General features: G+C 31.1%; 4 protein-coding genes and 2 long non-coding RNA genes across 6 annotated transcripts in view; 3 read left to right on the forward strand and 3 right to left on the reverse strand.

The window, feature by feature from the left end:
- LOC122857605 (multiple C2 and transmembrane domain-containing protein) overlaps positions 1 to 6,083 on the reverse strand; it is a 95,685-nt gene extending 89,602 nt beyond the window's left edge. Inside the window, 1 exon segment of the mRNA XM_044159864.1 lies at positions 5,299 to 6,083. Within this exon segment, the coding sequence (XP_044015799.1) occupies positions 5,299 to 5,350 (52 nt within the window). The 5' untranslated portion in view covers positions 5,351 to 6,083.
- A 36,774-nt stretch (positions 6,084 to 42,857) lies between these two features.
- Positions 42,858 to 55,116, reverse strand: LOC122857609. Its single transcript, XR_006374240.1, has 4 exons — positions 54,736 to 55,116; positions 47,300 to 47,423; positions 46,815 to 47,111; positions 42,858 to 42,965 (listed from the first exon to the last, which is right to left on the reverse strand). It is a non-coding gene; the product is annotated as an uncharacterized LOC122857609 (long non-coding RNA).
- Positions 53,304 to 54,509, forward strand: LOC122857599 (RWD domain-containing protein 4). The gene is made up of 4 exons (XM_044159855.1): positions 53,304 to 53,583; positions 53,669 to 53,778; positions 53,854 to 54,049; positions 54,148 to 54,509. Exons 1-4 carry the CDS (start codon positions 53,479 to 53,481, stop codon positions 54,313 to 54,315), a joined length of 579 nt encoding a protein of 192 aa, XP_044015790.1. The 5' UTR covers positions 53,304 to 53,478; the 3' UTR covers positions 54,316 to 54,509.
- A 9,399-nt stretch (positions 55,117 to 64,515) lies between the features above and the next one.
- Positions 64,516 to 67,067, forward strand: LOC122857590. Its single transcript, XM_044159839.1, has 3 exons — positions 64,516 to 65,758; positions 65,851 to 66,607; positions 66,976 to 67,067. The coding sequence occupies exons 1-2, from the start codon at positions 64,943 to 64,945 to the stop codon at positions 66,352 to 66,354; spliced, it is 1,320 nt and encodes a 439-aa protein (XP_044015774.1). The 5' UTR covers positions 64,516 to 64,942; the 3' UTR covers positions 66,355 to 66,607; positions 66,976 to 67,067.
- An 8,963-nt stretch (positions 67,068 to 76,030) lies between these two features.
- LOC122857583 (sphingomyelin phosphodiesterase 4-like) lies at positions 76,031 to 79,318 on the reverse strand. Its single transcript, XM_044159827.1, has 7 exons — positions 79,078 to 79,318; positions 78,413 to 78,712; positions 77,999 to 78,333; positions 77,449 to 77,919; positions 76,808 to 77,387; positions 76,474 to 76,743; positions 76,031 to 76,370 (listed from the first exon to the last, which is right to left on the reverse strand). The coding sequence occupies exons 1-7, from the start codon at positions 79,102 to 79,104 to the stop codon at positions 76,062 to 76,064; spliced, it is 2,292 nt and encodes a 763-aa protein (XP_044015762.1). The 5' UTR covers positions 79,105 to 79,318; the 3' UTR covers positions 76,031 to 76,061.
- A 7,279-nt stretch (positions 79,319 to 86,597) lies between these two features.
- Positions 86,598 to 117,516, forward strand: LOC122857606. Its single transcript, XR_006374236.1, has 7 exons — positions 86,598 to 86,855; positions 86,938 to 87,161; positions 97,395 to 97,621; positions 98,204 to 98,213; positions 105,122 to 105,199; positions 110,835 to 111,055; positions 117,498 to 117,516. It is a non-coding gene; the product is annotated as an uncharacterized LOC122857606 (long non-coding RNA).
- Positions 117,517 to 129,542: the final 12,026 nt, after the last annotated feature.

Here is a 129,542-nt window from a genome sequence, read left to right on the forward strand (position 1 = left end):
CATTTTTTATTTATTCTATAAATAAAATACATGTAAATTTATTTTTCGTCCAGTGAGTAGCTAAGGAATTAATGTGACTAAGGAATTATTTCCTTGAAACATAATTTTTTGGCAACATTAATCCCTTAGCCACATTAATTCCTTAGCTACTGCTTTTCCTTGGACATTTGTATCTTTAAAAAAAAAATTTACATGTATTTTAGTGCAACACCAGGTTCTTTCTCCTTTTTACGTTTACTTTTCTGATTAATTTTATGTGACTAACAAAAAAAAAAATATATTTATTAATAATTGAACATAAAATAATGATCAAGATGATGATGTTTAAATTACCTCTTCTAAAACTTGTTCATCAGATGCAATTATAACATCATATGTACCAGTATTAAATTGTGTTACAGCTCTGGATCTTGATGATGCTGGTACTTGAATTTAATACACATGTTGGAACTCCAAATTGTTTCAAAAATAATTTTAATTTATAGCAAAGATCAACAGTATTAACAAATATAATACTTCTACCTCTGAAAGTTAATTAAATTTTATAAAATAAGCATAAGTTATTCAATTTTAATTAACAATTTATTACCTCATCAAATGTAATTGTAATAATGCATATAAAATAGCAACTCTATCATTTTCTTCAACTGATAATGTGTAATATGCTAATTGTGATGGTGGAGCAAGTGGTTCTTCATCAAGTTTTAATATTGCTGGATCATGTAGTATCAATTTTGGTAATGTCAAAACATCTTCAGATTATGTTGCTGATGCCAATGCAGCTTGATAAACTTATGGTAAATAATCAATAACTGTTTTAACTTCTTCTTCATATCCAAATAAAAACATCTGTAAATTTTAACAATAAAAATTAAGCTTTTATTATAAACACAATTTAATTGTAAGCAATAAAAATATATAATTACCAAGTCTGCTTCATAAACAACAAGTGTTTCAAGTGTCATTTTTATTTTTAAATTATTTGCTTTTAAATGTTGAAGTATACGATCTGGTTTACCAACAATAATATCTGGTTTTTTAGCTAACAATGGTTTTTTTGTTGGCTCAATTCTTCTTGTGGTTTAACATCAACAATTTTTACTTCACGACAACATTTAATTGTCAGTTTAATAAATACTTCAAATATTTATTCAATAAAAAAAATAAAATGATTGCTCGTTTAACAATTGCATAGAGCAGTGGAAGTATTCAACAATTTCCAATTGTTGAACATATTTAAATATTTTCAAAGGTTTTTGTTTATTTTTATATTAAAAAAAGTAATAAATATTTCTACCACATTAATTTGGTAATGTAGTAAATGGTTGTTTATTTAATATTCAATAATTATCTTAATTTTATTTGTTATTTTTTTTTTTTTATTAAGCAACAACAACAACAACAACTGTACATAACCCAAAAGCGCGTGTGTTTTATTTATTTTTTTTATTTTATTTTTTTTTTATTTGCCGATGATAGCCGAACCGAAAAAATACACAGACACGTGAAACTTCACATTTGTGTGCGTGCCTTCAAAACCATTACATGGAAATACGGCCTAAAAAAATGAAAACTGTCGCGGTCTCCTGCTGGATTCACTTTACATTATTTTTTCATATAACATGACATAAACTTTTTGATTATTTATCAAAATATGATGTGCGATGCAAATATTCCAGTCGATATTCCTCGTTTGTCGATGTCTACATGTATATCTAATGTTGTATTACTCTGAAAATTCTTCAAACGGTATCAAGGTTTTAAAATAATAAAAAAACTACTTACTGTTTCATAATCAGATGAATTTTTTTAACAACAATTATTATTTATATTTTCCATGATTAATATAAATGTTTTACACTTTACTATTCTAAGGTAGAAGGAACCACTAAGTAAGGTTAAGGAACCACTAAGTTCATTTAACGTACAGGTTAAACATCAAAATTGCAGATGCGCGCGCGTATTTTAATTATAGGGTCGCAGCAACCTTGCAGCGAGTTACGTCTACGAGTGTCGCATAGCATAGATCGCGCCCAGCTTGCTGCGACATTGAATGTCGCAACTCGAAGTCGAATTTCTACCAGGGAAACGCAGAATAATCTGTACTAGTTTGTACCACCAAGCCCGGAATTTGGACCTTGCCAGGTATTAAATCTTACCAAAAAATAAATTTTCAAGCTGAAATGTGTAATTTCTTCGGACACATTGAATTTCTCCTTCATGCATATACGTGGATAATAAAAGACGTGAAATATGAAAAAAAATGTCAAAATTTTGAAGTATAAAGTGGGAAAATTTGCTAAATAAAAAAAAAAAAAAAAATTAGGTTTTTCTCCTAGCGATAACGATTTCGATACATGTTAATAATATTATAATAAAAACCGCCTAATTTTTTTTTTTTTTTTATGCAGCAAATTATCCAACTTTATACGTCAAAATTTTGACATTTTTTTTTCATATTTTACGTCTTTTGATTATTAAAATAATGATAAATAAACACTTCCCAGGTAAGAATCGCCCAGCTGTAACGATTGTATGACATTTTTGTAGACAACAACTTTAACTATATAACACTTTTTCAAGTTCCTGGAAACCAGTAGTATCATGACCATATTCTCTATTCTCAGATGAAAATTTTTATATTTAATGTATTTGTAAATTTAGACAAAATAATAAAAAAACATAAATAATATTACTATTATTATTATTGCTATCATAATAAAATTGATCCCCTCTCCCTGCTGTCTAACTTAACTGAACCTGATAATCGTAGGAATAGCTATGTCGCATGCTACACCGCTGCGACTCAAAAAGTGATTTCATTAGGTGTATTCTTTCATGGCGGATTTTCTGGCGGATTTCCACCTCCATTGCATGTCCCTTCTTTTTTTTATCCCTTCTTTGAACGTTTGAGCATAAATAGTTAAGAAGGGAAGTCGCACATGAATGTCGCAGCTAGATCACTGCTAGATGAAATTTCTACCAGGGTTGTAGCAATTTTTCCCCCCTAAGTCATCTAGAAAAAAAGTCGATTTTTAACGCTTTAATTTTAAGGTACAAATTAAAACAATTGTGGTACAAAATAGTACAAAGTAAAACGCTTCTATGAGTATTCTAGAAAATTGTTCTAGGACTTATGCAGGATTGGTTCTCGCACCTAAAAAACAGAAGAAAAAACAGAATATTAAGTTTATTTTATTCCTATTATAAAAAGGACACTTGACCGCTTTTTATTCGTGATGTGATTGGTCGAAATTTTGTAGCATTTGTTTATAACTAATATTTTATTATTTTTTCTCTCATACTAACACGTTGCTACGTGTTGTTGTATGGTTGCTATGCTTGTTTATTTTCGGCAATTAATTTATCCGAGTTGTGTCGTTCCTAGATCAAAAGTCATATCACAGCTTTTTATTAAGTTCTATATATTTGAATTTAATAAAAAAAGTATTGTTATATTTATTTATATTTATGAATACAACTAATGTATATTACTGAATTAATATTTAAATAAAAAAAAGTTATTGTGGGTACTACGTTATGGTTACTACGTTTATCAAAAACCTCATCATACTACAGTAAATACTTAATTAAAATAATAGATTTAAATATTGTATAAAGTATAAATATTTATATAAATAAGTAAACAAATAGAAAAGTTAGTGGTTACTACGTATGATTGCTAATTATATTTTTATAATACAATTGACTTTATAAAAAGCTGTAATATGACTTTAATACTTTGATTAAGCAACGACACAACTAAAACATTTAATAATTGTTTATAATTAGATCAAATGATATTTTTGTTCATTACGATAATTATAATATTGATAATTATAACTTGAAATAAATATAGTAATTCATGGAAATGACAAATAAGAAAAGTACTTCACGTGATTAATAAAAATTATAATTATGATGAAGAAAATAGTATTAATAAACATATACACAATAATATATACAACTACGCGCCGGAGGCGCGAGGTCGCTCTTGTAATTAAAAAAAAGAGAGAGAATGTTTTCTAGGCTCAAAACATGAGTAGTCAGAAAATCTATCGCCTCTCTGAGAAAATGTCTATAAATCACACTTTATAAAAAAAAAAACATAGTGACCAAGTAGATTATTATTATAAATTTTATTATTAATATCGTCGCATCAATAGAAAAAGGGCGTAAGTGCAAATTTATAAATTTTCGGGTTTTTCATCTAATTTGAAGGCTTAAAAGAAAAAAAGGAAGAAAGGCGTAACAACCTTTGATGAAGAATAAAGGGCGTATGTTCAGGGCCTTTTTTCCATTATCAAAATCATTTTTAATAAATGATGAAGATTTGTAATTATTTTTATATTTTTCTTATTAATAATAAATTATTTATAATTATCAGTAAACAATCAACAATTTAAAAAATCCTGCCTCATATAAATTTCAAATAAGATTGGAAATACGCCCTTCATCTTTTATCAAAAATTATTTTGATAACGGAAAGAAGACGTAAATCCTTGGACATACGCCCTTTATCCTTTATTAAAGGTTGTTACGCCCTTCTTCCCTTTTTTTTTAACTTTAAAATTAAATGAAAAATTTATGCGACCATATAATTGATACCATTGATATTATTACTAATATCATGTTATTATTATTGTTAATCATATAATGGTTTTATTTATAATAATAATATTCATATATAACCATAGTATAAATAAAATAACGATAATTTCAAAAATATCATCAATAATAATAATTTCGACTTGGGATATTGTGCTAAAATGACTGAAAGTTTTAAAGATAATTATAATTGTCGAAAACTTTTCTTCAGGACTGAATCAAGAGGAGTTTTAATCCCAAAATATTCAAAAAGCTTAATTAAACAAGAACACGATTTATTTTATTTTTTTTTTCATTTCTAAAAATATATATTTAAAAAATTGAAACCAATCTCAGCTCATTATGATTTTAGATACGTATGAAGTTTGAGTCCCTTATTCCACAAAAAAAAAATGTCAAGAATTCAAAATTAGTCAGAATTCATTTTTATTATTAAAATTCAAATAGGAAAAAACCTCACTTCTATATAGGTCAAAACCGTCAAAATTAGAGGAAAAAGTGGCTACAAATCAAACAAACAAAAAAAACGATGAAAAAAATTGTAAGCAGATGATCACGTGTTTCACTCAGAATGTCTCATATATATACCTAAATTCTATTGGACTGAAGTAACTCGTTAAGCATGAATTATTATTATTCCATTGCAAGCAGAATGCGATTTATTAGAAATGAGATTTTGAAACATCTTACCATGTGCTTCAGAGTCATTAGTGCCAGAAAGTAATTCTACACTTTTGCTCATTTTCTTTATTTACCAAATTATGTTTCTATTGTTTCCTTTTTTTAAACGTTTCTTAAAGTGTGCATAATAATTTTTTGTTTGTTGCATGATTTGGAAAAATTGTAATCAGTAATCACGTTCAGCATAGATTGTGATTTATTGATATCCTGACTAATACGATCGGGAACGAGATTGTCCCTCAGTCTAACCAAACAAAAACTGCAAGGATAATTACTCTTTATTTTGGTTTCATAGTAAAATTTAACGGAAAAAAATATAAAAACGATTTCACTTTTTCGAGATAGAAGAGCTGCAACGCCTAGTAACGATATTAGGTTCAGTTATTTGAAAACTATAAATCAATTTGTTTATCAGTGGGTTTTAAACAAAAAGTGTAACTAATATAATTTCCGGAATATTTAAATCATATCTATGCAATGAATCGTTAAATAAATCCCTTCGTATTCAGATCAATCCATGTTTGATTTTTACATGACTGAATACAATAAAATTATTGCATTCGGAACAACTTATCACACACACAATTCTGATTCGTTGAACTTCCAACTCATTATTAATCAAATTTATCAGAATATCTTTGAAAAAACAATCTGTTTATCCTCGAAAACAAATAATTTACTTGATGGGATATAAATTTTAAACAATTTGTATTATTAGATAACATGTTTTGTATTTTTCGTCCTTCATAGACGATACTAAACAAGTAGCTGCTTTCAGTGTTCAGGGGGTCACTGACAGACGCACGCGCAGTGTAGACAGATGTGAAATTCACTCTTGCTCTTTGTACTCACTCACTTCTGCGGGGTAACTTTGACCCAGCTTGTATGGAAGAAGTTTGGCGAGAAGAAAAGAGAGAAATAGCAGTAAATCGAAACAAAAAGTAGAGTTATTCCAGAGGGAGCGGAATAGGTTCTATCCAGGTCTATCGACCCACAATATATGTCAATACCACACTTAAACGTTGAAAATTTCCCTTGCAGTAATTCTTCAGATTCATTTTTTATTCTTACGTGATCAAAAAATATAGCGTATGAATAACGACAGAGTTTTATTCGTCAACAATCATTTAACAACTTTTTCGAATCTAATATTTTTGACAGTGTTATTGAGATAACGTTATATATGAAAGTATATTATGAATCCAAGACAAGTTTTAAAATATTACATATTAGATATGTGTTGAGTGTTAAAAACTGCATAAGTCTTGTATATTAATGTATTGAATTTACACAGAGAAAACTCACATGGTTACAGATTGAATAAAACATTGAATTTATTTGTGTATAAGAAGCTGTTGAAGATTTTTTTAAATTAGTATTTCATTTTGTTCTCTTTCTTGCTGTATAAGAAGCTACCAATTCCCCGAGGGGCTATTCACTTAAGGTATTTTATATCCTCTATGACAAGAATCATATGAAATCTTCCTTGCAATCCAGACAATCTAGTGACATTTTCTGATTGGAAAAAATTAAGAAATCTTAAATTCAATAATGGGAAATTTCATGAAATTATGAGGTCCTATGAAATTCTTTAACTTCCAGATTTAGTCAGCTATAGCTAAGGCTAAGTGAATCAGGTTTATCTGATCTGAAACGGATCCAACTTTGAAATATTTAAAAAAAAAAAAAAAATTACTTTTGAACGTCATCTGATGATTTCATGTACGCTGCCGTGGTCAACAGAATAGTGTCAACTTTGAACGGAAAGTTCCCGAGTTCGATCTCCGCAAATTCCGGAATTTTAGTTTAGTTTAGGTCAAATTATCTGAATTAGAAATATCGTTTATAATAATTGTTGACAAAAAATGATTGAAAAAAAAATTTTTTTGATGTGTAAACATCTTTAGGCGCGAGTGACAGTTGGAGTGAAATGAAAAAAACAAAAAAAGAGCGTCATATCCGTTGACAGATGTTAGCCTGACTCCATTACTATAATAAGCGCAATGATAGATTATGTATAGGTTATCCAGCGGTCGGTAACTGTTACCATGAGGCAATTTTGAATATTAATGAATTAGGAGATGTCATTTATAAGTGAAAAAAATATATATCCAATGAAAATACAAAATCAATTTATTTTATATTTGGAAAAAATCTCAAGTAAATTTAAAATATATACCTACTTGGACAGACATAATCAAAATTGTTTTAAAATTTACTTTTGGTTTTTTTTTTGTAAATTTTTTTAAATAATGAATTAAACATAACCTTTTTGTTTTTTGTTTCAATTAAACTATAAAACACACACTTTTTACCTTAAAAAAACTAAAAATGACATTGTATACAAATTCTAACAGGTATAACCGAAATTTATTTACAATTTACTTTTTTTTTGTAAATAGACAATGAAAAGTTTTTTTTTTTTATAAACATTAGTCAGTTAAACGTTTCAGCTGCATATAATATTTTTTTAATTATATTATGTTTTAAGAATATTTATCTTTTCTGAATAATTTCTAGTTATCATAATCATATCAAGTCATGACATTTTTTTTATGAAACATGGATTTTGACATTTATTTTTATAATTCATCTAAAAATATATCTTTTTAGCTGCACATATACATGTATAATTAAGTATTTGTCAATATATTTCAATCGAATATTATATATTTTATTTTTGGAATTCCAACTATGAAGTTTAACAATTAGAGATATAGATATAATCAAGATACAAATTAAATTTATGTAATATTTAATTTATATTTGAATTATATTTTTCAAAATTATAAAAAAAAAATTGAAAATTTACGTCATTTAAATTCGTAAAAAGATATAACTAAAATTTATTATTTATTTTTTTTTTTGTAAATTTTTGTAAGTAGTATAAGTAATACTTATTGAGTATAGTCAATAAAAAAATTTTTTTCAACTAAACATTAGTCAGTAAAACGTTTCAGATGCACATATATAACAAATAATTTTTATTATTAGTAATTATAATCATTATAGTAAATAATTTATTACAAATAGAAATATTGGCCATTATATTCGAATTAAAAAATGATATATATTTATTTTTTGCAATTTTAACTATAAAATTTGAAGATTTAAGATTTGAATGTAATCAACTTGAGGAAGATTTTTTGGAAAAATGTATTTAAATACAAAATAAATTTAATTTATATCTTTCTAGTCAAATTTATAATTTACTTTATATTTTTGAAAAATATAATTCAAATATAAATTATATTCACTTTATATATAAAAAAAAATTATGTTGCTTACAATTTAATTTTTTTGACGGCGTTAATTCCTTAGCTACTCCTTTTTTCTGGTATTTTAATTTATCAAAATAAATAATCTTATTATTATTCGTTAAATAAATAAATTAAAATACCAAGGAAAAGCAGCAGCTAAGAAAAAATGGAGTTAACGAATTGATGCAGCTTACTTTTAAATTTCTTTGGCTGCATTAATTCCTTAGCTCTATTTTTTCCGTGGCCACTGCTTGTCTTTGGTTATCATTAATTTTTTAAACAAATTACATGTATTTTATTTGTTAAATAAATTAATAAAAATCAAAGAAAAGCAGTAGCTAACGAAAAGACGAAGCTAAAGAATTGATGTTGCTTACCATTTAATTTTTTGGCTGCATCAATTTCTTAGCTTTATCTTTTTCTGAGCTACGTCTTTTCCTCGGTTTTTATTCATTCATTTAACAAATAAAATACATATAATTTATTTTGAAAAATTAAACAAGTATAAATTTATTGATTCATCATTAATAATTGTATTCTATACAAAATATATATCAGAAGGAAAAGCAGTAGCTAAGGAAAAAATGAAGCTAAAGTATTGATATTGCTTACCATTTATTTTCTTTGGCTGCATTAATTCCGTAGCTTCATTTTTTTCTTAGCTACTGCGTTTCTTTGGTATTTTAACAAATAAAATTGATGCAATTTATTTGAATAATTCAAAATACCAAGTTGAAAAAGAAATTAAATAACAACCGTTATCAATTCCAATTATTATTATTATTCTTTTCAATGACAGCAACACGCCGAAGATGTTTACACATATTCCGCGAGTCTAGATGGCTCACAATTTTTTTTTTTTTTAAATTTGGGTCCATGCTGCACGGAAATTTTGACATCCAGATTGACTAACTTATCCTTACTGGATCCAGTCTGCCAGATCCGATCCGGATTCTTACCGGCGTTGCATTCAGGTCTGAATCGGATCTGGTAAATCGAGTCAGAATTGGACCTAAATTTCCACTCGGGTAACGGATTCTTTGAAATAAAAATTACAAAAAAATAAAAAAAAATCTATTTTTCATTATTTTATGAAAACTATGATTTATGAAAAGAAAAGTTTACCGGTCCCATTATCGAACTAATATTTATGCGTTGAAGGGCTCCTATATCAATAACGCTATTTTTTATTCCCGTCTCCAAAAATTTTTTGTGGCGCTACTGATGAAAAAACCAAGTTCTTTATTAGTATGTGTGTGCGTGGCCTGAGTAGAAAATGGGATCCGGGCAGCCTGATCCGAATTGGATCTGGTATGGCTAAGGTAGTCCGGATCCGGATATCTCTATAAAGCATATTCATATGGAAATAAAATTAAAATTATAACGTTTTTTAATAATTAATGGGGCAAACCTTAATTAGATTTAATAGCATATATATCAATTTTCCAGTCAATTCTTTTTCCATTGCAATGAAAGAATAATAATTGAACTTGATAAATAATTATTAAACTATAGACCCTTAAAGATTTTTAATTACAAATTTCTTGTCTATTTTATTTTAATTCTGATTTCTAATAAAAAATTTCATCACCAAATTCGACTGGAAATTATTGTAAATAATATTTTTTTGTTTATTTGTAAAAACATTTGACTTAATAATATTTCTATGAAAAAAATATCGTAAAGCTTTTTACAAGAAATTTCTATGATGAGATTGACCTTGTAAACTTTCTTTCAAATAACCATTTCATATACAGAGTGTCCCATTTTAATTTATCAATGCATTTATTTTGAAAAATATAGTTTAAATTGAAGAATGTTTCAAGTAAAAGTTGTAGGGTTTGGAGGAGGACATAGAAAAAAAAAAAAAAAAAATTTGAAAAATAATCACTTGTGACGAAAATTAAAATTTTCAATACTCCGGTGGGTCATGTGCAATTATTAATTGGTTCGTTTTTTTTTTTTTTTTAAATAAATGTCATATTGCCCATAGCTATGTCGTTTTGTTTACTACGGAATATTATTATAAACATATGTTCATCTGTGTGAGTGCGTTTTACTGAGCAGGGCTGCCAACTTCGTGCGACTAATCTGCCTCAATATAATTTTGACAGATTCCAATGTTAATCCGTTCCGTGACTCCGAAAATAAAATTTTGTAATTAATCATCAATATCTTTGTCAATTTTTAAGATATCGCGTTCATATTTGCGGCAAATTGTAGATAAAAATAAAATGAAACTTTAAATTAGTCGGTGGAAGTTAATCGGATGGATAGTTTAAGAGTTATTAATTTTTTTTAAAAAAAGACAAAATGACAAATTTGATATTTTTAGCATTTACGGCTTTAATAATTACTTTTTAAAAAAACGAAAATATACGAATTGTAGGTATTAAAAATACGCTTCTTTTGATCATAATATGAAGTCTCTAGGTCTATTAGCTAAGGAGCTACGACACTTTTTTTTTTTCTTAGACAAATTCAATACGTAGGTGACGCGAAGCGTCCCACCTACGTAAAATCCAAAATGGCGGAGCTTCCGGTATAAACATAGTTTTTTTAAAAGGATACTACAATTTTTTTTTGCACCGTTACGTTTTTTACATCAAAACTAACACTTTTTATTTGAAAAATTTTTCGATAAAATCACTTTGTTTTCGGCCCAATTTTATCTGTTTATGGATTTTCTTGAAAAAATATGGCTCTAATCAAAAAATAATTATTAGAAAAAATGTAGCGCTCAAAAATACAAACACGAAAAAAAAAAAAAAATTTCAAAAAAGTTCAAAATGGCGGAGTTTAAAGTATGAACATCTTTTTTTTTAAGGTTAGGTGTAACTTTTTTTTACCAAAATATTGTTCGCATCAAGTCTAACACTTTCTAAATAAATTTTTTTGGCTAAGTCCATTTTTTGTATTCATGCTTCTCACTCCGCCATTTTTAATTTTTTACCGAATTTTTTTTCTTTTTCGTGTTTGTCTTTCTAAACGCTACAACTTTTCTAAATATTATTTTCAAATCAAAGCCATTTTTTTTTGAAGAAAATCCATCAACAGATAAAATTGGGCCGAAAAAAAAGTGATTTTATCGAAAAATTTTTCAAATAAAAAGTATTAATTTTGATGTCATCAAATTGATGTAAGAAACATTTCGGTGCGAAAAAAAAATAAAGTATCCATTTAAAAAAACTATGTTTATACCGGAAACTCCGCCATTTTGGATTTTTCGAATTTTTTTTTTTTTTTTATATGTCCCCCTCCAAACCCTACAACTTTAACTCAAAACATTTTTCAATTTGAGCTATATTTTTCAAAATAAATCCATTGATAAATTAAAATGGGACGCTCTGTATAATAATTTAATTTTATTTAATTTGAAATAGCATTATAATAACCACTTAATATTTAGCAGTATTTAAATTGTTATTTATATTTTTTTTTCAAATAAATTTTTTAAAATATTTTAAATATTTAATTGTTAAATTATTATTCAATGTGTAAAGTTTTAATTTAATCTTGATATATAGCTCTATTTTTTTTTTATTTTATTAATAAATATAATATTTCATCTGACATTTAAATTATGCTGATTGTTTATTATACACTTTTTATCAAATCTATGCAAACTGATATAGAGATAATGATGATAATGATATGACAGATGTATTGGTACGCACGAACATTGGCACTGATTAAATAATTTTAGCGTGTTTTTTAATGTTTTTTTTATTCATTATTATACTGTCTAGCATTTCCTGTGTTGAATGAAGCATACCAACAACTCGATAGGATTGAATATTATGTGAGCCGTTATTGAATTTAACAAGTCGTTCAAGTAACTAAAAAAAAGGTTTATATATAATTATATACAATTATACAGATATGAAAAAGATTTATAAAGCATTTTATAAAAAAAATTTATACTTCATTTTTATAAATGATTTTATAGGTATTTCGCGCTTGCTTTATAAAAACATATAGTGTTTGCAATGTATAAAATTTTTTTATATAGATTGTTTTATAAGTTTATCAATTCAATCACTCTCTTTTTTTCACCACACCATTTTTTTGTTAGATTTAAATTTTCATAGTATAAAGTATCATTATTAAAAATGAAACGATCAGACGCGACTTTCAATTAACCAGTAATATTCACCATTTGATCTCCACATTCTGAATATTGTTTAAATTTTTCTATAGTTTTTTTACCAAGATCAATTGAATATATTTGACAAGTATTTTTTTAATCAAACTGAATAGATATTTTTTAAAACTTGCAATTGAAATATAAAAAAAGTATATTGAAATTAAAAAAAAATTAAATTGGAGATTAATAATTTTTTCATGTAATTAAAGTTCATAAATATTAGAATAAATTAAAATTAATATATAGTTTTTAATAAATTATAAATTTCATTGATATTTACTGATAAATGAAAATTTTAAAAATAAAATTATCTCTCTGAGAAAAACAATACAATTATTTTATTCATAAAAACCAACAACTGAAGTAGCATTATCAGAAATATTAAATTTTCAATTTAATATATTATTCAGTTGATTCAAAATTAAATTTTGTGACTTGTATTACATACAAAAAAAGTTGCTGAATTTACTATAAATTGTATTTTCACTCAATTTGTAAATAAATTTTTTTAGCCCATTATAGTCAATGACAGAAAACTGTTATAAAAAATGTGTACCGGATTTTTAGATGCAATGTCACTTTTAAAAGCATTAGAATTATTATATGCATTTTGACGAAGTAGAGGAGTTTCCATTAGACCATTTTCTAACATGTTTTCTTGATCGAAATTTTCTTGTTGTTTATATTTTTTGTTAATTTTTTCAAATTTTTTTTTATACTCACTGCCAATAAACAAGATGAAATAGATGAAATAGATGAAATAACATTTGGTTTTTTATTAACAACTGGAATCTCTTGGTTTTCATCTGAACAATGTTGACGCTTATTATTAATCTTCTTCAATTTCTCAAGTTCTTTAATTAATTTTTCGTTTTCATTTTTTAAATTTTCTATTATATTTTTTTTTTCTTCATCCTTTTATTATTAATTGTTAATATTTCTTCCATTAATTGTTGATCATTATTTTTTATATTGCAAGTTTTAGTTGATTTTTTATTTGAGTGGTTTTCATTCTCAATTATTTGATTTTAATTCATCATCACTATCACTATCAAATGATTTTTTAAAAAATTTTCTGCGTTCTGTTTTTGTTGTATCTAATACGTCGCATTTTTCTAAATTTTTACTTTTAGAAACCATATCAATCCAATTGCCAAATGACAATATTTTTGCTGTTAATGTATCTCATGTAACCCCATTTGGATTTTTGATTAAGCTTTGTATTGACCGTTTGCCATAATCACGAGGCCATTTTGCAATGACAAATTGTTTTTCATCAATGAGCTTTTGAATTTCAACATCTGATGGATTATTTTCGATCCATTGACTGATTGTAACACAAACTTCTGTCTCATCAGGATTTTTTTCGTTTATAAATTCAAGTAAAGCACTCCTTTTTGTTTATATTTTTTGACGTGAAACTTCTTTTGAATGGGCAGTAAAAAAAAAAAAAACAAAAGATGGATGCAACGAAAGTAACGGTATGAAGGTAAGTAATTTTAAATTATTTTTTATCTTGTTTTATTTATTTATTCCCTTGACAACGATACGAAAAAATTTGTGTAAAATTTGTTTCAAAATTTTAGTTTCATGAAAGATTCAAAAGACAAAGGTGAAAAAAAAAATCAGATTTTTTAGTTGTATACTTTTTTTTAAAACTTTAAAATCAATTTCAGAAATTGCGTTTTTCTTGATATTTCCTTAAAAACTCAGGGCACTCTGACAAACATTGAAAACCAAAATTAAATCAAAGCATTATGATTTAGTCATTTTAACCAAAAAAAATAAATATATATATGACTAAATAATAATAATAAATATGATAAAATGTCATACAGTTATCAACAATAAGTTTATTTATTAATTTTTATGATTTTTTTTTTGTTCTTGTTTCGCTTTTGTTTTGCTATTGGAACGTTCTGGTTTTGTTCATGTTTTGCTCTTGTTTTGCTATGGATTGGATACTGCGCAGACTAGGTGTACTTTTTTTTTTTTTTTATATATATATATTAGGGTGTTTTTTTTTTTGCTATTGATTTGCTTTTGATTTTAGTCATTTAATCATTTTTGTAATTTATGTCAACATGATACACCAATGGGGCGACGTTCAGCATCATCGAAGTTGGGAGAATTTGCAAAAGTTGTTGAAATTGAATATTTAAAATCTGATTTAATTCCAATGTTTGTTATACTTGCCCAAGATGAACAAGATTCTGTTTGTTTATTAGCTGTTGATGCATGTGTAGTATTGCAACATTATTACAACAAGAAGATGTTGAACTTTTTGTTATGCCAAAATTACGTCAATGTGATACTGATTTATCATGGCATGTACGTTATATGGTTGATGATAAATTTACAGATTTTCAAAAAGCAGTTGGTCCTGAAATAACTAAAACTGATCTTGTACCAGAATTTTTCAAGTTTTATTAAAAGATGATAAAGCTAAAGTTAGAGCAGCAGCAACTTATGAAGACAATAAGTTTTCAACAAGATAGCGAAGTGGTTCTACGACCATGCCACGAATACAATTAAAGCCTAGAACAGCAAACAAAATTGAAGGTCTAATTACTCCTAAAATACACTTTCCAATATCGTGAGCATTTTCACTATTTTTCTATTAAATACTTTGTTTATGTTTTCATTTTCTGCTATGTATGTGTAGGCTCTTATGCCATAACTCAAAGATATGTTTCTATGTAAGAAAGAATAAAAGAAATACGTTATTTTACGTAATTTAGTGAGTTTGTTTTCAGTTCAATTATGACTTTTGATTGCTCTGTTAAGTAACCGGAAATAAACCCATTTTGGTGAGTTCAATTATGGTTTTGGTTCATTTCTCTTAAATCGAAACTCTACTTGAACTGTAATTGAATGGTTCTTTTATGGTTGCAAAATTTTTTGCCGATAACCGAAAATGAACCTTTTTTAGTGGGTTCAATAACGGTTCATTCATGGTTTTGGTTCATTTATCTTAAATTCAAACTCTATTTGAACGGTTATTAAACGGTTCTTTTATGGTTGCAAAATTTCTTGCTGATAACCGAAAACGAACCTTTTTTAGTGGGTTCAATAACGGTTCATTTATGGTTTTTGGTTTCATTTGCGCAACTTGCAACTCTCAACGAACCGTTATTTAACGGTTATTACATGGTTGCACTGTTCCGTTAGGGTCAGATCAAAGCAATATGGTTTCCAAGTCCAGAGCAATTTGACAACATTATAAAAATAAAATTGTGCAAGGTAATAGTAGATGGTGTGGGAAACCTTCATATTTACTTCAGTATCCAATATCGCATCGATGGCGCAAATTAAATCATGATACTTTAAGCTATGTTCCCAAGTCACATGTTATTGTTTATTTTTCTTTCCATCAAGTTTAATGAGTTTTTTTTTTTACATCATATGTAAACAAAAATACAAAATATTTTTATTTACGAAAGGATTTATTTTCGAATATCTAAATCAGCTGCCAGAAGCATCGGTCTATAGAACTGCAAAATCTGTGGTGTCTCTCCGTGACTGCAGAACAAGCTTGACACCACCAAGCTTGTTCTAAAATCACGGATTCGCGATAAATTTAGTAAATTTAGTTACTTTTTGGTAAGTTTTCTCGCTCACTGACGAATCGAGTCTCCGCTCGGTCTCTACGACTTCACAGCTCTATGGTGTTATTCATTTTTCATTAGCAATGTACAGTTGTAGCTACGAACAAAAGTATTTAGAAAAATGTGAATCGTGTTCATATGTAAATGTTTCCTTGTCAAACGAATTTATGATGAATCTTTTAATACCAAATGAAAATAACACATTCACTTTACAAGAACTAATCGATCAATCACTATCATTGTGGCACGAAGGGGTTGGTACATGTGTCGATTGTTTCAGATCAACCAAAATTCTAAGAAAGATTGAAGTCCTCAAAATTAATGATATCATTGTTTTAACTCTACTCTACATCAATAAATTTAAATGGTCAAGTGAAAATTATAATTGAATGTGAATAGATATATATATATATATATATTAGGGTGGTTCTTATTTGGGTGATGGCAAAATTTTCATCGTGTCGCCCCCTAATCTCGTTGAAAAAAAATTAAAAAAATTTTTGGGCTATATAAGAAATTTTTATTTTCATCCTAGCCACCCCCTGTAAGAACGTGAAGTTTCCCATTTGAAATACATGGTGTTTTCTTACTTAGGGTCATTCCGTAATTTTTTTATTACGCTAAAATTTTTTTTTTTTTTGTTCGATTTCACTAGTTTTCAACGTTTTCAATATAATATGAATAGAAGTGGAGTTTCAGCTGTGCTGTAATATATAACATGGGAATATGTTTAAAAAAAAAAGACGATCTGAACCTCGTACATGGAAAAAATGGCCTTATTTTTTTTGGCCTCTTAAAAATGGCCCTTTAAAATGGCCTTATATTTTTGGCCTCTTAAAAATGGCCTCAAAAAACGGCCTTATTTTTTTTTTGGCTTCTTAAAAATGGCTTTAAAAAATGGCCTTATGTTTTTGGCCTCTTTTGGCAATTTTTGAAGCCATTTTTAAGAGGCCAAAAAAAATAAGGCCATTTTTTGAGGCCATTTTTTCCATGTACGAGGTTCAGATCGTCTTTTTTTTAAACTATATTTCACCATGTTGCCATGGTATTTACGGCAAGCTGAAATAACATACGAACTTCCCGGCTCTGGTTATGACATTATACTTTATATATTTGATAGAAAAAAATTTAAAATAAAAAAATCTATGGGTCATTCCACGAAATTTTGTTCAACTCTAAACTATTTCTAATATTATTAAATATTAAATATTTGTCTTGAAATGAAAAAAACAAAAAACATTTATTTATACATTTCGAATTATTTTTTTTTTTTTAATTTCTACATGACCGTTGTTTTTTTTTGCATCAGGAAACGGTATTCTGACACAATCTGTATGACAAATCGCTTTTGATCTTTATTTTGTGTTATTATTGAATTGTATTCATCAAACAGGCAAACAGCTCGTTAAGCAGCAGCATTGGCGGCTCTCAACTCCGTCACTGTTTTCAAACCTCTTTTGTAATTGATATCACTATGACTATAGAGATCGATCAACTTCTAAAAATCTTTCATCAATATGAAAACGAATAAAGAATAAATTGATTTATAATCTAAATTAACTCCATAGCCGTTTGATACAATAATTTTAACTTAATATAGGAAAAATTGCTGCAAAGTTAATCTAGGCTTTGGATTAATTTATTTGGTTACACCCTTTCCTTAGCTATTTTTGCCATGATTAATTGATGAAAAAGCTATCAGCAAATGTTCCGAAGGAGAGGATGTAACCAAATAAATTACATCGTAGTCTAGATTAATTTCACAGCAATTTTTTCTATATTAAATTGAAATTATCGTGTCAAATGGCCGAGAAATTAATTCAGACTACGCATTAATTTATTCGATCTTTTCTTAGCAACATTTTCCATTGATAATTTATAAAAAAAACTATTGGCAAATGTATCTAAGGAATGGATGTGACTAAATAAAATAATTCGTAGTCTAAATTAATTCCTCAGCCATTAGCCTCAAATATTTCAATCGATTACCGAATATTTTGCTGTGGAATTAATTTAGACTAGAATGTATTGATAGTAGAATGAATTAATGTATTTGAAAGGAACTTTTGGATAATATTTAATTGACTTATTTATCTATTTAATTCTTGAAAAAGGTGTAATTGAAAGCACGTTAAGAGGTTCTGCCGATTTTTTAAATCGAAGAGTAAGACAACAGTTTTCTTCTGTTTTTTGTCTTTTTCGCACTCATAGCAATACTGTGTTTCTAAGTCATCCACAAAAGGTCTCTAGTGATTTCTCAATAATTCCTGATCAAAACCTAATTTTTTTTACTTGAATTATTAATTGTAAAAAAACTAAGCTCCAAACCTCTTTTATTTTATGTTCATACGTTTTGTCTTGTCTCATTTTATAACCCGATAGTTTTTTTTTTACATTGTCATATTGTCGATTAGAGATATTGCTATTTTAATGGACTTTTTTTTGACAAAAGTCGCATTCTCCATAATAGCCTATGCAAAAGTTGCCAACTTTGATAATTAATAAAAAAATAACAAGCATCCAAACAATTACAAAAAAATTACATAGAATGTATTAGTAATTCAATAATCTACTGTATAAATTTCGAAGCATTCTCATATTCGGAGAAAAATCGACAAAATCCCTTAAAATTAAAATTTTTGTTTCAACTTAAAAAAATTATAAAAAGATTTGCAAGAAATGACATCCCTTGAACAATTTGAGTTATAAGATGACCTTTAATTTTATTGAAAAATAAGAAAAAATAAGATGTTATTGGATATTTCGATCAATTAATCCATATTAATAATTAAACTGCACCTGAATAGCCCAAGGAGGTATTCAAACATAGATGTATAGGCTAGAGTGAATAGGAATATTTCGTTCTGTCTTTTTTTTTGGTGCAGGGCTGATTTCAGCGCTGCAGTTGATAGTTTTCGAACTGACTTACTCCGAAATTTTAGGCTTCAGCGACAGCCTATGCTTCAACACAGTAAAAAGGCAAAGCTTACACTTCTTATTTAACTCCATGGTTTATACGCATCATGCAATCGAATTTGAAAATTCAATATTTGTAGTCTTTTATAACTTATAATTTGTAATACATGAAACGTGTGTAAAAAAATGACCCATTTCATAAATTTACGTGTAATGACCCATAGATTTTTTTATTTAGAATTTTTTTTCTTCAAATATATAAAATATAATGTTATAACACTTGTAACGTGACATTACCTTCTCACTTAGTTTTAAAATTTAGCTCGGGTCGCGGATCAACTAACTTTACAGACGGAAAGGGGGACGGGAAATTTTATTCTACGACGCTAAAACTTACCCAAAAAAAAACGTCACTAAAACTAACCAAATAACCAAACATCCAAATAGCCCAAATAACCAAATACCAAATACCAAATACCAAATAGCCAAATAATCACAGAAATCACAGAAATCACGAAAATCCAATAATCCAACGATGCTGATCCGTTCCTGAAAATATAATCCTAAAACTAAGTTGAGGGGTTTGCCTGGGTCGTTCAGTATGCTGGTTCGTGGAGAGAGGGTTGAGTGAAGAATGTTAAAATTAGGTCCCTGAAAAGGTAGAATCAAGGGTAGCACAATAAATTAATTAACAAACAATAATTATGGCACACAAACAACGAGATTATTTATTATAAAAACAATTTAAGTATCAAAAATTATTACTAGTCGTAAATTACGTTTTATCAAAAATTATAAATTAATATTAAGTTGAACACAAATATACGATTATGAGACCTGACTTCAAGTCATGGTCTTAACGAGAAAAATGACATATAAAAAGAATAATTAACTGACTAATAATTAATGGAAAAAAAACGAAGCAAGGCTGACCAACTATACATGAGATAAAGGGGGACTTTTAGGAGAGGATGACTCCTGCTCCTAGGTTTTAGGTATGGATGGCTCCGATACCTGGGTGGGGATAAGACTATTCGAGGATCTGGGATGGCTCCTCAAGAACCTCGAACTTATTAGTCGGGAGACAAAAACCGAAGTGACTATTCAGCTGGGTCGCCAGCTTAAATAGCAGAGAAATTTTCCCTTTCCCCAACAATATTCCCCTTCTTATTTGGCCAGCCCCACCCGATAACATAATAATAATAAAATTAAATAAAGTATAATATATAAATTTAAGGTGGGCGAGTACAACTCGTCACAACATCCACCTTAATTTCTCCCTTTTTCCCTCCCTCGTGACGTCTATCAGTCTTACATTTTTTTTTTTTTTGTTTTATATTATTATTATCAAATTTTTGTACTTTTATTCATACGTGGTCCAACCACGTATCACCTTATCACAATACTGTCTAAACAAAATAATAAAAAAAAAAAATATATGAATAATGATACCCTCAGTGACGACGCAATTCACATTTGGGATCACGACATGGAGCGAGGTCATTGGGTCCAGGACCTGGGTACCTTGGATCTCTCCAAAGACAATCGAAATCCCTGCATTTGGGTTCGTATGCCCTTGGATTTTCAGATCGTTCGGCTGGGCGCCGTGATCCTGAACGGTAACCCCGCTTTGACCCTCTGTGTGCGTTTGAAGGCAGCAACGACTTGGCTACAAAAGGGTTGAGTAAAATTGGTGGTAGCTTTAGGCTCATTAGAGCTGGGATGGCAGGGGGAGTGGGGCTTGGTGATGTTTTATCGGAAAAGACCGAATGAGCGTCCACACCTGAGTCAACTGAACGAGGTGAGCTTACTTCATCAATAAGCTCAAGTGGACGGTCGGGGCAATTGTTGCGAAGGTGGCTACGGCCGTGACACAGGCTGCAACGGATACGAGTCCCCTTGGTTTTGATGGGGGAAGGCGGTTTTACTTTGGGAATCGCACCAGAAGGGTGACTAGCAGCACTACAGGCTCCTGGAGAACCATCACCAGCGGATGAGCTCGCAGCTGGTGACTGTTCCACAATGAGAGCAGGAGCACTGTTATGAGGTTCTGGGGGTTTTTCTGGGGAACTTACTGGGGATGACTCCACACAGTAAGGGGTTTGGATTCTACGGTCGTCCTTGAGATTCCGGTCCAAATAAAATCCGGGATCACTGAGTTGTCGGGCGGCTGCAGAATCAAGGGGCTTATCAAAATTACCAAAAGTGAAATGATAGTTATCAGGTCACCTGGTCGTGGGTCCAGTGAATCAAATTTCAAGGTAGATGTTTGGACAGCGGATGGCTCCGAACTTACCATCTCCTTGAAATCTTTTCCGAATAAGAGGCCGAGGTCGAGGCAATCAGCGTCTGGTGAGCTGTGGGGGGTTGGCTGAAGGCCTGCAGGGGATGACTCCACAACTGCTTCGGGAAGGGGTGGATTAGTGGGCCACATCAATTCGTCATTGCTGTGCTCAAACGCAATATTTCCTACCTCTTCGTCACTAAAGCTAAACTCAGATTCACTAACGTCACTGAGGATACCAGCTCCGCTATCAGCAAGCTTTGCTAGATCTTTGCCAGCAACTGGCTGACGTGGTGAGATGGTGGGTGTTGTGACGGTATTCACAACAGCTGATGTGAATGTCTCGTGCGGCATTGAACCCTCTGCAGATGACATCATTGGTGGTGTGGTCTCAACCGTGGCGAGTAATAATGGTTCCATATCTCCCACTTCAGCTTGTTCCATCTAAATTTCATCAACAGTAGAGATTAGTAATTTGTATAATTAAATTTTATGGGTCACCCGGGATGTCTCCTACTGGGTTTCCCGAAACAGGGTATAGCATGGTTAATTACTAGGTGTGGGTGGGCCTTTAACTACTTTCTGATCCACTGCCTTAACTCAAGGCTTCAAGTCTGATATGGATATTTCACCTCGGATGACTCCGGAAAAATCGGAAACCTCATAACGGGTGGCCGAGAATTTTCGGGTGATTATAAAGGGGCCTTCAAATGGCTTTTCTAAGCCGGCTGAATAAAATTTGGGGCCGTTAGACAAAGGGTGGGTTCGTTTGAGCACCAATTCTCCAACGTCAAACTCGACTTCGCGGCGGTGGGTATTATATTGGGTGGACTGTTTCAGTTCAGCCTCACCTCGGGCATAGATTAGGGCTTGGCGTAAGACATTGAGTCTTTTCATTCTCTTATTCCATTCGGTCATGGGGATGGGGGTGACAAGCAGGCCTTCATCGATTTCGTTACGAAGGGTATGGGGCTGACGAGGTTCGCGCCCAGTGTTGGAAAATGAAGGGGTGGATAAAAGAGAGTCGTGGTAAGCTGTGTTATAAGCAAACCTAAACTCGGGCAAATAATGATCCCAGTCATGGTGGTTGCCATCAAGAAATGCGCGAAGCATAGTCTTGAGGCTGCGGTTTACCCGTTCCACTGGATCTGCTTGGGGGTGATATGGGGGGGTATTTTGTAATTTGATACCGGCCCAGATAGCCAAGGATTTAATCTTCTTATTTGCAAATTCTGTGCCGTTATCAGTGATTAAAGTCCGGGGAGTACCATGGCGAAATAGAATGAGGTCCTCGAGTTTTTCGCGGATAACCTTTCCCGTGGCTTGACGGAGGGGGGCCAGTTCTATGAATTTGGTCATCTGGTCCTGCATGACCAGAAGATACGCATAGCCAGCTCGAGAACGGGGAAGTGGACCAACAATATCGGCAGCTACGATTGCCCATGGCTCTTGTACAACGCGAGTGCCCATCAAACCGCGTGGTTTGCCTTGGTCAAACTTAGTCTTTTGACAAATCTCGCAACGGGCTACTATTGACGCTACTTCACGGAACATATTAGGCCAATAGTACAAAGTAGAGACTTTGGGTAAGTTTTATCAATGCCCATGTGGCCCATATGGGGGGGTTCATGACATTCCAACACTACTCGTTCGCGAAAGTGACGGGGCATTACCAATTTCCAGGCAGTCAGGTCGGGGATCTCGACTGAAATGTAGGATAAGGGCCTATGGAAATATAGTTGGCCACCAATGATCTGCCAGTCAGGGTAACTGTCTGGGGATGACTCCACCTTGCGATACCTTTGGCAGTACCATTTATCCTCAACATCAGTCAAGTTTTGGGCTTCAATTCGTTGATCGGGAATCCGTGAAAGGGCATCAGGGACATGATGGAGAGCTCCCTTATGATGGATTATCTCGAAATCGTATTGCATTAATTCTAATGCCCAGCGGGACAATCGACCGGTGGGGTTACGCAAGTTGTTAAGCCAACGAAGACTACTGTGGTCTGTGATAACGGTGAATTTATAACCCTCTAAATAACACCGAAATTTCCGTATGGCCCAAATCATCGCTAGACATTCCTGCTCGGTAACAGAGTAACGCGTTTCGGTCTCGGACATCATGCGGCTAGCATACGCGATTACCTTTTCGACCTTATTGAATTCTTGGGTTAGCACTGCTCCGAGTCCAACACTACTTGCGTCTGTTTGAAGGGTAAAGGGGAGGGTAAAATCTGGGCATGCGAGGGTTGGGGCTGTGGTCAATTTAATTTTCAGGGCGCGGAAACTATTGATTTGGGACTCTTTCCATTCCTATTCAACATCTTTCTTGGTTAATCGAGTAAGGGGCTCGGCCAGGGTTGCGAATTCCGGGATAAACCTTCGGTACCAAGAAGCCATTCCTAGGAAACGACGAAGTTCGCGGATGTTTTTCGGGGCTGGGTAGTTTACCACGGGGGAGGTTTTGTCCGGGTCAACCATGAGTCCATCGCGATTTACAACAAAGCCCAGGTACTTCACCTGTGCGCAGCAAAAATGGCTTTTCTCGCGGTTAATGGCAAGATTAGCACTGCGCAAATCAGCTAGCACCTTTTTTAAATATGACAGATGTTCCGCGAATGTTTGTGTCACTATGATTATATCATCCAAGTAAACAAAAACCTTGGGATAATATTTGTGACCTATCAATTTATCGACGAGTCGCTGCATCGTCGCAGGACTATTGGACAATCCGAAAGGCATGCGCAGGAAATGGTAAAGGCCGTAGCCAGGGACGACAAAAGCGGTTATCTCTCGCGATTCGGGTGTTAGGGCAATTTGAAAGAAAGCTTGTGATAAATCGATGGTGGTGATAAAATGGGCTTGATGCAGCTCGTCCAGGATGGAAGACATATCGGGGATCGGATATGCATCTTTCTTCGTCACCGCGTTTACCTTACGAAAATCAATACAAAACCGATAGTTACCTTTCCCTTTTGGAACTAGAACAACCGGGCTCGCCCATTCACTCTGTGAAGCTGCAATTATTCCAGTTCTCAACATTTGGTCTACCTTTTCTTTCATAACACCACACATTGCTGGGTTAGCACGATAGAGCTTTTGTCTAATGGGGGGGTTTTCACCTACGTCAATGTGGTGTTGTGTGAGGTGGGTTATAGGGAATTTATCGTCTTCAATTAGAACGGGGGGTAGCTCTTTGGCTAAGAACTGTTCCAATTGAAGCTCTTCGTCGGGGGTAAGGGTACTGAGACCGTTCATTTGTACGACCTGAGCTACCTTATCAACGGGCACAAACAAGAACTTTCGCTCCGGATTGTCATGGTAATACCATGATCGGTCGCTGAAGTCAATGACCATTCCGGCGGCTTGTAGAAAGTCTAACCCTAGGATAAAATCCTCGGATCAGGTGGGTAAAATCAACGCGTCCATAGGGGTGGATTTACCTTCAACTTCAACTTGGATTGTAACCGTAGTATTAATTGTTTCGAGATGACCCGATGCGGTCATAACATGTCGCGGTAGTACGTCACGTTGTTTGAAACCAGACTGAATGAGGAGTTGGGACGTTTCGAGCCCAGCAAAGGTTCGGTTAGCTCCTGAGTCAACCAAGGCTCGAATTATTACCGGTCCAACTATTATATTAAGATGAAAGGCGCGAAGTTTGGGGATTGGGGTTGGTGGAGCCGCCAACGTCTCGGCTGGAGTTTCTACCAAGCCAGACGATTTAAGCACTAATTTCACCAACTCCTTGGGTGATAAATCGGCTTTAACCATGTCAAATACCCGTGGGGCCTGGGTAGCCTCGGCTGATTTCAATGGTGGGTTTTTAATCGGCGAAATTGAAACGGGAGCTGCATGTGCCGAAGTTATGCTCTCCCGCTGTCGTTTCCCGGATTGCAAAATAGGCACGTAACCAACGTGACATCCGGTCGACGGAGGCGATAACAAAATCTTCTTCGGGGTTCCTGACAATCCCTAAAGATATGACCGGGTTGCTTACAATTCCAACATTCCACTAAATTAGAAGGCTGAAAGTTGGATACAGCTGGAGGACTGGGACCTGATTCAGGGAAATCCGCGATTGGGGTGGCAAACGTGACGTTGCGGACCTTGGGCCAGGTGACCTCTCTCTTTTTTTTTGGAGTAAGTCACCCAGGGTGGACAGTAATTCGTCCTCCATCAAAAAACCATGTTCCTCGCTTCCTTGTAGGGATGGCTTCTCTTCTACCAAGGAGCGAAGAACACCTTGACGTGGAACGGGGTTTGGGTGTGACCGGAATGATAGGCAAGCAAAACTGGGACACAACGACTGCTCAGGTCAAGGTGGTAATCGGCGTTGTTGGGCAGATTGCGTAATCTTCTCTTGGCGTAACGCTTCCAATTCTACTTCCCACATTGTTGGGAAGTCTCGGGGTGAAATTTGGCGTTGGAAAATGGGCAACATATTGCGGACGGTGTAGTGTACGCGCTCTGATTCAGACCAGGGTGGATCTGTTCTTTGAAATAGACCACGCATACACGATATAAAGCTTCGAACTAACTCGTTTGGGCCTTGAACGCGTTTATCGATCTCTTCGCGTAATGCTCGTTGGTAATCAGGGTCGGAAAAACTGGCGCGAAACCAAGAATCAAACTCAGCTTCATGCGTCATGTACCAAGTTAGGGCGGGACCTTTCATACAGAAGGACAAAGTCTGCAACAGTTCACGGTCACTTGCGCCTGTGCATAACCTTGCTTGTTCCACTCGATATAAAAATTCTTCTACATCTTCGCCTGGATGGCCGGAATAAGTCAACCTCCAGCTTCCTAAAATACGTAATAAATTGGGCATGCTGTGGTTGTGGGCACTGCTTTCGGAAATCCGAAGATCTTCAACCGAGGGTGTAATTACGCGTCTAGGTGCCGGATAACGGGGTTCATTACGCGCGGGTGGATTGAGATTTAATCCTCCTTGAGGTGGATTAGCACGGGCGGGTGAGGCAGGCTCATTGTTTGGGTCGTCATCGTCTAGACCGGCGTAACGAGTACGTAATATATTATTAAAACGTTCAGTCACGCATAAGCGGCAGTCACTTCGGTAACCACTGCCGGCGTGAAGCTCGTGATTGCTTGCAGGGTTAGGGGTTAGAGCAAATGGGTCAATGTTCTTGTGGGTGGCCAAATACCTAGACCCAATTGTACTGCGAAAAACAGCAGGGTCTTTGGTAACTGTCTTTGGGGGTGGTTTAGCAGCAGTCTTTTTAGGGGGTTCATTAATAATGACTAATGGGGGCGAAACTGGGTCAGTTCCTTGGGCTGCGTTCTGAACAGGTGGGGTAGGAACACGGCCCTCACCAGGTGGTCTGGATGTAGCTCCGAGATCCTCTGGCGAAGCGCCTGTGACGAAAATGTTGACGGGGGGGTCCGCGGTTATTTTCTTGCGATTGCGTGTGTTTCTCTTAGGAGGAAAGTCTCCTTCACTAGTTGAATCCGCTGGGGTCTCGTCAACTTCAAGTAGATATGGTTGGGCTTTGGGTTTCCACCGTCGACGCTTGGGTATGGTACCCGATGGTCCAGGAGGTGAGGATGTCTCCTCATCACCCATAATATCACCGTAGGGATCGTATGTGGCAACGTAAAATTAAGGCAATTTTAATTGACGCTGGTACTATTATAAATAATGGAGGGGTCAACTACAAGTTAACACAATTAAAATAAACAACAACTCAGAAATTAAATTGTAACTAAATAAATCTTCCAAAGTAATAAACTGCACATATAATATTTTGAACTTATAATCTTGACCTTACAGGTTCGCGCGCGATTAACTACTGACTAGTCGGACGCCCTGCGTCAGCTTATATAGTGGTTAGCGAGCAGCTCTAAGGGTGGGGGAAATTTTGGCCAAAAGTGGGGATAGCCTCCCACTCCTCATCGGGAGAAGAGGGGAATCGTTAGGAGGGGATGACTCCCACTCTTTCCAACAAGGTCCTCCTTAACTTTCTATACTCAATTAATTCTAAATAAAGAATAAGTAAAAATTAATATCGTAAGATGGGAATTGAATTTACCTTAAAGCTAACTAACTATTGCGATGATATTCGTTGTTATAAACACACAGCTTAAATTTGTTTACTTTCTTTTCAGACCTGTCGCACAACTTACAAACACATATCCATACAACTTAAGTCCTTTCTTTTTGTCTTTTTTTTTTTTTACTATCCACTGTCACACTCACGTCTTACGCCTGTTATTTCTTCTCTCTCAATTCAACACAACTTACATTCTTCTTTTCTCTATTCTTACAGTCTTATTTTACTTACTACTACAGTCTTATATTCTTACAACTTATACTTTTTTTTTTATTTTACAGTCTGACACACAGTTTATTATTATTATTTTATCTTTTTTTTTTCTTTTAATTATTTAGTCTTAGTTTTTTTTTTTTTTTTTATGTTTTTCGGACGACTCTCGACGCGATGTTCCCTGTGCGATGTATCAACTGGTTGTGCCGGCTGGGACACGAAAATCGCACAGTGAAGCGTCGTCGGTTGTCGCACGTTTTTTTTTTTTTTTTACACACAGCATACACACCGACCACACAACTTATATCCTTCCTTACTTTCGTTCACCCACAAAACTAACTGTTGTTTTTTTTTTTTTTTTTTCTCTCAATTCACGCCTACACACACAACTCAAAATCTTTTTTTTTTCTTCTTTCTTCTTTTCTACCAACACTATGTCTTCTTTTCTTCTTTTTTTTTTTCTAGACACTAATCACCGCTATACACAATTATTTTTTTTTCACTTAATCCTTTTCTTTTTTTTTTTAATTTAGTATTAATTATTATTATTTATTTTTTTTTTTTTTTTTTTTTTTTGACTATTGTCTGCGGGCAACTCGCGACGCGATATTCCTCGTGCGATGTATCAACTGGTTGTGCCGGTTGGGACACGAAAATCGCACAGTGAAGCGTGGTCGGTTGTCGCACGTTTTTTTTTTTTTTTACACACAGCATACACACCGACCACACAACTTATATCCTTTCTTACTTTCCTTCACCCACAAAACTAACTGTTGTTTTTTTTTTTTTTTCTCTCAATTCACGCCTACACACACAACTCAAAATCTTTTTTTCTTCTTTCTTCTTTTCTACCAACACTATGTCTTCTTTCCTTCTTTTTTTTTTTTTAGACACTAATCACCGCTACACACAATTATTTTTTTTTCACTTAATCCTTTTTTTTTTTTTTTTATTTTAGTATTAATTATTATTATTTATATTTTTTATAAACAAAAGAGGTGAAATAAAAAAAAAATATGAATAAAAAAAATTAGGCAAGTTTTTCAAAATTACAAAATCAAATTTATAAACTATCGTAAGAAAACCGCCTTATTTTTTTTATTCATATTTTTTTTTTATTTCACCTCTTTTGTTTATTAAAAAAGGGAAAAATGAGTCACTTTTGTATATAAAAATTAAGAATTTTTATTTTGATGGTATTTCACTTCTTTTGTTTAATTAGACGATATTCTGGAAAAAATCCTAAGTTTTCAATTTTCCAACAATTAAAAAAAATTTTTTTGAAAATGAAAATTATTAAAATAAAGTTTAGAATATGTAGAACACAAGTGTATATTTATTAAAATTTCGTTTCACAATTTCAAACAATTGTTTTTTAAAAACAAAAAAAAAAAGAATCTAACGCGCGCCAAGCCATCCCTGTATACAGTGAACCAATCCGATGCGCGTATCCGTATGTGAGTATGCGTATATATTGATGTGAAGTGAAATGGACATAGCACCGATGCATGTATAAAAGAGGACGGAGAGATAAACGAAGAGATCAGACCGGCAATATTAAAGAGGGAAAGAGAACGCGACGAAATGAAGCATTTTTAAGTTTGAAGAATATTTTTTAATCAAAACTGTGACCCGGCATTTACGGGGTACTGTATCAATTTTATTATTCATCGGAAAAATTCGAGGATAGGCTTATTGGATAGGAAAACATCAATATTGATAAGGAAACTATTATTACTTCAAATTTAAAATTGATATTTAAGGAGTTATTAAATAAATAAAGAATTGTTACGTCATACACACGCAACCTATTTATATAATTACCCGGTAACATCTCTCGCGCTGGGAAAAAATGAGTCGAGACTCTACCGAGTCTCCTGATATATCTATTCACATTCAATTATAATTTTCACTTGACCATTTAAATTTATTGATGTAGAGTAGAGTTAAAACAATGATATCATTAATTTTGAGGACTTCAATCTTTCTTAGAATTTTGGTTGATCTGAAACAATCGACACATGTACCAACCCCTTCGTGCCACAATGATAGTGATTGATCGATAAGTTCTTGTAAAGTGAATGTGTTATTTTCATTTGGTATTAAAAGATTCATCATAAATTCGTTTGACAAGGAAACATTTGCATATGAACACGATTCACATTTTTCTAAATACTTTTGTTCGTAGCTACAATTGTAGATTGCTAATGAAAAATGAATAACACCATAGAGCTGTGAAGTTGTAGAGACCGAGCGGAGACTCGATTCGTCAGTGAGCGAGAAAACTTACCGATGAGGGCACTCATTCATGAAGCATAAATCATTGCAGCAAAAACTTGTGTGTGAACACACAGCTCTAAAATTGAATACACTTGACGACAATAGAAAAATATATAAAATATCGATAATTGATAAAACAATAATAAAAAAATATTAATAAGCCAAAAATAACAAAATATAAAATACACTTTATTTAACATGGAAATATTTCAAAAACAGTTTTTTTTCGAAAATTAAGGGTTTTCTACAATCAAATAACCAATACTTGACATCAATTTTAGGGTGCGAATAGCTAAAACCGCTTGTAAACATGGCGGCTATAAAAATCACCAAAAAGTAACTAAATTTACTAAATTTATCGCTAATCCGTGATTTTAGAACAAGCTTGGTGGTGTCAAGCTTGTTCTGCAGTCACGGAGAGACACCACGGATTTGCAGTCAATTCAGTAAATAGTAGTTAATTCAGTGATAATTTAGTGAATTTAATTACTTTTTGGTTATTTTTATAGCCGCCATGTTTATAAGCGGAAATTTTAGCTTGTCGTGAGTTCGCACCCTTACTTTGATTATTATTGTCAGGATCTTTAACACCTGTAACATCCATCATAGATGGACATACAGTGGTTTTAAATTTTTTAAAGTTGCAGTTGCAGATGTATTGTCTTTTGGTGTTGGAATTACCAAAACTCTGCTTTTCGTATCTTTTATTATAAAGGTGCAGCCTTTTTAGTTTTAACTCTACCCTTCCAATCCATGAAATCTGTATAAATAATATATTTTACAATGAATAAATATAATTTATATTAGAAAATATCACACTAATTATTATTAATGAAATGAATAAATGAACAAATAACATTGTAATCACTATCATCATTAAGAGCAGCGAATTCTTCCATCTTCACTGGATAATGATGCTTGTTTCAAATGTGTTTTCTCAGTTTTAAATAAGTGTTTCGGGAGCAATGGCCGCCGACGGCCATTTCGGTAGCGACTAGTTCAGTAAGAAAATGGTAGAGGGGCGCGGTCCACCATATTAGTTCCAAAACGTCACTCTGGCACCATTACTAAAATGTATATTGTTTTTAGTATTGGCCGGGAGCGTAATAACCTCACCCCGCGGCGGCGGTTATTACCGTGAACATTAACCTTGGTTTAACTCACTCGCACAACCTAAGTCAATACGAGAACGAGGATATTTTCTTGAACGTCAAGCTCGAAAAAACGGGGATGGGCCGGTGGACCAAGAGGGAGGAACACAAAAATGGCCAATACCACAATCAGATCAAATAATACAGTCAAATTAATTTTAAAATCAGAAATAAATAAAATATTAAATTCTATTACTGAAATTGAAAATAAAAATAATAAATTTGAAAATATAAATGATATAGATAATCCAATACCATCAACGTCGAAAGATACCGTTGATAATTATTATGAACCTATCGTGCAACCTGAAAAATTAAACTTCAATTCTGAACTTGATAAAAAAGAAAATAAAAATGATAATGTTAATAAAATAAAAAGAGTAAATTTTTTAGATGAAATATCTGTATCGGAAAACTCATTGAATAATAATAATAAAATTGAAATAAATGAAAATAAAGATTTAAATATTGCTACGCGAAATATAAATATTATTAATGCAAAAGAAGTTAACGAAGAGATTAAATTTATTGAAGAAGCTAATAATGAACGTAATCAAACAAAGATTTTCCGCGATAATGACGAAATATTTTTGTTTAATAAAAAAATGCTAGAAGAATCGGGAAAAATACTCGAGGAAACTAGAAAAAATATTGACAATGAAATGTATAATTTAAGTGATAATAAAAATGATGATGATTTAAATGATGAATATAATAATGAGTCTGATAATGACAAAGATTTTATTGATGATAATTTTAATGAAGATATTGAGTTGAAGAATAAAGAAACTAGATGTTTAAGAAACCAATAATATAGTATTTTAAGTAACAATGAAATAAATGACGAAGTAACTGTCAAAAATAATAAAAACATATTCGTACACGCGAATAAAATCGAGAAAAATGTTAATAATGATTACGTTGATAAAAAAAGTTTGAATAATGATAAAAATAATTTTGAAGTTAATAATAAAGAAATAAATTGCAAAGATGTTAATAATAATATTGAACGTGTAATAAATATAATTAAAGTTCATAAACCGATGGAAAAACCGATGATGTGTTAAACGAAATTGATTTAAATAAAATTAATGAAAATAATAAAAAGAATAAAATGAAAAACAATATGACTCGGAAGAAATTAGATATTAAAGCGAATGAGACCCGAGATGACCTAATGAAAACATATGATAAAAAATTAAAGCCGGATATAATGAAGTTTCAAAATAAAGTAATTGACAAAGGTAAATCGAAAATTAATATTGTAGAAAAATTCAAGGAGGAACGTAGACCGGATAGGGCGAGATTAAATTCGAACCTAGAATATTATAAACCTGGTAAAAATTTGTTGAAGGAAAAATTGCTAATAATTAATACACGAAAGAAATATAAAAAAAATGAAAAAAATAATTAACAAAAAAATTTATAAACAAAAAAATTACTAATTGTAGGGATAAATATTCCTAATAAAATTGAAAATTAAATTTTATACATATATATATGGAATGATATTTTTTTTTACACAAAACAAATACACAAATAATACATGAAAATAAATACATTGAACATAAACAAAATATTTTGGGAAATACTAAAATGAAAAACAAAAAGATAAATTAATTTTTTTTTGAATAATAAATTTATATATATCGATAAATTAATAATTTTTTAATTATCAATGATATTACTTAAATATTCTAATAAAAAAATAAACAAAAATATAAAAAAAAAAAAAAATAATAATAAAAATTGATATAAAGTTTAATAAAAAAACTTATAAAAAAAAAATACAAAAAAAAAAAAACAAAAAAAATATTATAATAAAGATTTTTAGCTTAGAAATCTGTAAGAGATTTTTAACGCGCGCGTCGGAGGTTAATTGATTCCGAGTGAGCAGCGGATTTACCAATCATTAATTCAATTTTAAAAAAATCAAAATAAAATAATTAAAAAAGATTAATAATTAATATAATTTTAAATCAAAACAATATAGAAAAAAATAATAACAATAAATTTTCATTCTACATCGTTGAAAAACCTTAGATAAAAAAAATATTAACAATCAATAAATCTCAATAATTAAAAACAAAACAATAAACAAAAAAAAAACAATAAATTTAATATTAACGAAGTTTCAAGGTAAGATAAAAGAATGAAAAGCTCAACACTATCACACTGAACTACAACTTGAATAAGATAAAAAGTAGGTCACGCTCGACTCACACAGAGTTACCATATCCGTCGACTGTCGGTAAGAAGTCTCGAATAGGAAGTAGAGAATAATTTTTTTTTTTTTTAATAAAATTTTATAGGGAATAACAATTTTTTTTTAACAATATGTAACAACAATTGATAAATTTTTTTTTGATTCGCTGCTGTCGTGTTTCAGACAAACAACGACCTTTTTTAGGGAGGAATTGTTACGTATTGGTATTTTTAGTACTTAAAATAAATAATTAATGATTAATATTTGTTAAGTTCAATGCTGATATACAATATCGAGTAGCACATAAATTTTTTCTTTTTATTTTTAATAATTATATTTCAGTTTTAGTGTCATTGACATTTTATTTAAATATTATTTACTTTTTCAATATTATTTTTCATTTTAACTTTTATTTTTCTTAGCCATAGTTGCACTTTTATCAAGCAACTCGATATTTAACATCCGTTGAATTTATCAATTATTATGAATAATATCTCAGCAATAATTGAACGCTGACTATCATGAGAACCATCAATTTTGATTGGTCAAAGATGTTACCACCCAGGATCATCCCTTCTTAAAATATAATTTTTTATGGGGAATTATTATTTTTAAATTTTTAAGGAGCTTCACTCTTGCGACAACTTTCGTTCTATTCAAATCATTAAAACTAAATTAAAATTTTAAAATTAAAATTAAAATTAAATCAACTACATCTGATAAAAATTAAATAAAATCAATTGAACTTTTACGTTTTGGATAAATAACATTTTTCTAGTGAATTTAAATTAATTAATACTTGTGATAAATTATTATTTCCTGTGTTATTTAACCTTCCCTAATCCTATATAAAAATTATTGACTGTGACATTTTTCCGGGGTGTTGTTTTCTGTACTTTGAGTTTATTTTACTGTTTGGATCATTCGAGACTATCAACATCAAAAGGCGACCATCCAGATTGACACGCTCTCAACAACAATTGTTTCGGATTATTCTTACAACAAAGATCTACATTTATACACATTCCCTCCTAACCCGTTACCCTGTAGGGAATAACAAAATAAGAGGATTTTTTAATATTAACGTGAAATACCAAGTTGATTTATTTTAATTATTCTATGATTATTTGCCTATTGAATTTTGGTTTTACATATTCTTTCTTTTTTTTGTTATTTCATAGTTTCATTTCAATTTTTCAACTTGGTACGTAACAGTATATATTTTTTATCATACATACATAATTACCTGCAAAAATTTGTTTATAAATGTCTCTTGAATTCCTAATTTACATTAATTAAATATCATAATTATCTATTTTTATGAAAAAAACTTATAAATTTATCGATATTAGAAATGTATATAAATACCGCATTTAATAATTTAATTCTTATTATCTCGCGCTATGAATCTTAATCTAATATGAGCAATAAATAATTAAATATTGTTCTTTATTTGAATCATAAAATGGAAGTACTTCTAGCCAAGATGTTATTGCTGAATGTATAATATGAAATGCATTTAATTTTAAACAATACAATGCATTACAGCACATTATTCTAAGACATTGGGATTATTTACTTGAAATAATGGTATGGCTTCTTGCTGATTTTGCACAAAACTTGATTAAAATGAACAAATAAAATATCAACACAAATTAAAACACAATTTATTGATTTAGTTGAATATATATTCGTTTGGAAATTATATTTAGACTGAACTGGTAGTAAAGTTTTATTTATATATATATTTTTTCGGTTTCAGAGACAAAGATGTATTCATGGTGAAGATCTACCATATCTTTTTGGAGCTCGTTTTTTTAAAAAACTTATAGTTTAAAATGAAAATAATTTGTACGTTGTATAAAGTTTATTATTTCTTTTGCTGTTGACAAAAAATATCATAGCTTGGTAAAAAATAAACTTCTATCATATTTTAAATTTAATTATTCATTTATTGGAATGAATCAATTGATAATAAAATTTTTTCTTTTTTGATATTTATTAATATGTCAAAAAAAGTGTAAACATCAACCCATAACCAAAAAACTATCACGAGTTTTATTTATTATATAACCAATGATCTTTATTATTCATGATTTTTATTGCGCGTCATAATTTGTTATTTATCATTTTCATTGTTTTTATTATTCGTTATTTTAATATTAATTTATATTTAATATTTATTCTATATTTTATATTTTTTTTGTTATTTATTTATTTTATTTTCTTTTAATATATAGTTTATAGGGTTGGGATTATTACTAGGTAAATAATCAACTCTAGACTATATATTATTTTAGGAATAATTATGAGGTAGTTCCTTTATTATCAGAATATCAAAAGTTATAGAATAAAAAGAGATTCGAATTACATAAAACGTGAGGCTACAAGTGTAGTCTAGTTTACAACTAAAATATATCTCTTGCGACAAGAGTCTCTTTGCGCGGACGCATTGATGTTCCTAGATGAGAATTCCCTAGATCAGTCGTCGCCATCTTTGGAACTGGTGAAATTGCAGTTTGGGCAGTTGGCACCGCCACAAGTATCACAATATCCTGACATCTAGTGTTTTAATTCAAAATTTATTCCAACGATCGATAAAAAAAAAACTAGTATAGTTAAAAAAATAACTACTGTACTGGTTAACTGTAACTGTGGTAGAAAAAACCGGCATTAACTAACTTCAACTAACTATGGATTCACTACTTATTAATTGATATTTTCAATACGAAGGCCATAGAAAAACGCAGTCAGTAACCAAATCCAATTAGTTACTTAACTAGAGTTTAAACCTTAGTTAACTGTAATGTTGGGCGAAAAAACCGGCCCTTATATCGATATATATATATATATGACATGTTTCGATGATTATTGGTACGATGACTCTATTATGGGCCGTTTTTGTAGTCCATAGTTACAGTTTTCTGGTATAGTCTAACGTTTCTCTTCCCTATACTATACTATACCATGTTAACCTAACAATGGACTACATAACCAGCCCTAAGAATGTAAAAGAATAAACCTGTTAAAATTTCAATCGTCGTTATCGTTGCACACAAGATTAGGAATACAAGAAGTCAAAATGTATCGATATCACCAATTCAATAAAAGAAGAAGAAGAAGATAAAAATAAAAGATTAATATAAAGCGGAACATGAATATTTGCAATATATCTGATTCTTTCAATTATATGATTGACCATTATTTTTTTTTCTTACTTTCCCAGATCGACTGGTAGCTACTGGTATATATCTTTATATACCTTTATAAATTCACATATAACTTTATAAAATTTCATAAAATTTTATATAATTTTATATAATTATATAAAAATTTAAAGAATTTTTAAACTCTCTATATATAATTATATACAACTTTATAAGGTTACATACAGCTATATATAATTTTATAAAGTTATATATAAATGTGTACAAAATTGTGAACGATTTGTGTATAAGTATATATAATTATATAAAGCTATATATTTCTATATGTAGCTATATAAAGTTTTATATAGTTTTATAAAAGTATATAAACTTGTATATGAATATACGAAGATATTTTTACCCAAGGAACGATCGTTAAAAAGGTATATAAAGTTATATATAGTTATATACAATTGTATATAGCTTCATACAATTGTATATAACTATATATAACTTTATATACCTTTATAAGGTTATATATAGCTATATATAGCAGTATAAATAAGTTTTATACATGTACAGTTTTATATAATTATATTAACTTTCATAGAACATAATATTTATAAATTAATGAACCAAAGTTACAAATAATAATATAGAGCGAGTTCTACGGGTTAATTCATTTATAACAAAGATTCTTTATTATTTATTAAAATGTAAGTCACATTACACAATAAATATTATTTTAATAAAAAATGTATCACATATTCTTTCTAATGAAACGTGGTATTTTACAGACATAGTCACCGACCCATATGACAAGTATTATGTTCTGTATCATACTGAATTTGATCAACATATATTCGCTGGCTTCTTTAATTGAAATAATGTGTTCTATTCGGATTCCAACAGCATCATGAACGGAAAATGATAGGCTACTATCGAAAAAAAGGACAATAAGTATAATAAGTATGTAAGCAAGGAAGGTATAATAAGGCACGGAGAAAAATTTTCAGCAAATTTTGCTATGGCGCCATATCATTGAGGGTCTATCTTCTGACTATTCAAATATTTACTATTATGCTAACAAAAAAAAACAATTTTTGTCTTGAAAAATTAAAATGTACCATAGCAATTTATATAATGTTTTTTTTTTGCTATGTTCAGATTAAAAATTACAATGCATAAAGAAATTTTTACGAAGGCCAAATTTAAAAGTTAAAATAATCCAGCCTAAAAATTACATTGTACCATAGCAAAATATATATATATTTTTTTTTGCTTTGTTATTCATAAAATTTTACGTTGTTGCTGTGGACAAAATTAAAATGATCCTCTGAAAATTTACAATGTGCCATAGTAAAAATTTAATTCTCTTAGAAATCCTATAGGTGTCACTGATAAATACAAAGCAACATGGTTAAAATTACAATGGGCCATAGCAAAAGCAATGACAGACTCAGAAATGTCAACCACCCCCACTTTTAGCCGACCGCGCAGGCGTGTCTTTTTTGTTTAATGAAAAACAAACAAATGTTAGCTTTTGTAAATGTTGTTGTGGCGCAGCGGATAACGCGTAGGAATTCTGTTCGGAAGGTTTGGGGTTCAAATCCTGGTTTAGGTTAATAAATTAAAAAAATAAAATAAAATAAAAAGAAATAAAAAAAAAACAAATAAATAAATTTTATAGATATTGACAATAAAAAAAAAAATTTTTATAATATTTTCAATAAATGGAATAAATTTTGGGCCATAACAAAAATTACTATGGTACACAAAAAAAAAATAGCCACGCCCACACGATATTTTGCTATGGCCCATATGAAAATATCATGAAACCGAAAGATGGCGCAGCTCAGCTATGGGCCATTGTAAAATTTGCTATGTTTTTTTCGTAAAAAAAAATAAAAAATTCTCTCCGTGGGTAAATAGAGTTTACACGGAAAAATAATTTCATCAAATTTTTTTATGCTGCCACATTACCAAAGAACTATCTTTTGACTATTGAAAAATTTACTATCATTTTAACGAAAAAAAACAATTGTAGTCTTAAATTAAAATGTACCATAGCAATTTTCTTACGTTTTTTTTTTGCTGTTTCCCGATAAAAAAATTACAACGCATAAAGAAATTTTTACAGAAACCAAATTTAAAATTTAAAATAATCCAGCCAAAAAATTACATTGCAGCATAGCAAAAAATATTTTTTTTTTTTTGCTTTGTATATTTATAAAATCGGTAACGCTATTGGCACTCAATACGGGGGAATTTACGGGGACATTTATACAGGTTACGAGAGAATTTACGGTAAACACAGCCACCGTTGTATGTGTAGGACTGATTACATTGTGTGTAAAACCCGTAAATGTCCCCGTATTTCCCGTAAATTTCCCCGTATGAGTGCCAATAACGATTTCGTTATAAAATTTACTCTGCTGTTGTGGACAAAATTAAAATGATCCTCTGAAAATTTACAATGTAGCATAGTAATTTTAATAACTTTCTTGGCATTTCTGTAGGTGTCACTAACAAATACAAAGCAACATATTTAAAATTACAATGGGGCATAGTAAAATTGATGACGGACTCAGAAATGTCAACTGCCCCCACTTTTTAGTCGACTGCGCCGCCGTGACTTTTGCTTGTTGATGTAAAACAAATAAATTTTTATTTTCACATGCGTTATCGTGGCGCATCGGATACTGCGTAGGGTTGGTAACCGAAAGGTATGGGGTTCAAGTCCTGAGCCTGGACAGTTTTTTATGTCTACGTATTTAATGTAGAAAAAAAAAAAAAAAAGAAAAACATTTCTTTATAATATTTTTTTTGAGCGTTTATCAACAAAGCAAATTTTGCATTTGACCATTTTAAAATACAGTTATATATATACATTTATACAATTTTATATACCTTTATACACTTGTATAAAATTTTATAAAAGTAATAGTTATTGATCTTTATACAATTGTATGAAGTTTTATATAGTTATATAAAGTTTTATACATGTTATATATAACTTTATAAATAAAGTGGCAATATAAAACCATATATAACTTTATACAACTTTACAAAATTTTATACAATTATATAAAGTTATATATAAATTTCGTTCCTCGGGAGTCTACTGGAGTGCTATTCTTGGTCCCGTATTGCGGGAGTTATTGCGAGTCCCGCAATAACGATTCGCCGACAAGAAATGTTTGTCGCGATAGAAAAATATGAAAGCGCTTGTTGTTGCTTTCATGTAAAGCTGCCATAGTCGTATGCAAATGCAAAAATAAAGTAAAATTTACATGAAAGCAACAGCAAGCGCCTTCATGTTTTTCTATAGCGACTAATATTTCTTGCCGGCGAATCGTTATTGCGGGACCCGCAATAACTCCCGCAATACGGGACCAAGAATAGCACTCCTGGTAGATAACTGGTAAGATCTACCAGTAAGTCCTACCCGTAAAGTACCAGTAAATTACTGGTAAGAAATACCGGAAAGACTTACCAATAATCTACTGGTAGTTTACCAGTAGTTTTTGGCAGTCGATTGATTCACAGTTTAAAAAATAATAAGTTGCTATTAAATGTGTCAATAATTGTTGAATTACTCTCATATTACCAGAACTAAATCCTTTTTGAAAATAAAAAGGTCCAAGGAAAAGCAGTAGCTAAGAAAAAGATAAAGCTAAGAAATTAATGTTGCCAAAAAATTATATATATATAATTTTATATAATTATATATAATTTTTTGGCAATGTTAATTTCTTAGCTCCATCTTTTTCTTAGCTACTGCTTGTCCCTGGAATTTTTCATTTATTAAATGAATAAAGTACACTGAGAGAAATTTTAACTAAAAATTAAAACCCATGTTGAATAGAAATTACTATACTGCTTTGTAATTTTTGTTTTATTTCTGGGATTGGCCGCGAGAGATGATATTCTACAATAAAATTATGTAAAATGTCACACAATGTCAAAAAATTGTTATGTTACTTCAAGTCTCTGTACACCGTTATCTATTGCAGATAGACATGGGGTTGAGTGGAGTTAATTATTGAGAATTCAATTCTAAACAATTTATAAAGAATTACTTTTTTTGATTAATGTCTTAGATAATGAGTTATGAGTTAATTAAAATAAAGCACATACATGTTTTGTGGAAACGATAAAAAATATTATAAGTTCGAATAAAAAATACTGAACAATTTAATAAATATTCTAATATATATAATAAAATTTATCATGTACACATATAAAAGTTAGCATAGACTTAAATATTTTTTACTATATCGCTTTGTAAAAATTCTGGTTGTGGGGCGAAATAATACAAAGATGGCCGACTGATTGAACAAATGATTGAATTGTCATGTAATTTCAAGCATTTCTACAGCCTTATCTGTTGAAGCTAGGTATGGGGTTAAGCGAGGTTTATTGTTGGTAATTTATTTCTAAACAATTTATCAAGAATGAATTTTTTCTATTTATCGATTAGTTTTCGAGTTTTGAGCGTGTAAAAAGAAAAGAAAAAATGTAGCCGAGAATTGATTGCCGTTCTCCGTGAATCTAGCACAAACTGCCGAACTTAGCACAAAAAATGTCTAACTTTTAAATAAAATTTATAATAAAATATAGTAAATTCTAAAACCGGTAGTGCGTAAATTCTCAGTCTGCTAGAATTTACGTGTGAGTATCGTGAATTTAGTCATTTTTTTTAAAGAGAAATTACAATAAAATTATGTAATTTTTATGGCTTAGTGTTGTATATAGTCAATGGCCAAATTTTTTACATAACTTTATTGTAAAAATTATTTATCAATATACGAATAATTCTTACAAATAATCGGAGGAACGCAGTTTTTACTATTCGCTTTGTAATTTTTTCTTATACGTTTGTAATTTTTACTTAAAATTTCTCTCAGTGTACATATAATTTCATTATTATAAATTGAAAATGTCCAAGGAAAAGCAGTAGCTGAGGCAAAGAAGTAGCTAAGAAATTAATGTTGCCAAAAAATTATGTTTTGAGCTACATTAATTCCTCGAAACATAATTTCTTTGGCAACATTAATTTCTTAGCTACATTTCTTTTTTAGCTACTGCTTGTCCTTGGTATTTTTATTTATTTTATGAATAAAATACATGTCATTTTATTTTTTTTTAGAAAAAAATGTACAAGGAAAAGCAGTAGCCAAGGAAAAGATGTAGCTAAGGAATTAATGTTGCTAAAAAATTATGTTTTAAGGAACATTAATTCCTTAAAACTATAATTTTTTGGCAACATTTATTTCTTAGCTACTTTTATCCCTTAGCTACTGCTTTTCCTTGGCCTCTTTTTTTTTTTTTTTTTCGTAGAAAAAGTTAATAAATAGGGTTTTAAGAAAAACAAATACATCAATGATTTTATAAGCATGCAAGTATGATTTTTGAAACATTAATTAATAATTAACTGTTAAAATAAGCAAAAACAATCGAATTATGGCAAGAATTCTTTTTTATCAAAGGGTTGGTCTAACAATGTTGAACTACTTACTTTTGGTATCAAAGAAAGCCCTTCATACTCTCTTGTTTTGGTGTTGTGGGTAGAGCACTGTTTGATACAACAAACTCGTCACTCATGATACATACTTATGTATAAATTCGATATATAAAACATATATATAAATAACATGACAGAAAAAAAAAGAAAAAACGCTATTCCAAACGAATCTGCGCTATAACAGTATTTATTGAAAATAGTTAGCGCATAAGTACGGCTGAGAACCATCAACGCCAAAATGGCAAATTTGAGAAGCTCGAGGTGCAGGACATATTTTGTCCCATTTGGCCTATCCCCCTCTACAGGGAGTTGACTCTCCTGATTTCTAGTCTTCTTGCCAGAAACCTAGTCTTCTTGGGGCCGCAGTCCAATTCACAGGGCAAATTCCTTACAATTTAGGGCCTTTTTTTGCCGCTGATGGCGCTTGTGAAAGTTTTTTTATATAGATTCCACATACAAAAGCTTCACAAGCGCTGCCAGTGGAAGAAAAAAGCCCTAAATTGTAATGCCCTGTGTATTGGACTGCAGGTTTTGTACAGGCGAGCTACTGAGTGTTTGGAACTGAGTTTTTTCCCTTAAAACCTATTTTTCCCCTTCCATGCGTCCCATAAGTCACCGTACACAATTATATATTAAAAAAAAGCCGAGCAAAGCCGAGTTCAGTTTGAGATAGCCGAGATAAAAAACCAACATGTCTGCCTTAGATAAAATAAAAAAATAAGAGGCATCCCGAAAAAACAATTATTTAATTTAAAAAAATAAATTGTGGCGGGATATTGGCGGGATACATGACCCGCCAATAGGTCAATTACGGGATATGCCGGGATATTTGGCGGGATATTTTTTCCACCAGGGCTTGCTAGTTCTATAAAAAAAAATAAAAAATAAATTATTAATGACTTGCTTGAATGGCAAAAGCCAAAATTTTGTGCAATTAAAATCAATGAATCGAACTGTCAAAAACGTCTAGGTGACATGATAAATTATCAATACCCGGGGAATAATCTTGAAGATACCCGCAGATACCAGATTTGATAATATCTGTGAACACCTACACAGATCGCTACAAATCTTTGAAGATACCCAGCGTCCCAGCGATCATAACATTGAATGTTATATTTGCCACTGAATAACTCTGAAGATACCCAGGGGAAAATTTAGAAGATACCTGCAGGTACCTTGCTTGATTATGTTTGTGTAGACATCTACAGGGGTACGTTCCAAAACCTCGTTCGGTTTGGTATATCAAAATGACAGCGATTCAAAAGGTGTGTTCGTTCACTTTTCACACCGAGCGTATGCACGGAGCGTATGCAAAGGCAGAAACTTTAGTAACTAAAATTTACTATTTATTTATTGCTATTCGTTTTTTCCAGTTCTTTCGCTCTCTTTCATTATTATTAATTGGTAATTTGTTCTTGCGTCTGAGAAAAAATTATTAAATTAACAAAATAAACACAATGACTAAAAAAAACGAATGTTTTAGTAAATTTTAGTTACTAAAGTTTCTTCAAATGACCGCAAAACGCTGGCGCTTCCTTGCATACGCTCCGTGCATACGCTCGGTGTGAAAAGTGAACGAACACACCTAAATCAAACATATGAAAATTTTAACCACCCCTTTAAACTTTTCTATATTAGCGTCAGTTGATGGATTTTCAGTAGAGGAAGGAGAATAATATTAGTTAGTTATTTTTTATTCTCACCAATAATACGTATAAGTGATTAACTTATTATTGCGATAAAAAAAATGGCAAAAAAAAACACTGAAATCCACCGTCTTAATATACCGAACCGAACGAAGGTTTTAGAACGTACCCCCGATTTTTCCAGATCTTCGAAGATATTTGAAGATACCTAGCAATCGCAACCGTGACTTTTATGTATACCGCTGGGTGTCTTCGAAGGTATACCGAGGCATTGGAGGATCTGCGCATGTCTTTGAAGATATAATTGAATGGGATATCTGGGGTGCGTTCCGTAGAGGACCGCGGTCCTTTTTGGCGATCATCAGAGTGGATCCATAAAAATTAAAAATCTCCCTAGGAATCCCTAAAAAATAACTAGTCTCATGTATACTTTTTTTTACACTTTTTTATGTATGTATTGTTATTGTAGTGGATTGTGATGTTTACTAAATTTTGTACTGAATAAAATTATTAAAACACTAAATTTGTTAATAACAGTTAAGAAAATGGAAAGAAACATTTCACTTCAAACACATTATCTATTGACTGATGTAGATGGTAATGTTCTTGTTGAAAATGAACAGCAACATCAGCCAGTTTAAGATCCTGAAAGATAACAGAGTGCTGTCCTAACCTTACATTTGAGTTATGATATGTTTTGAAGCATTAACTTTGGAAAAAAACACAATTTACAGGCTAAATAACTGAGATAACAACAATATACACCTACCATTTTAATTGATAATTTTTTTTTTATACCAAATTATTTTTTTCTTTGGAATATGTTAATTATATTTTCCGGTGCAGGGGTATAGCACTACGTGTATTTCGGTAGAGGCTTATTTGGCAGTCTAGTTCCTCCCGATTCACCAGACAAGGTCTAGTTATTTTAATATCAAATGATAATCCCATTTATTATCTACAATATCGGTCTCAATTCTACATTACCAGCTCAAAAGCAGATTTCGTCAAATAAATTGAAATAATATTAAAAAAAGCATAATTTATATTATTATTTCAATCCGATTTCAATCACAAACTTGTCATAAAATTTTAGAATTTAAAATTTTAAAATTGAATAAATAAAAAAATATTGACAAATTGCTAAAAAAAAAATGTTGCTAATATTTTTCCCATAGCTTTTTATTTATTAAAATTATCGAAAAGCTATAGGAAGAATGGTAACTAAGGAAAGAAAGTTGTCAAATGTTAATTTATACGAAATTAATTTTGCCAAAGAAATTAACATGCAGGCAACATCCTTTGATTAGCTAATATTTTTCCCATAGCTTTTTATTTATTTCAATTAATAAATAGTCATAGGAAAAGTGGTAGCTAATGAAAGGAAGTTGTCACATGTTAATTTATACCAAATTAATTTTGCCAAAGAAATTAACATGCAGGCAACATCCATTCCTTAGCTAATATTTTTCCCATAGCTTTTTATTTATTTCAATTAATAAATTGTCATAGGAAAAGTGGTAGCTAAGGAAAGGAAGTTGTCGCATGTTAATTTATACGAAATTAATTATTAGAATAAATTATTAGAAGCATAGAAAATTCAATTAATTTTCATAAGTTCAAAAAATGACGATAAATGAAATGTAGGTAAATTAGTTATTGAAAAGTCGGTCTTGTAGAAAGTATATATCGTCTCGTTTTATCTGTCTGTCTGTCTCATTCTCTGTCTCTTTCTACGACGAAAATTGGTCTTCTGCGTTGATGTACGGTCCACTGGTTACAAAAAGTAAGCCCCTACCGAAATACACGCAGTGCTATTGGGAAACGCACTGTGGGCGTGGCCAATCGCTGTAAGCAGTTGGCAAAAAAAGAAACTAATGACTTCCAGTCAAGTATATCCCATTAGCATAGAATTTTATTGTTTATTAAAAAAATGTTATTAACTATTGAGCATATACTTTCATGGGCACGAAAAACGAATTCCTCACGAAATTTCTTTGAAGAAAATCGTATTATATATGCGGAACATATTACGAGTATTGGTGTAAAAATTGATTCAAGTGATGAGTATCATGTGTTTGCCACTTGATATATTATCAAAATGTGATTTTACTTTGACAGGTTGTTGTTTGTCTAACCTCGAAAATGCATAGAAACTCAGATCTCTATTTCTCCTGTAATAACTGTTGCACCCAGAAACGTAAAGTCTTGTTTTTTTTTTTTTTTTAATCAGTTTTCGTGAAAATTTTGTACCAGACATTTCAAACTATTTGTAAAAATATTATTTGTTTAATAATTTAGCATATATACTGTGTATACCACATACGAATGACTGGAAGAGGTAGTTTCCAGAAATTTACCACCAGACGTCATGGTGAATTGTGCGTTTCCCAATACCCCGTTCCGGTGTTTACGTTTGTTTACGTTTTGTAAGGTGTGTTCGTTCACTTTTCACACCGAGCGTATGCACGGAGCGTATGCAAGGAAGCGCTAGCGTTTTGCGGTTATTTGAAGAAACCGTAGTAACTAAAATTTCGTTTTTCCAGTTCTTTCGCTCTCTTTCATTATTATTAATTGGTAATTTGTTCTTGCGTCTGAGAAAAAATTATTAAATTAACAAAATAAACACAATGACTGAAAATAACGAATGTTTTAGTAAATTTTAGTTACTAAAGTTTCTTCAAATGACCGCAAAACTCTAGCGCTTCCTTGCATACGCTCCGTGTGAATAGTGAACGAACACACCTGTAATACATAGCAGTGCTGACACTACAATGGAATTAAATTCACCATGATAAACCACGCCTATTTTTGGTGGACCGCGGTCCTCTACGGAACGCACCCCTGCGTGTATCTTTTCCATGTATCTCTCGGTATCTTCAAGATTTTTTCCCGGGTAAGTAAAAAAAAATTCAAAATATTTCAATTTTTAATATTACAGTAATAATTCATTTTGATGTACTCGTTTCGTCATCAGTATTTATTGTCAATGACGATAATATTAGTTTAAAAAAATAAATTATGCTTTACAGAAATAATATCCAAAGAATAAATAAACAACTCACTATATTTACAGCAGTTGGTAGTGTAGTAGAGGCAGAAAAATGTTTCATATATCTTGTGCTGCATTTGATTGTACATAACTAGTGCTAGATGCTTAACAATGCTTAATATATTTGAGCTTGTTGAATTGTTGCTTCACTTGGTGCACCACGATATGTGTTTGTCCTTTAGGCATGAAGTGTTTTCAGTTGATGCATACGTTACTGGTTGTGCTGCTTGTTGTTAATATGTCTAGTTGCATCATATGTTGATGCTGGCGCTGGACGTTGATGTTGGTGTTTCTGTTCGAAGGTTTGCAGCTATGGAAAAAACAAAACAGAAATAACAAAAGAAGTTCTACAAGCACAGCAAACGCTGTGTACTGCATGTTTATACTTAAATATAACATAATATTTATTTATTTTAATAAACCCAACAATAAAATGTAAAATATATATATTATTATATGTTTATAAAAGAATAATATTAACATGCATATTGTTCTTACCAAACCAAGTGGTTGATGTGGCAACACTCATCAGAAGTCGCAGCAGCTTCGATATACAGTTGCTGAAGTGGCAGCTGGTTTTTGTGTTTCAGTTGCAGCTGGAGTAACTGCATATTCTTGTTGTCTACCCGGGAAAAACGGTTTGTATACAACCATATACAACCATATACAACCATATACAACCATATACAATCATATACAAACATATACAATCGTATATAGATGTATATAGAAAGTTGATTATTTTAGTGACTTTGTATACAACCATATACAGTTGTATATAAGTTTATACAATCATATAAATTTGTATATAAGTTTATAAAACTATATAAACTTGTTCATGAGGTATAAACTGTTTGTATACAACCATATACAACCATACACAACTATATACAACCATATACAACTATATACAACCATATACAACTATATACAACCATATACAACCATATACAGCTATATACAACCATATACAACTATATACAACCATATACAACCATATACAACTATATACAACCATATACAACTATATACAGCTATATACAACCATATACAGCTATATACAACCATATACAACTATATACAACTATATACAACCATATACAATCATATACAACTATGTACAACTATATACAATCATATACAACCATACAACTTGGTAGCTTAGTTTATTAATCTTGTATACAATCATATATGGTTATATACAAACATATATATGGACATATACAACTGTATATATATACATACATATGTATACAAATATATTTAAATGTACGAATAATTATATTACACTGAGAAAAAAAAATTCTAAAATTTTTTTTAATTTTTCAATTTTAAATTTCCACCGAAACAACGTCGCATTTCCATGTCTTCGAGCGCTCAACGTGTCATTGCATCCAGACCCTCAATTGACAATTCATTCGTAATTCAGTATTTAAAACAAGTGTATATAAAATTTGAAAAAAAAAAAATATTGTGTATTATATGCATTAATATTATTCATACAATAAAAGATTAAAATAAATGTCTCCTAAATTTTCTTTGATATAAATATTTTAATAAATGAATAAACTAATTTTTTTATTTTTATTATATCTATTTGTAATAATTTAAACACATTCGTGTTTATTAATAATTCAGTACATAAATTTTATTAGATCAAGTCATTAATTTTTAAATAAAAAAATTTGGTATCATAAGGAAAATAAAATCGTAGTCGTATATATAATCGCGTCGTGGTTAAGTCGGTAAAGCGTCGGAATTAGAATAGGTAGATTTAGGTAGCGTTGTTAGGGTCAGGAGTTCAAGTCACTTCTCAGGCAAAATTTTCTGATACAAAAAAAAAAAAAAAATTCGACCAACAAACAATTAAAAAAATGATTGTTAACATAATTTTTTTTTTCTCTTATATTTATTTATGTAAAAGAATTTTTTTTCTTGATTTGTTCAATATTTTTCTTGGATTATAACAAATACTTCATAAACCAAGAAGCTTACTTCTAAAATCGCGTACATTTTGTTATAATCCAAGACCTACTTGGTTATAATCCAAGAACCATACTTCTAAAAATTAGTACATTTTGCCTTGACTCAAGAAATTTTTGTTATTATTTGAGAATTTTTTTTTATAATTCAAGAAGTATTTGTCATAATCCAAGACCTATTTGGTTATAATCCAAGAACCTTACTTCTAAAAATTAGAACATTTTGCCATGATTCAAGAAATTTTTGTTATTATTTGAGAATTTTTTTTTATAATTCAAGAAGTATTTGTCATAATCCAAGTCCTATTTGGCCATAAACCAAGAACCTTACTTCTAAAAATTAGAACATTTTGCCATGATTCAAGAAAGTTTTGTTATTATTTAAGAATTTTTTTTCATAATTCAAGACGTATTTGTTATAATTCAAGACAATATTTCCATAATTCAAGAAATTTTTTGTTCTCGAATTATGAAGTTTTTTATTTAATATAAGAAAATTTTTCCATAATCCAAGAACTTTTTTTGCAAGAACAAAAGTTCTATAATTAAGAAGTTTTTGTATTAGTTTTAGAATTTTTTTTTCTCCGTGTATTTGAATAATAAATATTGAATAAAGTAAAATAATTTTTTTCATTCATTTTTTTTTTTTTTCATTTAGTTATTTCAATTATTTTAAAATATTTTATTTTATTTATTTAATATACGTGAGAAAGTAAAAATAGTATTGGTGAGTTGTCGAGTTAACCCGAACCCTCCCTACGCTCCCTATTCTTTCTCATTTTTTACTGCTCTGAAAAGAGAAGGACATATCGTCGACGCTCTTGCCTCCAGAAAAGCTCCACTTATTGGGAAGATAGGATGTTAGCAATATAGTAGTATTACATATATGATTAGCATAGGGAGCTGTTGAAGCTCACGGAATGGAGCAAGTCAGTACATTTTTTTGCCAGTGTTGACGCTAGTAGCGAGAAGATCCGAAGTCACATGGTGTTTTTGTTTACATTTTTTTTTTTGTGTGGCTCAGTTAGAGTATTCTTTTCTGTAAAAAAATAATTCAACTCAATAATACATTATTTATTTAACAAATAAAATTAAAGCAATACATTTTAATAAAAAAAAATACCAAGGGTAAGTAATGGCTAAGGAAAATTTAATGTTTAATAAATAATTTTTTATTAAAAAGATCATTCCAAATAAATTTCATTTCAATTACATGTGATGCAAATGTTGACTTAAAAAATAATAATAGTCCAATTGAAGTTTAAAAAAAAAATATAAAAAATAAACAACTTATTGAGGATGAATATCAAATGCGTGTTGTACAAAATCCACAAAATGTTTATGATGGCATTAATGCATAAAAACCAGAAAAACCAAGTTTTTTAAATAAATTAGTTGGAAAAGAAAAAAAGACAAAAAAACCACCAGAGGGTTTGTATTTGTATGGTGCTGATGGTGATATTGGAAAAACCATGTTGATGGATCTCTTTTATGATTGTTGTATAAGGTAATTTATTACAATTATTTTAATATTAATATAAATAAATAATTAATAAATATCATTGTTTACAGATTGAGGAAAAGGAACGTGTACATTTTTATTTATTTATGCTAGATGTACATGGAAAAATTCATCAACTTAAAAAAACAATAAAACGTGATTATAGTAGCACAGAACTTCAACCATTTGATCCAATACCACCAGTTGTTGATATGATTATTGAAAAATCATGGCTATTATGCTTTGATAAATTTCAGACAAGATAAAATTGAATTTATAAAAATCCATGATGAATTAAAAACATTGAATTTAATATTTGATAATCATATGTGACTAATGTTGCTGGTATTTTAATAAAAAAAAATACCAAAGGCAAGCAAGAGGATAAGGAAAAGATGAAGCTGAGAAATTAATGCAGCCAAAAGAATTATGTGGTAAGCAACATCAATTCCTCAGCTCCATTTTTTCTTTGGCTACTGCTTGTTCTTAGTATTTTAATTTATTATAATGTATTAATTCAATTTTATTTGTTAAATAAATGAAAAAAATTCCAAGGACAAGCAGTGACCAAAGAAATAATCGAGCAAAAGAATTAATGCAGCCAGAAAAATTATTAAATAAGCAGCATTAATTTCTTAGCTCCATTTTTTCTTTGTCCACTGCTTGTCTTTGGTATTTTTTTTATTTAGTAAACAAATAAAATTATAGCAGTATATTTTAATAAAAAGTTCTGTAAGTAATAAGAAGTTCTGTGCTACTATAATCACGTTTTATTGTTTTTTTAAGTTGATGAATTTTTCCATGTACATCTAGCATAAATAAATAAAAATGTACACGTTCCTTTTCCTCAATCTGTAAACAATGATATTTATTAATTATTTATTTATATTATTATTAAAATAATTGTAATAAATTACCTTATACAACAATCATAAAAGAGATCCATCAACATGGTTTTTCCAATATCACCATCAGCACCATACAAATACAAACCCTCTGGTGGTTTTTCAATAATTTATTTAAAAAACTTGGTTTTTCTGGTTTTTATGCATTAATGCCATCATAAACATTTTGTGGATTTTGTACAACACGCATTTGATATTCATCCTCAATAAGTTGATTATTTTTTATATTTTTTTTAAAAACTTTAATTAGACTATTATTATTTCTTATGTCAACTTTGGCATCACATGTAATCGAAATAAAATTTATCTGGAAGCCTCAATTTTAGATGAGCTGTTTATTTTTTTATCATAGCTTTAATAATCAAAAGAAGTGAAATATAAAAAAAAATAGCAAAATTTTAAAAAGTATGTTGAATATGCATGGAAAAAAATTTAAGCGCTTTCAGATAACGCCAGATACATGTTAATAATATTATAAAAATGTTTTATTAACAATTGCATGGCGCCTTTAAAAATCAATATTTTTGAATAATTTTTACTTTATTTTAAAGAGCAGAACGTGGGCTAATTTTGTACCCTCAATAATAATAACAAAGTATTGTAAATTGAAATTTTGGAGTAACATGTTTTTTTATTATTATTATTGAGGTACAAATTAGCTTAACGTCTGCTTTTTAAAACAAAAAAAAAATTATTTGAAAATATTGATTTTTAAAAGCACCATGCAATTGTTGATTAAAAATTTTCATTAACGATTGCATGGTGCCTCAAAAATGTTTTTAAATAATTTATTTTTCATTTTGAAGAGTAGAACGTGAGCTAGAATGGAATGTTTACCTCAATAATTAAAGCAGATATTCAATTGTTAATTAACGTTTCGGAGTAAATAATTTTTTTTTTGTTGTTATTTTTGAGATACAAATTCAGGGCTTTAGTACAAATTATTCTGCGTCTGTAGCAATTTTATTTCCCCCTGAGTCATCTAGAAAAAAAATCGGTTTTAACCCTTTCTCCACTCTTTAATTTTAAGGTACAAATCAAAACAATTGCGGTGCAAAATGGTACAAATTAAGACGCTTCTAATGAGTATATTCTAGATAATTTTTCCAGGACTTATATGCAGGCCAGGTTCACGCACCTGTATAATTCTTCTACATATTTTCATTTAACCGTGAATGATGAAATAATAACGATATTAATTATATATAAGAAATAACAAATCTTCTTGCATATAAATAAATCGAAAATTGAAACATGCATATATATATATACTTATATTTAGCTATGTAAGGGAGAATTAAAAAAAAAAAAGAACAAGCACACACACGGACAAGAAAAAAATCGATAACTATGCATACATGCACATATCCGTATGTACGACATGAAACGTCTCGAGAGTGGGGGCAACGAGGACATTTAGCTGAGAAATTTATTTTTTAATAAGTTTTTGTTTTTGGCTTTTACTGATATTGATATCTTTTTTATTAGTTATTGGAAAAAATCGAAAGTAGGCTTATTAGAAAGAGGGTCATCGATATATATGATAAAACTATTTTTATTTTTTTTTTTCGGCCAATAGTTAGACTGCAAATTGATAAATTAGAAATTATGACGTCCAGAGCACAAACTTAAAATACTTATACGCGGTAGAGAGTTCGCGTTCGTTCTATATATTTTTTTCGTTCTAAAATTGAGGCGAGACCCTACCGGGTCTCCTGATAAAAAATTATCTATTTAACATTAAATTTTCCTTAGCCATTGCTTACCCTTGGTATTGTTTTTTATTAAAATGTATTGCTTCAATTTCATTTGTTAAATAAATAATGTATATTATTGAGTTGGATTATTTTTTTACAACATAAAGGAATACTCTAACTGAGCCACACAAATAAAAAAAAATGTAAACAAAAACACCATGTGACTTCGGATCTTGATGAGACTAGCGCCGTCACTGACGATAATGTGTACTGACTTGCTCCATTCTGTGAGCTTCAGTAAAATTCGATTACCCTTATACACCTCCATGATCGGGTCAAAAAAATATCGGATAACAGTAGCCGATATATATCGATATATATCGGCTACCAATATATATCGCCAAGTATCGCACATCCCTACCATTGCGGAAATCTACTTATTGTATAGATAGGACGTTAGCAATATAGGAGTACATATATGCTTCATACAACGACTACTAAATTCCAACCCCAATTAATTTTGAGAGCTAGTGTTAAAAAAAAATTTAGCTTCCAACTTTCGAATTTCTTTTACTGAAAATACGTTTTGGAAATGACTGATGCAGAAGCACAAAGTGAAGAGCGAGAAGTTCTGTTATCAATTTATGAAGGAGACAGTGCTTTTAAAGAACTTAACCCAACAACTTATCAATACAAGGTATGCTTTATCTCAATAAATATACCAATTTTATTTATTTTGGCGTTTGAGTGAATTTAATGCTTGGTTTCTATTTCTTTTCAAGTTTGGTGAAGACAATAACCCCAAATCATTTCTTTTAGAAATCTTATGGGGTAGTAAATATCCATCTGAAAAACCAACTATAAATATGGAAACCTTTTATAATAAACACATGTAAGTACATCTTTTTCGTGAGAAAAATTATTTTGAAAGAAATTTAATCAAGATACCTAACCGTTCAGTGTTTAGTGTTCAGAAAGTCAAGGAAAAAGTTAGGGACTATGTTGATGCAGAAGCAAAGCAATGGTTAGGTTGTGCCATGACCTATTCACTTTTCCAATCAGTCCAGGAGCATTTGGCTGAGTTAACAGCGGATCAACCTCACACATCTATAGACATGAGCGATCAAGTATCTCAAGTAACAATAAATGATGAACAGCAAACTGTAATTTAAGATTTTTTCTTTTCATAGTTTTGTATGATATTTATAATGTATTCAGTTATTGAATATCAAACTGATAAAAAATCTTCTTTTTCTGAAAGGATGAGGCAGCTAAAAAATTTGTTAAAAAAGAGCAGCTTACTAAAGCTCAAAAAAGGCGTCAATGGAATAGAGTAGACGCCAAAGGAGAAAAACCACGTGGCTGGGACTGGGTTGATATCGTACGGCATTTGTCACAAACAGGCTCAAAACCTGATAATGAATCTTAATTTTTAATTATCATAGGTATATTATGAAAAAGTAAAAAACAAGTTTCATTTTAGATTCACGATTTTCTCGTTTTTTTTCTATAATTGCACCTTTATTCTATTAATGATCGATCCTACCCAGGTATGCATAAATTCGTCACATTTGCAATTGACTGGCCAATTGGTAACGCGAAAACGATTTCCTTCGTAATTTCACTGACACATTTTTTCAAATTGTTGAATAGCGGTTTCTATTATCGAGAGGCATGGTATTGCTTTGTGTCAAGTATGAGAAAAAAAAAGTATTATTGAAAAATATAATGAAAGCACAAAAACACTACCAAGCCTATTATACACCGAATAGAGGTAACCTCTGTACTTGCTAATCTTAGATCACTAATTTTTAAATATATAAAGTGACAAAATTGAAATTTTATTCACACTCATTCGATGATTTGATATCAAGCTTTTTTTTTAAAAAAAAATCAAATTCATAGTGCGTATATTTTTTTTTCTTCACAAACAGATTGAATTTTTCAACATTGCGTTTTTCATTAAAAAGTCCAGATTTTTGTTATTATGTTGGTATAATAACACTGCGTTTGTTTTCTCTCTCATACTTTCTTTCTCACTAGTTGCTTTCTTTCACAAAAATGGGGTGTCCAGTGTTGGGTAAATGGTCGATTTTTGGGTTTAATACTTTCATACCGGTATGCAAGTATTGAACCGGTATGAAAGTATGAAACTCAGGAACGCCCCCTATGGCATCAAAATTGTATACCATACCCAAGAAGACTAGAAATACAGGAGGACTTACTCCCTATCTCGTGCCTGGGAGAAACGAGAGGAGTCAAAACAGGGTGTTAACGTGTGCGATTGTCATTTTTATAATGTACATTATACAAACATACTCTGACAAACATCATGTGTATAATGCTCTATTAGTGTTTGTCAGAGTATGTTTGTATTGTGCGCATTGTAAAAAAAAAGCGATACAATTCGCGCACGTTACCGTGTTACTACTAGCGCCCCTCAATTATGCGGCGACCGTATAGCGATACGGTTTTTTGAGGCAAGTTCGTCCTCCTGTATTTCTAGTCTTCTTGACCATACCAGTATAAAACTCTCGACTGTCAAATTTTTTGTTGATATATTAATAGATGTATTACAGAATAAACAAATAATATGAACAATATTTGATTATAAAAACAACAACAGTAATGTATTTCAATTTATTTGAACAGATAATAAGCTATTGACAAATGGCTAAGAAACGGATGTAGCTTCCCTGTTAATTTCTAAAGAATTAATTCAGCCAAAGTAATTAACATCCTTTCCTTAGCTACCATTTTTCCCATAGCTTTTTATTAATTTAAATAAATAAATGGTCATAAGAAAAATGGTAGCTAAGGAAAGGAAGTTGTCACATGTTAATTCATACGAAATTAATTTTGCCAAAGGAATTAACATGCAGGCAACATCCTTTCCTCAGCTACCATTTTTCCTATGACCATTTATTTATTTAAATAAATAAAGAGCTATGGGAAAAATATTATCCAAGGAAAGGATGTTGCCTGCATGTTAATTTCTCTGGCAAAATTAATTTCGTATAAATTAACAAGTGACAACTTCCTTTCCTTAGCTGCCATTTTACCCATAGCTTTTTATTTATTTAAATGAATAAATAGTCATAGGAAAAATGGTAGCTAAGGAAAGGATGTTGCCTGCATGTTTATTTCTTTGGCAAAATTAATTTCGTATAAATTAACATGTGACAACTTCCTTTCCTTAGCTACTATTTTCCCTATAGCTTTTTATTTATTCAAATTAATAAAAAGCTATGGGAAAAGTATGAGCTAAGGAAAGGATGTTGCCTACGTATTAATTTCTTTGGCTAAATTAATATTTTATGAATTTACATGTAAACAACATTCTGTCCATAGACATTTTTCCAATAGGTTTTTACATAAATAAATAAATAAAAAACTATGGAAAAAATAACTAAGGAAGGGTGTTGCCACATGTTGATTTATAAAGAATTAATTGAGCCAAAGAAATTAACAGGTAAGCCACATCCTCTCCTTAGACATTTGTCAATAGCTTTTAATATATTCAATAAATTTATTACTACTGACAAAAGTCTGAGAAAAGGATGAAGATTATCACTATTATGCTATAATTAAAGGAATGATATTCTTAAATTTAAATTATGAGCAATTCAAAATGATGTGTGACGTGATATACGAAAATTCCTACAGATGGCATTACTAACGCGGTATGAAAGTATGAAACCTCCACGGTATTATATCGGTATTATACCGAGGCTTACGACCGGTATGATACCGCGGTATTATACAAACCCAACACTGGGTGTCCCTGGTAGAAATATTTCTCCGCCGTTACTCCGGCTTTTTCCGGCTTTCTCCGGCATTACTCCGGCTTTCTCCGGCATTACTCCGTTTTTGGCCCATTTCCGGAGAAACTACTCCGGCATGAGGTTGGTGGCGGAGAAACTACTCCGGCATGAAATTGATGGCGGAGAAATTATTCCGGCATGAGGTTGATGGCGGAGAAATTACTCCGGCATGAGATTGGTGGTGGGAAAATTACTCCGGCATGGGATCGATGGTGGGGAAATTACTCCGGCATGAGATTGATGGCGGATAAATTTTTCCGGCATGGGATTGATGGCGGAGAAAATATTACAATTGTTATTAATAAATACTATTTTTGAGCAGACAAACTAGAAGTATTTTTCATCGGTTGAACATTTTTATAATATGACAATCTATTCTTTTGTGTTCTTTTGGTTCATGGAGAACCACATCCAACCCCGCACATACACATGCTTTATAAAAAAAAAAAATTGTCAAGTTCGCTCACACATTTATAATCTAATCCTCGCCGAGTCGCCGGACGGCTGCCAGAAATACCACCTCTACTGCTCACCATCGCTACTCATATACATGTGTGCGCCACTGTAGCATAGCAGGCATAGCAGTGGAAGCAACGTCGATTGTTTTTATTCATTATCTTGTTAAAAGAAAAAAGTTGTAGTGTTGTGCCCTAGTATATAAGGCAATGGAAAATCATATCAATAAACAAATAAAATAATAAAAAAAGCCATATTGTGCCCCGGGCTAATATTAAAACACTCAGAATAAATGAATTCTGCTTGGATAAATTTGTGGTTCAGCAAAATGGCAGCAGCCGACTCACCAACGGACGACAGTCTTTATCCAATTGCAGTTCTGATCGATGACTTATAAAATAAAAATTTACAAGTAAGTACAATAATTATTATTTTTCAAATATTACCAAAGTTTTTTATGTTTGAAAAAAAAAAAATAACTCGATCTTAGTCAGCAAGTGTTTGTAACAATGAGGTTATAACTGGAGCGGTTTTTTTTTATATTAATTTCATCATATCAGTTGACTTAAAATTTGTTTAAAATGTAAATATGATGAACATTTTATTTTATTACAATTAATGAATATATTTTTATTTTATAGCTGCGATTAAATTCAATCAAAAAACTTTCAACGATTGCCTTGGCACTTTGTGCTGAACATACTCGTTGTGAGTTGATACATTTTGTTCCATTGGTACAACGTTTGGCATCTGGTGATTGGTTTACGTCAAGAACATCGACATGTGGTTTAATAAGTGTATCTTATCCACGTGTAAGTACAGCAACAATAGCTGAATTAAGAAATCATTTTTGTAATTTATGTCAAGATGATACACTAATGGGGCGACGTTCAGCATCATCAAAATTGGGAGAATTTGCGAAAGTTGTTGAAATTGAGTATTTAAAATCTGATTCAATTCTAATGTTTGTTATACTTGCACGAGATGAACAAGATTCTGTTCGTTTATTAGCTGTTGATGCATGTGTTAGTATATTGTAACATTATTACAACGAGAAGATGTTGAACAACGTGTTATGCCAAAACTACGTCAATGCGTGCTGCTGATTTATCATGGCGTGTACATTATATGATTGATGATAAATTTATAGATCTTGGAAAAGCAGTTAATTATAAACGTACCACATTCCGAAAATATAATTTTAGTTTTTCTGAGTCATTAAATGTGATGGTTAGTTTAAATAAATATATTTGATAAAATTGATGAACATATAACATTTCTACATTGTTTTTTAGTAATCTCATGCCGAATTAATTACTCCGGCATTAATGTTATGCCGGAGTAATTATTCTGGCATAAGATGAATGCTGAAGAAAATGCTTCGGCATAAAACTAGTGGCGGACTAATTTTTCCGACATTACTTTCATGCCGGAGTATTTACTCCGCCATCAATCTCATGGCGGAGTAATTTTTCCGCCGTCAATCTCATGCCGGAATAATTTTGTCGGCATGAAGTTAATGTCGGAAAAATGAATCCACCACTAGTTTTATGCCGGAGTTTTTTCTCCTTCACTGATCTAATGCCAGAATAATTTCTCCGGCACGAATCCTATGCCGGGATAATTCCTCCGCCATCAATCCCATGCCGGAATAATTTTGCTGGCATTAATCCCATGCCGGAACAATTTCTACGGCATGAATATCATGCCGGAATAATTTCTCCGCCATCAATTCCATGCCGGAGTAATTTTTCCGCCATCAACTTCATTCCGGAATAATTTCTCCGCCATCAATTCCATGCCGGAGTAATTTTTCCGCCATCAACTTCATTCCGGAATAATTTCTACGGCATGAATCTCATGCCGGAATAATTTCTCCGCCATAAATTTCATGCCGGAGTAATTTTTCCGCCATCATCTTCATGCCGGAATAATTTTTCCGCCATCATCTTCATGCCGGAATAATTTCTTCGCCATCAACCTCATGCCGGAATAATTTCTCCGCCATCAATTTCATGCCGGAGTAATTTTTCCGCCATCAACTTTATGCCGGAATAATTTCTCCGGCACGAATCTCATGCCGGAGTAATTTCTCCGCCATCAATTCCATGCCGGAGTAATTTTTCCGCCATCAACCTCATGCCGGAGTAATTTCTCCGGAAATGGGCCAAAAACGGAGAAATGCCGGAGTAATGCCGGAGTAATATTTCCACCAGGGGTCCTTTTTTCGGTTTTCAAAAGTGAACACAGCCAAAAGTGCGGAAGCCAGGGGTGCATTCCTTTAATAAAAATTTTTTTTTCGCTCTGCAATTTCGCCCTGTAATACTGACCAAAATTTTATAGGAAAATGCTATTTCTTGTAGTGGCAGTACTGGCACATGACATTTTTTTTTTAAGCTTCCAATTATTGGAAGAATTACCTAAATGACTGTTCAATTGTTATATCAAACTGAAATAAATAGAAAATAGACTTGTTGTACTTGCTTGTTATTGTCACATAGGTCGTACTAGACATTAGTAAAGTCTAGGATATTGCATGGAGAATTTTATCACTTTTGTCGTTGTTTCTGTTTCTAGCTACTTGTCGGTATTACAGGGCGAAATTGCAGAGCGAAAAAAAAATTTTTATTAAAGGAATGCACCCCAGCACCCGTATTCACGGGGCAAAATTGTTCTCATTAGGGCTTTTTTTTTCCGCTGATGGCGCTTGACAAAATTTTTTTTATATAGATTTCATATAGAAAGGCTTCACAAACGCCACCATCGGAAAAAAAACGCCCTAATGAGAACATCCTCTGAATACGGGTGAAGCTTTTCTATGTGAAATCTATATAAAAAAAATTTTGTCAAGCGCCATCAGCGGAAAAAAAAGCCCTAATGAGAACAATTTTGCCCCGTGAATACGGGTGCAGGTAGGGACATTGAGTGCTTACGTGCGATCAGAGAGAAGACTGAGAGGTCCCACGCCGATAGTTTTATAATTCACTAGTTTTTGCGCCATCTTCCGTTCTTTGTTCAATAGGTACTACGTAGCCAAATGTATATGGCATGGTAGAAGTACTACAGGTATGGCAGTAGTCCATGCTTTTTTCGTCGCGTTCTGCGCAGCCTTATTTTTTCAACCAATCAACAACGCGCCATCGAGCTGTTTTGCTTTTCTTTCTAACACGCAATCTCTATTATAAGAGCCTCTCTCTCTAACATACTGTTTTGACAAATTATTTTATATTGTTGTAAATACATATATGTGGAGCATGTTTATAAAAATCAAAAAAAAAATCAAAAATAAAAAAAACTTTCATTAGTTTTAACAAATAAATTATAATTTATTTTATTAATAATATTTTTCATTATTGTTGTTATAAAATCAATTAATACATGTGTTGTATTTATTATACTTGGATTTATTTATTTAATATAAATAATTAATTTTTATTTTTGATGTATGTGAATCATTATAAAATATACCAAATCTAGTTGAATAAATATGATAACTTTTGAAAAATTTTAAAAAAACTTGAAAATTTTCTTAACAAATTTGTATCGCGCGCGCATAAAGTCTTCCATTTTTGTGGCGAGAAGGCGACGTTTTGATTGGTCGATTCACAGCGGCCAAACCAGGCTGCGCACTGCCATACCTGTAGTATTTCTACCATGTGTATATGGTAATGCAGAGTCTTTAATTTCTATGAAAAATCCAGCAATATTTATCCTGATGTAGAAGAAGATGATGACGTTGGAGTACTTGAAGATGTTGATACACTGTATGGTGAAACAAAAAAATCTAAAGAAAGTGTTGAAAATGTCGAAGAGTCACAAGAGAATATATATGAAGAACTTGACGAGTATGCTCAACAAGCTATCACATATTTTTGTGGCTTTATAGCTCATCGAGGACTTCAAAAATATAATTGTGGGAAATTTCGAAATGATTGGTTTAAAACCCCCTTAGATCAATCAACAAACTCTGAAGGTTACCTTCGTTATCGTGAGTACACGGCTGACCATGATCTAGAGGATCCAGATGTATTACATCTTTTTCGACCTCAAGATAATCTTGTAAAAATTTTTTCATTATTTTTGAAAATATTTGATGAAATATGGAAAAAATTTTGGCATTATTGTCCATTATTAAAAACAATAATAATAGAATCTATAAAATCAATTAAAAATATTAAAAAAACATCAGAGGAATTCTATTTATGTAGTCAAAGAATGGTTTGACAAAAGTAAACCATGCTATCAACATCGAATATATCCCTAGCGGATGGCTCGACTCTCCAATGTAGCACTCAGTCGACAGCGATTTGACAGCCATTCGACAGCATATATAAAACGTAATTCACGAGCACCGGATACTAAAAATGAGTTGGAAAAATATGAAATAAATATAAAATTATAATGAGAATAACTTAAACTGACTGAAACCTTGACTAGTACATGTATTTAATATTAAATAAGAGAATAAACTATACACGGTAGAAAGGTTAGATTGACAAGATTCGCATTTCTACTGGAGTCAGAAAGCTGTCGAGCCTCAGACCATTCATCGGTAATTGACTCAGTCATTATTACCGAGATATTTTGTCACTAAATCAACAGGCTTTCGACACCGAATTGAGAGCTGTCTAATTTATTCATTTTTCATTGTTTTAAGTTGTTTAAACAGTATAATAGACTTTATTAATGATAAATGTGTATTTTTTTTTATAAAAAAATAATAGAAAATAAAAAAAAACTTGTAAAAATTTATAAAAAAAAAATTTTTTTTTTGGTTTATAATTTTTAAATTAATTGTTAATAACAATTGCATGTAAAAAACATAATAAAACAGTATAATTAAGCATTTAAAGTATAAACAATCGCCAAAATAATTTTTTTTCAATTTTATATCACTATATGCCAGTTGACTCTGTCTCGACACCGTTTCGATCGCGTTTCGACAGCACATGTTGCTTAAAAAAGAATTTCTTTGGCAACTGTAATTCCTTAGCTCCAAAATAATTTTAAATATTAAATAAATTAAGATGTCCAAGGAAAAGCAGTAGCTAAGAAAAAGATGTAGCTGAGAAATTAAGGCAATTCTACGATATCCGTGGCGACAAAATGTGACAGCTGAAATTAGAACGTTTTTTCGAGAAAAAAATAATGGCCGCAACAGAATTTCGATATCTTGAATACTTTTCGAGATATTAAGGGCCCAAGATATCGAATTTTTTTTTTTTGTTATTTTTTTTATAAATAAATGGTATATAAAAAAATTAACTTTAAGCTCGATTTCAATAGTATTTTTTATGAGGAATAATATGGATTAAACAGAAATATCGTATCTTTAATATTTTTCGAGATATTAAGCTTTGAAGGTGAAAAATATCGAAATTTTTTACTAATTTTTTATGATTTTGCTATTTTTCACTATAAATAAATTTTTTAAAAAATAAATTTATTAATGATTTTAGTAGTATTTTTTACGTGCAAAACAATGGTGATGATAGGAATTCAATATCTCTAATAGTTTTTGAAATATGATTTATTAAAAAATTCAAAATATCGATATATTTATAAAATAACGAAATGCCACCAGAAAAAACTAGATTTCATAGTTATACTTGGACTTGGATAAAGAAAAATGATAAGTCGCTACATTTTTTACGTAGCTGAAAATTTTATTTAGCTACATCTTTTACTTAGCTAAATATTTCACTTAGCTAGATATTTTACGTAGTCTCAATTTTAGCCAAACACACAATACCTACATAATGTCACCAGCTTAATTTTTTACTCAGTTAAATATTTTACTTAGCTACATCTTTTACTTAGCTAGATATTTTACTTAGCTACATATTTTACTTAGCTAGATATTTTACGTAGCCTCAATTTTAGCCCAACACACAATACCTACATAATTTCACCAGCTTAATTTTTTACTTAGCTAAATATTTTACTTAGCTACATATTTAACTTAGCTACATCTTTTACTTAGCTACATTTTTTCTTTAGCTAAATATTTTACGTAGTCTCAATTTTAGCCAAACACACAATACCTACATAATGTCACCAGCTTTATTTTTCACTTAGCTGAATATTTTACTTAGCTACATATTTAACTTAGCTACATCTTTTCCTTAGCTACATTTTTTCCTTAGCTACATCTTTTCATTCAAGTCCAAATATAACTATGAAATCTAGTTTTTTCTGGTGACATTTCGTTATTTTATAAATATATCGATATTTTGAATTTTCAATAATTTATATTTCAAAAACTATTAGAGATATTGAATTTCTATCATCACCATTGTTTTCCTCGTAAAAAATACTACTAAAATCATTAATAAGTTTATTTTTTTTTAAATTTATTTATAGTGAAAAATAGCAAAATAATAAAAAATTAGTAAAAAATTTCGATATTTTTCACCTTTAAATCTCAATATCTCGAAAAATATCAAAGATACGATATTGCTGTTTAATCCATATTATTCCTCATAAAAAATACTATTAATATCGAGCTTAAAGTTAATTTTTTTATATACCATTTATTTATAAAAAAAATAACAAAAAAAAAAAATTCGATATCTTGGGCTCTCGATATCTCGAAAAAAATTCGAGATATCGAAATTCTGTTGCGGCCATTATTTTTTTCTCGAAAAGACGTTCTAATTTCTGTCATAAAATCTTGTCGCCACGGATATCGTAGTCTTGCCGAAATTAATGTTGCCAAAAAATTATGTTTTAAGGAATTAATGTTGCTTTAATTTTAAATAACTAGTTTTTTAAATAAATAAAAATCCCAAGGAAAAATAGTAGCTAAGGGAAAGATGGAGCTAAGGAATTACAGTTGCCAAAGAAATTGTTTTTTAAGCAACATTAATTCCTTAGCTACATCTTTTCCTTAGCTACTGCTTGTTTTTGGAATTTTTATTTATTTAATGTTTAATTATTACATGTATTTATCGAATGAAAAAAAATTGTAGCACGAAGGTTCCACTTTTATTCGTAGAAGGCGCTGGGAATGCAATGTAAGATACCTCGATGTATGAAACCGATGATGTAAAATACAGTATCGTACATGGTACCAAGGTATCTTACCTACCCAACACTGGCTTGTCGTGAGTTCGAGCCCATAGAAGATGAGTATATTCAAGTATATTCATAAAAAAATATATGAATGAATGATTAAATGAATATACTTATAATCGTTTTTTTCTACCCTGCACCCGTATTCAGAGGATGTTCTCATTAGGGCTTTTTTTTCCGATGGCGGCGCTTGTGAACTTTTTATATAGATTTTACATAGAAAAGCTTCACAAGCGCCACCATCGGAAAAAAAAGCCCTAATGAGAACATCCTCTGAATACGGGTGCTGGCAGAACTGGCGTGATCGCTTTTGTCGCCAAAGCCAGAGCAAAAGCCAGAGATAATAAAAACGGAATATTAACGATATCAAACGTAAATTTGGGCTTTATATGGATATATTATTTAAATTAAATTATTATTGAACTTATTTTTAGCAATAATATTGATGTAAAGAGATAAATATAAGTATAACAAGTAATGTAAAAACTGACAAATTTTGACGTTTTGAGGTTGACTTAAATCGGCTAAACACAAAAATCCCTAGCGTGAAGCAATAGCAAATCCAGATTCCAGACCTTTTCCAGAGTAAAGCCAGACTTGTGAAAAAGACATTTATTTATAACAATAGCACTAACTATTAATAAACAATATTAAATTAATAAATTTTGATGACTTTTAAAGACTTTTTTATTGTTAAAATTAATGTTTCGCCGCGATGAAAAAGCTGAAACAATTTCAACACTTATTGAAAATGTTCTTGATCAACATTCACTACTTAATAAACTCGTTGCATTCTCTGGTGATAATACCAACACAAATTTTGGTGGTCGTAAACGAGGAGGACAAAATAATATTTTTTGTTTATTAAAAAACAAAATAAATACGAATCTTGTGGGAGTAGGATGTCCTGCTCATGTTCTCCATAATGCCATTGAACATGCTCTTGGTCAATTCGGTTTATATGATATTGATTCCATAGTTTTGAAAATTCATAATTATTTTAAAATATATACAGTGAGAATAAGTGAATTACAAGAATTCTGTGAATTTGTTGATATTACGTTTAGAGATTTGTTGTATCACAGTAAAACCAGATGGTTAAGCTTAATGCCATGTGTACATAGGATGTTACAAATGTTTCCAGCTTTAAAATCTTATTTTTTATCTCAAGATGAACCACCAAAAATTTTAGCAAAGTTTTTTGAAGATGATATTTCTGAATGTTATTTGTTTTTTGTACATTCAATCATGTCTGTTTTTCACAATAAAACAGCACAAATAGAAAAAGAAAAAAACAGTATTCTTGAAGTAAAAGATATAATAAATGAGGTCATAAATTTAATGGCAGCTCGATCTCAAGAAGGTTTTGTGCCTGTTGGTTGTAAAAAAATATTGAAACAGTTGAGAGAAAATGGTCAAGAAAAAATGTGTGATAATTTTGAAAAGAAAATGATTGAAACGTATCGAGCAGCTGAAAATTACTTGAAGCAATGGACTGACCAATTTAATGAATTTGAAGTACGATATAATATTATTATTTGTTATAAATTATATTGATTGTTTAATTTAAATATATCAGAAATTTTATGTGTATCATTTTTATGTTCTAGGTATTCGAATGGATTAACTTGAAAAAAGATACTGAACTTGTATATAATCAAGTTAGTGATACTATGCTTTACCTTGAAAATAAAAACATTAGTATTGTAGAAGACAAACTTTTTGATCAATTTTTAAATTTAAAAAATTTTTGGAAATCTAAAGAAAATAATGATGAATTTTTTAAGCAAAGTTGTGAAAAAAAAATTGTTGATTTTCTCGTTTCAAATACTTGTGAAGAAAGCTGCTCTGAAATTATAAAAATCACAGAATATTTTTTTGCTATACCAGGACATAATGCCAACTGTGAAAGAGTATTTTCCATGATAAATGCACAGTGGACGAGTGAAAGAAACAAATTTCTTGTGAAAAATATAAAACACTTAATAACTGTACTATATAATTTTAAAAATTATTCATGTATGGATTTCTGTAAATATTTAAAAGAAGCAGATAATGAAAATATACTAAAAAAGATAAGTTCTGCTCAGAAATACGAGACTGAAAAAATTTAAAATAATTATTCAATAATTTATAAACAAATGTATTGAATACATATTAATATAATAATGTATGTAACTAATGAACATTAATAAAAAATTCTTATTTTCGTGTTAAAACTTTTTTGGGGGGGAAAGGGGGGGGGGTGCTTGACAAAATGTCCTGATTTGGTGTTCGGCGCATATGGTAACCCTAGTTTCGCGTGAAAAAAAAAAAAAAAAACACATCAGTCTCTAGCAATACAAAAGCCAGAGAAAAGCCAGACTTGTAAAAAAGACAATTATTTATAACAATAGCACTATGTATTAATAAACAATATTAAATTGATAAATTTCAATGACTTTTAGAGACTTTTTTATTAATATAATTAATTTTTTGCGTGAAAAAAAAAAAAAAACACATCAAGTCTTGCTTTACTCTGGCTTTGCTCTGGCTTTTGTCTGGTTTTACTCTGGCTTTACTCTGGCTTTTCTCTGGCTTTTGTATTGTCAGAGATTAATGTGTTTTTTTTTTTTTTTCATGCGAAAAATTAATTATATTAATAAAAAAGTCTCTCAAAGTCATTAAAATTTATTAATTTAATTTGTTCATTAATAGTTAGTGCTATTGTTATAAATAAATGTCTTTTTTACAAGTCTGGCTTTACTCTGGAAAAGGTCTGAAATCTGGATTTGCTATTGCTTCACGCTAGGGATTTTTGTGTTTAGCCGATTCAAGTCAACCTCAAAACGTCAAAATCTGTAAGTTTTTACATTACTTGTTATACTTATATTTATCTCTTTACATCAATATTATTGCTAAAAATAAGTTCAATAATAATTTAATTTAAATAATATATCCATATAAAGCCCAAATTTACGTTTGATATTGTTAATATTCTGTTTTTATTATCTCTGGCTTAACTCTGGTTTTGCTCTGGCTTTGGCGACAAAAGCGATATCGTTTTCTTCTGGCTTAGCTCTCACCATTTCCGCCAGGGTATCCATGAATTAATATCAAAATCGATATGAAAATGTTCTTTCAAAAAATTAATATTTTTATTTTTAATAGATCATAAAAGAGTTATGCTAAATATAATTTAATAAAAAGACTTATAATTGTTTTTTTTATCCATGGATTAATATCAAAATCGATATGAAAATTTTCTTTCAAGAAATTAATATTTTTATTTTTAAAAATTCATAAAATAGTTATGCTAAATAAAATTTAATAAAAGGGGTGCATTCCTTTAATAAAAATTTTTTTTTCGTTTTGCAATTTCGCCCTGTAACACCGACTAAAAACTAGAAACAGAAACAACGACAAAAGTGATAAATTTCTCTATGCAATATTCCAGGCTTTACAGGATAGCTATTCTCGACATAATTATCCCCTGTACCGGGGATAACATGAAAACGCTCGAAAGCGATATAGTCGTTTGATGGAAACCATTGAAAAAGATACAAATAAAGCCATAAATTAAGGTGAATTTCCACAAAATAGTTATCCCTGTCGCCGGGGATAACTGAAGGGATAATTATGTCGAGAATAGCTATCCAGTTTACGATAATGTGTGGTATGAGCTATGTGACAATCACAAACAATCACAACAAGTCAATTTTCTATTTATTTCAGTTTGATATAAACATTGAACAGTTATCCATCTAATAATTGGAAGCCAAAAAAAATAATGTCATGTGCCAGTACTGCCACTACACGAAACAGCTTTTTCCTATAAAATTTTGGCTGGTGTTACAGGGCGAAATTGCAAAACGAAAAAAAATTTTTTATTAAAGGAATGCACCCAATAGGTGCTTTCTTTTGTGTATTTATTGTTTTTCCTATTTATTTTCGCGCATGCGCAGTTGAATGCGTTGTCAGCGAAAAGTCGATTTGCAACAGCGTAGCACATGAGGGGCTTGCTCAGCTATATGTCAATTCTTATTTTTCAAGAATTATTCGTTCTACACCACTGCTCTTTCTTCATGTTTCCACAATATGCGCATGTGTATGATCATGCGCATTGAAGTGAAAAAAATGAGCACCCAAAAGAAAGCGCCTATTGCTATCTCTAGCGACACTCTGTACATTGGCTAGGCATAGGAGTTCACCTTCCAGTTATATTATATTTCAGTGATTATTTCTGTGTTTAAATATATGATGCATATAATATCTTTATTAACATGTTTCCTTATTTTTAAAATATTCTTTTCAAACATTAATGAATAAACGTAATTAATAAAAATAAATTCGGTCAGAGTATTGTTTATTTATACACAGCTGATCTCACGTATGAGGGAACCTGTATATGTGTTGAGCTATTCCGAGTTCTGCCGAATCCCCACTCTTGTCATTGCCTAAATCTTCCAAGGACTGCGACAGAGAGATTGTCTTTCCTTAGCTAATATTTTTCCCATAGCTTTCTATTAATTTGAATTAAGAAAAAGCTATAGGAAAAAATTTTAGCTAAGGAAAGGAAGTTGCCATATAATGGGTGCATTCCTTTAATAAAAAATTTTTTTCCGTTTTGCGATTTCGCCCTGTAATACTGGCCAAAATTTTATAGGAAAAAGCTGTTTCTTGTAGTGGCAGTACTGGCACATGACATTATTTTTTTTGGCTTCCAATTATTAGATGGATAACTGTTCAATGTTTATATCAAACTGAAATAGATAGAAAATTGACTTGTTGTGATTGTTTGTTATTGTCACATAGGTCGTACCACACATTATCGTAAACTGTAAAGCCTGGAATATTGCATAGAGAATTTTATCACTTTTGTCGTTGTTTCTGTTTCTAGTTTTTAGTCGGTATTACAGGGCAAAATTGCAAAACGAAAAAAAATTTTTTATTAAAGGAATGCACCCTTAATTTTTACAGAAATAATTTTGCCTCACTATTGTTTTCATAGCTCTTTTATTTATCTAAATAAAATTAATTAATTACGTTCGTCTTTTGTATTTAAATTAATTTTTTATTCCAACCACACCCGATAACGTAGGAATTAAACAGATTTATCACATGAATACAAAATGGCGTTCCATCACTAGACTTTTCCTGGGGAATCGACTCATCTAGGGTGACAAACTACAGCTCATAAAAATACATGTAGTGCTATCCCCCTGGATTGTCTGCACCGTTTGAGGAACCAGCAAAATCAAGCCCCATGCGCAATATAGTAGAATAAATAATGTATAATAATAAATAGTAGATAATCGTATTAATCGTATTAAACAAGAAGACTAGAAATACAGAAGGACTTACTCCCTATCTCGCCTGCACCCGTATTCAGAGGATGTTCTCATTAGGGCTTTTTTTTCCGATGGCGGCGCTTGTGAACTTTTTATATAGATTTTACATAGAAAAGCTTCACAAGCGCCACCATCGGAAAAAAAACGCCCTAATGAGAACATCCTCTGAATACGGGTGCTGCACCCGTATTCACAGGGCAAATTTTATACAATTTAGGGCTTCTTTTTGCCACTGATGGCGCTTATAAAATTTTTTTTATATAGATTTTACATATAAAAGCTCCACAAGCGCCACCGGTGGATGAAACAAGCCCTAAATTGTAATGCCCTGTGAATACGGGTGCTGTATATGAAAACCGTATCGCTATATGGTCGCCGCATAATTGAGGGGCGCTAGTAGTACCCGGGTAACGTGCGCGACGGCTTGCGGCCCGGAGCGCTAGTTTCGGTTACACCGTTCAGGGTGAACATCCGAAAAATAAAGTCTCTTTAAGCTCATTTAGTCCGTAAGAGGGATATTGAATGTCGGTAAATATCCAGTTGGCACTATGTCCGACTTGAATACTTTACGTAAATCGACTTTTCCTAGTTACATATTAAACTATTTTGCTTTTATCCGATATAATGTTATGCCACAAGATAAATGATAAATAAGATATATTTATTATGTTTAAGAGTTATAATTTTCGATGATATATTTTTTTTTATTTTCTCATATTTTGTAATAATAAATTTATGACACTATGTATTTCTATTAATTAGCATATTTTAATTTTTTAATTTTTTAAATTCATGTTATTACGATATTTATCATAATATATGAGTCACCTTTTAACGAAAAATAATGTTCAATAATTATACCGAATACGATAAAAATCACTAGTAATTTTTTACGAGTTTGTGTCTATGAGTTTGTGTCTATTCATCGTCTGAAAAAAAATCCGTGTTATATTTATATGTAGAAATATAGATTACAGACAACAAATAATCGTCGGTAAAATCTATCGTAAAAAAATTGGTTCATCTATATACATAGAGTACTCTTATTATCAAATTCCGCTAGTACGAATGAGCCAAAAACGATTTTAATCAAATGTATATATAGCTAATTCTACTTTTCTATATTAAAATTATTGTCCGTTTAATTGATATAGCCGAATAATAATCTATGTATATTATTTTACAACCTCTTTCTGTTTTCAGATTCAATCAGCTAAGCCGATCAATAGCTTTCTGAAGTTGTATTTTTATTGTCTAATCATATATTCATTTGTTCTATATTTTTCGCAATGTATTTTCTCCGTTCGAATATATTAACCATTATAGACTTTCTGAAATTTTATAAAACCCTAGTGATGATTCCATCATAATTATGTAACACTAGATTTTTACAATGCTCAGATTTGCATTTGTTATTAAAACGAAATACTAGAAATCCTGATTCATCCGCAAAATTAATCGATAAATAGGGCCCTGTTTTACTAACTCTTTTGGCACAAGATGGCGACACCATTCAAATTTATTTAAAATTTATAGACATAACCTCAAAATATGGTGTCAAAATACATACATCAATGTTGTTATTGTTGTTGTTGTTTTTTTTTTTTTATAGTTACATCATTTATAACATCAAAAATTTTTTATTTACAATTTAAGGCTATGTATAATAATAATAACAACAACAACAACAATAATAATAATAATAATAATCGTAGAAAAACTGTACGCCTAAAATTTCTGCCTTATCGACGGTATTTTTTGGGTGATAAATTATACGGCGGATGAATCAGGATTTTCACATTTTGGATTTTGTAGAGAACCGTTTAATTAAAAACCATTATTTACATAGTTGTATTAACGTTGCATGCACACAAGCGGTCAATAATCTGATTATATTATTTTCACTTTTGACTATTGTTTATTCTTAAGATTAAAAACTTTAACGACTCAGGGTGACAGATGATTTTCACTGTCGTAGGACTATGAAATTGGTGTAACAATACAATAGGCCTAAGGTACAATTATACGATGCTTAAAAAGTTCCATAGCATTTTTATAGAATTGTTTATTCGGATTAAGTTTTTTTGATTGTGCACAAAAATAACAGCTTCCTATTTTCGAAAATTGGTGTAGAAATAGAATATTAATTTTATTGAAACAATATTTGCGGACACATAACTATTTGGTTGTTAATAGTGCAAATTCAGAATTCTATTTTATTATCGTTTATAAAGTGGCATTGAATTCTTTATCAATATTTATTAAAATGATAAAAAGTTGTAGAATAAAATTCGCTTTTATCACCAACTCGTATTAAGAGAATCAAAAGTTTAGTGTGATAATATCATATATTTTCCAAATATATAAACAAAAAAAAATTATACTTTTATCTAATAATATTTTTAGTAAATATTATCAACTTACATGAAACATAATTTTCTTTTAGTAGAATTCAGTAAACGGCAAAAAAATGTTTATCATTTTCAATATAATGCAAACAACAATATTCGAAATCTCTAAATTCGTCCTAATCTAATTTATAAATGATAATTATAAACGTTAATTAATAATTTCTATTTTTAAGAGTTCGGCCCAACTTAAGAAAAGTTCATTTACGAAGCTTACACTTCGGAATTTGGAAAGATCCGCTAGTCGGCTAAAACATTACGGCGGCAACTTGTTCTAGCTCACAATAGATGGAATCGCAATACAATGTCAGAAAGACTTTTTCATTTACGGTGTTTTCTGATTCCCGAGGATTGAGACATGGCGCTGCAGGCCGCAAGCCGACTTGTATCGCTTTTTTTTACGATGCGCACAATACATGCGCTTCCTTGCATACGCTCCGTGCATACGCTCGGTGTGAATAGTGAACGAACACACCTTAATTGTATCAATCAAGAAGACTAGAAATACAGGAGGACGAACTTGCCTCAAAAAACCGTATCGCTATACGGTCGCCGCATAATTGAGGGGCGCTAGGTCGATGATGCGGTACTTTTTTGCATATCGTATAATACAAACATACTCTGACAAACACTAATAGAGCATTATACACATGATGTTTGTTAGAGTATGTTTGTATTGTGCGCATTGTAAAAAAAAAGCGATACAAGTCGCGCACGTTACCGTGGTACTACTAGCGCCCCTCAATTTTGCGGCGACCATATAGCGATACGGTTTTTATATACAGGCGAGATAGGGAGTAAGTCCTCATGTATTTCTAGTCTTCTTGGTATCAATATATGCTCGGTGACACAAAATAAATTTAAAGCATGATGATTAAACAGGAAATAAATGTAGAAACATATATAGTTTTGTGATGAATATATAATTTTATAAATAAATTTTTCGAATAAAATCTACATGAATAAATATATTGTATATTTTGATGAAAATTTTATAAAATGGATTAAATATAATATAATTAATAGAACAGGAAAATTAATTATTATTTGTAAAGTTTTTTTTTTTTTTAAATGTCGATCTATGCTGCTCCGGCTGTTTTAGTTTTTTCAGCCCTACGATTTTTGGTACTTTTGAATGCACATTGCATGAATTTGTTGAACTCTTCATCTGTTGGCTGACGTTGTCTAAAAATACGTGGAACAGCTTCTGAAAAACCAAAGAAGGGTGCTCAAATATTATTTTATTTATTATTAATACATATGTGATATTTTTTTTTAAAAACAAAAACACCCAAGGGAAAGCAGTAGCTAAAGAATTAATTTGGCCAGGAAAATTATGTTTTAAGCAACATTAATTTCTTAGCTACATCTTCTCCTTCACATGGAGTTTTATTATTTATTAATTTTATTATTTATTAAATTCCATGTGTTTTATTTACAGATAAATCGATTACTAAGGAGAAGATGTAGCTAAAAAAATTAATGTTGCTTAAAACATAATTTTTCTGGCCACAATAATTCCTTAGCTACTGCTTTTCCTTGGAAATTTTTGTTATAAAAAAAAAATATTACATGTATTTTATTTATTAAATGAATAAAAAAATACCAAGGACGAGCAGTAGCTAAGGAAAAGATGTAGCTAAGGACTTGAGGTGCTAAAGAATTATGTTTTAAGAAAATAATGTTGCTGAAAATATAATTCTTTGGCAACCTTAATTCCTTAGCTACATCTTTTCCTTAGCTACTGCTTTTCCTTAGACATTTGTATTTTTGGAAAATAAATTTACATGTATTTTATTTATAAAATAAATAAAAAATGTCCAAAGGAAAGCAGTAGCTAAGGAATTAATGTGACTAAGGAATTATTTCCTTGAAACATAATTCTTTGGCAGCCTCAATTCCTTAGCCACATTAATTCCTTAGCTACATCTTTTCCTTAGCTACTGCTTTTCCTTGGACATTTTTTATTTATTTTATAAATAAAATACATGTAAATTTATTTTTTAAAAATACAAATTTCCAAGGAAAAGCAGTAGCTAAGGAAAAGATGTAGCTAAGGAATTGAGGCTGCCAAAGAATTATGTTTCAAGGAAATAATTCCTTAGTCACATTAATTCCTTAGCTACTGCTTTTCCTTGGACATTTTTTATTTATTTTATAAATAAAATACATGTAAATTTATTTTCCAAAAATACAAATGTCTAAGGAAAAGCAGTAGCTAAGGTAAAGATGTAGCTAAGGAATTGAGGCTGCCAAAGTATTATGTTTCAAGGAAATAATTCTTTAGTCACATTAATTCCTTAGCTACTGCTTTTCCTTGGACATTTTTTATTTATTTTATAAATAAAATACATGTAAATTTATTTTTCAAAAATACAAATGTCCTAGGAAAAGCAGTAGCTAAGGAAAAGATGTAGTCAAGGAATTGAGGCTGCCAAAGAATTATGTTTCAAGGAAATATTTCCTTAGCTAGATCTTTTTTTTAGCTACTGCTTTTCCTTCGACATTTTTTATTTATTTTATAAATAAAATACATGTAAATTTATTTTACAAAAATACAAATGTCCAAGGAAAAGCAGTAGCTAAGGAATTGAGGCTGCCAAAGTATTATGTTTCAAGGAAATAATCCCTTAGTCACATTAATTCCTTAGCTACATCTTTTCCTTAGCTACTGCTTTTCCTTGGACATTTGTATTTTTGAAAAATAAATTTACATGTATTTTATTTATAAAATAAATAAAAAATGTCCAAGGAAAAGATGTAGCTAAGGAATTAATGTGACTAAGGAATTATTTCCTTGAAACATTATTCTTTGGCAGCCTGAATTCCTTAGCTTCATCTTTTCCTTAGCTACTGCTTTTCCTTGGAAATGTGTATTTTTAAAAAATAAATTTACATGTATTTTATTTATAAAATAAATAAAAAATGTCCAAGGAAAAGCAGTAGCTATGGAAAAGATATAGCTAAGGAATTAATGTGACTAAGGGATTGTTTCCGTGAAACATAATTCTTTGGCAGCCTCAATTACTTAGCTACATCCTTAGCTAAGGAATTAAGGTTGCCAAGAAATTATTTTTTAAGCAATTAATGTTGCCTAAAACATAATTTTTTGGCAACCTTAATTTTTTAGCTACATCTTTTCGTTAGCTACTGCTTGTTCTTGCGATTTTTATTTTTGTAATGACTAAAAAATATAATTTTTCATTTTTCGAAAATAAAATCCCCAAGGAAAAGATGTAGCTAAGGAAAAGATATAGCTAAGAAATTAATGTGGCCAGAAAAATTATGTTTAAAGCAACTTTAATTCCTTAGCTACATTATTTCCTTAGCTACATCTTTTCTTTAGACATATTTATCCTTCAAAAATTAAATTACATTTACTTTATTTATTAAATAAATGAATTTATATATAGGACAAGCAGTAGCTAAGGGAAAAATGTAGCTCAGGAATCAATGTGGCTAGAAAAATTATGTTTCGAGCAACATTAATTCCTCAGCTACATCTTCTTCTGGGACATTTTTCTTTTAAAAAAAATAGATTTTTTTAGCTGCATTTATACTTTAGCTGTATGCCGTAAAATATTAATTTATTCAATAATATTATTACAAGCAAGCGTGATATTTATTACGGCAAATACTCTAATGCTGAGGCTTTCAGGTTTATCAAAATGATTTACCAGTAATCTACCAGTAGACTACTGGTAGTTGATACCAGTAATTTTTTACTGGAATTCTACTGGTAGATTACTGGTAGTTCCTACTGGTAGTATCTACCAGTAGAATTCCAGTAATATACTGGTTGGAAATTACTGGTAGGAGCTACCAGTTATCTACCAGTAGTAGTTACTGGTAAGCTACCTGTAGATTACCGGTAGCATATAATCCTACCAGTTGTGGTTATCTGGGAAGTTCGTCCTCCTGTATTTTTAGTCTTCTTGGTATTAAATATATGTTAAAGCCAAACAAAATAAGGATTAAAAAAATATGTAATCTGAAAAAAAATAAACAACAACTTCAACTTCATGACTATTGGGAAATAAAATGATAACTCATTGAGTTTACACGCCATCCATATTATTAAATTTAAAAATTACATGCTGTTTCGATCAGTGTATAAAATGTCCAGCAAATAAGGCAAAATATATACATATAAGTGCCATACTCAAAAAACCGAAAAACCAGAATACTCAAGATTAGAATAACTAAAAAATTGTAACTCGCTAAAATTCTGAGAGACAATCTTGGAGACAATTCACTTTCTTGAGCAAGTGTAAAGCCTTTCGAAGTCCGTTTAGGTAGACATCTGACAATTGTTGGCGGTTGAAGAATTCTCTTGGCCATACGACCAATCATATCATTACGCCAATATGAATTTGTTATCTCACGTTCGTACTAAATAATTGATACATAAATTAGTGGAGTAATTGAAAAAGTTTTTTTTTTTGTAAAATAACAATAAATCAATATAAAATTGAGAAATTGAACTAAAAAATACCTTAGAGTTGATGATTTCACATATCTTATACAAGGTACGAACAAGAAAAGCACATTCGTTTGAACGTACTGGTTGTACTTCTGGATCTCCCATATACTCGATGTATCGAAATTGGTGACGCTCTTCTTGAATACGTACAAAAACTCCTGGCCTATGAGTATCAACACTTGAATCAAATTGTGATTGATGTGAAAAAGAAGTTGACAAAATACTATCATGGTATTCTTGATCTGCTACAATAGCAACTCTGGGAGTATCTTCAAGCCTGATCTGAAAAATATTAAGTGGTAAATAACAATGACAATGATTATGTATATAAATTTATGCTACATACTTGGAATATTTCAATAATTTGCTGTTGAGAATTAAGCAAAAATCCGGGTACTTTTTTCCTATCAGTTAATCCAATATCATCAGTAGAACTTTCTTCACCATTAAAAAATTCCCAAATTGTTAGGAAAATTTTTTTTTCCAGTCGTCTTTTTTCAAGTGCTTCAACGATACTCGTCGCTGTTAAATGCGCCTGTTTAATAGTACTTAAAAACCAAATAATTTTTGAAATTGTTGATTCAGAAAACATTGGATTGTACTTATAGTTAGGTCCTTCTAGTTCAAGTATTTGTTGTTTAACTATTGCACTCCACTGTGTTGCTGTTATCTTGCCTCCTCGACTAACATTAGCATCATCCATACAACTTTCTGTTTCTATCAACATTTCAGCTAAATGAGGTTGCGAAAATACCTTTGTAACTCGAAAAAGCATAAGAGCATTTTTCGGTGCAACCAAATCAGTTCTAATAAATCTGGGTAACAGTTGCTCAAATATTGCTGTATAGGCCAGTAAATTATTTGCTACAAACGACATCCATCTAGAAGGATCATTAATCTTTCCTCTTTCGTCACCTTCTAGATTTCTAAAATTATAATTTTTATAATAATAAAATATAACATTGTATAGAAAAAATAGCTATTTACCCTTCACTACAAAATTTTCGAACGTATCTCCACGGCTGAATAAAACTTAACCATGCCTCTAATATAAGTCGAAATGAGCTGTCAAGTGGCCAGTGATGAATAGCTTTTCTTAGAAATGTATAAATTTTTCCTTGAACTGATGGTAATATGATTCTTTTTAATTCATCCATTGCACTTTTATCACCTCTTGAACTGTTAGCAAATTCATGAAGTGTTTTAATAAACGCGCGAACGAGACGAATGTGTTCACCAGAATGGATGCTATGTCTTCGTGGTAAAGACGGTGGTAATCGAGAATCCAAAGGTGAAATTAATTTTTCTTCTTCGGTATACTCGAGCCAAAAGTCCAAAAAAACTTGTACAACTGTTTCACTTCGCCAAACTTGAGAAAGACATTGTTGCTGTGGTGTTCCTTGAGTATTTATCGAAACTGGTGAAAGTATTGTTCTTAAAATTCTTGGAGTCTGGAATCTATAGTTAAAACCATATCTATTATCTTTTAGTAATTGAGTTTACTTCAATGTAAGAATAGAAATCAATTTTTTCATACCTTTTAGCTTCGGGTGTCTGCATTAATTTTCGGGGTGGTATTTTTTTCACATATGGACCAATTAACGGTAATACTGTTGAATTATCACGTGGCAAAAAGTGTTGCAAATATAAATTGGCAAGTTGGACGTAAATTGTTTCCCAGTTCATCCAAACATTTTCTGTTGGCTGAAGCTGAAGCCAAGGATTTGTTAAATGATAGGCGAAATGAAAAATATAATATTCGTATGGGTTCATTGAAAGTACTTGAGGAAGACGTGAGCTTTGATCATCTTTTAATTTGTCTGAATAAAAAGGGGGAATAATTCCTTCTTCGAGCATAGTTCTTATTTTTGTCTGAAAGAATAATTATAGTTTTACACCTTCTTTTTAAATTGATATTTTAATATTAATCGTCAATTATGATATTTCTTACCGGCAGATATGAAACTGGAAAATCATACTTGAGATAACAGTCTGGGAGAAGTTTGTAGCATAGTGAAAATATGGGTCCTGTAGGTCCAAGGAAGTTTAAAAATGCTTCATACTCATGGGGATTTTTCGTAAGACTTATATTGTGTAGACCCCATCCAATTTTATTCGTCAGTCCAAATATTGAATCGATTAAAGCTGGAAACACAAGCTGCAGTTCTGCTGTGCTTGACTCATCTATGAGATTCTCCAGCTCCCTGCATCGTTCGATGAGCCGTAAATTGAGATACGCATTCATTCTTACCTGAAATATATTTTTATGCAACTACCTGTTATTTTAACATGTTTTTGAATGAGTTTAAATTTTAAAAATTTAACAAATATTCGAATTTTGATGGGTTGAAAGATTTCACAAATTCCTTGAATAGATAACAATGAATTCAACATAAGAAAATAGAAAAACATTCTAAATAATGGTAGTCGAATTTTTACCAAAGTGTATTATATTACGGTCACTTTTAGTTAGTGTTACTTGGAAAAACCTATGAATCAAATAAAAAACTATAAGTGCAATACAATAACTATGTGAATGTGATGAAAACATTATATTGATTATGGTACTAAATTGAAATTATGTATAAATCGAAAAATATAACTCAATGAAATTACCACTGCAACATCTGTTGAATTAGTCATTGTGATTAGATCTTCGTCATAGACCTCAGTTTTCTGGCAAATATTTGAGTTTTTACTGGTTCTTACCAGTTTTGGCAGTTTTTATCGGGCACCTCGCTTACCATTCACTATGGCGACTGAAGGACTAAATACAAGTTGACTGATGGCGCTTGTCAAATTTTTTTTTATATAGATTTCAGGTGTGTTCGTTCACTTTTCACACCGAGCGTATGCACGGAGCAGTGTTGGGTAGGTAAGATACCATGTAAGATACTGTATCTTACACCATTGGTTTCATACATTGAGGTATCTTACACTGCGTTCCCAGTGCCTCCTATGATTTTTTAGTGGAACCTTCATGCCACAATTTTTTTTTTATTCTATAAATACATGTCATTTATTTATTAAATAAATAAAAATCCCAAGAACAAGCAGTAGCTAAGGAAAAGATGGAGCTAAGGAATTACAGTTGCTGCAGTGGGTATAAGGAATTATTTTTTGAGCAACTGTAATTCCTTAGCCACGCATCTTTTCCTTAGCTACTGCTTTTCCTTGGACATTTTTATTTATTTTATGAATAAAATACATGTAAATTTATTTTTTAAAAATGCAAATGTCCAAGGAAAAGCAGTAGCTAAGGAAAAGATGTAGCTAAGGAATTAAGGTTGCCAAAGAATTATGTTTCAAGGAAATAATGTTGCTTAAAATATAATTCTTTGGCAACCTTAATTCCTTAGCTACATCTTTTCCTTAGCTACTGCTTTTCCTTGAACATTTTTATTTATTTCAAATAAAATTACATGTATATTATTTATTTGAGAAATAAAACTGTTCATGAAAAGTGTAGTTATGAAAAAGATGTAGCTAAGGAATTACAGTTGCCAAAAAAATTCTGTTTCAAGCAACATTACTTTCTTAAAACATAATTGTTCGGCAACATTAATTTCCGAGCTACATCTTTTCTTAGCCACTGCTTCTCCTTGGTATCTTATATATTTATTTAACAAATAAAATACATGTACCAACATATATCGAGCAATGACAGCTAATTGTCGAGTCGACAGTCGGTAAGAATGTTCAAAAATGGCGTCTCAGGTATCTTACAGTTTCTTACAGTATCTTACAGTATCTTACTGTAAGTGTATGAAACCTCAAAAATCGACCATTTACCCATCACTGCCACGGAGCGTATGCAAGGAAGCGCTAGCGTTTTGCGGTCATTTGAAGAAACTTTAGTAACAAAAATTTACTATTTATTTATTGCTAATTGCTATTCGTTTTTTCCAGCAGTCCAATTCACAGGGCAAATTTTTTACAATTTAGGGCCTTTTTTGCCGCTGATGGCGCTTGTAAAATTTTTTTTATATAGATTTTACATACAAAAGCTCCACAAGCGCCGCCAGTGGAGGAAAAAAGCCCTAAATTGTAATGCCCTGTGAATTGGACTGCCGTATTCACGGGGCAAAATTGTTCTCATTAGGGCTTTTTTTCTCCGCTGATGGCGCTTGACAAAATTTTTTTTATATAGATTTCACATAGAAAAGCTTCACAAACGCCACCATCGGAAAAAAAACGCCCTAATGAGAACATCCTCTGAATACGGGTGCAGTTCTTTCGCTCTCTTTCATTATTATTAATTGGTAATTTGTTCTTGCGTCCAAGAAGACTAGAAATACAGGAGGACGAACTTGCCTCAAAAAACCGTTCCGCTATATGGTCGCCGCATAATTGAGGGGCGCTAGTAGTACCTCGGTAACGTGCGCGACTTGTATCGCTTTTTTTTTACAATGCGCACAATACAAACATAGGGGACGTTCCAAAAATCACTCGGAAACTCGGAAGGTCAAGATTGTGATCATAGAAAATTTTTGATATTTTGTTGTGGTAGACATGATTTTTTGTTCATGTATTTTTATAGGCACAAAACAATAAATTATTATTGTTTAATTATTAATAATAATTATAAAAAATACTTTTCACAACTTTAATAAGTAACAAAAGTAAATGGCATATGCAATATGGCTGTTTTTGTTGCTTACAATATCTACAGTAACCTCTAGTTACTTTTAAGTTTATTTTATCTCTATATTTTTTCTTCTACTGCGCCGGTCCGGGTTTCCGAGTGATTTTTGGAACGTCCCCATACTCTGACAAACATTAATAGAGCATTATACACATGATGTTTGTGAGCACCCGTATTCAGAGGATGTTCTCATTAGGGCTTTTTTTTTCCGATGGCGGCGCTTGTGAACTTTTTATTTAGACAATTCATAATTTTCAAATGGCTGATATTTTTATAGTAATAAGATGCTTAATCGATAGCAAATCGTTTGTACATCATTATTTTTCGTTTGTCATAGTTCAATAATTTTTATTTTTTTAAATATTAATTAAAAACCATTGTACTATTCATCCCCTTGTTAATTAGTACTTGCGCATGCGCAGTTACAGTGGTAAACAATAACAGATATTGAAGTTTGATTTATTTTTTTTTATTAAATACTATAATGAATTGATAAGATAGTAATTTGATATTTACTTAGTTGTTGATTATTTAAAAAATGTTATTGTTTATCATTGTACACATTTTATTAATCCTCAACATTGCCCAACACCAACATGACACTTGGTCGTCATTTTTTATCAGTGTACTCGCGCATGCGCAAGTTCTAATTAACAGGGGGATAAATAGTACAATAGTTTTTAATTAATATTTAAAAAAATAAAAATTATTGAACAATGACAAACGAAAAATAATGATGTACAAACGATTTGCTATCGATTAAGCATCTTATTACTATAAAAATATCAGTTATTTGAAAATTATAAATTGTCGGCTATCTGGCAACTCCAAATATCCATTAATTAATTAAAATTAATGAGGGGGTTGACAAACAAAACTAAATATATTACAATCATCTACAATCCAAGTACAATCAGCTACAATTATTGTTTTTTTGTCGGCCCATTACTTGTCGGCTAACCGTTAATAAACTAAACGAAATTATATTCATTTATATCATTTACTATTGATATTTTAAAAATTGTTTATTGTTATCAAATTTATAGAATGAATTCAATTACAAAATGAATTGGATTTCTTGGATCTTTTCCTTAGCTACCGCTTGTTCTTAGTCATTTATTTATTTAACAAATAAAATACATGTTATTCGTTTTAGAAAAATAAAAATGTCCAAGGAAAAGATGTAGCTGAGGAATTAATGTGGCCAGAAAAATTATGTTTTAAGCGACATCAATTCCTTAGTTACATCCTTTTCTTAGCTACATTTTTGCCTTAAGGCCACTAGCATAATTTTTCGACCAAGTTCTATGCCATAGCACTTGTGTCACTATATCTTACTAAAAATTTACTAGAAAATGGCCGCTGAGGACTATGTTGAAAAAATACTGCACGCAGCATTTTCAGCATAGAACCGCTAACTTCACACTAGTTTTTTTGGATACAGCCAACATTAAAAAAATACAACAACAATGGTTAGCGTTATTAATAAATTTGTTTGTTTATATTTACACATGTATAGTACATATGTATAATGATTGACTATCAAAATATCAAATTGTCAACAAATATGAAAGGTTATATTTTTATTTATTTTTTATGTGTTTCTAAGCAAGTTGGTACAGCTGAAACAATTTCAAAAAACGGTTAAAACTCCGCCCGATAGCCGTTATATGTTAACTTTTTCTTCCATAAAGCTATGACATAGAACTTGGTCGAAAAACTATGCTAGTGGCCACAAGCCTTTAGCTACTGCTTGTGCTAAATATGTCACATCAATTCCTGAGATCTTTTTCAGGATTGTAATTCATTTTAGTTACTTTTGATGATAGTTCCAAGTTTCAACGCTAGAGGAAGATGTTTTATACAAATAGATAAAACTAAGGATGTTTTAAACTATGTTTAAGGCATGTGGCCACTAGCATAGTTTTTCGAACAAGTTCTATGCCATAGTCCATTTATTACCAGAAACATCTAGATTATTCCCAGTTATCACTGAAAAAGTCAGTTGTTTCTGGTAATAAATGGACTATGGCATAGAACTTTTTCGAAAAACTATGCTAGTGGCCACACGCCTTTAAACATAGTTTTAAACATGGTTTCAAACATTATAGGTGTGTTCGTTCACTTTTCACACCGAGCGTATGCACGGAGCGTATGCAAGGAAGCGCTAGCGTTTTGCGGTCATTTGAAGAAACTGTAGTAACTAAAATTTACTATTTATTTTGCTATGCTATTCGTTTTTTCCAGTTCTTTCGCTCTCTTTCATTATTATTAATTGGTAATTTGTTCTTGCGTCTGAGAAGAAATTATTAAATTAACAAAATAAACACAATGACTGAAAATAACGAATTTTTAGTAAATTTTAGTTACTAAAGTTTCTTCAAATGACCGCAAAACTCTAGCGCTTCCTTGCATACGCTCCGTGCATACGCTCGGTGTGAATAGTGAACGAACCCACCTTATGTTTTGTACATGCCCATCCCTGGTTATATATATATTAGTGGGTGCATTCCTTTAATAAATATTTTTTTTTCGTTTTGCAATTCCGCCCTGTAATAACGACTAAAAACTAGAAACAGAAACAACGACAAAAGTGATAAATTTCTCTATGTAATATTCCAGGCTTTACAGTTTACGATAATGTGTGGTACGAGCTATGTGACAATAACAAACGCAATCACAACAAGTCAATTTTCTATTTATTTCAGTTTGATATAAACATTGAACAGTTATCCATCTAATAATTGGAAGCCAAAAAAAATAATGTCATGTGCCAGTACTGCCACTAGAAGAAACATCTTTTTCCTATAAAAATTTGCCCTGTGAATTGGACTGCTGTATGGATCGTATTACAGTATTCTTTATTTCCATGACAAGAGAGCTCATTTTTATGCTGTCGAGCTGAGGCTCACATCGATGTATATACGTGATGTTTTGATGATTTTGAGCACCATAACCCTATTAAGAATGTAAACAAATACAGCTGCCAAATTTTCGAAAAATTAAGTGCTGCACCCGTATTCAGAGGATGTTCTCATTAGGGCGTTTTTTTTCCGATGGTGGCGTTTGTGAAGCTTTTCTATATGAAATCTATATAAAAAAAATTTTGTCAAGCGCCATCCGCGGAAAAAAAAAGCCCTAATGAGAACAATTTTGCCCCGTGAATACGGGTGCAGAACTCTGACAAAAAGTTTTCAAAGCGCCGCCATCGGAAAAAAAAGCCCTAATGAGAACATCCTCTGAATACAGCATCCGTATTCACGGGGCAAAATTGTTCTCATTAAGGCTTTTTTTTCCGCTGATGGCGCTTGACAAAATTTTTTTTATATAGATTTCACATAGAAAAGCTCCACAAACGCCACCATCGAAAAAAAAACGCCCTAATGAGAACATCCTCTGAATACGGGTGCAGGTGCTGGTAAAGTCAGTCAATAGGTGCTTTCTTTTGTGTATTTATTTTTTTTCACTTTAATGCACATGATCACGCACATGCGCATATTATGCAAACATGTGGAAAGAGCGGTGGCGTAGAACGAATAATTCTTCAAAAATAATAATTAACATATAACTGATCCAGCCCCTCATGTGCTACGCTGTTGCAAACTGACTTTTTGCTGACAGTGCATTGAACTGCGTATGCGCGCAAAAAATAGGAAAAAAAATAAACACCCAAAAGAAAGCACCTAATATTTTTCGCGACGATATTTGGAAAATGATATCGGATATATATCTGATATCCGATATTTGACGGCTACGGCAGTCCAATTCACAGGGCATTACAATTTAGAGCTTTTTTTCACCACTCACGGTGCTTGTGAAGCTTTTATATGTAAAATATATATAAAAAAAATCTTTAAGGCTTGTGGCCACTAGCATAGTTTTTCGACCAAGTTCTATGCCATAGCGCTATGGAAGGAAAAGTTCACATATGACGGCTATAGGGCGGCGTTTTAATCGTTTCTTGAAATTGTTTCAGCTGTACCAACTTGCTTACAAACACATAAAAGATAAATAAAAATATAACCTTTTTTATTTGTTGACAATTTGATATTTTGACAGTCAATCATTATATATATGTACTATACATGTGTAAATATAAACAAACAAATTTATTAATAACGCTAACCATTGTTGTTGTATTTTTTTAATGTTGGCTGTATCCAAGAAGACTAGAGACCAGGAGAGTCAACTCCCTGTAGTGGGGGATAGGCTGGATGGGACCAAAAACGTCGTAAACTTTTACACAGGGGCAGGCTTTATAAAAACGCCGTTTCAGCGCTGTTGTCGACCCACGAACCACGCACACATGTATTGAATATAATACATATAATACATATACTTAATAAATTAACAGTCTATTTAAATTAATTCCTTAATCACTTGCCACCAATATTTTTATTTATCATAAAAAATATGATATAGACTACAAATTAAATTATTTGGCTAAATCAATTATTTTATCATATATAAATTATTATATATGATAAATCAAAATATTGGTGGCAAATAATTGAAGAATTAATTTAGACTGTTAATTTATTTATTTGGTTCCATCCTTTTCTTAGAAAATATTTTCCATAATTAATCGATTGAATAGCTATTAGAAAATGTATCTAAGGGAAAGATCTGGCCAAATAAATTTATATGTTGTCTAGATTAATTTCTTGGCAACATTTTCTATAATAAATTAAAATATTTGTGGCGAATAGTTGAGCAATTTTTTTAGACTACGAATAATTTATTTAGCTACATCCTTCTTTTAGCAAAAATTATTACATACAATCAACTAATTGTATAAATTTAGATAACAAACTTGTGGCGTATTTTGATATCAAATTGATATACGTAAAATAGAACAAATCAGCATTAAAATATCAACAACAATTGTGAACAATTTTGGTTCACGAGACGCCGAAAGCGCCTCTCTGTGGCCAAATGTACAAGCCTTATTTCACGACATATTTTGTCCCATTCCCAATGTACATAGTTGACTCTCCTGGTCTCTAGTCTTCTTGGCTGTATCAAAAAAAACTAGTGTGAAGTTAGCGGTTCTATGCTGAAAATGCTGCATGCAGCATTTTTTCAACATAGTCCTCGGCGGCCATTTTCTAGTAAATTTCTAGTTAAATATAGTGACACAAGTGCTATGGCATAGAACTTGGTCGAAAAACTATGCTAGTGGCCACATGCCTTTACAAGTGCCATTAGCGGCAAAAAAAAGCCCTAAATTGTAAAAAATTTGCCCTGTGAATTGGACTGCTGCAGTCCAATTCACAGGGCATTACAATTTAGGGCTTTTTTCCTCCACTGGCGGCGCTTGTAGAGCTTTTGTATGTGAAATCTATATAAAAAAAATTTGACAAGCGCCAACACCGGCAAAAAAAAGCCCTAAATTGTAAAAAATTTGCCCTGTGAATTGGACTGCAGATATCGAATAGAAATATCGTCGATATCGGGCAATATCGCGTCCTTCGATACATCGGCGGATATCGCACATCTCTACCCTAGGGTAAGTAAATAGTAATAACACAGAAAACGAGAAGTGTCATATAGATATTGTTAAAGTTTCAAAGCGTGTGATGTTGCGTTTAGATTATTCCATCATTAGTCAAGGTTGAAAATATTTCATTATTCCACACAATATAGACATATCGGATTTTGTGTCACTTGATACTGATAATGGAGACAATTGACCAAGCAATTGTCCACGATGATGCACCACTTTGTGTCAATGACAGTTTTGAAAAAAGTATGTGTTCGAAAATAATTCATTTTTCAACCATTGATATTTTTATTCATTTCTACTTTTTTCTGGCTTTAAAATTTTTCAGTTAATTTGAAACGAATACCGAGTGATACATCATCATGCATAAAGTCAAGATATACGTTTGGTTTTCTTGGATTTTTAGGATTTGCTTTGGTGTATGCGATGAGAGTCAATCTTTCTGTTGCTATTGTATCTATGGTGAATCAGACTGCATACCCAGACAACGACAATAATAGCGCAACTGACGTTTGTCCAAAAGTTGGTCCAATTAATGGAACTTTCATTCCGGTAAGAAATAATTTATAATACACGAATTCAATTTGGGCTCCTTATTTTTCATTTCCGTCTTATATTCTTTACCTTGATAAAATTTAGGCTCTACTCTGTTTTGTGTTATATCATGTATCGGTATTTTTTTCATATATTACTTGTTTCATATGTTATATTGTATTCGTGATATGATGATTTATAAATTTGTTCGAGACTTTGATGTGTCTCAAACAATTTTTACGCTACAAATAATTACTTAGTCACGATTTCTCTTTTCTCTATCATACACAAAAATTAAGCCAGCAAATTGAAGAATATCGTAATTCCCAAGCTACATTTTTACAACTTTTCTTCTTTCTACAATTAAGTAGAGTAGTAAGTTGCAACATAATAGTGTAGGCTATTATATGCAAGTGATATTTAGGCCCTTGAATTTGTAACCGCGCAGCGACCAAAAAAATTTTTTTCTAGACTTAGTAGAAGCGTTTTAATTTATAAAAATTTTTAAACTTTGAACAAATATTGTAAACCAAAAATAAAGGGTTGAAGTAGCTTTCTTTGACAAACGGTTAAGGGTGCTCAAGACAAGTGGAATAAGTTTTTCGGAATTTGTAAAAGTTTGTAAAAACAAAGTCAAAATTTGTAACCCTCTCCTTCACCCAAGTAATCCTAAAACAATAGTAAGCAATTTTGTTTTCTCAAGAATTATTTGTCGAATTCCTGGTAAAAATATTTCTCCGGCATTTCTCCAGCATTCTTCTGGTGTGAAATCAATTCTGGAAAAATTTTTCCTGTATCGATCCTACACGGAGAGAAAAAAACAATAAAAATTGTCGACAACACGACAAACTAGAAGCGAAATCCTATCCTGTCACTTTTTGTTGTGCTGCAACAAAAATTGTTGTATCCTGTAACAAATTTTATTTAACTGCACAACAATTTTTACAATTTAATAATATTCGTTGTGCTGCTCAATAATATTTGTTCGGCTGATCAACAAGTGGTGTCCGGTTTCAAGGCAAATTTTTCCGTGCTGCACAACAATGTAGGTTTTTTCAGGTGTTATCGGTAAGACTCGGCCTTGGTCGTGTGCCTCGGTATATCTACAGCTGTGTTCGATGGTCGTCTCGGCTCAGTTCCGTCTCACTTATGGCGCTAGCGACGTACGGTTGTTTGAAGAACTACAAAGGCACAAAATCTCAATACAGGTGCCTATCTATATCATCACTGTATCAATGCCCCAATAAATATTGTTGATTGACGAAATGACGATTGTTGTTGTTGTTCGTTGTCGTTTCAAAATTTATTGTTATTTATTAAAACTTTAATTTTGTAATAACAAAATGAGTTCATAATATTATTTTGATTGTTTTCATCTATTTTCTATGTATGAAAGATAAAAAATTATTGTTCAATAGCACAGATAATAATTCCATCTCCAAAATTTGTATTTTCATTTTTATTTCTTTCATTCACTATTTGCTCTCACCTGAATTATATTTTCTATATTCATTTTGATTATATATTTATCAACTCATTGTAATAGATTATTATGATGACACTGTTTGCATAAAGTAAATAAGCAATATTTATTGAAGCATTGATACAGTGATGATATAGATAAGCACCTGTATTGAGATTTTGTGCCTTTGTAGTTCTTCAAACAACCGTACGTCGCTAGCGCCATAAGTGAGCCGCAGTCCAATTCACGGGGCAAATTTTTTACAATTTAGGGCTTTTTTTTGCCGCTGATGGCGCTTGTAAAAATTTTTTTTATATAGATTTTACATACAAAAGCTTCACAAGCGCTGTGAGTGGTGAAAAAAAGCCCTAAATTGTAATGCTCTGTGAATTGGACTGCTGAGTCGAGACGACCATCGAACACAGCTTACATGGCATTGGCTGCGTTCTTTGGCCAGTTTTTTTTACGCATTCTGACCGCGCAGTTGCGCAGAAGTAGAGGAATCAAGGGGACGTTCCAAAAATCATTCGGAAACCCGGAAGGTCAAGATTGTGATCATAGAAAATTTTTGATATTTTGTTGTGGTAGACATGATTTTTTGTTTATGTATTTTTATAGCCGCAAAACAATAAATTATTATTGTTTAATTATTAATAATAATTATAAAAATACTTTTCACAACTGCAGTTCAATTCACAGGGCATTACAATTTAGGGCTTTTTTCCTCCACTGACGGCGCTTGTGAAGCTTTTGTATATAAAATCTATATAAAAAAAATTTTACAAGCACCATCAGCGGCAAAAAATAGCCCTAAATTGTAAAAAATTTGCCCTGTGAATTGGACTGCTGTAATAAGTAACAAAAGTAAATGGCATATGCAATATGGCTGTTTTTGTTGCTTACAATATCTACAGTAACCTCTAGTTACTTTTAAGTTTATTTTATCACTATATTTTTTCATCCTTGGTTTATCATGTGTTGGCTAATTGCTATTGTTGAAGCCCACTTGAATAATGTAGAAGAACAAGAAGAAGATAAACATAGAATATTACGTATGTATAATATGAGAAGAAATAATATGATTAGTAAAGTATCCAATCCATTTGATACGTTAGATGACAGAACTTTATTTAAATTATTTTAGGGAACTTACAATTTTCAAAATAATGCAATGAAACAAATTATAAATTGTCTCTCTACAAAAGAAAAAAAATTAATAAATATATTAATAATAATAAGTTACCAAAACAAGTTTTTCTTCGAAGTTCATATTAATATTGCTTTCTCTTATACTATTTTACATTTTTTTCAAATTTTATTTTCGAGCTTGAGTCAGTATGATCGCTCCAATTATTCACAATAGACATATGTACATATGTCATAACTCATAATCATATACATCGATGTGAACTCCAACGTAACACAAAAAAAATGAGCTCTCTAGTCAATAGTCATGAATTACATTCAGCATAGAGGTTTGACAAGGAGTTTTTCAAGCGCCGCCATCGGAAAAAAAAAGCCCTAAAGTGACGCACCCGTATTCAGAGGATGTTCTCATTAGGGCGTTTTTTTTCCGATGGTGGCGTTTGTGAAGCCTTTCTATATGAAATCTATATAAAAAAAATTTTGTCAAGCGCCATCAGCGGAAAAAAAAGCCCTAATGAGAACAATTTTGCCTCGTGAATACGGGTGCGGGTGAATTGGACTGCAGGGGTGCGGGACGTGACTTATCGTCCATTCTGGCTTCCATGACCGTCCGTAGTCATTTTTTTTTTGACTCGTTTCGTCTAGTTTTGCCAAGTTCAAATAAAGGTACTTAGTTTTTATTCGTAAATTTTTTTTTTTTCCAAGTTTTTTCTTTGTAATTTTATTCTTTCAAGAAAGTAAAAAAATGCAGATATTGATTGTGAGACTACAATTACTGCTAAGTATAAAATCTAACCTCGTGAAAGATCTAACTAAGTAAAATATTGTAGATATTGATTGTTTGGCTATAATTAAGCCAAATAAATAATCCAGCTAAGTAAAATAATGTAGACATCGATTCTTTGGCTACAATTACAGCTAAGTAAAAAAATCTAGCTTAGTAAAAATACTAGCTAAGTAAAATAATGTAGACATCGATTGTTTGGCTACAATTACAGCTAAGTAAAAGAATCTAGCTTAGTAAAAATACTAGCTAAGTAGAAAGTCTAGCTAAGTGAACAATCTAGCTAAATAATATGATGATGATATCGGTTGTGTGCCTACAATTACAGGTAAGTAAAATAATGTAGATATTGATTCTTTGGCTATAATTAAAGCTAAGGAAAAAATGGCAACGTCCGAACTCAGGCCCAAGCGCTCCAGGGTTGCGGAACGTGACTTATCGTTCATTCTGGCTTACATGACCGTCCGTTGTCATTTTTATTTATTGACTAGTTTCGTCTAGTTTTGCTAAGTTCAAAATAATGGACTTAGAAAAAAGAATTAAATTTTACAAAAAAAAAAACTAGGTTCCTTAAAAAAAAAAAAAAAATTAGATATCTACATTATTTTACCAGCAAAAAATTTTACTTAGCTAGATTTTTTACTTAGCGGTAATTGTAGCCAAACAATCAATATCTACATTATTTTTATCATTTTTTACTTATCTACCAGCTACACAATCATTATCTGTATTTATTCCAATTTAGCTAGATTTTTTACTAAGCTAAATTGTCCACTTAGCTGTAATTGTAGCCAAAACAATCACATCCACATTATTTTACCATCTAGCTAGATTTTTACTCTAAGCAATTGGCCGTAACTGAACGAAGTAATACCATTAGCTACATCTTTTCCTTAGCTACTGCTTTTCCTTAGATATTTGCATTTAAAAAAAAAAAAATTTACATGTGTTTTATCGATAAAATAATAAAAAATGTCCGAGGAAAAGCAGTAGCTAAGGAAAAGATGTAGCTAAAGGATTATATTTTAAGCCAAATATTATTTTCAAGTAAATAATTTCGGAACTATAATTCCTTAGTTATCTTTTCCTTAGCTACTGCTTTTCCTTGGACATTTGTATTTTTAAAAAATAAATTTACATGTATTTTATTTATAAAATAAAAGAAAAATGTCCAAGGAAAAGCAGTAGCTAAGGAAAAGATGTAGCTAAGGAATTATGGTTGCCAAAGAATTATATTTTAAGCAACATTATTATTTCTCTTGTAAATAATTCCTTGAGTCAACCTCAATTCGTTAGCTACATCTTTTCCTTAGCTACTGCTTTTCCATGGATATTTGCATTTGAAAAAAAAATTTACATCTATTTTATCGATAAAATAAATAAAAATGTCCAAGGAAAAGCAGTAGCTAAGGAATTATGGTTGCCAAAGAATTATATTTTAAGCAACATTATTTCCTTGTAACATAATTCTTTGGCAACCATAATTCCTTAGCTACATCTTTTCCTTAGCTACTGCTTTTCCTTGGACATTTGTATTTTTAAAAAATAAATTTACATGTATTTTATTTATAAAATAAATGAAAAATGTCCAAGGAAAAGCAGTAGCTAAGGAAAAGATGTAGCTAAGGAATTAATGTGGCTAAGGAATTAATGCTGCCAAAGAATTATGTTTCAAGGAAATAATTCCCGAGTCACATTAATTCCTTAGCTACATCTTTTCCTTAGCTACTGCTTTTCCTTGGACATTTGTATTTTTAAAAAATAAATTTACATGTATTTTATTTATAAAATAAAAGAAAAATGTCCAGGAGTAGTTATGAAAAGATGTAGCTAAGGAATTATGGTTGCCAAAGAATTATATTTTAAGCAACATTATTTCCTTGTAACATAATTCTTTGGCAACCATAATTCCTTAGCTACATCTTTTCCTTAGCTACTGCTTTTCCTTGGACATTTGTATTTTTAAAAAATAAATTTACATGTATTTTATTTATTTTATAAATAAATAAAAATGTCCAAGGGAAAAGCAGTGTAGCAGGGACATGGCTGCCAAAATAGACTTATATTTTAAGCAAATATTATTTCTTGTGGTAAATAATTCTTATAATTCTTAGTTACATTCTTTCTTTAGCTACTGCTTTTCTTGACATTTGTATTTTTAAAAATAAATTTACATGTATTTTATTTTATAAAATAAAGAAAATGTCTAAGTGGAAAAGTAGACAGTGGAGATGTAGCTATGAATTAATTGGCTAAGGAATTTTCAGCAAGCTGCCGAAGAATTAAAGTGTTTCAAGGAAATAATTCCTGAGTCATATTAATTCCTTAGCTACATCTTTTCCTTAGCTACTGCTTTTCCTTGACATTTGTATTTTTAAAAATAAATTTACATGTATTTTATTTATAAAATAAATGAAAATGTCCAAGGAAAAGTAGTAGCAGGAAAGCTAGGATATGTGTGGTTGCCAAAGAATTATATTTTAAGCAACATTATTTCCTTGTAACATAATTCTTTGGCAACCATAATTCCTTAGCGACTGCTTTTTCTTGGACATTTGTATTTTTAAAAAATAAATTTACATGTATTTTATTAATAAAATAAATGAAAAATGTCCCAGGAAAAGCAGTAGCAGGAAAGATGTAGCTAAGGATTAATGTGTGGCGAAATTAATGCTGCCAAAGAATTATGTTTCAGGAAATAATTCCTCGAGTCACATTAATTCCTTAGCTACATCTTTTCCTTAGCTACTGCTTTTCTTGACATTTGTATTTTTAAAAATAAATTTACATGTATTTTATTTATAAAATAAAGAAAATGTCCAGTGGAAAAGATGTGAAGCAGTGAATATGGCTGCTGTTAAATTCATAGCTTTAGCAACATTATTTCCTTGTAACATAATTCTTTGGCAACCTCAATTCGTTAGCTACATCTTTTCCTTAGCTACTGCTTTTCCATGGATATTTGCATTTGAAAAAAAAATTTACATCTATTTTATCGATAAAATAAATAAAAATGTCCAAGGAAAAGCAGTAGCTAAGGAATTATGGTTGCCAAAGAATTATATTTTAAGCAACATTATTTTCTTGTAACATAATTCTTTGGCAACCATAATTCCTTAGCTACATCTTTTCCTTAGCTACTGCTTTTCCTTGGACATTTGTATTTTTAAAAAATAAATTTACATGTATTTTATTTATAAAATAAATGAAAAATGTCCAAGGAAAAGCAGTAGCTAAGGGAAAGATGTAGCTAAGGAATTAATGTGGCTATGAATTAATGCTGCCAAAGAATTATGTTTCAAGGAAATAATTCTCGAGTCATATTTTTAATTCCTTAGTTACATCTTTCATTACTGCTTTCCTTGGACATTTGTATTTTAAAAATAAATTTACATGTATTTTATTTATAAAATAAAAGAAAAATGTTCAGGAAAGTAGAAGCAGAAAAGATAGTGAATTATGGTTGCCAAAGAATTATATTTTAAGCAACATTATTTCCTTGTAACATAATTCTTTGGCAACCTCAATTCGTTAGCTACATCTTTTCCTTAGCTACTGCTTTTCCATGGATATTTGCATTTGAAAAAAAAATTTACATCTATTTTATCGATAAAATAAATAAAAATGTCCAAGGAAAAGCAGTAGCTAAGGAATTATGGTTGCCAAAGAATTATATTTTAAGCAACATTATTTCCTTGTAACATAATTCTTTGGCAACCATAATTCCTTAGCTACATCTTTTCCTTAGCTACTGCTTTCTTGACATTTGTATTTTTAAAAATAAATTTACATGTATTTTATTTATAAAATAAATGATAAATGTCCAAGGAAAAGCAGTAGCTAAGGAAAAGATGTAGCTAAGGAATTAATGTGGCTAAGGAATTAATGCTGCCAAAGAATTATGTTTCAAGGAAATAATTCCCGAGTCACATTAATTCCTTAGCTACATCTTTTCCTTAGCTACTGCTTTTCCTTGGACATTTGTATTTTTAAAAAATAAATTTACATGTATTTTATTTATAAAATAAAAGAAAAATGTCCAAGGAAAAGCAGTAGCTAAGGAAAAGATGTAGCTAAGGAATTAAGGTTGCCAAAGAATTATATTTTAAGCAACATTTTTTCCTTAAAACATAATACTTCGGCAACCTTAATTCCTTAGCTACATCTTTTCCTTAGCTACTGCTTTTCCTTGGACATTTTCATTTATTTTATGAATAACATACATGTAAATTCATTTTTTAAAAATACAAATGTCCAAGAAAAAGCAGTAGCTTTTTTAATAAACATTTCTGGACATGATTTCCAGAAATTTACTAGAAAATTTCAAGAAAAGTTTTCCATTAAAATAGTTGATAAAAATGAGAAACAATTTCCGGAAATTTTCTAGAAAATATCTAACACTTATTTCTGGAAATGATTTCTGGAAATTTTCTAGAAAATATCTAATAAACATTTCTGGAAATGATTTCTGGAAATTTTTCTAAAAAATGTCTAATAAATATTTCTGGAAATGATTTCCAGAAATTTTCTAGAAAATTTCAAGAAAAGTTTTTCATTCAAATGGTTGATCAAAATGAGAAACAATTTCCGGAAATTTTCTAGAAAATTTCTAGTAAATATTTCCAGAAACGATTTCCGGAAATTTTCTAGAAAACATTTTCAGAAACGATTTCCAGAAAATTTCCGGAAATTTACCAGAAATGCAAACCGGAAATTTGTGGTTAGCTGGGTAGGTGGGATAATTATGTCAAAAATAGCTATCCTGGAAGCTGGGGTGCATTCCTTTAATAAAATTTTATTTTTCGCTCTGCAACTTCTCCCTGTAATACCGACCAAAATTTTATAGGAAAAAATGTTTCTTGTAGCGGCGGTACTAGCACATGACATTATTTTTTTTGGCTTTCAAGAATTACTTAAATGACTGTTTAATATTTATGTCGAACTGAAATAAAAAAAAATTTACTTGTAATTGCTTGTTATTATCACAGAGGTTATACAAGATATCGTAAATGTTGAAAGTCTGGAGAATTACATAGAGGGTGCACTCCTTTAATAAAAATTTTTTTTTCGCTCTGCAATTTCGCCCTGTAATACCGACCAAAATTTAATAGGAAAAAGCTGTTTTTTGTAGTGGTAGTACTAGCACAAGACATTATTTTTTTTGGCTTTCAATTATTGGAAAAATTATCTAAATGACTGTTCAATATTTATGTCAAACTGAAATAAAAAGAGAATTTACTTGTTGTAATTGCTTGTTATTGTCACATAGGTTGTACAGGATATTATCGTAAATATTCAAAGTCTGGAGAATTACATAGAGGATTCTATCACTTTTGTCGTTGTTTCTGTTTCTAGTTTTCAGTCGGTATTACAGGGCGAAATTGCAGAGCGAAAAAAAATTTTTTATTAAAGGAATGCACCCAGAGAATTTTAATACTTTGGTCGTTTTTGTTTTTTATTTTTAGTCGGTATTACAGGGCGAAATTACAGAGCGAAAAAAAATTTTTTATTAAAGGAATGCACCCCTGAACTCCTATGCTTAGCCAATGCACGGGAGTGTCGCCAGTGATAGCAATATATTAGTGAATTTCCCTCTCACTCACGCATGCGCACATTAAATCTTGCCAACGTCAAAACAAACAGTACTACACGATATAAAAGTTACACTGTATTTTAGTTGACGTGACTGTACTGACAAGGACAAGAATTCACCAATTTCGTTTCTCTCTCGGCGACACTTTTGAATGGAACTGAAGTTAGCAGGAACTTTAGCAGGAACAATCTCAAAAGCCAGGGACGACTACGGTAAATCTCGGGCCCTGGGCATGTGAAACTAAAGAATAAATAGTAATCGAAATATAAAAGACGGCTATGTAAATTAATAAAGATTGAGAAGTAAAGAAGGTTCAGAAAAGATGTTCCGCAGTATTTTTAGCATATTTAAAGCGATCGAAAGGGGTAGGGTAAAGGGTTAAAAATTAATTTTTTTTTTTTTCGTTATAATTAAAGAAGACTATAAAATTTTAGGTTGATAGATAGGTAGAGGAGGTTAAAAACAAGTGATAGGAATTTTTTGGGAATATTTGTAAGTATCGAGTTCAGTGAGTGAAGGTTAAATTTTTATTTTTTTCGTTATATTGAGGAAAATTATGGTTCTTGTGTTGAAGGAGTAAAACGGGTGATAGGAATGGGAAATGAGCTTGAAGCTGAAGTAAAAATAAAAGACTAATTTTTTTTTAAAGAAATAATATAGACTATAAAATTTTCTACCTATCTATCAACCTAAAATTTTATAGTCTATATTATTTCTTTAAAAAAAAAAAAATTAGTCTTTAACCTTTTACTTCACCCCTTTCGATTGCTTCAAATATTCCCAAAAAATTCCTATCACTTGTTTTTAACCTCCTCTACCTATCTATCAACCTAAAATTTTATAGTCTATATTATTTCTTATCAAAAAAAAAAATTTTAACCTCTTTACTTTTTGTAATTTCTATTATTCCTGAATACTTTTAAAAAATTTTTCGAGACATAATTATAAACTTTATACCCCTTTCTACTGTCGTTTAATTTTCTTTCTAATTAAATTTACTAAATTTTAGTGCTCGGGGCTCCCTCCTGACCTATATTCTGCCCTGCCGCTCCCTTTTTAACTTTCTAAGCACATTCCTGCATAACTTCAGTTCCATCACTTTTGGACGAGAGAGTTCGGCTTCCAGTTTTATTTATAATCCAGTATGTATGAAGCAGATTATCTTAAAGTTCGAAATTAGCTTTGCCACAAGTATAATTATATGACCAGGCGTATGTTATAAAATACTAGCTATAAAATAATAATGATTTAATCCTATTCTATCAGAGTCCAGGAGAGTCTAATCATGAATCAACCCAAGGTATTATTCTGATCCTTGGCTATGTTCTCACAAACATACCTGGTGGAAGAATGGCCGAATTTAGTTGGTGGAAAACCAATTTTGGGCTTGGTGTCCTTTTACTGCTATACTTACTGTTGTAAGTCCTTTGCGGCGTACTGGGGACTTGGGGACCATTCCTTTGCTGTAAGAATCGCCGAAGGTTTTTACAGAGGTATATATTTTATTAATTTTGAAGTTTACACATACGCACCACCAGCAGTGCGTAAAAACGCCTCACGCACTATATTGGCGCAAAATGGCGTCCATATTACAAAACCCGTGTCGTAATACATATAGTAATCTCCGTACGTGAAGAAGCAGGATCTCCATTTCGAATCTTTAGCAATATACTGTCACCAGGTCGTTTTACCTCGCCTACGCCCGTCCTCTCAACTCCTGGTGCACTCGGATGACACCTTCAAAATCCGTGGGAAAATTTCCAGAGTGAAAACCGGCAGAAGAAGATCATGAGAAACTATATGCACATGCGCTATATGGAAGCATTGCAAAGGAAAATTGTATATCTGTGTGAACAGCTTTTTCCTCCACTCATATGTAGGCACAGATACAAGCAATTTGTCTCTGTGTGCGTCAATATACGCGCATGTGGTATAACATACCTCGTGAACTTTTTCTGACGGTTTCACTCTACTTTCCGTACTCTAGTTATACATATAATATACTATTCTTATATTATGTTGAATATTTTATCGTTAATGACTAATTTTTTATATGTGGCAACTTCTATCTTCAGGGAGTAACTTGTGAGTAATTCTTATGTCGAATTCAAAAGTGAGGGGAAAAGACTATAGTAGTACGTCAAGCGACTTTTTTCTTTGCAATCGGAAAATAATTAGGATAATGTAGAAAACATGAGAAATATTGGAAAGTCCTAACCAAGTCTGAGACGAGTTTCATATAAATTAGGGAACTAAAAATGCTTGATCCTCAGTTAGTCCATTCATCTTTATATCATACTAGAGATAGAGAGTTAAGAAACTACCATCACCAATCAAAAACGCAGATAGAGCCTTGAAATTTTTGAGCAGATTAATGAAATAATAATACATACGCCTTCAAATTGTTTAAGTAATTTTCTTAGTAGAATACTTAGTAATTAATTACTAAAGTAGGCTACTTTTTTGAAGGTTATACATAAGTTCTTATGGAGAGTCCGGTTTAGTTTTTAGAAACCTGGTTAGCCATTTTATGGAAAACGCAGATAGCTTTTTCAAAAACTACAGATAGATAGAGGAAACAATAAGGAAACTTTTGATATAAAAATAAATAGAGCTTTGAGACCTTTTTATTTTACAATGAATAAAAATAAATTTTTGTCTTTGTCTAAATACTCAAGTTGAAGTGAGAAACAAGATTTTCTCCTTCTTTTTTATCTCGTTTGCACTCATAGAAATATTATGTTTCTAAATTTCATACGCAAGAAGGTCTCTAGGGCTCCGTGAAGTTGGCGCACAACTTCAACGTAGAAACTTCATATAGGGCTTAAAAGAAAGCTCTTAATTTGTAGTATTTTGTAGTAATAAAATTAGAATTTGTAGTTCAAAAATAAAGGGTTAAAAAAAGGGTTAAAACCAATTTTCTTCAAAAATTCGACTAAGGACGTTGTATATAGGTCAAAAATCTTTGTCAGAATTTGTAGTAATTTGTAGTGAAAAAATTAGAATTTGTAGTTCAATGGTTTTCCCGGAAAAATAATTTATTTATTAAGGTATTTATAAAACAAGTTTATTTTTCGTGAAAATTATCAAACTATAAATTATAATTTTTTCACTACAAATTGCAGTAAGTCTTTCTGCATTAAAAAAATATTACAATTTTCATTTTGGACAATAAACAAAAAAGTTATGCATTTGTTTATTAATATATCAGATAATAATTATTAATTAACCTTTTTATTTATTATTTAAAATAAAAAAAAAAATGTCTATTCAATGCAAGGAAACCTGCTGCAATTTGTAGTAAAAAAATTAAAATTTGTAGTCTCATAGTTTTCAAGAAAAATAAACTTGTTTATAAATACCTTAATAAACAAATTAATTTTCCGGGAAAACTATTGAACTACAAATTCCAATTTATTGACTAAAATTTTCTAGAAGCCTTCCTGCACTTAACTGACATTATAGAATAATATTATATTGATAATAAAAAAAGTTATATTTATTAAAACATTTTGGAGTAAAAAAAAAAATAAAATAAAAACCTATCTTCCGGGGAAAATTTTTTTCCGAAAGATAGATTCAACTACAAATTTTAATTTTTTCACTACAAATTGTAGCTGGGCTCCCTGCATTAAAAAAATATTACAATTTTGTCTCTAGATATGCGTGGGTAACACCTTAAGACACATTCGGTCTTAACTGTCCAGGGCAGCGTTCGATAGCTGGCCGAGGCCAAAAATCTGGCCAATTTTTTATCATGGTTTATTTTATATGTTCGTAGTGTCAGCACTGCTACATTATAATTTCAAATATTTACATGGGATTTTCTCATAGTGAGTTTTTGATTTATCAAGTTGTCTTTCCGTTGGCCCAGGCCGAGGCCCTTGGCCAGCTATCGAACGCTCCCCAGCAGTCCAATTCACGGGTCATTACAATTTAAGGCTTTTTTCCTCCACTGGCGGCACTTGTGAAGCTTTTGTATGTAAAATCTATAGGGATCTGACCTATGGGCGAGGTTTAGTAGCACCTACACGCACTCACCGTGTCCGTGTGCCAATATGGCGCATTCCAAATGGTTTTTGGTGCTCTATTTGAATGATAACTACAGTATTATTTGAGTGTTATATTTTTATCATATTATTATGGATCATTTTTAATAAATTTTTTCTACAATAACAGACGGTTTACTGTTTCCAAGTTTTTGTTTTTGATTAGACATTTATTGGGCTTTAAAAATATATGAAATATTCAATTAAAATTTTTTTCCAGTAAGATTGATAGAATTCTCTACTAAACATATATATTTAGTTTTTTTTATACGCTCTGAAAAAATATCAACCCCGACATTCATTTTTTAATTATTAATTTATTTATTGTTATCTATAATCATTATTATAATATTCAATCTGTATACGTATTTTGACACTTGACTGCGACTCACACCACTCCACTATTTGTATGTGTTGGTATGTCCTGTATGTGTTATATTATTGTTATGATTCCGACCATTTGGAAATAGTTTACGATTCGGCCACCAGATGCCATGGTGAATAGGTCAGAACCTTATATAAAAAAAATTTTACAAGCGCCATCAGCGACAAAACAAAGCTCTAACTGTATATAAAATTTGCCCTGTGAATCGGACTGCCGTATATAGTACCTCAGGTTTGCACGAGCACTGAAAACATTTTCTGATACACTGAGAGAAATTATTTCTAACATAATAATTGTTTTATAAAAAGAAAAAAAAAATCTTGAATTAAACAAAACTTGTTCGTATTCAATACTTGGTGTTTCAAAATAAGTAGCTGATAACGCCCGTGTCAGGGTGGTAGACACTTAGCTGAAAGGGTGTGAAATAGCTGACCTTGTAAAATTTTTTTCAATACCTGGCGATTTTTCTGAATTTGTTATGGAAATAAAAAAATTTGCCTGTTAATAGTTTAATTTTTATTAATTATTGAAAATGAGTATGGAAGTTAGCCGAAACAAAAATTCTAATTTATTATCACAAGTTTTTTTATCGTTAATTCGTAGTTTGATTTGCTGGATTCAAATTTTTCTGCCTCGTTATTTGCCTGATACTAATTCATTAATTAAAATAATATGTAATAAAAAGCTGAAAATTGATAACCGTGGAAGAGCAAGTGCGCATGCGCGTACCTTACAGCTGTCACAAGTATTAATATCACTATTATGACATATTCCATATGTCACTTGAATTTTTATAACAATCGATTAGTTTCCTATTCTAGATTCGATTGAATAATTCATTACGTGCAACACAAGAGTCCTTTCATCGCATATTGTCGTCGGATAAATTATTTGAAATCATATTGGCAAGAATGCAATTCTCGACAAGCAATGATAAAAAGCGTAGTTCAGTAACAACTGAATTTATACACATGTTATTTATATAAAAACATAAAAAGAAAGAAATGTATAAAATTTATGATTAAAGAAATGGAGCAATAATATTCAGAACTATCAAGAATGTTTAAACACAATATTTTTATAAATAGTTTGACTACAATTAATATGATACATGAATTGAATCTAAACAAAATGATCTTTTTTCGAATTAAAATTATCAATTCGATCTAGAGAATGAAGCAAAAATTCAAAACGAAACAATATTGCAAGTACATATATAAAATATGTCATAATAATAATAACAATGACAGCTGATTAAGTATGCGCATGCGCACTCATTCTGCCTAGTTATTGAGGGATTACCTCGGCCAAATTTTGGGGTATAGGAGAGGGGATAAAGCCTATGTTTAATACATTGGTCCGAGAGCCATTGCCAACCTCAAAAAGATAAATTTTTCATTTTTTTTTTTGATAAAACAATAGTTTTTTGAAATAATTACTGTATAATAACCTAATATTATTAATCCCTGAAATATAATTGATTAACTTTTTATTTTTTTAAACATTTATTCAATAGTTAAAAAAAAGGTGTAAATCGTGAAACACCGCAAAAAAAAAAAAACAGTTGGTTGTACTGAGAGTGCGGTTGTGTTAGTGTATGATATAGCTGCTGTGACAGTATGTGTGTATCAATGTGGGATTTATTACTGGCGTTTTTAAACCTACGCGCCACAACATGGCGGATCACTATTCGGTGTTGCCAAGCATACATTAGAATATAGTAGACGTCATATATACTGCTCGATTAGATGAATTTTTTCATACTTTAATTATTAATTATAAAAAAACTAAGCTCTAAACCTCTTTAATTTTTTTTCCATACGTTTTGTTTTGTCTCACTTGATAACCCAATAGTTTTTTTTTCACGATGTCATTTTTTCGATTAAAGATATCGGTATTTTAATGAACTTTTTTTTGACAAAAATCGTATTCTCTATAAGAGCCCATGTTAAAAGTTGTCAACTTTGAAAATTAATAAAAAAATAACGAGCTTCCAAACAATTACCAAAAAATTACATAAAATGTATCAGTATTTCAAGAATCTACTGTAAAAATTTCAAAGCATTGTCATTATTAGTGACTGGCCGAGGTAATCCCTTAATTTTCAGCTTTTTATTATTATTGTAGTTAATTAATTATCATCAGGCAAATAACGAAGCAATAAAATTCGGATTCAGCAAATCAAACTCTACAAATTACCGATAAAAAAACTTGCAATAATTAATTAGAAATTTTTTTTCGGCTAACTTCCACACTCGCTTTCAATAATTAATAACAATTAAACAATTATCAGGCAAATTTTTTTATTTCCATAGCAAATTCAGGCAAAACGCCAGGTATTGGAAAAAATTTTCCTAGGTCAGATATTTCACACCCTCTAGGTCAACTGTCCACCACCACGTGAAACAGTACGGAGCGTACTCAGAGTGTAAAAAATGAAAGAGCACACCTATCCATAAATACGTACGTATATGTATCAATCTGGGGTCCGTTCGTAAAGTCATTCAATCTTCCGGAACGTCTGGATGGCTGTCTTTAAAATACTTTTGATTTTTTTGTTGTGGTAGACATTATTTGTTATATTTACAAACAATTTGAAATTTAAATATTTGTTATAAAAATGCACCCAATTAGCACCCAAAGTCTTGACAAGTATATGTATATTGAAATACAATTTAGTTATTCAAAGTGGTTATTAAAAGACATTTCTCTTACCATTTATTAGTGACAAGGGGTGCATTCCTTTAATAAATTTGTTTTTTCGCAATTTCACTGAGTTACGGACAAACAGCTAAAAACAGAAACAACGACAAAAGTGATCGAATCCTCTATGTAATTTCTCAGTTTTTTTATGTCTTATAATCCAAGACAATATTTTCATAATTCAAGAAATTTTTCGTTCTCTAATTACACGGAGAAAAAAAATGACAAATATTGTTGAGAAAACAGGACAAAAATTGTCGTGCCGCACAACAAAGTAGAGGCGAAGTTGAAACTCTATAATATTAGTTCTGCCGGTAGTACAGTTTTTGTTCATCTGGCAGAGTAATAATTACAGTGCTGTTTAACAAAATTTGTCATGCTCCAAACAAAAATTAATAGACATACAACAAAATTTGTTACAAACATTTTTTGTATTTAGTTTAATAATTTTTATTATTCCACATAACAAAAATTCTAAAACCATATTAAATTTTTTTTTTTTCAAAATTACGAAATAAATTTTCATTATGATAATTAAAAAGAAGAAGAAAAACAATTAAGGAACAAATTAATTCAAATTAATGCTTTGATTTATTTTTCATATTCATAATTATTAAAGATTAAAATAAAAAATCTCTGCATTAAAATGACAGATGCAGGTTATGTTTGTCATTTTCATATAATTTCATACTTTATTGTTGATGTGATTTGTTAAATATCAAGTTTGGTTATTTATCTAGTTGCTCACAAATATTTTAGTTTATAATTCAATGATAAAAATGTTATTAAAACTTAACATCTTGGGATTAATTAATTTATTTTCAAAACGTCAGTCACACCAAAGCTGATCTCAACTTAGACTGACTTAGAAAATTCCACACAATGCCATGTAGATATACCGAGGCACACGAACAAGACCGAGTCTTACCGATAACACCCGAAAATCAAATTGTTGTGCAGCACTGTAATATTTGTCTTGAAACTGGACAATATTTATTGAGCAGCCGAACAAATATTATTAAGCAACACAACAAATATTATTGGATGGTAAAAATTGTTGTGCAGCTAAATAAAATTTGTTCAACGATACAATAAAATTTGTTGTAGCACAACAAATTTTGTTTAACGATAGAACAATTTTTGTTGCAGCACAACAAAAAGCGACAGAATAAGATTTCGCCTCTAGTTTGTTGTGCTCTCAGTTTTTTTTTTTGTGCTCTCACTTTTCAGTTGTGCTCTCACTTTTTTTTCTCAGTGTAAGAACTATTTATTCAATATAAGACAATTTGTCCATAATCCAAGAACATTTTTTGCGAGAACAATACTCCCATTATTAAGAAGTTTTTGTATCAGTTTTAGGATTTTTTTTTCCAGTGTGGATCCCTATCTTTCAGTATTCATAAATTTTATTAGTTTTACTTTTTAAATTTCAGAAAAAAAAATATTTTTCTAAAAATCCTCTTATTTCTAACATTCACCGCTTAGCTTACCTCTTTAGATCGATTTAAAAATTATAAAAGAATTCGTGGTACTTATTTAAAAACCCAACAACTCTTTATCGTAGTTTAAGTCTTTTCGTGAATAGAATTCTAGAATGCTTAATGTTCAGAGCCTAACTCATCTCTGGCCGTTGTAATTTTCCTGCTATAATTCCAAACAACTTCAGCTCCATGCCTTTTGTTGTTTTCTATAGCTTAGTAAAAAAACATTTTTCAGGTAATTTTTCGGGTTTGAGTCTCACCCGAAGTAGTTTGCTCTCAGATTATCATGAAAATATTCAGGAACTTTTGTAATATTTCGTATATGTTTTCCACCTTATTCTCATTTTTTCTTGATTCCAAAATTTCAAAATACAGTTCCAGCTATGCATACTATTCTGGCGAAATGGGTTCCACCACTGGAGCGCAATAAATTTGCCGCTTTTGTTTATTCAGGTGAGAAATATTTAGCTAACAATGAAGTAATTTTGATGCATAACATAAATGAATCGAGTAATGAAAATGGATGTGGCTTAAGGAGGTTATGCACAAATTCATTGCGGGTGTTGCGGGGCGCTTCTGACGTCACAGACAAAACTGAAATCCGACTACACTGTAAAAAAATAAAGTGAAAAGCGCCTGCGCCCCATATACAATATATGGGATTGCGGGTATGTGTGTGTGTTTGAACATGCCATACGTTGCCACATCTAATTTTTGTAAAGTTTATAATTAATTACTCATTAATTGACCGATCAACATATGAAAATTTTTCGCGCAATTAATAAAACTCGGTTTCTAGTATATGTGTGATTTTTTTCAAGACTTTTTCATCATTTTTTCTATCCGAAAAAAATGGTTGAAATCTCCATAAGAGCCAATGTTAAATATTATTTTCAATAATTAATTACAAAAAATTTAACCGATCAACATAAAAAAATAATTATACCGTTGTATTCAGAATGAAAAGATCTACTTGTGTACAAAATTTCAGAACATTCTCATTATATTTTTTAAAAAAAGAGTAATTTGTGCATAACCTCCTTAAGGCATGTGGCCACTAGCATAGTTTTTCGACCAAGTTCTACTATTCTATGCCATAGCACTTGTGTCACTATATCTCACTGGAAATTTACTAGAAAATGGCCGCCGAGGACTATGTTGAGTAGTTATAGTTTTTTTTGATACAGCCAACATTAAAAAAATACAACAACAATGGTTAGCGTTGTTAATAAATTTCTTTGTTTATATTTACACATGTATAGTACATATCATGGAGGTGAATAAGGAGTGTAAACTCTGCTTTTTTACTGTGTTAAAGCATAGGCTGTCACTGAAGCCTAAATTTAGGAGTAAGTCAGTTCGAAAAACTACCAGCTGCAGCGCTGACATCAGCCCTTGACCAAAAAAAAGACAGAACAAAATATTCTTATTCACTCTAGCCTGTACGACTATGTTTAAAGATAAAAGATTACACGTGATACTGCGTGATACTGTCGTTTGAGTCCGATCCCAGCGCCCTCATTTACTCCGAAATGTCGGCTTCAGTAAAAAAGCAAAGCTTACACTCCTTATTCACCTCCATGGTACATATATATAATGATTGAATGTCAAAATATCAAATTGTCAACAAATAAGAAAGGTTATATTTTTATTTATTTTTTATGTGTTTGTAAGCAAGTTGGTACAGCTGAAACAATTTCAAGAAACGATTAAAACGCCGCCCTAAAGCTGTTATATGTGAACGTTTTCTTCCATAGTGCTATGGCATAGAACTTGGTCAAAAAACTATGCTAGTGGCCACAAGCCTTTAAACTAGCAGGTGTGCTGCGCAAGCTTCTGTAAGTTAGCGTGATTGAGGTATAGCCTGCCCAGCGCGCAAAGCTACAGCAACGCTTACAAAATTGTCGTTTTTACATTTTTTTGCATTGATTATGGCTGAAAGTAAATTAAGAGGATGCGCATTTACTTATATCGTTACATAAAATCAATTTTCTACTAACCTCCATGCCTAAGATGAAAAAATCGAGGTATTTCGATGAAACACCTGTGTTTGATCCTTCAAATTGAGGGTCCGGATGCAATAACCGGCCGCACGCTCGAAGCCTAAGAACGGGTTGTTTTCACGACGTTGCACGACGGGTGAAAAATCAAACATGAAAAGTTAAAAAAAATAAAATAAAATTATTTGTAGAATTAAAAAATACATATTTTCCTTCAAGTAAATTTTTGTTATGATTATTAGTTAACGAGTTAAAAGTTAAAAACAAAATTATTTTTTTTGAAAAAAATACTTTTTTTTCAATATATAACTTGTGATAACTTTCTTAAAAATAAATAAATCAACTTAAAAATTTGACTGTAGCTTTATAATAATCTAGCGATGCCAACAGCATTATTGAAAAAATTATTCATTGATATTGTTTAATTTTTTTTATTTGTTGTTCCATGTCGACGGAAAAATTCAATTTGTCTAACTTCAAACGAAAAAAGAGTCGGAAAAATTTTAAAACTGAGTAACTTGTCAGTGACAGTATTGTGTAGCAGTATATAAAGAAGTTTTATACAAATTTTCACGTATTTTTATTAATTATTTACTGAGTTATTAATTTAACAACAAATTACAAGCCGCTGTTAAGGCTATATATGCATGATCGATTCCCTCTCTCCCGTAAACGTGTATGCTCGCGTGTTTGTATATTCATAAAAATACAAACAATAGACGCGCAATTTGTTGTTGAATTAATAACTCGGTAAATAATTAATAAAAATACGTTAGAATTTGTATAAAACTTCTTGATATACTGCTCCTTAATATTGTCACTGACAAGTTACTCAGTTTTCAAATTTCTCCGACTCTTTTTTCGTTTGAAGTTAGACAAATTGAATTTTTCCGTCGACATGGGACAATAAATAAAATAAATTAAATTAAATTATCAATGAATAATTTTTTCAATAATGCTGTTGGCATCGCTAGATTATTATAAAGCTACAGTCAAATTTTCAAGTTGATTTATTTATTTTTAAAAAAGTTATCACAAGTTATGTATTGAAAAAAAAGTATTTTTGTCAAAAAAAATAATTTCGTTTTTAAGGTTGATTCCAAGTCCCATCACCGTGCCAATATTTTATTGAAAAGCCCGAATACTGTAGCGCTGTATTTTATATCCCCTGTCCTAGGAATTTTCGTGGCGTCACTGATCAAAAAGTCAAGTTTTGTAATAGTATCTGTGTGAGCAAGTCTATACCAATACACACTAATACTATTACAGCACGCAAATCTTACATCGTAACAAGAAGACTAGAGACCAGGAGAGTCAACTCCCTGTAGTGGGGGATAGGCTGGATGGGACCAAAAACGTCGTAAACTTTTACACAGGGGCAGGCTTTATAAAAACGCCGTTTCAGCGCTGTTGTCGACCCACGAACCACGCACACATGTATTGAATATAATACATATAATACATATACTTAATAAATTAACAGTCTATTTAAATTAATTCCTTAATCACTTGCCACCAATATTTTTATTTATCATAAAAAATATGATATAGACTACAAATTAAATTATTTGGCTAAATCAATTATTTTATCATATATAAATTATTATATATGATAAATCAAAATATTGGTGGCAAATAATTGAAGAATTAATTTAGACTGTTAATTTATTTATTTGGTTCCATCCTTTTCTTAGAAAATATTTTCCATAATTAATCGATTGAATAGCTATTAGAAAATGTATCTAAGGGAAAGATCTGGCCAAATAAATTTATATGTTGTCTAGATTAATTTCTTGGCAACATTTTCTATAATAAATTAAAATATTTGTGGCGAATAGTTGAGCAATTTTTTTAGACTACGAATAATTTATTTAGCTACATCCTTCTTTTAGCAAAAATTATTACATACAATCAACTAATTGTATAAATTTAGATAACAAACTTGTGGCGTATTTTGATATCAAATTGATATACGTAAAATAGAACAAATCAGCATTAAAATATCAACAACAATTGTGAACAATTTTGGTTCGCGAGACGCCGAAAGCGCCTCTCTGTGGCCAAATGTACAAGCCTTATTTCACGACATATTTTGTCCCATTCCCAATGTACATAGTTGACTCTCCTGGTCTCTAGTCTTCTTGCATCGTAAAACACTGTGAAAAAAAAGTACAGTATAAGCTTGTGTGTGTGTATGTCTGTGTGTCGATCAGTGTCTATTCCCCTCTTGGCAAGCAACGAGCAACGTAGGGGAGAAGAACAACGTTGCCAGTTTGTAAATCCCCCACGTATACTCCCCGCGAAAAACAACAAATTTTAATGTTTAAAAGTTGAATATTTATTAAAAGAAAAAGAAGAAAAAATTGAAATAATTATCAAAATTTTGTCTTGTCCAGGGCTGCAATCTGATAGTAAATGTACAGTTTTAAATCAACACAAAAAAAAGTTATTCGTAAAAACATGAGGTAACGCGTATACTTTGTGTGTTAAAATTGTCAACTTTGACACTAAATATCTCGAAAAAAGCAAACAAGAAAAAATTCAAAAAAATTCACAATATAGATAATTATTTCATCTAGAAAATAAGGCAAAAAAATCGAAAGTCTATCAATAATTCAGATATTCGGAATCAACCTTAATTTTTAACTCGTTAACTAATAATCATAACAAAAAATTTACTTGGAGAAAAATATGTATTTTTTAATTCTACAAATGATTGTATTTTTTTTTTTTTTTTTTTTTCATGTTTGATTTTTCACCTAGAGCAACGTCGTGTTTTCTTGGGCTTCGAGCGTGCGGCCGGACCCTCAATTGTCGTCCTGAGCGCTATTAAAAGTTCTTTTTAAATGTAATTTTTGGTCAATCCCACACGGAAAAAAAAATGTAATTTATATATAAAATTAGGCGAAATCATGTATATAAATTATATGAAATTTATATATAACGATTATATATAATAGTTTATAGAAAATTATATATATTGTTTATATAAATTTTATAGAAAATTTTATCAAATTCCCCCCCCCCCCCCCATAAATTGATTTTATTCAAAAATTTCCTTAAATATTAATTTTAAAAAATCAAAAACATATCTTTCATCAGGATTCGAACCCGGGCCCTTCTGATTATCCGGCAAGTACTTTACCTCGAAGTCACAAATCTTATGATGGATGCCTGTAAAAATATACATAAGAATATGACTATTCTAAATTTTTTTACTTTGCTGTTTCAATCACAATTCTATTACTGACTTTTATTCCAATACATAAAATTTCAATTTTAACATCTCTTTGTTCATATTTTCATGAAAAAGAAAGATAAAATCGGTATTAAAACCGCAAATTAAAAGAATTGAGAAAACTCATATTCTTATGTATATTTTTATAAAGATCTATCATTAGATTTGCGGCTTCGGGTAATACACTCAGGGCCCGGGTTCATCCGATGAAAGTCTTGTTTGTTTTTTAAAAAAAGTTAAGAAATTTTTAAATAAAATCATTTAAGAGAAGGAAAATAAATTTTAAATATAATAATTTATATACACGATTCCACCCAATTTTATACATAAAATATATATAATTGTTATACATAATCATTATATATAATTTTATATATAAATTATATATTTTTTTTCCAAGTGTGCACAAGATTCTTTTTTTTTTCTTAAACAAACTTTTTTTCATTTGGAATAACTGATTTTCGGCAAGATTATCATATCTCAGACAACATGCGAAAACACGTCACATTTTTCGGTGACGTATCGTACAGTACAGTTACTAGTATACATAGCCGGTTTTTCCATATTTCAACTTCATTTTTAACCACTTTGCGTAGTCGTAGAAATCTTTTTCCATATTTTTTCCGTAATCGTGAGCAAATTTCTTATAAGAAACGAATAAAAAAACATGTTGTCTGGGATATGATAATATCCCCCAATTTTCTTTTTAATACAAACAACTTATTGTCAAGAAGTTTATTTCTTAAATTTAGAAGAAATATTTTACAGTGCTTATTCGCACTAATTTACAGAGGCTAGATCAAGTATTTTTATTAACAGCCAACATCACCCATATAAAATATTTTTTCAGGTGCCAATTTTGGAACTGTAATTTCACTTCCGGTGAGTGGGTGGTTGTGCTCTTTAACTCTTTGGGGTGGCTGGCCTCTAGCTTTTTATTTGTTTGGAAGCTTGGGAATGGTGTGGTACATCTTTTGGCTACTGTATGTTTATGATACTCCAGCTGAGCATCCAAAAATCGATCCTCAAGAAAAGTTGTACATCGAAGCACTTGTTGAACCAAAACATGATGTAAGTAGTATTTTCTTTTTCAAAGGGTTCAACCTACGTAATATAGATAAAATATACTCTGTAGTTAGATTTTTTTTATTGAAATTTCTTCCTTAAAGTTAAAAGTAAATCCTATTCGTGAACAAAGTTTGGGCCCGAGAGGGATCTGACCTATGGGCGGGGTTTTGGTAGCACGCACACTAACCCTATCCGTGAGCCAATATGGCGCATTTCAGATCGTTTTTGGCGCTTTATTTAAATAAAACATACGACAATTACACACAATAATACATTTGAGTGTTATATTTTTATCATGTTATTACCATTTTTGATAAATTTTTCCACACTAATAGACGGTCTACCATTTCCAAGTTTTTGTTTTTGATTAAGCACTTATTGGGCTTTAAAAAAATATGAAATATTAAATTAAAATTTTTTCCTGTGAGACTGATAGAATTCTCTACTGAACATTTATATTTAATTTTTTTTATACGCTCTGGAAAAATACCGGCCTCGACAATCAATTTTTAATTATCAATTTATTTATTGTTATTTATAATATTAAATCTGTATACGTATTTTGACACTTGGCTACGGCTCCCTACCACTCCACTATTTGTATGTGTTAGTATGTCTTCTATGTATTATATTATTATTATGATTCCGATGATCTGGAAATACTTTAGTATTCGGCCAGCAGATGCCATGATACACATACTATCATAGCCAACATGAGACAGCACGACCGAAGAAAGCGCGTCGTTTTGGTAGGCACACGACAAGGAAGACGATAGAGTCTGCACCGTTGCCGATGGAGGAAATTCACTTATTGTAAAGATAGCTGGCTGATAGATACTACTGCACCCGTATTCAGAGGATGTTCTCATTAGGGCTTTTTTTTTCCGATGGCGGCGCTTGTGAAGCTTTTCTATGTAAAATCTATATAAAAATTTCTGGCGCCGCCATCGATAACAGCTATCCTCTGAATCTGAGTGCTATAACTATATGATTATCCGATCTACATGGGATGACATGGAAACGCTCGAAAGCGATATGGTCGTTTGATGGAAACCATTAAAAAAGATACAAATAAAGCCATAAATTAAGGTGAATTTTCACAGAATAGTTATCCCGGTCGCTCGGGATAACTTGCAGATAAATATGTCGAGAATAGCTATCCAGGTCCACAGCGTAGTAAGAGAAGACTTAGGACAAGAGAGAGAAATAGTTATATTGCTGACAATTGATTTTTAATAAAAACAATTAAATGTATTTCTTATAACAATGTTATCTGACAATACAATAGTTGACAGTAAATATTACAAATTATAGAGTTTAATTCTAACGCGTTTTATAAAATGTTTGTTACAAAGATTGTGTTTATTTTAATTACAATGAGTCTTATACTTAATTGTGACTACAGAGATTCTAAGTAGGAAAATCTAATTTTAATATTACGACGACTACATTATCGTGATTCGGTTCCCGGTCCCTAACGACAACTGATTTGTCTTTTTTTTTTTTGACTTTTTAGAACTTATATTTTAATTAATTATTTAATTAATTAATTGAACTTTAGCTCAATATTATTCAAAATATGATCAAATCTTCGTATAAACGATCATGCCTCAAACGGTAGTGCCTCGAGTCAAGTATGAGAAAGAAATGTATGTGTGTTGATGAGAATATGTGTGATGATAAGAAATAACTACCACCGTGCCTTATTATACATCAAATAATTTGTCCCCTTCCGTCTCTAATCTTTTAGAAATCCTATATAAAAAAAAGCATTGGTGTCATGGCGGCGCTTGATAAATTTGCGGCCGCCGACAACTCTAGTTTGATTAAAATATGATAGAGTTGAATGAGGATGCTGAGGTTTTTTAATGATCTCATAAATCGATGTCGAGCTTTTTTTTTAAAAAAAATCAGATTTTTTTCGTTGCGGTAACATATGTTTAAAGCATAATTGATATTGACGGTCTTTGCGTTTTTATCAAATCGACCAGATTTCTTCCGTTCAGTTTGTAAAACTTCACAATTATTTCTCTTCTCAGTCTTACGACCTCTCTTTTTTTAAGTGTTTATATTTTGGTAAATGGCGGAGAAAAGTTGGAAAAAAAGTTGGAGAAAAGTCGGAAAAAAATTTTTACCAGGGAACACTAAATTGAATCACAACAACAATTACCAAATATAAATGCATTATTATATTAGCTAGATGTTACTTGGTACATCTGATTTGAATACATCAACAATATTTACAATAATAAATAATACGTAATAATATTTAACACAATGCTTTGAAAATACAAGTTAGATGTCAAGTAATGATAATGACTCTTCATCTTCTTCTGATTCATCAGAATCTGACGATGAACAAGTCAAATCAGAAAATAAAATAATTACTGACAATACTCGTTTAGATGAAACTGAGAAAGAAACTACCAATTTGTTAAATAGTTTATTGACAAAAATGACAGAGGTAATAAAGTATATTAAATAATTTTTTTATAATATTAATAGAACTGCACCCGTATTCACGGGGCAAAATTGTTCTCATTAGGGCTTTTTTTTCCGCTGATGGCGCTTGACAAAATTTTTTTTATATAGATTTCATATAGAAAGGCTTCACAAACGCCACCATCGGAAAAAAAACGCCCTAATGAGAACATCCTCTGAATACGGGTGCTGGAATTCATCAACAGCTGCAAAATCATGGGAAGATTTAGATACTTTAGATGAACTGCAAACAATACAGCTATTAGCTGTGTTCGATGGTCGTCTCGGCTCATGGTAGAAATACTACAGGTATGGCAGTGCGCAGCCTGGTTTGGCCGCTGTGAATCGACCAATCAAAAGGTCGCCTTCTCGCCACAAAAATGGAAGACTTTATGCGCGCGCGATACAAATTTGTTAAGAAAATTTTCAAGTTTTTTTAAAATTTTTCAAAAGTTATCATATTTATTCAACTAGATTTGGTATATTTTATAATGATTCACATACATCAAAAATAAAAATTAATTATTTATATTAAATAAATAAATCCAAGTATAATAAATACAACACAACCTCTATTGTTTGTGGCATAAAAAAAACAACAATAATGAAAATATTATAATTTATTTGTTAAACTGTCTTGGTTTTTTTATTTTTTTGATTTTTTATAAACATGCTCCACATATATTTATTAGTATTTACAACAATATAAAAAATAGTTGTCAAAACAGTATGTTAGAGAGAGAGGCTCTTATAATAGAGATTGCGTGTTAGGAAGAAAAGCAAAACAGCTCGATGGCGCGTTGTTGATTGGTTGAAAAAATAAGGCTGCGCAGAACGCGACGAAAAAAGCATGGACTACTGCCATACCTGTAGTACTTCTACCATGGTCTCGGCTCAGTTCCGTCTCACTTACGGCTCACTTATGGCGCTAGCGACGTACGGTTGTTTGAAGAACTACAAAGGCACAAAATCTCAATACAGGTGCTTATCTATATCATCACTGTATTAATGCCCCAATAAATATCGTTTATTTACAGTGATGATATAGATAGGCACCTGTATTGAGATTTTGTGCCTTTGTAGTTCTTCAAACAACCGTACGTCGCTAGCGCCATAATTAAGCTGTGAACAGAACAAACTGCTTCATCGAACACAGCTAATGAATGCTGAATGTGTTGCTATTGGTGTATGTAGACTTGATTATAATCGTAATTTTTCTGATCCAGAAACACAATGTTCTGTATTTCATAAACAAGTTGAATTAGGTTGTAGAATTAAAAAACCATTAATTATGGGGCGCCTATTCGATGTTTATAAGATGTCTTGATACGTAAACCTTATCGCGGCGATGGCTCCACTCCTCCGTCGAAGAGACGAACTCACCGAAGGCTGCGTACGAAGCCCGATCGTAAACCTATCGAACTGCGGGCTAGGAAAGCGTGCTGCGCATGTCCGGGGGCGATAGGTAAGAGAGTGCTACTGAGTGGGGTTAGAGCTCACAGCAGCTAAGCACTGGGGAGCGTTCGATAGCTGGCCGAGGCCAAAAATTCGGCCAATTTGTCATTATGGTTTATTTCATATGTTTGTAGTGTCAGCACTGCTACATTATAATTTCGAATATTTAAATGGGATTTCCTCGTGGTGAGTTTTCGATTTATCAAGTTGTCTTTCTGTTGGCCCAGGCCGAGGCCCTCGGCCAGCTATCGAACGCTCCCCTGAACGTCGTCGTTAGACGACACAACTTGTCTGGCTCTCGAACTGATCACTACCTTCTCTTGACTGGCTCTCTTGGTTCACTACTGGTTCTCTCGACATCGTTTGGGTCTCTCGTAAAGGTTCCCTAGATATCAGACGTTAAGTCCTTGTGAAACTCTGTCCGAATTTCCAATGACGGACTAATACTAATGATCACGCTATATGGTTCTCTTATTATAATAATAATTATTATTATATTCATCGCACATAAATGTGTATGTGTGAGTTCACGAATGGATCGCTGTAAATAATAACAATAATAATAATATTGAGATATATTATTATTGCAATGGCAACGCATGTGTAAGACCTGGTCACGGATAAATCGCTGTATGGTTCCCTATACAAAATACATATCTCACATGTAGACTATTTGCTCCCACACTTACGATACTTGTGACGTAGGTATTTTACTATAGTATAGTCGCAATGTAATATAGGCGGATGTAATACACTATGCTTGGTTCACGATAGTTCCCTCAGGTTTGGTTACGTATTTCATAATCCAATCAGGTGGACCGCGCCCCTCTACCATTTCTAAGACTGAGTTAGGCTCCCGAATTAGTTCTCGTGACTCCCACGGTTGTTGGCTTCCTAGATAACCAACATGGCTCCCCCCGGTGATTTTGAAGAGGATGGTGAGAAATCCTCGTTGCTAACCTTGGCCGATAGTTCTCGCCGCGCAGGTCAGAAAATCGGTTACAATATATATAACAATAAATAAATAAATATATGAATACTCGCATTTAAATTCATCTATACTACAGAACGCCTGATGGTAACGGTTACCGACCGATTATTATGGCGCTGCATGGCGCAATCTAGACTGACAGAAAATGGATTCCTGCCCAGATTCGTTACCGGATCTGACGTCTAAACTCAATTTTTTTCCTTTTACTCCATACCCAACCCGCGCCTAAAGATGTTCACACATCAAAAATTTGATTGAGATTTTCACAGATTGTCATTTGATGTTTGGTTATGTTGTATCATTTTGAGACACACACTACTACAAAATCCACAAATATTATTTTAAGTTCGGAAAGCCCGGAAAAGACCGATCGATCAGCCAAATTTCTGTTTGGTACAGTAGAGTGGCTCCGCCTGGATCCCGACGTATATGGTCCCACCCCCACTACCGAAGTTTTCTCCCTGCACCCGTATTCACGGGGCAAAATTGTTCTCATTAGGGCTGTTTTTTTCCGCTGATGGCGCTTGACAAAATTTTTTTTATATAGATTTCGTATAGAAAAGCTTCACAAACGCCACCATCGGAAAAAAAACGCCCTAATGAGAACATCCTCTGAATACGGGTGCTGCCCTCACGGAAATATTTTATAAAATTTGGGCAAACTTGTTAAGAAGTTTTTATAAAATTTTTATGAAAAATTTTATAAAAATTTGATAAAAATTTTCGAACCCCCCCCCCCCCCTGTGCTTGCTTCACACCCAGAAAAACCCCCGAACGATCAAATCCCGACGAAAAATTTATTTTTTGTTTTTTAACAAAGTCGAAAATTTTATAAAAACTTCTCAACAAGTTTGCCCAAATTTTATAAAAATTTTATAAAAATTTTACACGGAGAAAAAAAAACGAAAAATATTGTTGAGAAAACAGGACAAAAATTTTCGTGCCGCACAACAAAGTAGAGGCGAAGTTGAAACTCTATAATATGTGTTCTGCCGGTAGTACAGTTTTTGTTCATCTGGCAGAGTAATAATTACCGTGCTGTTTAACAAAATTTGTCATGCTCCAAACAAAAATTAATAGACATACAACGAAATTTGTTATGCTCCAAACAAAAACTGTTGAACATACAATAATTTTTGTATTTAGTTTAATAATTTTTATTATTCCACATAACAAAAAATCTAAAACCATATTAAATTTTTTTTTTTTTCAAAATTACGAAATAAATTTTCATTATGATAATTAAAAAGAAGAAGAAAAACAATTAAGGAAGGTTTTATTTTTCATATTTATAATTATTAAAAATTAAAATAAAAAATCTCTGCATTAAAATGACAGATGCAGGTTATGTTTGTCATTTTCATATAATTTCATACTTTATTGTTGATGTGATTTGTTAAATATCAAGTTTGGTTATTTATCTAGTTGCTCACAAATATTTTAGTCTATAATTCAATGATTAAAATGTTATTAAAACTTGACATCTTGGGATTAATTAATTTATTTTTAAAACGTCAGTCACACAAAAGCTGAATCAGCTACCACAGCTATCCAAAGTATAGCTAATGTAACGAGTAGGCACGCTGTTTTCACAAGAATAGTAACCTTTCAAATGTGGATTTCCAAAATAACAATCATCTGCTAACTATCCAAAGGTTAGTTAGCCGTGGATAGGAGAGACAGCTATCTAGCTCGTTGCTGCAGCTAAAAATTTTTTACAGTGTACTCTCTTGAATAAACTAAAATTATTCAATAAATAATATCAAATTTCCAACAAAACTCTTTATTTAATTTTCAATATTATACATTTATGTTTTTATACTTGTTTAATACATTGGTGTTTGGTATCCGATTTAGATTTGTTTTTATTTCCCTTTAGTTTGAATATAATTTTATCACTTTTTAAATGCATTCCGTTGTGTATTCTTGGGTCTTATCGAATATTTATATTTGAGTTTGAACTTCGATGAATCTAATTTCTCGTGAGAGGAGAATGTCTCATGTCATTATTTGAGTTGATAATTTATGTTTCCTATTTCTTTATATTTTACTAGTTTATTACATACGCCAGGATGTAACAACCGCTAATGATAGAAAATTTAATAATTAAATTTGAATATCTCTTAGAATCGTCGGAGGGAAGGAATCTATAAGGGCTCAAAAAATCCGTATTAAAGAGAACTACAAAGTTTCCTTATATAAAAAGGACAAACATCATCGGTCTTCCGGACATTTGATTGGTCGTTTTTCTTCTCACTCACTCTTATATAGTTTTCTTTTATTTTGTTTATTTCTATTATTTCTTTATTTATTTCGTTAGCAACAAAAAGACGAAAAAAAAAGAGCGAGTGAGACATAGTTTGTTTTTTCGTTGTTAACGAAATAAATCAAATAAACAGAGAGTGATCTTTGAAGGATTAAATGTCAATAAAATAAATCGATAAAATCTAATTTAAAAAATATATGATTTTAAAAAATGAAAACAAAATAGATTAGCTGTAGGTGGAAGAAAAACAATAGGAATACACCTCGATCGTGTAATCGTTTTTCCAGAATTAACATTTTTTTCAAAAAATAAATTGACGCATAGAAGGACGTCGGAGTTAAGCTTAATGAAACTTAGAAAAAATAAGAAGCCCTGTGGTCTAGTGGTCAAGGCGTTTGCCCGGAAAGCAAGAGACCCGGGTTCGATTCCCGGCGGGGGAACTTCGTTAATTTTTCTAAGTTTCTGGTTTTTTTCAAAAAATGAATTGACGCATAGAAGGACGTCGGAGTTAAGCTTAATGAAACTTAGAAAAAATAAGAAGCCCTGTGGTCTAGTGGTCAAGGCGTTTTTTCAGAAAAAAACCAGAAACTTAGAAAAATAACGAAGTTCCCCCGCCGGGAATCGAACCCGGGTCTCTTGCTTTCCGGGCAAACGCCTTGACCACTAGACCACAGGGCTTCTTATTTTTTCTATAAATAGATTAGCTGTAGGTGGAAGAAAAACAATAGGAATACACCTCGATCGTGTAATCGTTTTTCCAGAATTAACATAAAATAGACCGGCTATAAGCAAGAGGAAAATTTCAAGGAATGCATCTTGACTTACAGCTTTTTTTTTTTTTAGTTTAAGTCATTACAAGCTATATCCCGGAATATATTCAAAAGAATTCAAAGAGAAGTTATCACCTGTGGTTAGAGGAAAATCTCAGGACGTACACCTATCCTCGACATACCCAAAAATTGATTAGATAATATTTACCTTCATAATTGAAAAGATTATATAAAGAATTTGTTCTTTAATTTTTTCGTGAGAGTAACTATAAGTAATCATTAAAACTATATCGTGAAAATCGATTATAACACGTAAATTACAATGAATATAAGTTAAAAAATATTAATACATAGTTAGGGAGCCCATCGTGCTTTTTCTTACCCATCGCATAACGATTTGAAATACGTTTATTCGACGTGTCTTGACGAGTACAATAAGCAGCTTCAGTGGCCGACCGTTTTGGTGGAACGACAGGGGGTGGCTGACGGTCAAAGTAGGTGGATGAGGTAAGTTAACTTACCTCATCGCATAACGATTGGAAATAGGCCCAATTAATTGGTAATGATGGCCTAGATACGATAATAATAATGGCCGACCATTTAGATGGAACTTTTTTGATGGCCGACCAAAAAACTCTAAATCTTAAGAACAAACATAAAAACTTGGAGTTTTTAGGTCGGCCATCAAAAAAGTTCCATCTAAATGGTCGGCCATTATTATTTTCGTATTCAGGCATCATTACCAATCGATTGGGCCTATTTCCAATTGTTATGCGATGAGGTAAGTTAACTTACCTCATTTTTTTTTCTCAATTTTGTAGTTTTTTGGTCGGCCATTAAAAAAGTGCCCTCTAAATGGTCGGCCATTATTATTTTCTTATTTAGGGCATCATTACCAATCGATTGGGCCTATTTTGAATCGTTATGCGATGAGGTAAGTTAACTTACCTCATCCACCTACTTTGACCGTCAGCCACCCCCTGTCGTTTCACCAAAGAGGTCGGCCACTGAAGCTGCTTATTGTACTCGTCAAGACACGTCGAATAAACGTATTTCAAATCGTTATGCGATGAGGTAAGAAAGAGCATGATAGGCTACCTAACTAACAGGCGCGCGTAGCGCGCCAATGTGCTTGTGATAAAAAAAACATCAACATTTAATAGAAATTTTTTTAACTATACAAGCATAAATATGTGTTCTATCCCTATCCCTGTGCATTGAAGTTGTCAACTTTGACATCAATTATCTTTAAAAAAAAAAGCACGAAAATTTAGAAAAAATTCATCAACAGACCATTTGCAAAAGCCAAAATAAAGCCCTATTACTAAGCCTAATATGAGAATGAGTAGTGATGCCGCGATATGACGATATGACGATACGATACGATATGGAGGTGACGATATCCGATACGATATGGGGTTTCATATCGTATCGTCAAACTCGATACGATACGATATGGTCAAGACGATATATCCGATATATCGTCCATATCGACGATTTGACATTAATTTTTTCATAATATTTAAAAAATTATAAATTCAAAGTACTAAACGGAGGATTTTTTTTCACTTTTTTTAAAGAAAAAAAATTTATAAATCTAGAATAGTTAAAAAATAATATTAAGAGGTCTTGAATGTAAAACAACCCAATAACTCATGTCGAAAGGTTGAAGAAAAAAAAAATGAGACATTGACGGGAAAGTTTATTCAAGAAAATGACCTCCAAAAAACCGTTAGAAAAAAAATAAAAATCATCTGTATCAGCAACATTTCAGAGTTTTATTTGTTGACAAAATAATTTTTCAAGGAAAAAAAAAAAACAGAAACCGTGTTTAAACAGCAGGGTATTCACAACTACAGTATACAAAAATATATGAAAAAAAGATAAAACAGCATTGTTTGACAATATTTTAATGGGCCTTCCTGCCGGAAAACCAATTTGCACGCCTTGACCCTGAGACTCCACCGAAGTTTCTCAATTCTACTCTTTGAAAACTTTGTATTTCCTTGAAAATATATTGATCATCATTAAAAACATTTTTAAAAATCCAGATGCCGAAGTATACACATGGTAAAAGTAATAAAAAAAATACATAACCAAGTAGAAAAAATATATTTAATGGAAATATAAATTAAATCTGATTATCTGAAGGACTTACAGTTTTGGACTTACTAAAATTGAATTAAGAAAAAATTTAGAAAAGATTTAGAAGATATAAAATAAATTTATTTTATATTTCCAATGAATATATTTTTTTTTCCACTTGGGTATACAGGCGGTTCTGTACTAAGAAAAAAAATATATAAAATTTCGAGAAAGTACAACAAAAACTGAATTTTTTTATACAATATCGTCGATATGACGATACGATACGATATGGAGACGATATGACCACTTGACGATACGATACGAGACGATATGGCCCTTAAAAAATCCGTTACGATACGATATGAGGCCTCATATCGTATCGTATCGTATCGCGGCATCACTAAGAATGAGATATCTACGATAATTCTTTTACAAGTCATCAGATGAACCGCTCTTATTTTTTTACTATAATAACAGTTGTTTTTTGTAAATACGGCGCTTTCAATAACTTCACTGTGAAAAATTATTTCTAATATTTAGAAATAAACTTCTTGGCAAAATACTTTTTGGAAGAATAAATAAATTACTTAATATTAAAGTGGTTCACTTCATACTTAACAGGCAGATCACAGCAGACAGTTATTAATGGAGTAATGTCTTCTTCATTACATGTAAAATCTGGTGTACCACAGGGCTCGGTGCTTGGGCCTCTGTTATATTCGATTTATGTTAATGACATTGGTTCAGTGATTGAATATTCAAAACATTTACTCTTTGCTGATGACCTAGTTATTTATATTAATACTTCATTGGATAATATTACACAAGCAATAGCTAAAATAAATAAGGACATCAACTCAATAACTAACTGGGCATCAAGGAGACAATTAAAACTTAATCCTAATAAGACTCAAGCAACTATGTTTGGCAAAAAATATCTACTTAATAAACTAAAGTCAAGACAAATACCAAATATCATTGTTAACAACACTTCATTAAAATTTAATGCAGTTGTCAAATATCTTGGTATTCATCTTGATGAGTCGCTATCATGGACTCATCAAGTGTCTCATGTCTGTTCGCAATCATATGCATCCCTTCATAGGCTTTATATGAATACAGATATTTTGTCATCGGTTAGCCTTAGAAGAAAGCTTATTTCCTCACTAGTTGCCCCAATCTTCGATTATTCACTTCTTGCATTAACCGACATTAATAATAAGCAACTGTCTAGGCTACAAGTTGCATTTAATGCCTGTGTTAGGTTTATTCTAAAGAAAAAGAAAAGGGATCATATATCAAATGATAGATTGAGTTTGGGTTGGCTATCTATTAGAAATAGAATGAACTATTTCGTTGGGTGTTTATTCTTCAAGTCATTAAAGTCTGGTAGTAATTTGTTATTAAATGAAAAAATAAAATATAAAAATAATTCAGTTGTTGGTTTGAGACAGAGACCTTGTGTTAATGAATTGCTTTTTACAGTCACATGTTCACATGGCTTTGAATGTAGTCTATATGAGTATGGTGCACGTCTATGGAATCATTTACCACTTAGCCTAACATCGCTTGATTCCATTGACAGCTTCAAAGTCAATTATCATTTATATTTATTAAAAATGGAGAAGGAAGAAGGAACTTTAATTGTTTAATATTAATATTGTCTTGGTTTAATATTGTTAACTTAACTCTACTATTTAAATCAATTTAAAAAATTTTTTACATGTAATATTATTGCTAATTTACAATGTAGCCCATAAGTACGTAATGTCAAGGGCATGTATATATTAACTAAATAAATAAATAAATAAAATAAATAAATAAATAAAAGGAATAATTGTTTTGTTAAAAGAAACAAAAAATCTTGAATTAAACAAAATTTGTTTATATCATTCAGATAACGTTGTAACAAACGATAAATGGTATGTGTCAAGAAAAAAACTTCTAAACGTCAACCATTGTTACTCCTTGACACTAACACTATGATGAATGTTATAATAGATAAGCTTCTTGTTTCAAACGTTAGAGGGACAGCAACAAGAAATAAACTCCTAAATTTTTGCTACTAGCTGTTTGATACAAACAGTATGAGGATTTTTATTACAGACTAACTCTTTGTTTCAATCAATATTATTGTTCAAAACAAATCAACTTAGGTTAAATTCAAATAATTAAAAGTTTAATAAAATTGTAAATTAATTCTGAAAAAAACAATAAAAGTATTTTTTTTCCGTATTTAAATATGAAATATAGCATGAAAAAAATATATCTGTGTCTATCGCTTTTTAAATAGATGAAAAAAACGTTGTCTTTACTTGAGCGTCGTCGTGGCGCAGCGGTCAAGGTATCCGCTTCCCACTCTGGGATCGTGAGTTCGAAGCTGGACTTCGTCGACCAAAGTGAAGAATTAACAAATAAAAAATATAAAACATGAAAATAAATGAATCATAAAAAATGAATAATAAATAAAAATATATTTATTTTTAAATAATTTTTTTTGAAATTAATTTAAAAAATATTCAAACTTTTAATTATTTGCATTAAACTAAAGTTGATTTGTTTCAAACGATATACCTTGTTTGTAAATAGAATCCATTGTTTTATTTCAAAGCCATATTGAGGCATATTTTCAGAAGTTTATTTCTTGTTAAAAGTCTACAATCGTTTGAAACAAAGAGTTAGTCTGTAATAAAAATCCTCATACTGTTTGTATCAAACAGCTAGTAGCAAAAATTTAGGAGTTTATTTCTTGTTGCTGTCCCTCTAACGTTTGAAACAAGAAGCTTATCTATTATAACATTCATCATAGTGTTAGTGTCAAGGAGTAACAATGGTTGACGTTTAGAAGTTTTTTTCTTGACACATACCATTTATCGTTTGTTACAAAACGTTGTCTGAATGATACAAACAAATTTTGTTTAATTCAAGATTTTTTGTTTCTTTTAACAAAACAATTATTATTTTTATTAAGTAATTTATTTACTCTTTCAAAAAGTATTTTGCCAAGAAGTTTATTTCTACCGTCAAGAAATATTCTTCTTTTTTTCATCAAAAAATTTTCTCAGAATTCTGATACAATAATCGTAAGGACTTTGTATTAGGCCCAAATTAAGCGTCATTAAAGACTTTATCATGCTCTCATAGAATCAGTTCTTTTTTAATCATATTTTTAAGTAAAAAATAATCAAAATTAAGAATCTAGTTTTTTTTCAAAAACTATAACTCATGAAGAGAATGATTATAATATATGCGATAAAAGGAAACGAATTTTTTGAGCGGAATGCAAAAGCTGTGTGAACCTAGCACCCCACTTTATCGTAGAAACTTCTAGTAAAGTTCATTTTAAAGGTCTTAATTTGTAGTAATTTGTAGTGTAAAGAGTTCAATTTGTAGTTCAAAAATTCAGGGTGGAGAAAGGGTTAAAAGGTACTTTCTTCAAAAATTGACTTAAAGCGATGAAATTAGGGGCAATACGTTCGTTGAAATTTGTAGTAATTTGTGGTGAAAAGGGTTTAATTTGTAGTTCAAAAATTAAGGGTGCATGCACTGCTTCCATTCCATGGAAAAAGAGTTAAAATGTACTTTCGTAGAAAATTAAAGAAAAATAGTGATAAATCGGTCTAATAGCTTTCTTAGAATTTGTAGTAATTTGTAGTAAACGAAAAAAAATTTTTTTTTTTTGTCATCATTTTCCATCTTAAAATTAAAATTCGTTTACTACAAATTACTACAAATTCCGCAAAAAAAGCTATTAGACCTATTTATCACTATTTTTCTTTAATTTTCTACGAAAGTACATTTTAACTCTTTTTCCACCCTTACTTTTTGAACTACAAATTAAACCCTTTTCACTACAAATTACTACAAATTTCAACCCAGGTAGGAGTTATCGGGCTTGAACGACTGTGCCAGGCTTGTGCGAGGGTCGTGTATCGAGCCTGGGGAGCACAGGCTTGACACAAGCTTGTGCCCATTGTTTTCCCCGGCCTCACACGAGCCTTGTTAACACAGGCTTGACACAAGACTGTCCCCGTTGTCTTCAACCGGCCTCACACAGGCCTTAATAATTCAAGCCGGTGTCAAGCCTGTGTTTTTTGTTTTCCCCGGCCTCACACGAGCCTCGTTGACACAGGCTTGGCACAAGACTGTCCCCGCTGTCTTCAACCGGCCTCACACAGGCCTTAATAATTCAAGCCGGTGTCAAGCCTGTGTTTTTTGTTTTCCCCGGCCTCACACGAGCCTCGTTAACACAGCCTTGACACAAGACTGTCCCCGTTGTCTTTAACCGGCCTCACACAGGCCTTAATAATTCAAGCCGGTGTCAAGCCTGTGTTTTTTGTTTTCCCCGGCCTCACACGAGCCTCGTTAACACAGCCTTGACACAAGACTGTCCCCGTTGTTTTCAACCGGCCTCACACAGGCCTCAATAGTCCAAGCCGGTGTCAAGCCTGTTTTTTTTGTTTTCCCCGGCCTCACACGAGCCTTGTGTCAAGCCCGTTTTACTAAGCCTCACACGGGACTTGACTTGTGCATATATTCAATTAAAAAAAAATAAAATAAATTAATTAGATCTATAAATTGTAAATAGACATTTTAAATAAAAATTATTAGGTTTTGATTATCGTGCCAGGCTTTTACAAGAACTGTGTATTGACTCTCGAATAAATTCATTCATATAAAAAATTTTGACTGACTCTTTCAGTAATACCCCGGTGGTTGACTTGATAGAGCATTGGAGTTTCACGTGAGTGGCCTAGGATCGATCCCCCGTTACGCCGTTTATTTTCGTTCATATAATCATCGTTAATTCAAATTGTATCGTGCAATAAATAATAATGTCAAATAAATAAATTATTAATAATCGTTTATTTATATTTTTTTATAATTTTTTTTGCAAGCCGGTGTCAAGCCTGGGAACACAAGACTGTGTCGAGCCTGGGAACACAAGCCTGTGTCAAGCCCGATACACTAGTCCGACACCAGCAAATACATCGTGAACATTCCAGACTTGACACAGGCTTGTGTCTCAGGCCCGACACAGGCCCGAGAGCCGGGTAATCAGGCTTGTCCCAGGCTTGTGCCCGTCGTCACTTCCTATACCTGGGAACGAACGTATTGCCCCTAATTTCATCGCTCTAAGTCAATTTTTGAAGAAAGTACCTTTTAACTCTTTCTCCACCCTCAATTTTTGAACTACAAATTTAAAGCCTTTACACTTTACAGACTATACAGACCTTCAAAATGAACTTTAATAGAAGTTTCTACGATAAAGTGGGGTGCTAGGTTCACGCAGCTGAATGCAAAGTCTCTATATGATAATTCTATCGAGAGTTATTGGATATGCTGTATTTATAGCGCAGTGTTAGCGGAGTGTTAGACAGTCGATAACTCGCGATAAAATTGTCATATAGAGACTTCGTATACCGCTCAAAAAAACACGTTTTCAAAAATTCTTTTGCCCATGTACAAAATTATTCTGCTGTGAATTATAGTTTTCGAAAAAAAAAAAAAAAATGTTCAATTTTTGATTTTTTTTTTTCTTTTCGAAACGTATAACTGATTTGATCATAAGGGCGATAGAGATTTTGTAGACACTTTTTTCAAGTCTCATATGAACTCGCTACGATAATGCTATCGAGAGATAGTGAGAAAAATACTATCAACTTCATAATTCTTGATAGGATTGTTGTAACGACATCATATTAGGATCATAAGAAGCTCCTTTGCGCTAGGGCCGCGTTAAAAAATCGATTTTTCATGAAAAATAGTTTTTAAGGAAAAAAAAGATAAAACAATAATTTTTTTTTTTTGGCCTAGCGAGTGGAAAATACCCGCTAGTCGCCACGAATTTGTCCATTTTTGCGTTACGTTTCGATGAAAAAATTTTGTGCATTTTGAAATTTTTGCGAAAGCGCCTATTATGATTTCAGAATAATTCGAGTGTAGCTTGGTATCACATATTGACATCTGGACAAATGTGGGTAATAATAATAACACAATGTGGTCAGTCTTGGGCATTTTACACTCTTCTGACTGAATTACCAACTTATATGGACCGAATACTTCATTTTGGTGTTCAACAAGACGCATTTCTCTCAACTTTGCCTTACTTAACTGCTTGGATAATGGGTCTAGTTATATCAAGTTTTGCTGATTCACTTTTGGAACGTCGTTTGTTGACACCGCTAACTTCAATGAAATTTTGGAACACTATCGGTTCTCTTGGACCAAGCCTTAGTTTTCTTGGTGCAATTTGGGCAGGATGCGATCGTGTTTGGGTTATGATTATGCTTTCAGGATTAGGATCACTTCAAGGAGCTATTTACTCGGGTAATCAAATGAATCATATTGTTTTAGCACCAAGATACGCAGGAACTCTTTATGGATTCAGTAATGCTTGTGCAAATGCCTGTGGTTTTCGCCCCATATGTAGTTGGTTTACTCATCAAAGAACATGTTAGTATTTTAGAATTGGTTATTTTTTAAATGAAAAATTTTTTGTGGTATATTTAAAGTAATTTGAATAATGATTTGTTTACTATTACAGGAAACTCTGTCTCGTTGGCACATTGTTTTTTGGCTTGCTGCTGGTATAAATATGACAACGAATTGTTTCTATCTCTTTCTTGCATCGGCAAAAGAGCAGCCCTGGAGCAAGGGTAGTACTTGATTATGAATATTTGAATTGAATATTATCACTTACCCAGATATCCCAGACAACACGTCACATTTATATTATTATAAATGGTAAATTTTATTAATAAAGTATTGCTACTTTCTACATGTTGTGGCCAGACCGCACAAGTCAGAAATCATTCTACGTTAATAATAAATGAATGGAATGACTTTAATTTAAAATTCTATAATTACTCAAAAAATTGATTAGGAATTAATAATAAACATCTAAATTATATAATTATGATATCCCTGGTAAAAAAAAACTGGCAGAATCTGACAGAATAATCTGCAAGAATCTGGCAGTTGTTCCAAAAACCACTAAACCAGTCTAAATCTGTAAGAATCTGTGAGACTCTGCCAGAATTGGTAAGAATTTGTCATTATCTGCCAGAATCTGCCTGACTGTTTTCACCAGGAAATTCTAAAAGAAAAAAAAAAAATCCTGGACGAATTATTGTAGTTTCTATAAACATCACTGTAAGGTATCAAGAAACTTCAATCTCGAAGCGTTGCTGATTTTTCGAACGTTAGTATGTTTTTAAAATTATTATAAGTATTATAATCTCAGTTCCTATATATGTGAATTAACTCTGACAAGAGCACACGTGAGAATCTTTGAATAATAACCAACATAACATAAACAATAAATGAGCTATAAAAGAATGAATTATAACAGACTAATAATTCGATGACGACTTGATGTCTCCTGATCAATTGTATTAATTCAAAAAAATCAATTAATTAAAAAAAAACAATATTTATAAATTAACCTGACAGAATCTGCCAGATTTTTTTCATCAGGGATTTGAAATAATGAGAAATAATGGCTGTCGTATAGCGTGAAAAATGATTTTTTAAAAAATATTTTAAGGATGTTATGCAGAAATTACTCTTTTTTTTGAATATAATGAGAATGTTTTGAAATTTTGTACACAAGTAGATCTTTTCATTCTAAATACAACGGTATAATTATTTTCTTATGTTGATCGGTTAAGGTATAACCGGCCAAAATGAAAAATAGTCTGAGGCTCATGAAATTAATAATTTAGATAAATGAAATAATAATGCATCTTTTTGTCAATTCAGTTTTTAAGTTATAAGACTTTTTTTTTTTAAATAATTATTCAAAGTTGACATAATTTAGAGAGGTTAAACATGGGCTCTTATGGGAGGAGGTGTTAGAAAATATCTACGAACTAAACAAAACAATACTTGTTTTGGTCTCACCTATCCCAAAAACTAATAGATAATGAAAGAAAAAATAAGGAATTTTTTGATATCAGGATGAAATGGGCTTATAAGACCAAATCTCACGTAATTAATAAAAATATAAGCTAAAAACACGATTTTTAGCAATTTTATGAGAACAAGTATTGAGGCTCTGGCAACAGCGCATTGGAGCGGGAAAATTTAAACAGCAAATTTAGCAAAATTTAGCATCCATGTTTAGCTTTTACACAGCTGACACACACATACATTCATGAAATAGATATTAAGATGGCGTCAAGATCAGTGTTGCAAACTGACAAAAAAAGCACTATTGCCGGGGTCATTACGAGAAAATAAAAACTAATTAAAATTGTTTAAATTACAAGAATATGATTTATCATGCAATAACATAGACGAAATGATAAGATTCTCTAGTAAAAAGTATTATTAATAAGCCACAAACGACCGAAAAAGATCCATTTTTTTAGTTATTTGGGGTTGGCAACGCAAAAACTATCTATGTAAAAAGCATAGGCAGTATATTTAAGACAC

Source organism: Aphidius gifuensis, linkage group LG5, assembly GCF_014905175.1.
Source record: "Aphidius gifuensis isolate YNYX2018 linkage group LG5, ASM1490517v1, whole genome shotgun sequence".
NCBI lineage: Eukaryota > Metazoa > Arthropoda > Insecta > Hymenoptera > Braconidae > Aphidius > Aphidius gifuensis.

Bases quoted from the DNA above. Each gene is read 5' to 3' on its own strand.
- LOC122857599 (XM_044159855.1), top strand. From the start codon at position 53,479: ATGACTGATGCAGAAGCACAAAGTGAAGAGCGAGAAGTTCTGTTATCA. The intron at 53,584-53,668 runs GTATGCTTTATC...TTTCTTTTCAAG, and splicing joins CAACAACTTATCAATACAAG to TTTGGTGAAGACAATAACCC. The intron at 54,050-54,147 runs GTAATTTAAGAT...TTTTTCTGAAAG, and splicing joins TAAATGATGAACAGCAAACT to GATGAGGCAGCTAAAAAATT.
- LOC122857590 (XM_044159839.1), top strand. From the start codon at position 64,943: ATGTTTCGCCGCGATGAAAAAGCTGAAACAATTTCAACACTTATTGAA. The intron at 65,759-65,850 runs GTACGATATAAT...TTTATGTTCTAG, and splicing joins ACCAATTTAATGAATTTGAA to GTATTCGAATGGATTAACTT.
- LOC122857583 (XM_044159827.1), bottom strand. From the start codon at position 79,104: ATGACTAATTCAACAGATGTTGCAGTG. The intron at 77,388-77,448 runs GTAAATAGCTAT...TTATAATTTTAG, and splicing joins CGAAAATTTTGTAGTGAAGG to AAATCTAGAAGGTGACGAAA. The intron at 76,371-76,473 runs GTATTTTTTAGT...TCAATTATTTAG, and splicing joins GTGAAATCATCAACTCTAAG to TACGAACGTGAGATAACAAA.